Source organism: Pongo abelii, chromosome 8, assembly GCF_028885655.2.
Source record: "Pongo abelii isolate AG06213 chromosome 8, NHGRI_mPonAbe1-v2.0_pri, whole genome shotgun sequence".
In the NCBI taxonomy this organism is placed as follows: domain Eukaryota; kingdom Metazoa; phylum Chordata; class Mammalia; order Primates; family Hominidae; genus Pongo; species Pongo abelii.
The window spans coordinates 130,536,734-130,680,912 of NC_071993.2; the positions used below are offsets into that span (position 1 = coordinate 130,536,734).

Genomic DNA, 144,179 nt, shown 5'->3' on the forward strand with positions numbered 1-144,179 from the left:
GCCTTGCTGACTTTGGTGATAACGTTATGGCAAGCAGGGTTTAATTCAGGAGATGGTGCTTGTTTCCTGGCAGTCCTGTGGACAGACAGACTCTGGGAACCGTGGCCCAGAAATTCAGGTGTGTGTGTTTCAACAGCGGAAGCAGCCTATCTGAAAGCCCAAGCACTTGCATGTTAAATTGCATCTCAGAGGGAGGTTTTTGTTTTAATGGAAGCAGTTATCCAACTAGCAGGCTTCAAATGGAAATAGCAGCTCTCTCTACATAATGAGTGAGGGGCACTTTAATTAATAGCACCTCTTGGATTTTAATGACAGTGGCTTTGGTTTCTGGCCATCTGATGACTACTGAAGCTATTGTTTTGGGGATGCAGGGACATGCAAACCTGCTGGAGTCAGCGTGGACACAATGGGCATCTCAGAGGTGTTATAATTTGAGAGTTTTCTAAGCCTTATGCCTGTACCTCATTTATGTTTCAGGGCAAGCGCTCTACCCTGCAGTGAGGGATGAAACCTCTCCATTGTCTCTTCTATTATGGTGCAAACTTGGGGTAGAATTTCCAGCCGCCTAGAGAGCAGCAGCAGAGCTTCCCATCTGTACACAGATGCTGCTTTGTCACCGTGGCTGTGCCCTGTGGAAGACTGGCCTGTCTTTGCCCTGCTGGGCTCTGAGGGGTGCTGTTCAGTAGCCTCACAGCCCTTGTAGGTGCAGTGCTGGGCCGGCTTCCTGTGGCCTGGCTCTGATGTGCCCAGTAAGCCATTTCTCTTGATGCAGGACTATTCCTGTGGCAGTGAAGGTGGCAGGTGGGAACGGGGCTGCCACTAGGATGATGCCACTCACACAGTTTTGTGTTGAGGGCTGAGGGTAGGAAGGGAGGGAGAACGTGAAGGACCCACTGTCTGGGGTAGCCAGGCATGTGAGAACTTGGGAACATTAGTGGGCCATGTGCACTGCAGGCAGGGAGGGTGCAAAGGGCAGGGGGAGCCCCCGAGAGGCAGCCCTCCAGTGTGGGAGGTGAGCAAGCCAAGGGGAGGCAGCCCAGGGTGGGGCACAGTTTATGGGCCCTAGTCCCCACTCCCAGTCCAGTTGATTGTGTTTCCCTGTGCTGTGCCCAGCTCTGGGTGGAACAAGAGGCCCAGTCTGGGTTCTCCTCCTCAAGGCATTGGTGCCAGCAGCGTCATTCAGTCCCAAAGAGGGCCGAAGAGGCATGGCCAGGAGAAGCCCCCATCCTCCCAGCAGGCTCCTCCTTGCAGCCCCTGCTCTTCCACCACCATCGGACAGCCCAGGAGCCATCATGCCCTCACACCAGGGGCTCCTTGGGAGGAACTAAAAACCTTCCCAGGCCTGGGCTCTCCCCGCTCCCACTGCCAAGCCACCTGCCTTATGGAATATGGTGGGGGAAAGGGGTGCTGTTTCAGTTACAGGAGGCGTAGGGGTGCCAGACCTCAGCATCCTTCCTCCTAGCTGGGCTGAGGCCTCTGCTTTGGGCTTGGATTTGGATCCTGTTGAGACCTTGTGAACCTAACTAGTTACTCACCCACCATATGCCTGTCAAACTCCTATGCCGGGGGGTAAATCCCAGGAGCCAGTCTGGTGGTGCTTGGTCCTCCTGGCCTGGATCGCCTGCCCTAACCCTTCCCTCCCCACCCACTCTGACCTCTCAGTCCCTGGTCAGGTTTCTCTTTCTTCTTCTCTGCTGCCTCCTCCATTCCCCTGGGATCCTGGTTCCTTCAGATCTCAGCTCCTTGCTTCCTCAGGAAGCCCCCGACTCTATGCCAGGGAAAATCTCCCCATTATCAGGACTGGGTACCTCCCCTTCTCAGACAATGTCGTTATTTATTTCTTTCTTTCTTTTCTTTTTTCTTTTTTTTTTTCTGAGATGGACTCTTGCTCTGTTGCCTAGGCTGGAGTGCAGTGGAGCGATCTCAGCTCATTGCAACCTCCGCCTCCCAGGTTCAAGTAATTCTCCTGCCTCAGCCTTCTGAGTAGCTGGGATTACAGGCACGTGCCACCACACCTGGCTAATTTTTTTTTTAATTACTATTTTTAGTAGAGATGGGGTTTCATCATGTTGGTCAGGCTGGTCTCAAACTCCTGACCTCATGATCTGCCTGCCTCGGCCTCCCAAAGTGCTGGGATTACAGGCATGATCTGCGCCCGGCCCTTATTTCTCTGTTGGGTTTTTCCTCTAGGAGAGTAGACACTGGACACTTCCCCAGATGCACACGTTGGTTTCTGGGAACCGTGTTGAACCTGCTGGCCTTTTCCATTCCCTGGACTCTACCGCTGGGAAGCTGATCAGGGCTGTGCTACTTTCTTGCCATCTTCCCCTTCCACTGGACTGACCGTAAGCCCCACTGTATCATCCAGATCAGCTGTGAACAAGCTGTTGAATGAGCAGATAAAGGAGGAGTATGTGCATAGGTCATGTATAGGCCTGGGGTTGAAATGCTCCCATCAGGATGAGGGTCTCCTTCCTTTGCCACCTGGGCTGCCTGGAGGACCAGCCTTGATCGGGCTGTGTTTCCTCTGTCTCCTGCCCTCAAGATGCAAATTAGACTGACTTCAGCTGGGACAAGCGGGGAGGAAGTGTGTAATGAGCCACTCTCAGGTACTCAACCTCCAGACAGATCCATCTGTTTAATTAATTACAATCTAACTACCTGAAGTAGAAGAGGAAGCAGTGGGTTTCACATGGGCCAGGTCCTTTAACCCATGAACTTTGATCCCAGCCCCCGAGGTCAGCCATCACCTCCTCATCCTGCAGCCTGCCCAATGCTTAATTACCCAATTAACCCATCATTTTATAGCCGGGTGGTTTAAGGGACTGTGTAAGAAGAACCTGGGACTCCAGGGCCGCAGCCTTTGGTTATGGTACTGTGGTTCTAATGCACAAATTAAATATCTGTCTCTTCTAAAAGTCAGTACGTGATTTATTGGAAAATTGGTAGAAACAGCCCTTGGGGGGCTGTGCTCAAAATCTGGTTTAAAAGGGTGGCTACTGGCTGTGACTCTTTGATTTCCTCTATCCTATTGAATGTCATTAGCCCCCTTTCATGTAAAATAAATGTTTGAATCCAGCTCATGGGGGGCTTATTTATTCCTTTCGTTCCCTTCACTGCACACTGTCATTATTTCTCTGTTGATTCTCTTCTCTGGGAGAATAGAAACGAAACCCTTCCCTTCGAGGCACATATTTGGGATTCAGATAATGTGAAGGCTCCGTGAGCTTGTCCCCTCTGCCCCCCTTACTCAGACGCTGCAGGTCGTGAATTTCAGTCCTGGTAAATCATGTGTGACTCTACGATGGAAAGGACTCGGTGTTATTTTATTTGTGATTTGTTGTTACTTATTTATTGGGAAGTGGCCTTTCTCCAAAAGGAGCACAATACGGAGAAAAACTGAAAAGGGGGATGGGATTCATCCTCTCAGCTGACGTGAAGAAAGCCACTGTCACCATTTTCAAATAACGAGGGGGCACATGGCCCTCATAAATCATATGCTTATTAAAACATGCTGCTCTAAATCTGGGAGATGTGAGGGCCTGGCCTGGGACTTCTCCTTGGCCACATGACCTTCCTCTGACCTTTAATTGTTGAGTAGAAGGTACCCAGGAAGCGCCATTCATTTAACAGTCTATTGTGGGCATAAGAAAAGCGACTCATTTAAGATACAACCTAAGAGAGCTCTCAAGAGGATGACTAAGATGGAAGGGATTGCCTTGTAGGCAGTGAGGTCCCTGACACTGGTAGTAATCAAGCTGATTTCAGTGGGAGCAAATAGGACGTACTGGGATTCAAGTTATAGAAGGAAATTTGGATCCGCTGAAAGAAAGGTTTCACTTACCTCTGTGCAGCTAAGGGCCTAAGGCCCAAATAGTTCACATTTACAAAGTGCAAACTTTTGTCAGCTTTGTTTTCCCAAAGAGCTGAAAAGCCAGATGGGTTGGGAGACAATTTCCCGAGCCCAGGCTGCAAGCTCCTCACTCACGAGTGCTTTGCCTTTGCAGAATTTACTCAACCCACAGCTGTGCAGCCTCTACAGCCTGCAAGCTGCTTTCACACCCAGCCTCTCTCCCTGCCTTCTTTCCTTCCTTCTTTTATTTCCTCATCCCAACCCCTGCAACTCTTGTTTTACAGTTAAGAAAACTGAGGCTTAGAGAGGTTAAGCAACCAGCCCAAGGTCATGACACTCGTAGGTAGCAGAGCAGGACTGGGATTCTGAAACCCTTGCTCTTCTGGTTGTTCCATGTCCAATCTGCAGCACAGTACCTTGTACACAGGAGGTGCTTTGTAAAAGCCCAACACATTAGTGAACCAGTGCACGTGACCCAGAGAGGAACACATGGGGGGTCATTTTGCCTGGCTCACGCTCCCTAATATCTTCATTTCCATCCCCGACAACCAGACGCCCAGCTCTTCCAGCACAGGGTCCCCAAGGCAGCCAGATCTCAGAGGCGCCTGCATTTGTTGGCTTAGTTAGAATGAATGTGAAGCCAGCAGTGTTGGACTTAAGAGCCTGCCCTCTGGAGGCAGACGGCCTGGGTTTATGTGCCAGTCACCTCATCACACCATGCCTCAGCTTCCTCCTCTATAAAATGGGCTAATACTAGTTCCTGCAGCACCAGGCTCTTGTGAGGCTTGGATAAGTTACTGCATCCAGAGTGTGTGGAATGTGCTCGGCACATGGAAAGCGCTGCATATGTGTAAGCTGTTGCTATGAGCACTCGCTGCCGACTTGCCTCCCTGGAGCACTGAAGTGGATTTCCTGGAAAAAGAAGCTGCTGTGTTTGGTGACAATCCTTTTCAAGAGTAGTCCACTGGCCCAGGCTTATGAAACCGTTGGAGGTCGAGGAAGTCCTGCTTCAGGATTAGGAGCCACAATAACCGTGGTGATAGACCTAAGTGTAAATTACCGGTAAGTCACCTCTGGGTGAAGATTGGAAGGGTTCATTTAGGGCTAAAATACAGTGACCTCTCCAGCCTGGGTTCCATCCACAGCGTTCAACCTGGCCCCCCCCCCCCTCTTCTGCCCTTCTTTAGATCTCCCCTACTCAGAAGACACAGTGGTCATTGGGGTTTTCATATCTGAGCAGCTCTCTCTCTTGCTTTTAAATCTTCAGTGGCTCCCCATTGCCCCCAAGGATAAAGCCCAAATCCTGCCCATAGCTTTTTCAGCCGTGTGTGGTTTGGCCTGGCCTGTCTCTCCAACCTCATATCTGACTACTCTCTTCCTTGCTTTAACCCACTTTCGCCACACTGAGCCTCCTTCACTTCCTCACTGTTGGTCTTTTCTGCCAAGGGCCTTTATACAGGCTACCTCCTAGTCCCAGAGCCACCCTTTGCCCCACTCTTATAGCTGGTTCTTCCTCATTTTTTACTTCTAAGCCTAAAAGCGACTTCCTCAATGACTATTCCTGATTACCTGACAGCAACAGGCTCTCCCACTCTCTCCTTTCTCTATTTCTGCCCATTGTTTGATTTATCCTTAGTACATATCAAATTTAGGGGCTGCTCTCTCCCCCTAAAAGGTGAACTCCTCAAGCGCAAGGCATCTTTGCCTTACTCACCAGGCTACTTCCAAGGCTTAACCCATAGCACATGGTGTGCAAGCAGAAGCTTCTGTCAAATGCACTTCAGTACATGGATTTTTGGACACCTAACTTCATCTCTTGGTTGTTTTTTAAATTTTTCTGAGCATTAAAGTTGTTGAGTAAATATTGTCTGGATAAGCAAGGCATCGCTAGAATAATGAAAATATGTTGGCTATAATATTGTCATATGACTGGGAGTAACTGGTATGGCAGATACCATGTCCCCTGGGGCATAAATACTCAGTTTTCTGCAGCAGCAAAGGACACTGTCTCTCTGCTTCTAGGCCTGAGAGCTTTCTCTGGCACAGGAAAGCTCTCAGCCTGTATTTGGGGGTATGTTCAGCTCACATTCAGGCAGCCTAGAAGTGCCAGAGATTTAACTGCCCTAGACATGAACTTCAACCAACAAGGGCTGGAATCTGATTAAGTAAACACCCCAGTCTGCCTGTCTCTTGATAGGATAATCCCGGGGTGCATTGCAAACACTTCCCCTGAGTGTTCCATCTGGACTGAGCCCCAGTTGCCCATGGCAGTAACCTGCTCATTAACACCCCTGACTGTTTCTTTCCCCTTCTTGTCATCATTTGCCCAACGATCAAGCGCTTGCTTCCTGAGATCCTCTCCCAAATAATCGATCTGCAGCCCAGCCATTGTCTCAGGGCCTGCCTTCAGGGAATACAAACTAAGATATGGTGACAAAACCATGGAAATACTGTCAAAGCAGCATTTTTACTTTGCGTGTGGTATCTGCTATCGCCTGAGAGTTTGTGTTCTCCCAAAATTGCTATGTTGAAACCTATCTCCAATGCAATGGTATTGAGAGGTGGATCCTTTAGGAGGTGATCAGATTATGAGGGCAGAAGCCTCATCAATGGGATCAGTGCCCTTATAAAGAGGCCCAAGGAGGCTTGTCCATCCCTTGCACCATGTGAAGACAGGTAGAAGATTCCATCTATGAGGAACAGGCCCTCGACCGACACCGAGTCTGCTGGGACCTTCATCTTCCAACTTCCCAGCATCCAGAACTATGGGCAACAACTTTGTTTATAAATTACCCAGTCTAAGGTATTTTGTTATAGCAGCCCAAATGGACTAAGACATTTTGTATTTTTCAAAGCACTTTCAGATACATTAACTTAAGCATCATAGATAACTTAAGTTTTACATTATCACATTAAGATACATTCTTATGTTTTATGTTACTACGATGAGGACTAAGCAGGGAAGATATTATTATTTTCCTCTGACAGATGAGGAAAGCCAGGAACAGAGAGGGCAAAGCTTTTAACTTAAGTCACACAGCAAGACAGCGGGGCAGACTAGGCCTGGTGTCCTTGCCACTGCACTTGTTGCCTTAACTTTTGGTCATTCCAAGCCCTTGCCTGGTCTGTTCTTTTCAAAAAAGAGAGCAAAATGGCTGGGAATTTGCTATTGCCACCCATTAGGTATTTTTCTCTTGAATACCAGACTTTGAATTGACTTGCTTCTTATCCATCACACCCCAACCCCCAATTTCCAAAAGGAGAGGTATGTTAGTAGGAGATTATAACTCACCTTAATTGAGGGCCAGGTACTATAGTCATTGCTTTATGTCTTATGGACTTAACATCAGTCCTATTAGGTAGGTGGTAAAAATCCCTATTTTGTAGAAAAGGCTGCATCGAAAGTCTCTAACAATGCTTGGCATGCAGCGAGTACCTGATGAGTAGTTATTGAATGAATGAGGTTGGAGAGATTAAGTTGCTTTCTCAAGTCACACAACCAATAGGTGGAGTCTAGCTCATTACCAGTCCCAGGAACTTTCCTAGCATGGTGTAACCCCCACCAGCCCTTTCTTGGGGTCTGTCTTCTTTGTCATCAATGCTGGATATGGGCGTAGAGTGGTGTTCACTTGGTGTCCATGGACTAAAGGAAATCTCACGCCTCCCCACTGAGGCCCTAAGTCTCTGAGTGATCGGCTTGTCTGTGGCTGCTCCCAAGTGTCACCAGCCATCCATCCACAGGGTCTCATCCCAGCCTCACTGGGTGGACACAGGCAGGTGGACACTTCACTCCACGTGTCATCCCCATGTGGGTGCTGCCCCCATGAGCCGCCATCCTGACCACCCAGACAGTGACCTGCAAAAAAAGAAAGACACACACGGGGGCTTAGAATCATGATGGTCCAGCAGGCCCCGATCTCCTTTTTAAAGCATGGCAGTTGACAGCTTGCTCCCTACACCTGCACTGCCAAGGAGCAGCGAGACTTGCTGTCAGGCCAGAGGAATTCACTGGACAGAGAGTCACCCCAGGACCCAGGAAGGCATCTCCAAGAAGAGCCTGGTGAAGGTGATCCTGACATTCTGCATCCTTAAGTCAGCGAAGGCACAGGCAGCTGTGACCCCCAGAGCCCACACATGTTTCTGTGACTGAGGCTGTTATGACTGTTAAAGGTGGGGTGTTTCCTTCAACTCAAAAAAAAAAAAAAAAGTACACAAGACCTCAAGGCACAGAATAAAAATTGGCCCAGGCTTTTGACAAGCAGCTAAGGAGAAGAGGAGGACAGTGAGGGGAGGTTGTCCATTAATATCTGTGGCCTACATGAGGTGCTTTGCTAGGGCATCCTCCTTTCAGCTGGTCGGCCTCAGCTCTCTTGAGTATGACATGTCACAAGTGCTGGAGATGCACAGACAAGCAAGCCCTGGTCCCTGCATGTATAGAGCTCAGGGTCCCATGTGAAAGGCAAATGAACAAACAGGCAACCAGACTTGAATGAGAAGGCCAAGGAATTCACTGGACAGGGCCCTCCTTATCCTTCCCCGGCCCAGTGGGGAGGGGGGTGTCCTGGGAGATGGGACATGAAAGATAGGATTCTGTTGGGAGAGCAGAAGTTAGCTAGCCAAAGAAGGGGGATCTCAAGTTAACAGGGGCTACATTCCAGCTTGACGGGGTGAGGAGTTTTAATTTAACCATCATAACAATCTTAGGTAACAGGGTCTATTACCACCCCCCACTTTTTTTTTTATTATACTTTAAGTTCTCGGGTAGATGTGCAGAACGTGCAGGTTTGTTACATAGATGTACACGTGCCATGGCGGTTTGCTGCACCCATCAACCCGTCACCTACATTAGGTATTTTTCCTAATGCTATCCCTCCCCTAGCCCCTCAACCCCCAGACAGGCCCTGGTGTGTGATGTTCCCCTGCCTGTGTCCATGTGTTCTCATTGTTCAACTCCCACTTATGAGTGAGAACATGTGGTGTTTGGTTTTCTGTTCTTGTGTTAATTTGCTGAGAATGATGGTTTCCAGCTTCATCCATGTTCCTGCAAAGGACATGAACTCATTCTTTTTTATGGCTGCATAGTATTCCATGGTGTACATGTGCCACATTTTCTTTATCCACTATATCATTGATGGACATTTGGGTTGGTTCCAAGTCTTTGCTATTGTGAATAGTGCCACAATAAACATACGTGTGCATGTGTCCTTATAGGAGAATGATTTATAATCCTTTGGGTATATACCCAGTAATGGGATTGCTGGGTCAAATGGTATTTTTTTTTTTTTTTTTTTTTTTAGATGGAGTCTCGCTCTGTCACCCAGGCTAGAGTGCAGTGGCACAATCTCCGCTCCTTGCAAGCTCCGCCTCCCAGGTTCACACCATTCTTCTGCTTCAGCCTCCTGAGTAGCTGGGACTACAGGCGCCCGCCACCATGCCCGGCTAATTTTTTGTATTTTTAGTAGAGACGGGATTTCACCCTGTTAGCCAGGATGGTCTCTATCTCCTGACCTCGTGATCTGCCCACCTCGGTCTCCCAAAGTGCTGGGATTACAGGCGTGAGCCACTGCGCCAGGCCCACAAATAGTATTTCTAGTTCCAGATCCTTGAGGAATTGCCACACTGCCTTCCACAATGGTTGAACTAGTTTACACTCCCACCAGCATTGTAAAAGCGTTCCTATTTCTCCACATCTTCTCCAGCATGTGTTGTTTCCTGACTTTTTAATGATCGCCATTCTAACTGGGGTGAGATGGCATCTCATTGTACCACACCCTACTTTGAAACAGAAGTATGGAAAGACTCCATAACTTACCAGTGGGCAATACCAAGCCGGCAATACCAAGCTGGGAAGTAAGGAATCCAACAATGAGAACCCGGTTCATGAGTTCAAAGCCTGTGTCTTCTCTATTCCTTCGTCCTTCATATGCTTCTCTCTCTAAAGGGTTGCGGAATTTGGCACAGAGGTAGAATCATCTTCATCTTGTTAGTGGGAATCATATCTTCTTCCATGTGGAAATCCCAGGAGCTGATTGAGGTTGAAGGACTAGTGTGAAATCCACACCCCAGAGTCCTTCTTCAGGCACCCCCTGCTCCCGATTGCTCTGAGGGGAAGTTCATGGAAACCTATAGCACCCTGGGTTTGAAGCTTCTTGATTTTGATACTATGGACATGGCACATGTGGAGAACTCCTAGTATCACTGGAGACTATGGGAGAGATGGAGAGGAAAACAATGGGCAACTTGGACTTGACCCTGAGGGTAACAAAGTCTTTGCAGTTATCAAACAAGGGAATGCCTCCCACTTGCCAAGACTGTGTCTCAAACACTGCCTTTGAATTGCATCTTTCTTTCAAAATAGTCCAGATTTGCTGTTAGAGAATTACATTTTATATCTGCTGTCTTGAAAAGAATGGATTAGGCCGGGCACAGTAGCTCACGCCTGTAATCCCAGCACTCTGGGAGGCCAAGGCGGGTGGATCATGAGGTCAGGAGATTGAGACCATCCTGGCCAATATGGTGAAACCCCATCTCTACTAAAAATACAAAACACGTTAGCCAGGCGTGGTGGCACATGCCTGTAGTCCCAGTTACTCAGGGGGCTGAGGCAGGAGAATTGCTTGAATCCAGGAGGCAGAGGCTGCCGTGAGCCAAGATCATGCCACTGCACTCCAGCCTGGGTGACAGAGTGAGACTGTCTCAAAAAAAAAAAAGAATGGGTTAGAAGAGAAAAGGACTAGAGGCAGGAAAACCAGCTAGGAGGGTTTATGGTAACATAGTGAAAGACGACAGCGGGGACCAGGGAAGTGGCCATGGGGTGGAGCGTAAGAGGGGTTGGGCGTGGAAAATATGGAGGGGTCAGACACAAGTGGGCTTGCTGACCAAGTGAAAATGCAGTAAGTGAGGGAAGGAGAGGTTAGGTCTGACCCCCAGGTTTTGGGTTTGGGTGGTTGGGTGGATGGGAAGGCCATTTACTGAGGAGCAAATTGAGCAAGGGAGAGGGGTGTACAATGAGGAGTTGAAGTTTGGACAGCCTTGTTTGAAGCATCAGTGAATAATCAGAAGAGATGTCCAGGGGGCAGTTAGGTACCAAGATCTGAAGCTCAGGACAGAGTTAGGTCCACGGAGAGCAGTCAAAGCCATGCCATTGCTGCTTGGAAGAAAAAAAAAAAAAGAAAAAGCTACAAGCTAGGCTGACAGCCTCTTGGATGGCATCAGACAGGCAGGTTAGTAGCACTGAGTTCAGCCACTGTCTACTCTCAGTGCTGATGTCTTTTGTGCCAGGTCCAGGGAAAGAAAGTGGTGGCCTGGAGCCCACTCTCTGCCATCCTGCACCCTTGGCTGAATGCCAGGCATCAAGAATGGTACCCTAGCCCCCTTTGGATTTCCTGGGTTTTGTTGGGCCTGAGTCACCACCTTAGTGTTATTTAAATCTAAGGTTTTGAATTGAATGTTATTAAATGCCTCCTCAACCACATGATACTTGTGATGGGCCATAGTGAATGGGGGATTAGGCAGATAAATTGCCATTGTGATTCTAAAACTATCATCAGGTTTGCTAAGGACAATAATTATGTAGCTTACAGTGTTTGGAAATATTGCCTAAATCTCCTCCCCACATGTTGTTTGTGATGGAAAACAATTAGACAAAAGGTCCTTTTGGTAAAGCTGCCTGGGATTCAGATCGGCTTGATGAATGGGCTTTCTCCCAGACCCCGAGCATTTGTTAGAAGTAAATTATATGTTATTTCAAATCCAAAAGGTCTGCCTCCCCATGTTTATTGGGATAAATTAAATCTTCTAAGGAGGGTAAACAGAAGGCCCTGATAATTATTTGCTTCTGTATAATTTAAGCTGAAAAGGATATCACCAAGAGGAGGATGGGGGATAGAAACACCCTGCATTGTGCCCACCACAGAGAATGCACAATAGGGAAATTTAATTTGATACTGATCTACACGCATCATATCAAGTTGGGATGGGCAGCCATCTCTAGAGCTGTTTTCAAATGGGTCTTTTCAGTTGCAAATTTCAACTGAAATCATCTTGATTTGCTATTTGAGAATTAAATTTTATAATTTCAAGGGGCTTCCTTGCAGAGGGAATGCTGCTTCTCTCACCGGACAGACTTCCTGTGCTCATGAGACCAGGATGAGGCCTACCCCAGCCTTGCCTCACCCCAGACACGAAGCCTGCTTTATCAGCATTGGTAGGAATCCAGTAATTAATCCATCTACTCACATATCCATCCACCCACATCCATCATCCATCCATCCATCCATCCATCCATCCAACCATCTATCCTCCCTCCCTCCCACCCTTCCACATATCCACCCATCCACCCACCTACCCATCCATCCATCCATCCATCTTTACTCATCCATCTGCGCATCCGCTCACCATTCTGCAATACTTATTGAATTTCTCTGTTGAATGCTGGTTCCCCAAATAACATCAACACAAGCTGTTGATAACAACAAAGCTGTTTATTGCTCACTGTGGTAAGAAAGAACGCGACCTCTACAGAGTTTTGGTAACCTCTGGAATAGAAGGCAAGGTTGGAATTTACTGAGAATTGACAGTTTGGTTTGGGGGGATCTTTCAGTGTGGGAAGTGTGGGAAGGCTGTATTAGGATTAGCTAAGGATCATTATACAACAGTTCAGGATTGATGGAAACAGTGAGGTGAGTATTTTGGGAGTGAAGGATTTGAAGTGTCTTAGGGTGAAAACTGTCTGTTGACAATTCCCATTGAAGAGTTGATGCAATTTGGAGAAGTTTTTCTAATGAACAATCAAGTCATTTGTCTGGGCAAGAGGCTTCCAGAAAAGACAAGTCATGCTAGTGAAGACAATGGGACTCACAGACCTGTTCATGTAGACAGGTGTAGTTTTGGTTCTCTGTGCCCAGGCTGAATGTGGTGTAGACAGGTATTGTCCACACCTCCATGGTGTCTGGCTCACCATTGTCTCACCAGTAAAGCCATGCCAAAGTAGCCAGGACCCCACATGTCAGAGATTCTCATAAGTGGGAGAGAGAGGTGTTAATGAGCACATAACTGCAGAGATAAATGCATAGGAGAGTGTGATATAGCAGGTGGATGTGACCTAATCAATGAGATCAAGAAGGCCTCCCTGAGAGAGAGGTGCTTAAACAGACATCTCCAGCTGACCTGGAATGAACTAGAGGTGGCATGCAGTGGGCTGGAGGGGAGGGTGCCCAAGTGGGACCTCAGGGGAATCTGAGTCCAGCTGAGGTGCTGGGTCAGGTGGGAGCAGCTCTGCTGGGATTCCATCTCCCTGGCCTGTCTTTGAGTCTCTGTCCTGCATCCCAGCCCAACACCCTAGGGAAATCCCCAAGCATCACCAGGAAGCTGCCTGGCAACTTCCCTCTGGCTCAGGGGCAGGGGGTAGATTGTGCCTGCAATGGTGCTGTGCACTAGGCCGAGGGAGAAGCAAGGAGGGGAGGGGAAAGAGGCAAGCGACTGCCAGCCCTGGTCAGCATCCCTAGCACCCCAGGCCAGGAACAGCTCCTTGTCTTGATCTCTGCCTGGCGCCTGCCCCAGGATGTCATCTGTGCTGCGAGGGGCCGGGCCAGTGTCCAGGCTCAGGTTTCACGGGCCAAGCCTGTGATAACATCTGGCTCTTGGGGTCCCAGGCCAGTGACCTCTTAGGCTCCCTGGTGCCTGGCAGTCTGCAGGGAAAGTTTCCTCTGCTCCTCAGCTGACAGGCATCCTTTGCTGATCTGCAGGGATTCGGGGTTAGCCCAGCTTCCTGGCACCTCCCCAAGGGACTCGGTCTCCTTCACACAATGGTTTTGCAAGGTCCTGCCCCAGGGCTCTGCCGGGCTCAGCTTTGAAAGAAAATGCCATTCAGCATCACCAATCTATGCCCCTTGGCCTGAGCAGCTGTGCAAGGACTGACCTACAAAATCCTAAATGTTACTGTTTTGGCTTCTGTGGTCAGCCTTAATCATCACTGGTGGAGCTGAGAGACATTTTCTAGGGTCCATTAGTAAATGCTGAAAGTGCCTTGTGATGCTTCTCCATGGGCAGGGTGGTTCCGTGGCACAAGCTGATGCAGCCCTTGGCTGGCAGCATTAGCCCCATTGAACAGAGGAGGTGGGCAAGCCTGGTGGTTGTTTCCCAACGACATGCCCCTGGAGATGGGGACTTCATGATGCCCGCCTACCACCTGGCCTGACTGAGAGGCGTGGGATTGGAATCACTTGTGCCAGACCTCGGTTCAAATCCAGGCCCTGTCTCTTCCTCTGTCCCTGAGCAAGTCGCATTCCTTCTGGATTCCAGGGGGAAAGCCACATCGAGAACTGTGGTGTGTCATGGACCTTCCGTAAGTCAGGGCCAGAGAGCTCATTGTCATGCCTAGACCACGTGTGTCAGAAATGCGGCTGAGTCGAGGAAGCACGTCTCTTGTTTTTAAAGAGTGGTCACGTGCCTCTCTTCCCCACCTTCATCTCCTCCTGGGCCTGCACCTGCCGCCCTCTGTGGGGAGCTTTGCCGGCTGCCTCTCCCCTTGTTTCTGGTTCTCCTCGTGCTCAGTGTCTCTGCGACACTGGGCACAGCCTCCTTTTTGAAGCTCCATTTCCTCTGGGGGAGCACTTCCACCCCTTCTGGTCCTCCTTTCGCTGGAACCGCCCTGCCTGTTCCTTCAAAGGCTGCTCCCTCACCCTGACCCTTCAGGGATGCTCCTGGCCTCGCGGGGACCTCCTCTCCCCTTCCCCTTTCCTCTTTCCACACCAGTGGTTCTCAAAGTGTGGCCCCCAGACCTGCGGCCAACATCTCCTGGGGTCTTGTTAGAGCTGCAACTTCTCTGGCCTTCCCCCAGCCCACTGGAGCAGAAACTCTGGGAGTGGGTCCAAGACCCTGTGTGGTCCACTGGCCTGGCCTGGCCTGATGACCCTGACAGCCTTCCTAACCTGCGATAAGGGAATGATGCCCGAGTCTCTCTCTCTAGCCTGGACCTTCCCTCCTTGTTCCCAGTGATCTTTATGAAAGTTCAGCACTTTCTCAGGATGATGAACGAGATTCACAGAAAGAGCTAGATGAAGTCTTGGGGACAGGTCTATTGGCGCAAGCCTTTCACTTTGATGATGGCAGTCCTAGGCCATGGAAGGGTTAAGTGGCTGTGTGATGCACACAGCGTCTCGTCCAAAGGGGCCTTTCCTTTTCAAGCAGGTAGACTCTGTCTCAAAATAATCCACAGGCTAGGGTGGTTGAGGTGTTTATTTCATTGGCATGGACATCAGGAAGACCCAGGCCAAACTCTCCTTCTCTGTTTCTGGAGCCTGCACAGTGTCTGAGACCTCCCTTCACACTTGGACAGAGTGCTGCTCTCAGAAATCCACCCAGAATGAGGGCCGCCCATTGATTTCCGTTAGAAAACACAGTGTTAATGAATGAGGATTACTATTCCTCAATATGTTCCCGCACTAATAAGATTCTGATGAGATACTAATTAGTCCCCTCCTTACAAGCCTGCTAAAAATCTCCTGGGCCATCCTGCACTGTGCTCTGTATACCTGGTCTAACAGGCCCCTCAAAAGGCAAAAGCTGCCAGGAGTCGAGGCTTGTCTGGGCCTCCTTGGGAAAGCTGCTTTCCTGACAGGCCTGGGCTGCTGTTGGCATGGCCACGGGATCAGGCATGGGTCAGAGCCGGGGTCAGAGGACAGAGATCAAATGTCGGCACTTGGGGCCAGGGCAGGGCCCATGACACACAAATGATGTTATTTTCCTAAGTGGCTCATCTTCCAGTCCAAGCCTAATTCCAGGGAGGGGAGGTGATCAAGGGGCAGCAGGGATAGGGGTTTGGAGGCTGGGATCTGGATTGGCGTGGGAGGCTGCCATCTCGGTCCTCCAGGAGCTGCTGTCACCTCCCGCAGGGGAGGCGGCACACACGAGCCACAGGAGTTCGGAGTCTCCAGAAGAAAGGCCGGAGTGCAAGCTCAGTGGCACATCGCGGAGGTGCTTCCTGTCTTACACATTTTCTCCATCCCTCCTGCACCAAGGAAGGAAGTGCTACTTTTAAAACTTGAGATGAAATTTATATAATATAAAATTGACCATTTTAAAGGGAACGATTGGGTCGTATCTAGTACATCACAGTGTTCTATAGCCACCACCTGTATCTAGTTCTAAAACACTTGCATCACCCCAAACAAAACCCTGTACCCACTGAAGAGTTTTTTCCATTTCTCCTCCTAGCCTGGCAATGACCATCTGCCTTCTGCTTCTGTGGATGCACTCATTCTGGATATTTCATGGGAACAGAGCTATACAACGCGTGTGCTTTCATGCCTGGCTTCTTAGCATGTTTTCAAGGTTCATCCATGCTGGCTCATGTGTCAGAACTCCATTCCTTTTTATGGCTGAGTCATATTCCATTGTGTGCACAGACCACAGTTTGTTTATCTGCTGAAGGACACTTGGGCTATTTCCACCCTGGGACTTGCTATTTTTATTGGTATTTCACAGATAAGAGAATTCAGAGTTGGACTCTCTCTCAAGTTCACCCAGCCAGTCAGTGTCAGAACTGAGTATTAACTTGGCCTTTGAAGTCTCCACTCTCTCCCCTCCACAGGGATGAACAGCTTATCCTGGGTTAAAAGGGGGAAACATTCTTGTTCTCTGGCACTCCTGCCCTGTGACTCCGTAAGGAAGAGGTTTTTTGGTCTGTGTTTTGAATACCATTGTTGAGGTAGATAATGAGAATCCTCAGAGAAGGTTAATCTCTAATTCAACAGAAATGACCTCACCATGATGATACTACTTCTTCTTTTAAAAAATCTTGCTTATTGAGGTGTAAGTTATATGCAATAAAATTCACCAATTTCAAGTGTATAATTTGATAAATTTTGACACATGTAGGCAGTTGTACAACCATCTCCATAATCAGATGGAAAGTATTCCCATCACCTCGCAAAGTAATATGGTTTGGATTTGTCCCCTCCAAGTCTCATGTTGGAATGTGATCCCCAGTGTTGGAGGTGGGTCTGGTGGGAAGTGGTCGGGTCATGGGGGTGGATTCCTCATGAGCGGCTTTGTGATGCCCTTGTGGTAATGAGTGAGTTTTGGCTCTATTAATTCACGTGAGATCTGGCTATTTAAAAGAGCCTGGCATCTCTCTTGTGCTCTCTCTCTCTCACCATGGGACACACCTGCTCCCCCTTCACCTCCCACCATGAATGGAAGCTTCCCAAGGCTCTCACCAGAAGCAGATGCTAGGGCTATGCTTCTTGTAAAGTGTGTAGACCCATGAACCAAATCAACCTCTTTTCTTTATAGATTACCCAGCTTCAGATATTCCTTTATAGCAATGCAAAATGTACTAACACACTCCTTTATAGACTTCCACTCCAAGCCTGGGCTTCTATTTAGCATAATGCTCTAAAATTCACTCCTGTTATAGCCATCAGTAGTTTACTCCTTTATTGCTGAACAGTATTCACTTATTTGGATACCCCACAATTTATCTTTTCCCCAATCAATGGACATTTGCATTACTTGCCATTTTAGGCTATTATGAATAAAGCTTCTCCAAACATTTGTGTATAGCTTTTGTCTGGACTCAAGAGTGAAATTGCTGGGTCCTATGGTAAGTATGTCATCGTATTTCTGCTCAGAGAGGTGGCTTCCTGCAACCAGATTTCTCTTCAGGATCCAGATGGGTCCCAGGGACCCTAAAACAAGGCCCCTAGGTCTGTCCTTCCTGAGAAGGGAGAATGTTATACATGGTGGAAATAAGGAAATGGTCAAAGTATGATTTTATGAATTTCATGGTGTATTGCTGTACCAAAAAAAATCTCTTCTTAGGATCACGATGCTTAAAGAATAAAGAGAAGAAAGCTCACAGGGGATCTGCTTGATAGATGAAGTACATTAACCACTTAGTGAGTGGGTTCCAAAATTATTACAGTCTGGTTGCTCAGTTAGGATGGAAGCAGGTCTCTCTGGGGAAGGTAAGGTCTGAGTAAAGGTTGGAGTATACCTTCCTACAAGCAGCTCTCAGAGAAGCTGGCTCAACCATCAGGGCAGAGATCTGGAGGTCCAGTGTAAGGACCCTCCATACTAGGGGACTGTGCTGGAGCTGGTGATTAGCCCCGAGGCTAACAGGGTGTCACCCAGTTGCATCGGAGCTCTTGGTGTTGGAGAAGCAACTGTGATGGCAGACACACTGGTTATCTTTAGAAGCAGCCAACAGTGTAGACTACCACAGCCTAAGCTCTCCAAACGTTCATTAAACTCTTGGTAACAATATGTATTCTGAAGTCCAGTAGTTGAGGTCCATAACTCACAAATGGGAATTCTGATAAGGTTTGACATCACATTCCTGAGAGGAAGGGAATTCACTCCAAGTTTTCACACAGAGGGTCTGATGAGATGTTCCATTCTCAAAGGGAGTGTGGAATACACAGTAAAACATATGTCATTCACATAGCAAACTATGTAAGTGCTTGAGATCATTTCAAAATGGCATCAAAGGAAGGCCTGTGCTTTGCCTGCGGGTTAAGGTCTAGCTGTCCTGGCCTGGAGTAATCTCATGGTGCTCAGAGGTTGGTCATTAGGCCTCCCAATGACACAGGCAGTTGGGAACTAGGGATAAAACTAGCATTTAAAAAACTCGCATCTTGATATTCTGAGCCGATGACCTAGAGCAATGGTTCGGTTTGCAATGGCTCTTTTTAAGAGCCTTCATCAAAGGGCTTCCTCCCAGGTGCCCCTGGGTCCCTGATGGTGGCAAATGGCCCGTGTTCTTTTTTCTTAGTAAAGTGGGTCTCATGCTAGATTAAAATTTCTGGGTGCTGAGGTGAGGAGGTAAGGCCACTTCTCACTACCTAGCTGGAAGGCAGTTAAGTTCTTCCCAGTCAATAGGCCTCTATCAACCTGCTGTTAGAATTTTACTAGGCTGGGGAATTGTGAGATCCGTACATTGTTTGAAATGGAAAAGGGAAATGAGTTAGGGAAATGTCCAGGCAAATGTCTGTGTGTTTGGAAACAGAGCTATTCTCTTCCAGGTCTTTTCTAGTGGGGTCATTTGCATGCCCATCTGATAGCAGGGGCACAGCCAGGCCCAGCAGATATAACCCATCTGGACCTTTGAATGAAAAATAAACATTGGCTTCTTTTAGTTTCCAAAGGTCATTTGCATAAAAACTTGCAGGATTTCCAAGGCCTTGGCGGTGGACTGGAGAGTGAGAGGTGGAGAAGAGGAGGTTTGCATGACGCTGGGACAGCAGAACAAAGCAGTTCAGGTTAACCCTTATTGCTTCCTTGTAAATTTGCAGAGATATGAAGTCCAGAGAAGTCAGGGTGGGGGCCCTGATCCTTGCTCTGGTTCCACTTCTAATTTCCCACTTGACCCCTTTGGACCTTAGTTTTCTCTTCTATAAAGTGAGTGAATGAGCCAGATCTCTGAGGTTGTTCATTCATTCAAGCCATTGACACTTCTTGAGAACATATTATGTGCAAGGCACTCCGCTAGAACAGTAAGATGCAACAGCACAGACAAGGTCCCTGCTTTCAAAGAGCTCCCAGCCCAGTGGGGAGTCAGATGGGCCAACAGACACCCAGCCTGCACTGTGACAATGGTGTTCAAGAAGAGAGATAAGCCTCGTGTTGGGGGATAGGAATGACCTAGGATGGGTGGCATAGGGTAAAGAAAGGTTTTCAGGGGTAAGAAATGCTACTTGCCAGTTCTGACTCTAAAGTCTCAGACTTACCCACCTGCCCTCTCTGAGAGTTCTTGATTGGAGATGATCTGGGGGATCATATCCAGATGACAGCCAGCATGTCTCTGATATTGACAGACTCCTCTTATAGGTGTAAGTAAAAAGTTCTAAGTGACATCTGCATCTGAATTAGGGCTGCCTTCTCCTCCCTGCTGTCCTCTCTCCTGGGTTCTCCATTAGATCTTCCAGAACAGAAACATGGAGTTCAGTTGGCAGTGGAAGTGATTTCACCCCAGCCTCGACCTTGGTGTTACGGGGCTGTGTCTCTGCTCAGGCCCAGCCTCTGGGTTTAGGATATCAGAGTAAAATGTTGATGTTATTTTAAGTGCATAAAAAGAAAAAAAGGTGGTAATTCTGGCAGAAATTACCCTAAGTTCATTTAAAACATCCTGTGCAAGAGTTAAAATCTAAAAGTAAAGAAAATAATTGCACATTTTGAAAAAAATACTAGCTGAGGCCCTCCCAGCCAAGAGAGAGGGTACCATCAGCAGAAAGAGCTCTGAATGGAATCAGGAAACTTGAATTCTGACCCTAGCTTTGTCTCTCACCAGGAAAGGCCTCCAGGACTGAGTTTTCCGATCTGTAAAATTCGCAGGTTGGACCAGGCAGGCTGCAGGTGTCTTTGGTGCACGAATCTGGGACTTGGTCAGCCGACGGGAGTATATTGTCTTTGGTGTAGCTGCTGGGGAAAACTTAATTCCTAGAATCCAGGAGAATGGGCTCCAGCTCAGCCAGCGCCAGTCAGATGACAGAATGAACCAGTGTGAAAGGAGAAGCTACTTCTGGCAGATGAATCGGTTTTTGTCCTTTTTGAAGGATCATGTTACACGGAGTTTCTCAAAGAAGAGCTGTTTTGGTGGGTGTTTCTCCAATTGGGTGTTTCCCCAAATGCTTGTGGGTGCATCATCTGCCTATGGACATGCCCTCTAAAGAATTTGTTCTACACCCAGATCCTTAGCAAGATGGCTTTATTGAAGAAACACAAGCTTTATCAGCCCCAAACAGTTGAGACCGGCCTCCTTTGGTCCCCTTTGCCTTTAAGAATTCTTATTGTGACTGACTGCACTCTTCGGGCACAATTAATTAAATCAATGGCCCTCTCATAAATTTAAAAATACATCTCTCATGTCTTTAAATCTCTGAATCCCAGCTGGGAAACTGAGAGGCGTGAAATACACAGTCATCACGTCACAGCCACGGACACCGCATCCCGGAGCTGTAATTCCGTGATAAATGTCTCCCAGCCACACGGCCACAGTTTGGTTATGCCCTAGAGGCGACGGGGAGGCTGGGAAGGAGAAGGGGTGGCTGGTTACTGGGCTGCCCTGCTGTGTGCTTTGGGGATTAGTGTAGACCAGAGGCTCAGACAGCAATGCAGGGCAAGGCCAGGGCTCTCTAGAAAATTCATAATAAAGTTGTCTTCATCTGTGGATTTGGAAAGAGATCCGGGGAATTTCACTAGGACTGCTGAAAGCAACATATGGGGGCTTGTGTTCTGCCCATTCCTCTGAGGCTGAAAGGAACAACCAGTGACTTCATGGCTTCTCCTGCCAGAAGCGAAAGGGCACAGCCCTGGACTGGCAAACACCCTCTCCAAACATGGCTTTACTGAGGATCTATGAAGCACCAGGCGCTGACCTGGGCATTACAGGTGCAGTGAGGACAAGTGGACCAGTCCTGCATAAGGTGGTTGACAGCCTGGAAGGGGTTCCAGGGCAGGGTGACCACAGAACAGGTGCTACTGGAAGGCACCCGTGGGCACCCTGCCAGGCTGGGATGGAGCCTCCAGGGGAAAGGACTTCAAGCTGATGCTAGAAGAGTGGAAGGTTGCTAGGACTTTCCCAGGTAAAAGATAAGGACGAAAGGTAATGTGGGAGGAAGGAAAAGTGTTCCATGCAGTGGGGATGGAAGTGGGAGAGAGCGTGGCACAGACTTTGAGGAACTAGCGTGACTCAGACTGGGAGAGGATGGGGAGAAGGGCAGGAACTAGCCAGCTGCGATCTAGGCCTGGCACTGAGCTCCGGACAACCTAGATGCTGCCATCTCGGGGAGCTTAGATGGTGGGTGGGACTGAGTGGCTCAAGGGTGTAGGGCGGGGCTCCGGGCTGATAGCACGTGCCTTTGGTGCATTTTGGGAATTCACCTTATGACTCAATTTGAAACAGTGTTGAGGTTGAGGCTTTTCTGTCCCCTTTGGTTTCAGTAGATTCTATTCATTTTTATGATGATTCTTATTTATTTATTTATTTTCAGTTGATATTGCTCCCAGTTCACTGAGAATTGTATTTCACAAAACACTGTTTTCTGAACTCCTTGACTTTTCACCATTGCGAGTTGTTTTGTTTAGGACAAATGAGGGAAAGCCCCATGTCACACATGCTAATAAAATTGCAGGGCTCCTGACCTCCTGGTCTTCAGTGTTGCCAGGCAGTCCCGGGATGGAAGACCCAAGTGGGAGCAGCTTCAAGATGCACTGTGGGGTGGAGTGGAAATTTATAAACCCTGTAATCTCTCTCTCCCAGTATCAATACGCATCTCATATCCTGCAGTTTGAATGCAGCACCTCACTCATTCTCACCGAATCCTGGAAAGGGAGTGCTTGTTTTCCCATCTCGCTGACCTCATCTAGGGCTCTGAGAGATCCCACAACCACCCAACGCGAGAAAGTGGAACAAGACTTGAGCCCAGGGACAGCACTCCCTCCGCCAACCACAGCACCAACATGGCGGGTGGGGAGAGTCACTGTGTAGCTCCAGCAACCATCACTCAAACTCCCCCTTTTGATGGAGCTGGTGAAACCTGGGCTCCTGCAGAGAAGCAAACATGGCCTTGTATGTCCTGGGGGCCTTGAAAATGCCCAGGTGCTCATGCCATGCTGAAGGCTTGGCGCACAGAGGTGCAGTCAGAGCAGAGGGGGAGCTCTTTCTTTTTGCAGGTTCATGTGATTGCCCCAGTATTTCCAGACCCACCTGGCAAAAATGATTGGCCAAAACTGTTAATTTTAAACTTATTATTTTACCAGTGGAATTTTAAGATGATTTAAAAACAATTAAAGGCATATCTATATTGATGGATGGGTAGGTAGATAGACAGGAGGTATAGATATAAATTATGTGCTGGGCTGACAATAGAAGAGAATGGGGCCTCACTACTGCTCCCCACCCCTTCCTCACTTCCTTCTTCCCTCCTTCCCTTTCCCCTTCCTTCTCATCTGGCCCCTGGGTCTGCATAAGCACCATATGAAAATATTCTTGAATCTACGTCTATTTTCAGCTTATGCTCGGTTCTTAGCATTAAAATAAACCCTGGCACCTCATTACAGACTGTATGAAGCAGAACCACCTTTCATTTTTAAAACTGTCTCCTTCAAGCTCCAAAAAGTGCTTTCTAGTTTTTGCAGGAAGCCACATGGTTTCTTGGGAAAAGCATAGGTTCTGGAGTCTGACAGGCCTGGGTTTAATCCCAGCTGGGTGGTGCTAAGTATTGACGATCTCCTCTTTGAGTGTCAATTCTTTCCTAGGCAAATATCCACCATGCAAAGATTTGTGCTTATTGAATTAGACATTGCATGTGATGTTTTCCTTTTCCCGGGTTCCTGGGTTTTAAAGTTCTGGTTCATTTGTCCATATTTTTTATGACTTTTGAATACCATATCCTCTCTGCTGCACCTCATCACTACTCTTCCCTCTTTATAACCTAGACCTGGCTGAAGACAGAAGGAATGCCCTTTGCTTATTCTGGACTGTTCTGATTCTATAAAGCTGGTGCCTAAAGCAGCCCCCTTATTTTTTATTTCTTAAAGCTAATTCTGACTCTGACCTTTCATTGAAGTGAGCAGGCACCAACACGGTGCCTTTAGACTCTGCTTGCATGGGGTCTCCAGTGGGCGGGTGGTGAGCAGAGCCCCCTAGGCCTCAGAGCCCCCTCCTCTGGGGCTTCTGCTCTAGGCAGCGCTCTGTGACATCATCAATCACCCGCCACAGCAGCCCCCACCCCAGCCCCCTCACTTCTCTCTGCAGGTTACACCACCCCCAACCTGGACCCCATCCAATAGGCTCGTGGTCCCTGATGGTCCTGGACCACTGATTTGAGGCCTTTCTGCTTCCTTTGATTCAGTCTTTGGCAGAGACCCAGGAGCAGGAGTCCTTGATGGCACCTGGCCCTTTCTAGTCACCGACAAGGGAAACCTGAGAAACCATTCTCAGAAATGGAACTAAATTGTGAGTGAATCTGTCCCCATCTGGAGAAGAGAGGAAGATTTGGGGCAGCAACAAAGGCTCCTTTGATTTCTGTTAATTAACTACTTTGGACTCTGGGGGTCTGGAGTGGCTTGCGTTTGACACACAAAGAATCCAGGGCAAGGATGATACCCACGCATAGGGTGTCTGCACTGGAAAGGGCTCCGTGTATTTACCTGTAGGGCAATTCAATTAAAACTCAAGAAAGGGGTAAATCTATGAGATTAGCTCCAGGAACAATGGCGCTGATTGTGGCTGGCCCTCACAATCCCTATGAAAGCAGATGTTAAACAAATATTTTGATGCCTCCAATCAGCCCCAGTGTGAATCTCCTGTTTTTGTTTTTCATTATCTCCAGAGATGGGAATGCTACAGTCTTCATCAGTAGCCCACTTTGGTGATCTATTTAAAATTGGTGATCTATTTAAAAGACTCCATAGAGAGAACTTGATTGTAAATATCCAAATGGAGGAGCACGATTCATTAATATAGAGACATTCTGGGGTTGTCCATTCAGCCTTTGCTCCTCCCCATTCTCAGAAGCACCCTTCATTACCGGAGAGGTTTCTTGAACGTTTGTGGCAGGCTCAGGGGGAAGAGGAGAGGTAGAGGGGGAGAAGTGTATAGACTGGGGGCTGGGGGCAATATTGTTGGGAGGACCCTCAAAGGAAGCCACTGGAGTCTTCTAGATGTTTGGAAGAGAGGAGTAGTTGAGCAGCTGCAGTGTGACACAATAGAAAAGGAATTTAAGAAGTGTCCTGGGCCACATATTCCCTTCATGTATGTATGTATTCATGTATGCATGTATGTAGGAATGAGTGTAAGAAGAAATGTATGTAGAGAAGTTGAAATGCTGTAATAAATTTTTGGTTGCCAGACCACGCTCATTTGACCATGATGCCATTCAGAGACTGAACCACTTGGGATCCAGCTTCACTGGGGTGACACATACTTACCTACAGACTGACTTGGTGATTTTTCTGTTAAATTATTATTTTGTTTTTAATGAAGGAAGAATAAAACTTGGGATATTTTAAAGATACTGACATAAAAATAGAGAAAAGTGGATAGAATTTAATAAAACTTTGGAATTTGAACAGCATCCAAGCCTGCCTTTGAAATGGGATCATCACCTCTCCTCTTCCTGCCTTTCCTTTCCCCATCTGGGATGGATGCCAGGCTCTGCAAGGCAGAAGGCCCACCTATGCTGCCCATATGGGAGCCCCAGGGCCATTGCTTGGCACAGAGTAGGGCTTCAGTGTGTATTTTTTTAGTGATAAAAGGAAGGAATCAAAGAAATGTCAGGTTCTCAATGGCTGCAATTCTATGACCACATAAAAGAGGATGAAGCCCATCTTGTTTCCACATGAGGGTCTCTGAAAGCAAGAGTTTGAACGGCTCAGATCTGAAGTCCTGTCCTGTGGGCCAGATGCTGTGGGGACTTCCTGGCTGTGGCTCTTGACTCTGTTTTTACAAAGCAATCAGGCTGCATTTATGATAATATTGGTCAAACTGAGGCAAGTAATAAAATTCAAGTGGTAGATATGGAATCATTTCATTTGAACATTTTTAGCTTCACACTTTTTAAATGGCCATTTGGCTTTGTATAGACACAATGAAAGAATTATGACCTTTGGCTAACTTTACTGAACAAGGCAATAAAGTATAGTTGAAGTATATAGCGCCTTTTGATTTTGTGGGGGAGGGAATGTCATTATAGCATGAATTATTCTATTTCATTGACGTGGACTACAGTCATAGCATTCTAAAGAGAAGGAAAAGTCCTGGGCTTAGCCCATGAGCCTTGGGAGGGGAAGGGCAGGCAGTCCAGGGAGAGAGTTGTTCATGCACTTAAGGGACCCTAAGAAAAGGACTTTTATGTCTGCTTAGATGGGTTACTTTGCCTCTCTGAGACTCAAACTTCTATGTAAAACATGGAGAATTAAGTACCTGACTTAAGTTACCATGACTTCTTTATGTCATGATCGTGTGGATCATGAATAAGAGGCACCTTACAGTATTTTGTAGACTCAGAAGTACCATGCAAATCTATCTCATGTTCTGTTAGTTTAAAGCACCTCTACCTCAGAGGCCTAGAATATATATAACCTATATGGCTGCATGAAAAGATAAATCTTAATATTTATTTTAAGGGTCAATAATACAGAATTTGTTAGCTACATAATCATTATTTACCTACAATTACTGATTACTTTATGAGGATAATGACTCTTGGGTAATTGCTTTGTCATAGCAAGATATCCACACACTTATAGCCAACCATGTGAATTATAGCTTTTTAATCTCACAATTACAGAGCAGTGTGAAGGCTACCAAAGAGGTTGAGATATAATTGCTAATTGCCAAACAGTGCACTGGGACTTTGTTTATTTCCCATCATGACAGTTTAACAGCAGGATGAAAAGTGAGTAGTGTAATTTGGGCATGGTTTTGCATATGTCTAAGTGAAGACTCAGCCCCAGATTTTTCTGAGTTGCATTCTTTTAGTTGGTGTTTTAATAGGACATTTCCCAACTTGAGATGCAAACATATAAATTGGGAGACTTGCTTTCAGTTCCTCCAAAGGATGACATGATGGCAGATGGAACGGCCTGGACATTTCCTCTTGAATTAGTGCCCGCTTCATCTAAGGTCCTCAGTGAAGGGTCAGCATGGAGGTCACAACCCTAATGAAGAGTTGGGATCAATACAGGCAGGGATCGTTGACTCACATTCAAGCCAATAAATATCGATTCAACTCCTTGTGGAGAGAAAACCAGCCCTGGAGTGGGGCTGTCTCAGACTGGAACTTGTTTCCACCATTTATGAATTGTATGACCCGGGCCCTGTTACCTCTCTCTGATCTTTAGTTTCCCCATCTGTAGAATGGGAATGGTAATAACAGAAGCTCCTTTGGGGGTTGTGGTGAGCTGGAGATGAGCTAAATGAGATGATGCAGGCTAAGCGCTTGGAGCAGTGCCTGGTGCGCAGGCAGAAGGTTGGTCACGTTGTCATTGGTGCCCATCTGGTGTGAACTGTGCTGATGCCTTCTTACGCTAATTCCTTAGGTCAGTGTTTCACAGAAGCCCACTCATCTCACAGGAGTCCTCGCGTGTCTGATGTGCTGCTGACTTATGCTAACTCTATAGAGGTAATGCTCTATTGGCTTGAAATGATCCTGCCTTGGGGGCTGGAAGACAGTGCTGGCAGATCCTTCTCCTCCATGTTGCCAAATCCTTCATCTCCTGAGAACCTGTCATCTACTGCACGTGAGACACGTGAGAGGACTTTGCATCGGAGCTTCCCTGATGCTCAAGGGATGTTCCCACAAACACTTTACTTTTTAAGGCTAACAAATCAGACTTAGCTCACAGGGTTTGTGCAAATGTTCTTAGTTTTCAAGCCTGGCTCTGCCTGGGCTGCAGCCCTCCCTTGCTAGAAACTCTCTGCCCACAAGCACTTACTCTTATACTCTAAGTCACTGCCTTCTTCCTTCCATGGAAATCCTTCTTTACTTGCCAGGCACCACATGAATTCCAGCCTCCCATGGAGCTGCTTTTTTCTCTATCCAACCTGCAGATTCATGAGCCGTTCCCAATCTTCATGGGTGATTTCACAAGTATGTTCACCAGCAACTCAGTTAGATTTGCACAAATAAGACCTTGCCCTGAGGCTGGGTGTGGTGGTTCATACTTGTAATCCCATCACTTTGAGAGGCCAAGGCAGGAGGATTGCTTTAGCCCAGGAATTCAAGACCAGTCCTAGCAACAGAGCAACACCTCGCCTCTACCAAAATAATAATAATGATTAGCTGGGCACAGTGGCATATGCCTGTAGTCCCAGCTACTTGGGAGGCTGAGGCAAGAGGACTGCTCGGGCTCGGGAGGTCAAGGCTGCAGTGAGCTATGGTCGTACCACTGCACTCCAGCCTGGATGACAGAGAGAGACCTTTCTCAAAAAACAAAACAGAAAAACCAACCTTTCCCTGAATGCTCAGAACTTCACCTTGTCAGCCCCTACTCTGTATTTCAACATCCCAGCCCAGCTGATACCTTTCTTTGGAGACTGCCATCATGTCTGAACTCCCCTGCCCCAAAGCCTTCACAGGTGTCTTCTTGGTAGCCAGACAGAAGTTCTTTCTGTCTGAGAACTTCCAATAGTAATGTTTATGGCAAGTGACTTCTGGATTCCTCCCTCAGGAACAGTCCTGGGAAAATCTCAATGGAAATTGAGTGCACAGTTGACATTTACATTGAAATTCAGATTTCTACTTCTTCTAAAACCATAGTTCCAAGGGGTTTTTAATCCATAGAAAAGAACTTGGGAAGCAAAAGGGGAAAAAAGTGCATTTGATGGAAGAGGGGAATGAGCTGGTTCTAGGTGAAAGCACTTCTGGGGTCTATTTGGTAAAGTACAAAATAGACCCACTGGTGTGGGGACACAGAGCTTTAGACAAATGGAAGTGGGTACGTTCTGAATGCTTGTCTTTTTAGCATAAATGCATGATGATTGGCTGCATTCAGTTTATCTTTTTAGTGACTTCAAAGCCAAGTGCAGAAAAAAAACACTATCAAAGCAAAAAAGGCCAAAGGGTGTTGGTGTACAAATTTAATACTGGGAGAATGAGTAATTTTTTCTTTCTTTTTTTTTTTTTTTTCTGACATGAAAAAAATGAAAGACTTTCTATTCCAGGTACGAGTCTTGAACTCTCTTTGGTAAGAGACCATCACTTTCTAGGCAAGTTGGACCCTCCGTTAAGCTAGAAGTTCTATGTGTTGGTCTGTTGATCAGTGTGTCTGGTGAGAAGGAAGGATCTGGGGGAAGCAGCTCCAGACCCAGGACCCAGGTCTGAATTCCTTGTCCTCCACTTTTACATGGCCTTGGGTGAGTTGCTGATAGTCTTAGCCTCAGTTTCCACATCTCTGAAATGGGCAGAATAATAGTTGCCTTGAAGTGACAGTGTGGAGCTGTGTATACAAGCCCAGGATAGATGCTCAGGAAATGTTGTCCTCTCTCTCATCTTCCTCTTTTCCCTCCCTTCCTTCCTTCCTCCCTCCCTTTTTGGAGTATGTTTTCAGAGGAGGAAGCATGGGGGAGAATAGTAAATTATTTGAAGATCTGGGGAAACAGGAAAGCTTGAACAACTGAAAAATGTTTCTTGGAGTATGGTTGCAGGACACTCCTTTCCGAGGTACCAGAAGTGCTTATGTCAAGTGCAGGGTTCTTAAACCAAGCCCTGGGGGCATGCCTTGGGCATCTGTATTTTAAAGTGACAGTATCCCGGACACTGTTGAGTGCTTACAAATGGCCATTGCCTTTCTTTCTTCAGACAGAGTCCTAGTTTTGTCCACTCCTCCTGACAAAAAAAGAAACTCAAAGGTAAATCCTGATTGGTCTAAACAGATCAATAATCCCCTAGACACCCTGCCAGTGCCGGTTTAGTGAAGGGCCAGAGACCCAGTCCTGACCACTGAAATGTGAGAGAATGTCTGCTCCATGGGTGCAGGGTGGGGGGCAGACTTCTTTGTTCTTTGAAAATCACTGCTGTGGTTTAAATGTTTGTGTCCCCTCCAAAATTCATGTTGAAATGTAAATCTCAATGCAGTGTTATTAAGAGGTGATTAGGCCATGATTAAGAGGATTAGACCATCCTTGTAAATAAATTAATGCCCTTATAAAGGAGGCTTCATACTTCATTCACTCCTTTTTGACCTTTCATCTCTTCTGTCCTGTAAGGACACAGCATTCGTCTCCTCCAGAGGATACAGCACCAAGGCGCCATCTTGGAAGTAGACTGGAGCTCTTAGCAGACCAGAACCCGTGGTTGTGTTGATCTTGTACTTCCTGACCTCCAGAACTGTGAGAAATGCATTTCTGTTGTTTATAAGTTGCCCAGTCTCAGGTATTTTGTTACAGCATCACAAACAGACTAAGACAATCACTTAGAGGAGAAATCCTCTCTTCCACTACATGCATTGTGTCTGTGTATGGTAGCTGGAGCTGGAGCAGCCATGCTGCAACCCAGGGGCCAGCCAAGGGCAAGGCTGAGAGTGTTATCACTGATATGTCAGGTGGTTCTTTGTTGTTTTGATAAAGAATTTTAATTGAGATAATTTATGTAACATAAAATTTACTATTTTACAGTGTACAATTCAGTGACTTTATTTAGTGTATTCACAATGTTGGGCAACCATCACTACTATCTAATTCCAGAACATTTATATCACCCTGAAAAGAAACGCATATCTATTATTAATTATTCTTAATTTTTCCCTTCTCCAGCCACTGGCAACCATTCACCTGCTTTCTATCTCTATGGACTTGCCTATTCTAGACAGTTCATATAAATGGAATCATACAATATGAGATCTTTTGTGTCTGCGTTCTTTCGCTTAGCATCATGTTAATAAGGTTCATCCACATTGTGGCATGTCAGGACTTCATTACTTTTGGTAGGTGCATAATATTCCATTGCATGAATGTATATGTGTGTGTGTACATATATATGCATATATATATACACATACATACATGCATATATATATACACATATGTAAATACATACACACCACATTCATCTATTCATCAGTTAATGGATATTTGGGTGGTTTACACATTTTGGCTACTATAAATAATGCTGCTAGGCACATTTGTATAGAAGTTTTTGTGAGGACATATGTCTTCCTTTCTTTTGGGTATATACATCTGATGGTTCTTGTACTTCTAAATTTGAGTGGTTTGGCAGAATGGTTCAGAGGTAAACCATGGAGTTTGACCGTTGGGAACAATTCCTGGCTTTTGCACTTACTGGCTGGGAGACTTTGGGCTACTGTTTACTACCGGTTACTGCCCCCACTTCCCACCCGCTGTGCCTTGATTCTTCATCTGTCAGATAGTGATGAGAAATACATTATTGCCACAGGATCACAGTGAGGATTAAATGAGTTAATCTATTAATATTCCTTAAAACCCTGCGTGGCACATAATAGGTGCCCAGTGAATGTTAGCTGTTGTTATTAACGCTATACTCACACGCCAGAAGGAGCTCACCGCAGACTCTCTGGCTGAATTTATTCTTACCTTCTTCTGGGGAGCCAAGGTCAGAGTTAGAAATTCTTCTTTAAAAACACCAGCGTCATCTCCACTGGCCCCTTATAATGGTCCAAAGATGAAATGCACACTGGTCAAACCAGAAGAGTGGCCAGGAGCACCTCCCAGTTTCTTCACTTTCTTCACTTTGGGATAATTATTGAAAATACAAGCTTGTTCTTTCCAAAAAAAACTCACGCCTAATCTGCTTCACTGTTTAGTGGCTGAAATTATTGCAAGGTTTGTGTTCATTTTTGGGTCATAACCTCTTATCACATTTTCCTGGACTTCTCTATATGTGTGATGTCTTTTCAGCTTCTTGTATGCAAAGGTCAGCATTTTAAAGACTAGCAATGGCACAATTCCCTCCCTCCCCTTTCCACCCTGAATGCCAACCAGCATGAGGGCTCATCTGCCTTTAATTCTGCAGCTTAGTCACGGCCTCAAGTGAGAAATACGAGACTAAGCTATGGCCTTGGGAGTGGGCCACAGTCCTGTTTCAAGCATTCGCCAAATGTCATAATTAATGTGTTATAATTAATAACTAGCACTGCCCCAGCTTGAGCTGAAATTCATATACTGGTCCCAGAGGGCACATGCATCTCAGCAGAGCTATAGTTCCTGGGCCCATAGTTCAAGACATCCTTAGTGTTAATGAAGAGCCTCCTCACACAGGCCTGGAACCCTGAGGCTGGGAGGGGATTTGATTTCACCACATTAGGGGTGTGTGCCTAAGAGGACTCACTCACATTTCTAACTGGCCTTTGCAAACACCTTTTGAAGACTTGACACACCCCAACAAGAGGACCCCAAACCTCATTTCGCAGCTCTGGGTCTGTGTCTGTAAGTTTCTGTGGGCAGTGTTGTTAAGAACCCAGGCCCCGGAATCAAACGGAGGTAGATGCAGATCCTGCCTCCCTGCTTTTCACTGTGTGATCACGGGCAAATCCGTTCACCTCTCTGAGCCTTAGTGTCTTCACCTGTAAAATAGGAGAGAAAACACAACCGCAGCCAGTTGCTTTGTAGATCAAACAGAACAATAGAAAGCGCTTTGGAGAGTCCCTTGGTCAGTTCTCAACAAAGATTAGCGGCTGTCACTGCCATCCTCTTCTTCTTCATCACCCTGGTTGTCTCCTAGTGGTTCACACTCCGCCTGCCCTCCCTCAGCTCACCATCCTGCATCCTTCAAGTCTGTTCCTACCCCTCTGTTTTCTCATAATAACATCACCGATTCTCTGCCCTAGAAGGGAGCTGACAAGTATTCCCGACTTGTCCTGTCCCTCACCATGCTCAGGACCAGGAATGGAAGTGCAGCTGAATTTCTTCAACCTGGAAACCAGGGATGAGTGTGCTTCCTCTGGCTGCGAGGAAGAACCCTTAGAGGGGAGGGAGGAGGAGAGCGCTGGCACAGCTTTGGCTGATAAAGGGATGGGTTGGGCCGAAAGGTAAACAGGAAAAGTAGGATGTAAAAGGAATGGTAAAAAGTCAGCCGAATCGAGCGAACTTCAGCTGAGGTCCTGACCTCTGCCCGGATCGGCCGCCCCAGCTGGTGCTCTCACTCCTCCAGGGCCTCCCGCCACCCCTGCTGCTCAGCACATGTCTACAGTTCGGTGGACAGGCAGTGATGGGCCTGCCCGACTTTGCCCAAGTTCTGGGGTCCAGTGCTCATTATCCCTGTTTTCCCATTCGGGTCCGGAATGAAACCCCTCGCCGATGCTGGCTTCCTACAAATTCCAGTGTTTTGTTTAAGGGGAAGAAATGGATCCAGATCTTACTACGGGCTTTCCTTGCTCTGTCAGCTACGAAATAAATTAGACAGGTCAAACGTTGTAGATTTAATCTCACTGTGAACTGAAAACATAGTCGCTTTCCTTGCCATCGGAGAATATGCGAGCACTCGGTGACCCCCTGGTGAACCGGAGGGGCCAGGCCTGCCGGCAGGTGCAGCTGGAGCGAACTCAATGTGACATTCACCGCGATCCTTTGTGCCCTGCTGAGAACTGCTGGGGAGTGTTTGGAACTGAATACTCAAGGGCTTTCTCTCACCGTCTCACAATTACCTGTGCAAGGTACAGAAAAGGGAGAAACTGAGAGAGACACAAGAGGAGGAGAAGGGGGAGCGGCTAAGGGAGAAGGGGAAGGATTCTCCAGTGGTTCGGAGGAGGCCATGGTGGTTCCAGTTAAAGGTAGAGATTGGCATAGGAGCCAATGGGAGAGCAACAGGTGATAGAAACAGTGTTTGGTAGAAACAGATTGCTCTCCACTCTCCGGCAACAGACAGGGCTGCATGCCTGGTCCGATGGTTTGGAGAACAGGCTGGGGAGACCCCTGCACGTGTGGGCAGTCAAGGGGGGCATTGGCTTGGCAGGCACAGGCCTAGTGAGCCTCATGGGTTCAGGGCACCTGCGAGCTGTCAGCTGCTTCCCAGTGGGCTAGCTGCAGTGATTTGGTGCACCTGGCTGGGACAGCGAGTATGTTGAGGCACTTTATCCTTCATCCGCTCTTCCTGTGGGATAAGGCATGGAGCTGAGGACACCCTTCCCCCACCCTTGACAGTCGTTCCACAAGTGATCCTTAGAAGGTGTCCCTTTCAGGGGTCTGAACAGGGATGTCTGCTCAGGCTGGCATTTGGAAAGGCCACTGAGGTTTCAAAGCATTGTTATGAACTGGCCTGTGCCCAGTTTGATTCTGATCAGGCAAGACTCTTCCATGGGGAGAGGAGATAGTGACAGAGATAAAGCCTTCTTTGGATCTTGGCAAAGGCCAGGGCTTAAGACACTCGAGGTCCAAGGCTGGACTGGGCATGGTTGCTCACACCTGGAATCCCAGCACTTTGGGAGGCCAAGGCAAAAGGATTGCTTAAGCTTAAGCGTTTGAGACCAGCCTGGGCAACACAGTGAGACCTCATATCTTTAAAAAAAAAAAAAATTAAAAATAGCTGAGTGTGGTGGTGCACACCTGTGGTCCCCGCTATTCAGGAGGCTGAGGCAGGAGGGTCACTTGAGCCCAGGAGTTCGAGGTTGCAGTGAGCTATGATTGTACCAATGCACTCCAGCCTGGAGACCCTGTCTCAAAAAAAAAAAAAAAAGGTCCAAGGCTACATCAACTGTCAGGGGTGGGGTTAAATGCTTAGGGCTTGCATGAGTCATAGGATTGGGAGAGAAAGGACTGGAGCACGTAAGAGAGCCACTTTGGGAAGTCACTGGGAAGGCCTGACCCCTGTTGTCTCTTCTGCTCATGCACGGTGCTTTTGCAGTGTTGACAGCAGGCGCAGCTGACACCCATGTATCGGTTGTGCCTGAAATCCCACCACTGTGGGAGATTTGATGGCCGAGAGGAGAGCATGGGGCCACAGGTCTTACCTGTGTGGCATCTCCAACCAGGTAGCAACCTATGAAGTCAGGCTCCAGGCTTAGCTTAACTTTGTGATCATTGGAGAGACAAAGAGTTGTATTTTTTTTTTTTTTTTTTTTTTTTTTTTTTGAGAAGGAGTCTCGCTCTGTCACCCAGGCTGGAGTGCAGTGGCACAATCTCTGCTCACTGCAAGCTCGGCCTCCTGGGCTCACTCCATTCTCCTGCCTCAGCCTCCCGAGTAGCTGGGACTACAGGCATCCGCCACCACGCCTGGCTAATGTTTTGTATGTTTAGTAGAGACAGGGTTTCACCGTGTTAGCCAGGATGGTCTCGATCTCCTGACCTCCACCTCGGCCTCCCAAAGTGCTGGGATGACAGGCATGAGCCACCGCGCCTGGCCGAAAAGTTGTATTTTTAAAGGATTTCCCAGAAGACCAAGGAAACCTCCTGTAATGCAGCACACTGCAGCCTGTCTTGGTATTTGAGTAAGCCCAGAGGGAAGCAGAGGGAAAAGGGTCCAGTCTAGGGCAAGAGGAGATCCCTTGGGAGTCTCTTAGCTCCTCTTGGGGAGCTAAGTCACAGGCTCATTCGGCAAAAGCACTCACTGTGTGCCAGGCTCCATGCTGGGCTCGGGGAGCCTGAGGCCAATCGGATCTGCTCTGGCTCTAGAAGGGCTCCTGAACATTTAGTGGTGTTGATAGCCTTGGAGCATTTTTGGCAAACTTGCTGAACCTCTCCTTGACCATGAACCACCCTCGCAACCAGAGACAAGCAGAAGAGCCTGGGTTGGGTGGGGGTGAATGACATACTGCTCTGAGTCACTCAGCACAAAGATGGATCCACTGGCCACCCAACCCAGAGCCTGAGGGCAGCCACCTGTGCAGACAGCCTGGGTCCCCAGCTCCATCACTAGCAATCTGGGCTAAACCCTTCTCATCATCTGAGCCCAGTTTCCACCCGAGGGCCATGACTCAGAGCCATCTCTGGGCATCAGCCCTGACACCTGAGTCAGTCTGAATCTGTGGCTGTCGGACTGTTCCTGCAGCCATCCCCAAACCCTGAGGCAGTCTGGAGGGTGATTGGGCTGTTCTGACACTTGGGACCAGCCCTCCAGCCTGCCATCTAAGTCCCAGGCATGGCCGGAGGCCCAAGGCTCCTGCACGTGCCTCTTCTCTTTGGTATGACAAAAGCACTATGAGGATTCACTTCCCAGTGACCTCTCCACTTTCAGATTCAAAAGGGCACCCTCTGAAAACTCCTCCAACCCTGGAGGAAGATGATGGCTGCCAAGATGGATGCAGGAGGGGTCGTTCAGACAAGGTCCTAAGTTATCCTTGTCTCTCTCCTGCCCATGGACCATCCATGGCCTCTGCTGGGAGGCAAATCCCAGAGCCTTTAAGAGCAGAGGGTGAGGGCTCTGTGGCTCCTCCTACTTCCAGAATCTCTGGGCTCACACATCTTCCTGGGTTGGGTCAGGGGCCAGAATGCATGTGCTGTGGAGACAGCAACCTGGCCTGTTTTGCTTTCCACTTCCCCTGGTGCCTGGCACAAAACTGAGGCTGTCTGATGGCCAACACTGCATCTTCCTTGCCAGGATGAGGGGTGAAGAAGATGGTGCTGGTTGGAGTGGTCCTCCTTGCCCACACAAATAGTGAGGAGGCAGCCTTCTCTCCTGGCCTAATCCTGGCTGGTCATTCACAATGCACAGGTGTATTCACCTTGTCCTGGAGGCTCTGCGAAGCTGCCATCATCTTCATTGGGCTTTTCTTCTTGGCTCTGGCTATTGGAGGTCCCCAGACTTTTTTCTAGGCACAGGGACAGAGTTACCATCTGAGGACTCACCAACTTCCTCTGTGGGCAACTGATATGAAAGGAATTCGGAGTCTGTGGGTAGAGTTTCCATAAAGTGTTGTTTTCATCCTCACCACACCTTTGTAGCACTCAAGAAAAACAGAAACCATTAATTTCCCTGGCAGCAGATAAGACCAATGAGTTATAGAATTTGGTCATTCCTGCAAGAAAGGTTTGGAAGAATTGCTTGGGAGGCTCAGGGAGGGAGAGGAGCCATCTGACTGGAGGCATCTGGAAGAATTTCATGGATATACTTGAGAAGACCCTCGTGGGACAGGTGGGGTCCGCAGGTGCCGTGGAAGGCAGGCCACCTTTGTGGAGGCTACAGCCTGGGAACAAGCCGTGTTCAGGGAGCAGCCTGTTGTTCCATTTGGGACCACAGCCAAGGTGTAGAGAGATGTTGGAGTGACCATTCTGGCCTTGCAGTCCTTGTGCAGTGACAGGCAGGAAGCAAAGAATGAACTCTGTGGGAAATTATGGAATAAAAGGGGGTCTGCATGCAAATTGTGGGCAGCATCAATGCCAGGGTCAGGAGGAGTTGAAAGCCGGCCTCTCCTGATTTTCCTGCTTGTAGGAAGCCACCTGAGATCTCTGAGGCTGATGGGCATTCTGCTTTAGGAAAATTAATCAAAAGTGAGTACTCTATCTCTTCTGGTCAACTTGAATTCTTTGTGGAAAGAACTTAGTTGAGATGACTCCTCCTGGAATTCTTGGTTCTTGGGCCTCAGCACTGTTTCCTCTTCCACAATTATTCTCTTGACATCTCGGAATTTAGAATGTGTTAAGACGTGACGCTCATTCCCAGCCCTCCTCCCCCCACCACCCTGTGCAGATCTGGGGCTAACAGGACTATGGACCTCCTTTAAGGAATGGAGGAGCAGCCCTTTTTTTTTTTTTTCTTGTAAAGGGCAAATAGTAAATAATTGAAGCTCTGTGGGCCATACAGTTTCCACCTTTACTACTCAACTCTGCCACTGCAGTGGGAAAGCAGCCATAAACAATGCATGAATGAATGAGTGTGGCTGGCTTCCAGCAAAACTTTATTTATAAAAACAGCTGGTGATCTGGATTTGGCCCGCCTCTCATAGCCTGACGATTGTTAGTGTAGACAGTCAAACGGCTTGGGTCCCAACTCTCTTTTCAAGCCACCTTGCCTCTTGGCTCCTACACAGGCCTGTCACTGGTCTTGCTGATGAGATTCAGAGAGGGGGCTAATGCTGGCTTCTCCTGTCCCCAGAGGGGTGTCAAACCTGATGATGCCACCTTGACAACCATATTGACTTGGTCCAAGCACACAGACTGTTTGAGGAGTGTAATAGAATGCGGAAATATGCCCAGGAAGGTTGACTTTAAGGGCGCATTTAAGTGGGCCTGTAGCTTCCATAACAGGGCCAGCACCTCCTGGTCCAACTTCTCATCATTTCACAAAAGGCCATTGTCAGAAATTCCTTCAGTGTCCACTGTTGACATTGCTGTCACTCTCTACTGGTGAGTCCCTATCACTGATGTGACGGACAGTTTAAAACATGCTTAGAACGGCTGTCAGCCATCCTTTTGAGAAAAGCCCACCAGGACCCGATTAAAAACAGAGCTTGTAGCTGAAGCCGTTCTTGCCTTGATGACACATAGTAAGTGGCAGGTAATCCTCCTCCTAATCTCCTTGCTGCCCCACGAGGCTTATGGTAACTGATATCCCTGTGAATGCCACGGAGTCTGATTGAGTTACCTGGAGAGGCCAGGGCTTCTTCCTGCTCCTTTCCTAATGGAATGTATTTAGATAAAGGCACCTTGAAGTTGGCCACAGTCTCCTGAGATGTTGCTCTAAAGGGAAAATTTGATTTCCCTTAAGCTGCAGCCGATATTACTTTTTTATTTTCCCTGAAGCATTTCACCCAACACGCCTCGCCTGGCCATTGCACACCTGTCTACAATTACAGCCAGGGGGTGGGGCAGGGAGTACCCCTGGGGCTTAACTGCTTCCTATTGTGGCTGCAGCCTTTGATTCCAGGGTCAGAGCAACCCTTGCTGCTGGGGAATTTTACTTTCAAAATTCTGACTTTTCCCACCACGATTAAGAACTGCTTTGTAGCCTGTACTGCTGCTGACACAAAGCTTTTATGGACCCGCTGGGATTGGAAGACCGAATGGTTTGATTCAGTCATTTGTGAGTTTGTCCCTGCTCCTGGAGCCTCTCACTGGAGACATGGAAGGCAGCCTTGTGGAGCAGAAATAGCCCTGGACTGCTCCTTGGAACCTGGCCTCTCCTCTCTGCGTCACTGACTTACTCTGGGGGTGACCTTGACCTGGTCCCTTCCCTCGGCCCATTTGCGAAACAAGGAAGCCTGGTTAAAAGATCACTCAGGTTTAGGGGTGCCAGACCTAGTAAATAAAAACACAGGATACCAAGTCCAATCTGAATTTCCAATGAACGATGAATAATTGAACATTGTTCAGATGAACAATGAATAATTTTTCTAGCATAAATTATGCTCCTTGCAACATCAGAGACACACTTTAAATATTATTATTTATCCAAAATTCTAATTTAACTGGGCATACTATATTTCACTCTCCTCATGTTGCTTTTACCTCAAGTAGTTTCTGAATCCATACTTTGAGATACATATTTTTGGTTTTGCTGTCCAGTGGCTTTTGGTAGCCACAAGCAAGGGATACGTGTGAAATGTCTAGATAATTCCGAAAATGTATCTTCCCTGACTTGTACTCAAGCCCAAACCCATGTCTTTGGAAACATTGCTTGGTGACCGTGTCTTCAGTGCGTGGTACCAGGTAGATGCTCCATGAGTACTGGCTGAATGAATGAATGAATGGCACATTTTGACCTTTGTATGGCCTTCGTGTAATACATGCTCCCATTTAACAGAGCTACCAGGTCTTCCTGACACATGCCCCATCCTTTCCAGAGCATTCTGCCTTCGTTCAAGATAGTTCCTGCCCTAGGAGCCCACTTTCATCAGACAGGGGCAGCATTGCACAGTGGGCAGAATCATGAGCACTGGAGCCAAATGGCTTGAGGTTGAGTCCTGCTTCTACCATAGTGTCCTTTTGGAGAATTTCTTTTAACTCTCTGTGCTTCTGTTTTCTCATCTATGAAAAGGGGTAAACAATAAAACCTAGTAAGGCAGTTGTGAGATGAGATAATGCATAGATGTCATTATTATTTAGAATTATAACAGTTCTTATGAGATTCCATAAGAATCCTAATCCCAACCATTATACAAGGGCCACCTCCTCCATGAAGCCCTCAGTGATGATCCTCTTCCCTACTCCACAGGTAAAAACAATCTCTCCCCTTAGTGCTTTGGATACAAATGAACTCTGGCTATTTCTCCCCTGTCCTACAGATCGTACATTATTTGTGGGAAGGATCATCTGGGTGTTTACTCATTGTCTGGTGCATAGAGGAGGCCCAAGGCATCTATGTTGATTGAGTGAAGTAGTAAATCAATTAAAACACACATTTGCTATAGGAAAGAATTCCCAGACAAGTTAGAGTATGGCATCATGATCCTAGGAGGTGTTTTTATCTGATGCTCTCACCAACTAGCTGGGAGATTTGTGCAAGGAAAGAGGGAGACCCCCCACATAGAATCAGACTGCAGATGGTGCCTACCAGGTCTGTCATGAAAGCACACAGCTTGGTGGGGGTGAAAGAGTAGGAGATCGAGTCCAACAGATGCAGGTGAAAACCCAGTTCTATTCTTTTACAGCTGAAGACCTCCAGAACCTTCCTTTTCCTCATATGTGAAAAGGGGTTAGGGAAACTTCCTTTTACGAATAGATAGGGGAGGGCTTGGAAGTGGGAGAGAGATGAACAACTACAGGGGCTTGGCACAAAGGGTGCTGATATGGTTTAGTCGTGTCCCCACCCAAATCTCATCTTGAATTGTAACTCTCACAATTCCCACGTGCTGTGGGAAGAACCTGGTGGGAGGTGATTGAATGATGGGGGTGGGTCTTTCCTGCGCTGTTCTCATGATAGCGAATGAGTCTCACGAGATCTGACGGTTTTAAAAACGGGAGATTCCCTGCACAAGCTCTCTTTGCCTGCTGCCATCTGTGTAATATGCAACCTGCTCCTCCTTGACTTCTGTCATGATTGTGAGGCCTCCCCAGCCATGTGGAACTGTAAGTCCATTAAACATCTTTTTCTTCTCAGTCTCAGGTATGTCTTTATCAGCAGTGTGAAAACAGACTAATCCAGGTGCTCTGCAAATGTTTAAGTGTCTAGCATCGGCAAGGCCTCTGTGATGCTGGGCCTGGGGGAGCTCCACAAAAGGCTCCTGTTCATGTCTGACCACAGAATAGAAGGTGGGCCTGCAGCCGAGAGTCCTGATTCCATTAGGCAGACGTCATTATCCCTAAGATTAAGGAAAACATGAAGTCCTGGCCCACGTCCTGCAAGATGATGATGGAGAAGAGGGAACATCTCAAAGTCACTGCCTCCCTTGCCCACACAGGCGCAGACTCCGAGGCCTGGGAGCAGCAAATCTGGCAAACTCTCCCTCCCTGCTGTGCTTTTCCCATGGCCCTGAGCCTGATATATGGTGTTCATATTCCCTACCCCACCAGCTTCTCACCCCAAGGATAAAGGTCATTCTGAGCTTCAGCGGTTTGAGCTAGTAAAGATTTTTGTAAAAACTCACTGTCTTGATTTGTGTTCAAGTACTTTAAAGTTCACATATTTCTTATTTGAACTTTGCTGGCTGTAGTCATTTCATCTGCAATCAGCCTGGATTGGTTCTGCTTATTCAGAGCCCATCAATTACCGAGAACTGGACTGGAGCACACGCTGCCCATTCATTGGCTTCGCCCCAGGCTAGCCGATTTATCTGACATTTAATAAGGAGTTTTAGATTTTGCAGCTTATCAGGAGAGCACCGCGCGAGTGCGGGTGAGCTGGTGAATCCCAAATAAGTGGGCTGCTCAGGGATCTCTCTCCTCTTCAACCCACTCTTTGTCATGCAACACTGCTCTGAGTGTTAGGATCTCCTTCCTCCTTCCTCTGCTTCTGTGGTGCCTTTTTTCTTTTCCTAAAATTGTTTTATGGTTGGTGTTTTAAGATCCCTTTCATGTTGAGAGCCCAACCATGGGAAGAATCCCAAATCAAGCTCTGACATAGAGAAACTGGAATTGCAAATCAAGATGGGGAAGTTCTATATAATGATGAAAGTTCAAGTTAACCAATAATGACCATGGAGGTGAGGAAGACAAGATCTCTGCCCTAAAGGACAGGGCACTGTGGGGTGGGATAGCAGACATGGCATAAATCATTCAGTCCCAGGCCGGCTGAGCTGAATGCTCTAATAGAGGCATAAACAGAGCATAATGGGAATGTTCGGGGCAGGGGAGAGATTGATAATCTTGGTTTGCACCTTTTAGTTCTGGCTTAGACAATGAGTGCACATTCACACATTTGACCAAGTAAGGAACTCTGATGTTTTATTAAGCTGCTTTACAGTTTCCTTTGAATAATAAGATGAATGTATTAAATCTGTTTCTCCCTTACGATGGTAAGTTCCATTTTCCTGGGCATATTGTGTACGTTTACCCTGCCTAACTTGGGTTCTCATCCTTAAATGCTCCTTATGACAAAAGCTTCACTAAACATAAGAACACAGGTTGGAATGTGAAATCTGTGCTCTGGTCATTCGGAGCATGTTTGTGGGAAGAAGTTAATTCTTTGCTGCTTTCAACACTGTTTCTAGGATTTTCTTCCCTGGGATTTTCACTAACATTTCAGGTCTTTTTACTCACAAGTTCAACATGTGTTCTCACATCAGTATATGAAAATCTTTTTCACTACCCTCAACAGTGGTGGTTATTCTTTTTTTTTTTTAATTTAGACACTGAATTCCAGATTCTTTCACATGTTGCTATTATTTTCTTTCTCTTCTGTAGCTTCTGCAAAATTGGCCCCCCAGATGGTCTCCTTCTGTCTCCTAGGGAGGTGGTTAAAGATACAGGGTCTCAGCAACCATCTCTGAGATTCTGGTTAGTAGGGCCGAGATGCGGCCATGGTTCCTATGCACAGAAAATTCAGGGGACAAGCTGTACACATTGTACCTCAACAGCCCCATCCAACCCCAAAGTTAGTGCTGGCTCCTGCAGAGGCCTCCCCAGTGAGTGTCAGATCTGTGGCTGCAGCAGCTGCTGCAAAGCCCCCTTGGATGGCCCACAAACACCACAAACCCACCATGCCTCAAGGCAAACTCATCACCTCCTCCCCAAGTCTTGTCTGCCCCATGTGCGCCATCTGCGTGGGCATCACCTATGACACAAACTTCCCTCTCTCTTTTCTCTGGCATCCAATCAGCTACTAAATCCTGAGATTCCATCTCAAAAAACATCTCCACGCCTTCTGTTCACCTCTGTGTCCATTGCCGCTCCCCTGGAGTAGGCTGTCAGCATCTCTCACTTCAGCTGGTCAAAGTTCTCCACCCCAGTTCTTAACTCTCTATAATTACTTAATTCTCTATACTACAGGCAGAGGGAATTTCTTGTTTTCTAAATGGCCAATCCGGTCTTGCTATTTGTCAGCCAAAGTGGCTCCCATTGCGCTTCAGATGGAGAGCTTCTCTCCATCACGGCTCGGAGGGCCCTCAACCTATCCGTCTCCTGCATTCCCTCTTCCCCCTCTCACTGTGCTTCATCTCCCCTTCCTGACCTGGCACCCTGGGTTTCTTCCAGGACCTCACACTGCTGTGCACTCGCACCTCCAGGCCTTGCATCTGCCATCTCCTTGGCCTAGCAAGAGGTCCCCCTGCTTTACCTGCAAAGGAAACATGTCCTTCTTGTCTGAGAAGTCATGTCCCACCTTCCTGGGTCAGCTCCCTGGCTCCTGTCCTGGAGGAGCCTGTTTTGCCCTTAATATAGCACCTGCCCTCCATTATCAAAATTGCCTGTTGGCCTGGCCATTATCACTGGACCACACCCTACAAAAGCAGGACCCATTGGCCTGGTTTCTTAGTGATGCCAACAACCCTGTCATAGTGGTTGAATCATATAAACTTGCTGATTTTTTACCAACCATTTTTTTGCCTATAAAAATAACTGTTTTGAATGGCTCAACCTAATACCTGTCATTCATAAATTTCAGTCAAATAAGAATGTAAACATAGTATCTCTTTGTTTTAATGAGAATGTCTTTGATTGTCAGTGAAGTCAAACTCTCTCAAATGGTGTAGACTTTTAAATGTAAATGTCAACTGGTTGTATGAGGCTCACAAAATGGGTGTTAAAGATCCAAAATGCATTCTTTTAAGATCGATGTTCAAATCAGATCTCTTATGCCGTCGGATCAGGGTTTCACACCTGAGCAGCATCGAAGGGGCCACTGAAGTGGGGCAGAGGAATCGTTTGAGGAGAATCTCAAAGAGGACTCACCTGCTTTTGTAGAATTTATGCCACAAGATTAAACGCTGAGATGATAATATTTCACAAGTTACATGTTTGCTTATGGAATATTTTTCTCCTAGTGAAAATATGATTTATAAATAATTACTTTAGAAACACACTCACTTTTTATTTTCAAGATTAAATATTCCCAATGGCCACGCTGGTCTATGGGAGATTTATTTGACTTCTGAAGATAAATAATAAATTGCCTAGTTTCAGTTGCCTTTCTTGCCCTATTCCATTTGCTGACAAAGTGTAGGTCAATGGAAACATTTTTTTCCCCTCAGATCTTAGTTAGCAAGAGGCTGCCATCTATAGATCCTTGACCCAATTGCACACTGGTTTCAGAGACTAAAGCAGCAGGGGCATTGTAGACCTTTAAAAGAGTTTTATATCTTTTAACTCTGAGGATTAGGGTTTTAGGTTTTTGACAGGCTTTTATTTCTAATTTAATTTGCTTTATTTTGCAAAGAAGCTCAAAGTGCTTATTGTAAGAAAGACATAAGAGTTGTCTAGCTTCCCTTTGTGCAGATGAAGAAACTGAGGCCTGCAGATGTCGGAGGACTTGCTGTCTGGTATCATCCAGGACATTGGGGCAGAGCTAGGACCTGCACCCAAGCTGAATGTTTATTTCCCAGGCATCACCGCCTTCCTGATTCAGGGAAACAAGGCTTTCTTGGCAGAGGGGTGCCAGCACCACAAATGGAGTCCAGCCCAAGGTTGATGCCATAGAAGCTGCGTTTCCCCACCAATGCTATAGAGTCACTGCTATAAAGAAGGAAAATTCTGGCCAGGCACAGTGACTCATGCCTGTAATCCCAGCACTTCGGGAGGCCAAAGCAGGCCTGAGGCCTGAGGGGGAAAAAAAATTTTTTTTTTGAGATGGAGTCTCGCTCTGTTGCCAGGCTGGAGTGCATTGGCGTGATCTGGGCTCACTGCAACCTCCGCCTCCAGGGTTCAAGCAATTCTCCTGCCTCAGCCTCCCGAGTAGGTGGGACTATAGGCTCCTGCCACCACGCCCAGCTCATTTTTTTTACTTTTAGTAGAGACGGGGTTTCACCATGTTGGCCAGGATGGTCTCAAACTCCAGACTTTTCCTTTTTTAAAAAAAACAAAACAAAACAAAACAGAGTCTTGCTCCGTTGCCCAGGCTGGAGTACAGTGGTGTAATCTCAGCTCACTGCAACCTCTGCCTCTTGGGTTCAAGCAATTCTCTCTGACTCAGCCTTCTGAGTAGTTGGGATTATAGGAGCCCGCCACCATGCCTGGCTAATTTTTGTATTTTTAGTAGAGACAGGGTTTCACCATATTGGCCAGGCTGCTCTCGAACTCCTGACCTCAGGTGATCCGCCTGCCTTGGCCTCCCAAAGTGCTGGGATTACAGGCATGAGTCACTGTGCCCGGCCAGAATTTTCCTTCTTTATAGCAGTGACTCTCCTTAGTTCTTTAGGGAAAAATAATAATTATAATGAAAATAACAGTAATAATTGCATAAGCAAGGTTGTGGGGGGAACAAAGTTTATAATTAGTATTGTGTTCATGAAACGCTTCTGCATGTAGCAACAATATTATGGAAACAGCAATGAAGTTATCTGCTTCTAATTAAGACAAAGTGGGAGGACCACACAACTTTAAAAGTGTGCGTTATACAGAAACAAAGGGGTTTGGCTGTTCTCAGCTGCCCTCAAGTTTAAATCCACCATGATCCTGCCAAAGCTGAAATGCCTGCTCCCTGCTCGCTCCCAGATGCCAGACTCATCAACAAAGGCCCACTTGTTCCTTGAGATTTGTGTCTTGATGCATTCTCAAAGAGAGGTTTCCAGGGCACCAGTCACCTGCAGCTCACCTGAAGATGGCACATGGCATGTCGCTGTGCCCCCCTCCCCATTCATGTGCTCTACCCAGCGACTTGTTTTTCCCCACCTGAAAGTTGACCTGAGATGAAACTTGCTAAGGTAAAAATGATACTGAACACACCAGTTCGAGGGTGTCCCCCAACATGGTGGGGGAACCTATGGCCCTGACCGCTTATGGACAGTTCCTCGTGGCTACTCCTGCACTCTGACCCCTTGAAGGGCCAGAGTCCCAGGGTGGGTGGACTACAATAAACACAGGAAAACAGTCAGCATAGAAATCCCTGTTGTGGTGCGGGTAGGCATAGCCCATGGGATCCTGCTCTCTCCCCAGTGTAAGAAAGTTGTATTTTTCAGATCCTTCGTGGCGACAGAGCTGTACTTGGCATCTGTGTGTCTACCTTGTCCACAGAGCCTGGCTGCTCTCCAATACCTGACCCATCCTACATCTCTGGCCCTTTCTCCTGCCCCTGCCTGACTGGCACCAGGCTCTCCCAGCACGGTGAGCTGAAGTGCCTGTTTTTGGATGCTCCCCCAACTCAGTTCTGCATTTGTACCTATTGCTCCCTCTGCCGCAATAGCCTCACCTTGCCCCTGTATGCTCACCATATCCTGCTCCTCCTGCAGAACCCAGGACCACTATCATTCTTCCAGGAGCCTTCCCTGGCGTCCCACTCCTACATGGGATTGGTTGCCTTTCTTTAAGCTACCAGACTCCTATGGGCTGTGCCTCCATTTTGGTTCTTACTGTTCTGGACTTGAATTCCATGATGGTGCTGCCGTCTCTTGCATAGCATTGTGATCTCTTACAGGATAAGGACTGTGCAGATTCATCTTTCTGTTTCCAAGGTGGCCCTGGGAGCCTGCTGTGTCTTAGGTGTTTCTGAGGATTTAATGAGTGAGTGAATGCATGGAACAGCATGAACACGCCCCAGTGGGCCTTTCTCAGCAGAGACGGTGCGAGGGCAGGGTTCCTTGTGTCTCAGAATTTCACTTCTGATAGCTTAAAGCAGAGGCTGGAAAACTCTTTCTGTAAGAGTCAGAAAGCAAATATTTTAGTTTTTGTGGGCCAGTCTCTGTCATAACTACTTAACTCTGCCATGTAGTGTAAAAGCAGTCATAGCCAATATGTATACATGTGAGCATGATTATTCCAAGAAAATTTTTTACAAACACAGGCAGAAAGCTGGATTTAGCCCAGCAGGGATAGTCTGCCAATCTCTGGCTGAGGGTTTGAAATGGAACCATCTGCTATGACTGCAGGTAGATTTTCCCTTGTCGGTTGGCCTTTGTCTCTATGGGATGCTAGGGTGATCCAGGGCAGGGCAGACGAGTGTCTTACACTTGGCTTACTCTGTCCTTTTTCTTTGAGCAATCATAAGAAGGGCCTCTGGAGGTTGTGGTGAGCCGAGATCACGCCACTGCACTCCAGCCTGGGCAACAAGAGTGAAACTCAGTCTCAAAAAAAAAAAAAAAGAAGGGCCTCAGAATCTTCTTCTGACCCTCCAGGTAGCTTTCTCAGTACTTTTTGTGTCTTGTTGCCCAGATAACTACCCCCAGTTCATTCTAAGAATGATCCATATCCATTAGAGCTGGGAGAGATAAACCAGGTGTCTTCTCTGGCTCTCTCGGGTCTTCTCCATATACCGCTAGGTGAGCTTTCTCTCCTCCTCCAATCTCAATCCTGATTTCCTTCCTGCATCTTCCCATGCAGAACAATGACAACCCAGATAGAGTCTTCCTCCCACCAGCTAAGGCTGCATCACAAACCATTGACAAACATCAAATAACAACAGCATTAACTTTTCTCTTGAATGTGAAATCTGCTCTACTTGGCAAAAGCTGGCAAGGCTCAAAGACTGGGGGCTGGAATCCTCTGAAGACTCACTCACTCACTGTCTGGCACCCAGGTCAGGAAGGCTCCAAAGGCAGGCAGGGGAGCAGCTAGGGTCCCCTGGATGTCTCTCTCGCTTTTTTTGAAATGGAGTCTCACTCTGTTGCAGTGGTGCAATCTTCTGGCTCACTACTAACTCCACCTCCTGGGTTCAAGTGATTCTCCTGCCTCAGCCTCCTGAGTAGCCTACTGAGTGTACTGAGTAGTACACCACACACCCAGCTAATTTTTGTATTTTTAGTAGAGATGGGGTTTCGCCATGTTGGCCAGGCTGGTCTTGAACTCCTGACTTAAAGTGATCCACTTGCCTCAGCCTCCCAAAGTGCTGGGATTACAGGCGTGAGCCACCGTTCCCAGCCCTCCCTTGGATTTCTCTCTATCTCTGCTAACTTTCTCCACACCATCTCTTCAGAATGGTGGCTTCTGGGTTACCGATTTCCTAATGTCAACTTGGGGATCCCAAGGTGCATGTCCGAGAAGAGCCAAAAAGCCTTGTTACCTTTTATGGTTACTGTGGCTTGAATGTGTCCCCAAATTTCGTGTATTAGAAATTTAATTCCCAAATTCAAATGTTGATTGGAGGTGAGGACTCTGAGAATTAATTAGGATTATGTGTGGTCATCAAGGTGGGGCCCTCATGATGGATGTTAAAAGGCTAAATTACAACAATCCTAGTTTTGTAGCTCTCAATTGGCTTTTTTATTTGTGATTCTAGAATTGGGCAGTAGTTCTGATCAAAAATAATTCATAATGCTTTGCCCCACCACAGATTCAGGTTGTATTTATAGCCAGAGTAACGGAAGTGATGTACAGAAAATGGAAGTGAGGTACAGAGACAACCAATTGGTTACAGCACCCATCTGTCTTATGTAAACATGGTTTGAACTGTTGGCTGCATGTGGTTGGCTGAGACTCGGCTATTTGTTCTTAAGTCAGGTTTTTGTTTGTTTACATTCTGAATTACGTTGCAGTTAGAAACTCATACAGAGGCCTCTTTGTGCCAGTTTTAGTTTGATTTAACATGGGACTTATGGCTTTATAGAAGGAGGAAGACAGACCTGAGCTGATGTGCATACTCTTGATCTCTTACTATGTAATGTCTTCCATCATGACACAGCAAGAAGGTCCTCACAGGATGCCTGCCCTTTGATCGTGGACTTCCCAGCCTCTAGAACCATGAGAAATAAACACATTTTCTTTATGAGTTTACTAATTTTCTGGCATTCTGTTATAGCAACAGAAAATGGACTAAGACACCAGTCTAGCCTCAGAAGTCACATAGGATTCTTCTGGCACATTCTATTCATTGAAGTAGTCACAGAGTCCTGCCCAGGTTCAAGGGAGTCAAAATGGACTCCATGTCACAATGGGAAGTGGTGATCATCTGGAAGAGCATATGGGCCCATTTTCTGGGATATCTTCTGTGTCACATTCCCCTTCCTGGGCCTCTGCCATATGTCTGGCACAGATGAAGAAATGCAGGTTTAGAGAGGATAAGCAGCTTATTTACCTAACTCCTCAAAAGTTACTGAGCCCAGGTCTGTCTGGCTTACAAAGTTTCTGAGTCCTTCTTTAATTGCATGTAAACCATGCTTTGGGTGCCTCCATTATCCTCATGTCTTTAGGCAGTTCCCTGTTCTTTGATGAGAGAAACACAGATACATTCTGGTAGAGTCTAAAGGACATGAAACTTGGGGCCTGGGCTTCCTTCTCCAGCTGAGCTCAGCTGTTGCTCAAGGTGGGAGGCAGCAACAGTGATGCTGGATGTGACATATTTATTAATTCACCATGACAGTGATGAGCTGGTAATTAAGGCTGGTGTTCCACACAGTCTCAAACTCCCTTGTGATTCCTGGTGCAGAGTTTTATTCTCAGAAAGTCATTGTCCACAAGGAAATCTGAGAAGCCAGCAGAACAAGCATCAATGGAGGAGCAACTTCAGCATTCGCTCTGCTCTTTTCTCGAAAGCAAACTGATTAAATCACTACCCCAAATTCTATTGTCATAAAGAGACTCAGGCTGGAGTAAGATTCTTCAATATGGGGTGGGCCAGGGGATTCATAAGTCACCAGAGTTCATCTCAGTTTATATATAAGCTTTCTGATAGAGGTCAGGTTTTCATTTTAATCTTATTTTTAGTATTTTTAACATCTCCTAAGCAGTTTATTCTTCTTTATTTCTGAAATTATAATGTCTTTACTGTCCAGAAGGCTTTAAGGCTACTAAAGTTCAGGGGGATTATTATTTTTAAAAATAAGAATGGTTTTATAGGCTTTCAGAGATATCAGGACTCTCGAAGACATCATATTGAGCTCCCCCATTTTACTAAAGGGAAAATTGAAGCTCAGAGAAGGGAAGTGACTTTCCCAAGATCACACAGCACTGCTGGGAGGTTGCTACTTAGACCAGGGTTTTGCCTGCTGTGCCTCTCTCGCTATCATTTGGCCTCTGTCTAGAGACTCATGCTCTCAACTTCTGAGTTAGGTGTGTGATTTTTTTGGGTTTTTTGTTTGTTTGTTTGTTTTGTTTTCTGTTTGCCCAGCTGCAAGTTAGCTGCAGCTCTGAACATATTCCAGATGATTCCAGCACTTTCTGGACCACCAAGGACCATGGTAGCAATTTATCACACTGGCCTGTGACTTCCCTTTATCGCTCTGTCAGATCACTCTGTCTTTTGTGCTGCCACTGGGTGATGATTCTGGTGTGTGGCTGAAGAAGTGGTCTGACCCAAGAGCATGGGGACCACAGTTTAGGTCCTCCTGACTCTGCCACGACCCCACTCAGTACCAGGAGCTGCGAGCGCTGGTGTTTGACTGACTGTCTGGTTGAAGAAGGCCTCCTCCTAGGCTGCCTCATTCCCTTCTCCTTTCCTCCTGGGCAGCCATTGTGCTGTGGCCACCACACTCTCTTCCCCACCTGCTAAGTGTGGCAGCCAGCCTGCACCTCCTCGCTGGCCCTAACAGGGGTCTTGGACTTCCTGAGTTCCAGCAGGAAATGTAAAATGTGATTCACCTGGCACTGGTTCTTGATAGCACAATCTTTTTCCCAATTTGTCTGATTTGATGATGATGATGATGATGATGAAGAAGAAGGAGAAGAAAACACAGGCCCCATGTTCCACCCCTTACATATAAGAACTTTTAATTCCAGAACTTCAGCATCTCTGGGAAATTCCTGGCACCATTCCCTTGACTTATTGACCTTTCTTATTTCCCACCAGGCTAGTGTTTCTCAAAGCCTGATCCTCATATATCTTTTTCTTTTGTATCTGGATAGTCTGGGATATGTTTTAAAATGTACTATGACCTATCACATCAGACTTTGTGAGGATGGAGCCCGGAAACCTGCAGTCTAAGCTTCTCAGGTGATTCTTTAGCACCTAGAGCTTGAGGCTGTGGGCTTGGGGAAAGCTTTGTCACCTGTCCCTGAGGTCTGCTCTATGCATCTTCATCCCCTCTACTGAGACCTATGTCATTGTTCTTTGTCCCAATTAAAAGTCTACGTCAGTGAGAATGATGCAAGGGGTGTTAGGGACCCTCAGGTAATATTTTCTCTCTTCATTTCCAACCAGTTTTTCAGTCATAGGGTTTTTTCCCTGTCTCCTGACTCAGGCAACCTCATCATTTTCCTCTGAAAATAAAAATTGTCTGTGGCCAACCACTCAACCTCAGAAGAAAGCCTGAGGTTGCTTTAGTGCCATTGGTTTATTCTTTCATTCCCTCCTTCCTCTCCTTCTTCCAATCTTGGGCATCATTCTGCCCCCTGAGATGTTTTACTTGCTCCCCAAGACCCCCATGCAGCAGCCTTCGTCACTGCTTCAAACTTTTTCTCTTTTTTGCTCTTCTCTTTCTCAATTCCTCTCTGACTTTTGGGGTCCAGGAATGGTCAATTACTTGGGCTGATAGGGTTGGCTTTTCAAAGACCCACGTAGTGGTTGCAGCACAGACCTTTTGGCCAAGCAGCCACGAGACCACCTCTCTCCCTTCTGGCTCCCAGCTTTGCAGCAAAAACAGGCTTGTTCCCATTCAGCAGGCATGGTTTCCATCTGCAAAGATCACTTAATCTCCTTCCTTGCTGCCATTGCTTAGAGCAGGCCCAGTTCTTTATGTCCTATGTTGGGTTTAATGTCAGAGTGCCATACATTTCTCACCGCATTAACTTTACAACACCATCCCCTCCGTGCTCGAGCCAAGTGGGCAGGCCTTGTCTCTGTTTTATGGAAACCCAGTCACTGTATAGGAAAACCTGGCTGTTTAAAAGCTAGTTGAACATTGTATAAATTATCCACATCTCTTGCTACTAAAGGCCTCCTAAGACAATGTTGCTGGACATCCCCTGCTGACCCCACAGACCGACTCTTCCAGTGCCCGCTGACTTGGCCAGGTCCTTCCCCGTCTCGACCTGCATTCTCACCCAACACAGCAAGCTATTTTGAAAAAACTTCTCTATCAATTATTGTGAGTTATTTGTCTAATAAACAACATTGTGAAAATGAAGCATTCATGTATTTGTATATTAACAAGAGATAACCAATTCCCTCAACAATTTTACAATTTCAAATTAGAATAACATCCTTTTTTGGAGCTCTTCAAACATCTTCAACAGGGAACACATGCACACATTTAAGTACCCTAAATAATTATTAAACTTAATCAAAGTATTAACATGATAGTTTAATTCATTCATTGGTCGTTTGGAAGCTTGTTCTCATACCTGACTTGGGTTCCAGGAGAATAAGAATGCACACCGATGCAGGCTGGGGTTGTCCACTGCCCGCCGCTGGTTGGGGCAGGACCTGGGTACTGTCTAAGCTGATTTGAACACTAGCCCCCGCCCACCAGGCTGATCTCTTTTTTTTTCTTTCTTCTCTTTCCTTCAGGTTGGTTTTTCACCTGTGGGCTTAGACGGATAGGGAGATTTCTTTGGCCCGAGCACCTTCTGCCCTCAAAGTGGGTTGCTCATGTCAGTGGCATGAGCTCCAAAGGTACCACCTTCCCCCATGGCTGTCCCTAAGGGGGGCGCTCTGCTCTGCTCTAAGGGGGAGTACCAGTGAGTGGACACCAACAGGCCAGACCCAAGCATGGGAACACAGCAGCCCCATGCTGAGAGAGAAGCTCAGAGGTATGAGGGCGGTTGAGGACAAGGAGCTGGCCAGTACCAGAACTGGCCCTGGAAACAGAGCTAAGGGCTGGGCTGAGAGGGCGAGGCCTGGCCACAGAGGCAGGTGCAGCCTCTCCAGGGCCCTTGAGACCCCTCATCCTGGCATCTGGCAAAAGCGAGTGATTGTTTTTCCTGCTCATTGAGGAAAATTGCTATTTCCCTCCAGTGAGAAAGAGCAATGGGCCCAGAGGGGAGTACAGGCTGGGAGAAACTGTGCAGGGGAGGGACTGGGCTGGGGAGCAGGAGGGAAGCAAGGCACAGAGGGATGAGGAGAGCCGAGAAGACTGGGGTTTGGGAGGCAATTAGAGCAGAGACCAGGACAAGCGCAAGGCTATGATCACGGTGCGCCAAAGAAGCCTTGAAACCATAGGCCTCATGGCTCAGTGAGGTGCGTGCAGATGGGGCTGGAATAGAAATGGGCCTGCAGGGCCTGAGAGTGAGCACTCTCCTCCCGCAGGCCTCCAAAAGCAGCCTCCAGTGTGTGGCGGCCTCCCCACCCGGAGGTCCTGTCCTCTGTCCAAACCATTCTCTTCTCAGTGCCCACCCAGTGCCTGGCTGACCAATGATGAACAACGAGATTCTCTGTTTCTTCTAGTCTGCTAACCTCCTGAAATGCTGCCTCTTCCAGGAAGCCTGCTGGTTGCACTAGAACATTGCTCACTGTGGCTTTCCATGGTGGCTCTGACCCGGGTGCAAGTTCTGCAGAGATGAATGAAGCTCCCTGAGGTCACTGCCCCATCCAGCTAAGTGACAGACTTTCTACATCGTGCTGCCCTCGCTTTTCCTGGGCCCACATGTCTTGGCTCACCTGGGCTGGTGGGCATCCACAAGGGCAGGCAAGCCAGTGACTGGCAGAGTCAACTTTGCCCAGTGACTGGTGCTGGCCCAGATGCTGGAAGTTGAGAGCATAGTGCAATGCATTTGGGGCTCACCAGATGCTCTTCGGTAGCCCTAAGGGGAGCAGACTTCCCCTGGGAAAGATCTCAACTCAGAAACCCTCTCAAGGCCTGGATCCCCACCCTAGGAAGGGAAGAAAATGATCGTTTCACCCAGAGATCAAATGGTCAAGGGGGTCATCGAAGGGATTTCACTGTGCATTGGGAATCCTTGGCACGGGAACTTCCCTGCTTCACAAAAAGTCCTCGACTGAGAGTCTCCTACAATTTATGTCCTCAAATCTAAACCTCAACTGGCAGATTCCGGCCAGGCTGGGGGTTAACTCAGGACTCAGAGAAACCGCGCCACCAGAGGCTCTGATGAAGGGATCAGTCAGGAATTCATAAAGTATTTATTTAGCTGCCAAAAGCACCCCCACCCTCCCTTTCTTGTATCTTAGAATTGATGCAAAGTTTCCGAGACAAGCCTGCGATTGCGGCTGTCACCAAACAATGCCATATTTCTTTTCTTCTCTTAAATTCTAGGGATCATTCCCTGTAAGAGGGCAATTTGTCTGTCAGGCAGGCAAAACAGGGGCCGCTCCCTGCCCTCATTAAACTGACAGCACGGTTATTAGCAGAAAACGAAGCCAGCCCGCCATGAAGCTAGCCACTGTTTTATGGCGAGCGCCAGGGAGATATTTTCAGTAATTAATTTGATAAATATATTAATTATGAATTGAGTTGACAGTACAATCAGATTGTCAGCCTTCCAGACAGCCTCTTGTGATAAGTAGCTCTGTGATGAAGTGGTTGGATTTCAAGCCTGTCATCCTGCAGGGCAGTCCCTTATCACCCGTCTGCCCATTCACTCTGTAATTTCCTGCGCATTGTAATTAAATGGTAGCTTTCTGATTGGAAGTGACTCCTCAAACTTAATCTCTCTTTCTGAGCTTGGTGGGGGAGGGGTACAAAAAGCCCTTTGTTTCAGGGCATTTCTTATGTTAAGAAGCAGTTTTGCTCCCCTACTCCTTTAAATGAACCTATCTGGTCCTGAAGGTCACAAAGGAGGAAGAAGCCTTATTTGGTGGCTTCGGAGTCTTGCGGAGGGCCAAGCTACAGTGAGGGGTGGGTGACCTGGCTGGGGGCAGCCCCATGTCTTTTTCTGCTGCCCTCGGTCTCTGCCACCTTGGGAAGGTCACCACTCCTCTCTGGGCCTGTTTCTTCGGCCAGAAAAAGAAAGAGCTGCCAAAATGATCACGCGGGTTCCCCCCAGGCCTGAAATTCCGAGCTCCTGTGGATGTAGCAGTTCTGCAGGCTCCCTGGTCCTGGAGTCCTGGGGAAGGGGAGGGAAGGAGAAGCGAGCCAAGTGTCAGCTGTATTTCTCCAGGACAGGGAGTCATTCAGGGAGTCCCTTGCCGGCACTTTTTTTTTCCTTTTGATGAAATTAATTATGAACACTGCCTGGGGTCATTTGACTCCGGAGATACATGTCAAGATAAAATATTTCAGAAACACTTATATTTAATAATTTAATATGGTGGTTCGCATTTGGGTGCAACAAAGGGAATTATTGGTAATTGCAAATTTTAAAGAGGCAGGTCAAAGCCCAGCAAAGTATAGGGGATCATGGGACAAAAATCAGGAAGGATGGCAGAGGATTTTGTTCAGTAAAACCCAAGGGCCTGAGGTTAGGATGAGGAGCGGGGTCATTCATGTGCTTTGTAAAGAAGTCAACTTCTGAAACCTTCTTAAGGGACAATGCTTGGTACCTCAGCTGGAAGAAGAAAGAGAGCAAGTTGGTCTGGAGTGTTACGCAGTCTGTGATTTGAGACTCAGAGAGGTCCAGGGCTGCCCCAGGCCATACAAAAAAGATGCAAGACCCCAGACAAGCTTGACCTCCCAGCCAGCCAGTGTCTCTAGGTTATAGGGCTTTGTGGAAAGAATAATAGCTTTGCATCAGGTAGCCCCAAGTTCCAAATTCAGCTGCCACTGGCCTGATACAGCTCTGTCTCTTTGTCTGTAAAATGGGCTATTAAACTACCTGCCTCAGATTTGAAGTGAAGGTTACATGAAATAATGCATGGAAGGTACCTTCTAGAGCACTCAAATGCTGTGGAAGCCAGGTAGTTAGCTATTGCTTTGCAAATAATAAAATATCCTTGAAGGTAGGCGATGCAATTATCTTTGTTTTATCGAAGAAGGGCTGAGGCATGGAGAAGTTAAGCAACTTACCCAAATTTACCCAGCTAGTTTGTGGCAAAACTGGGATTGGAACCCAAACCGTCTGGCTCCAGGGTCTGGGCTGCCCCTGTGGGAGAAGGTGAAACTGCAGTGTGCTAGAATGGACCAGGAAACAATCCATGGTCCATTTCACCTGGTGGGGGAAGACATCCAAAATCCACCCAAGGCCCCCGAGGCTGCTCTGGAGAGGAGACGCTGTCATGTCCTTTGCTCTGTCTGCAGTGGCAGGTGACACCCATGCTGGCCACTCAGAAGGCTTGCTCCTCTGGCTTTGGACTCTTGTGGATATGGAAAGGGCGGTGGCCTAGAGGTCAGGAGGCCACATTCTAGGTGACTGTGGGCAGGTTGAGCTACCTCTCTGGGCTCAGTTTCTCCTCAAGACTCTTTACCATCTGACTGGCTCAATTCTCACCACTTCCCACGTCCGCCTCTACCTCCCTTATGCCTTCCTCCTAATGCATTCTGCTGGAAAACTGTGGTGCTTACCAAATATGCATGCACCCACTGCCTGCATTTCCCAGCATCTCCTGCAGTTAGGTTGGGTCATATGACTAGTTCTGGCCAATGGGCGATGGGAGAAAGTGACCCATGACACTTCCAGGCCAAGGCAGTTGAGAGCTGTGTGTCCCCAGCCCCCGCCACAGAAGCCTCAAAGGCCACAACATGTTTCAGGCAGACGAGGACCACCAGACCAAACCAAGACAGAAGACCTTGCTGGGCAGAGCCATTGAGATTGGGGGATTTCTGTGTAACCGCTCCCTGCCTGAGCTTCCTTGACTGGGTCTCAACAGAACTTTTGCCCATTCTCTGGGTAGCTGAGTCCATCCCTGCCTCTGGGCCTTTGTACAGGCCATTTCCTGAATGCTTTTCCCCTCCTGCTGTTGACAAACTCCTTCCCCCTCCAGCCCCAGCTCCCTTCTGTGCTGTGTGGCTTCTCTGGCCAACCACAGCCGAGTTCCTCGTGCTCTTCCCAGGATTACTGCAGAGAAACATTCCTGCCCCTGGTTCATGCATAACTTCACTGGCACTGTGTGTTATGTGCCTGTCTCCCCCAGTAATTTGGGATGTCCACAAGGGCAAGGCCCATGTCCTCTCCTTCTTCATAGCCTTAGGGCTTTACCCAGTGCTGGGTATATATCAAGTGCTCAGTTAATATTTATTGCACGAATGAATGAATGAATGAATGAATGAACAACTAGCATTGGGGTCCTTGGTGGCTTTGCTCTCTGAGCCTTGCCTGCCTCCCTTGTTCCCTTGTTAGGATATTCCACATTCGTGGCTGAGCCTGTGGAGCCTGGTGTAATGAACTAGCTCCCAACAGGGTCACAGACAAATGGAATTTAGCCCTGCTCTTCAGCCAACTTAGCTTGTGGCTTTGGGAAAATCACTCCTTCAGGGTCTCTTGCTTCCTCCTCTCTAAGGTACACCAAAACATCTTGCCCAGGGAGCTGCTTGGATGGGTGCTCATGCAGGATGGGGGTTCTCTGATGGTCAGGGCTGCAAGTGGGAGTAGGTTCAGTCTGTTTCTCTCCAGCAAGGTGAGCTGGGTGGTCCCATCTCTGCTCTGATTTTTTGTTCCCTCATCTTTAGAGTGAAGGTGCTACACTCAGCCACTGGCAGCATTACTGGCAAAAGCCACTGTGGCCACAGTCTATAGCTGGGCCATATTCAAACTCAGCTTCCTTAGGAAACCCAAGCACCTTACTGAAACACTCACAGCTCTTGTCAATCACCTGGAAATCATGGGTCCCACCATGAGCAGAGGATAAAAGCCATAGCACCGAGGATCAGTGCTCAGATGCATAAGCCGGGAAGCCCCTCGTTAGGGCTCCCCCTGCTAGGTTCCAGCACATTAAAGAGTCCACCAGCATATTAAAAAAAAAAACCTGAAAGTTATACAAGCTTTGTTTGCTGTCACTGGAGGCAAAGCCAACACATTCATGCACATATCAATAATCAGGACGAAGTTTTGATATGAAGTAAGAAAATTATCACTCATGATATAAATTGTTTCTATTCATGTTTCTTTCATGAACAAATGCACGCTTATTTTTTCCCAAAGTTCCAGATTGCTGCCCTTTTCTTAACTTTTCAAAGAAAACTTAAGTACTTTGAGCACAACCAGTGTTGAATATTTTCCTTTGTCAGATACTACTTGAATCTATATTTTAACATGTTCCCATTATATTTCAAAGAGTAGGCATGATTGCTCTTGAAAAAAAAAGTAAGACCAAAGACAGGGTATTGTCTGTTAACCCATCCTCCACCCCAGAAATGTTCTCATCAGAGCTAGCTGGGTGTCACTGATTAAATCCTGAATGATGAATCGTAAGCTCCTTTATTTTATACCAGAAGCAACTGGTAAGTGGATGTAAATTGATTTTGGAGAGGATGCTAAGTGATAATCCTTCCCAGGTTTCCAGTAAAGAAAATATACCTATTTGAGGGAATTTTCAACTTGGGTTTGAACCTGCTGATGCCTTTCTGGAGTCCAAGTGGAAACTATGGCGCTTTTGTGTGCCTGTCAGACGTCTTGCTTAATGCCGAGGGAGGAATGATAAATATGCAGAATGCTTTGATGTTAATACCAAACAGGCCTCCAAAGGAGTGGAGTTGAAGGCAGTTGACACTGTGGTTTTCATCCCTCGGCAGGGATCGAACGGATGCTTGAAAATAAATGGCACCTGTGGAGAAAGTGCCCCATCCCTGATTATGTCATCGGAGCCTCTGGTCCCCACACCCGCTGGAGGGCCCTGGGCTCAGCACTCTGCCTGGCAGGAAGATGTGAATGTGGGCAGGGGATAAAAGACAGTGAATCACTTTGTTTTATTTTGTTTGCCAGGAAGCCTTTCTGATGAGCCCAAGCAACCATCACTAAAAGATCCATGTGAAATGGAGGCTAATCTTCTGCAGGCAGGGATATGAAAGGAGAGGGTCTTCTAGAAATGCAGAGACAACTCCTCTTGGCTGAGTTCCTTTCCCCATGGGACCTCAGTTTCCCCATCTGTGAAATGAGGGGGTTTTGTAGGTTATCTCTAAGATGCTGTTATTTGCCATTAGCTAAGAAGATGAAGTGCCATATGGTCCCTTATGGTGGGGATAGGCAGCTTGTATGGGGTCAGGACTGTCCCTTACGGTGAGGATGAGCAGGTTTTGTGGGGGAAGGACTGTCCCTTATGGTGGGGGTGAGCAGCTTGCATGGGGTCAGGACTGGCTTCTTTGGAGGCATCTGTCTCAGCCCCCCTCAAGGTTAACCTCACTTCCTGGTGGGATTAGTGAGTGGAAAAGCCAGAGGGTGAGGAACCAGGGCCTTCTAGGATGCCAAAGACCCTGTGCAGAGGTCGTCTGCTCTGTGGGGGCTCTAGGGCTCTCTCCTTTATCCAGGGAAGCTCTTCAGCACTGGGGGAGGAGAAGGATTTGGGGAAGGGGAGACCAGCCCAGCATTCAGGAGCCCAGATCCATGGTACTTACCAACCCTCTCTGTGCGCCTGCCCCACGTGCTCAACGTGACACCCAGGGCCATGCCTCTACTTGTCCTGCCTCCTGGTCTGGGCTGTGTTATGACTTTCAGGGGCCCTAGACACTTTTGTCTTCAGAAACCCTTTCTCCATAAAAAAATTAACATTTTGTTTCACAACTGCATTGGTCTAAAGATGAATATAATCCAGGCTTGATGTTTTATTATGCATTCATTATTCTTATATTTCTTTCTTTCTTTGAATTTTAAGATAAATAAAAATGAAAACACTTTCTTGGACCCTTAAAGGTTGTCCTGAGCCCTGTGCCTGATGAAAACGTGGACTCTGCTCACCAAACTCCCTATGAAGTCCGACCCCTTTAGAAGCTGCAAACCTACCCTTCAGATTTTCATTTCCAATGACTAAACCCTGCCCAGTACTACCCAGAGGAGCAGAAGGGGATGGGAACTGTTTGCTGAGTTGTGTATATGAACTCAGCTGGGAGGGAAGCTTGGGCCATCCTGGCATCAGAGGACAGCCCAGCCCAGACAGGCAGGCAGCCAGGTGGAACGGGACAGTGTGTGGTTTGGGGTCAGAAACACTTGGACTCTCACCTCTACCACCCCCTTCCTATCTGAAGGACCTGGGCCTCAGTTTTTTAATCTGTAAAATGGGACTAATGCCACTTTGACCACAGATTTCCCAAGGCACATGGCACTGGATTAGTGGGAGCTCTTGTTGGAATGTCACATGTATCATGACCACAGGATTCATATTTTCCAGGAAGCCTCAAATCCATTTGTTCCTATGGTCTCATAAGTGCATTCACACTTGGCAGACCACGAGGCCCAGTTCTTGCTTCAGGAATAACAAACCAGTAACTGCCCAGCCGGATTTGGTAGCAAAGATGCAACAGGGCTATTTTTGCTTTTCTTTCTCCAACAAGAGATTTTCCAGGCAAATCAACTGGAAATGATTGTGTGAGGGAATTGAAGCTCTGGGGGCCCTTGCAGAATTCTTTCTGTTAGTTCACTGGCAACAAACTTTTTGTAAGTTGGCCAGTCTTCGCCCTAAAGACACTATGTGCAACTCAGCCCTGAATCAAACAAACGGGGAGTTCTGAAGGCTCCTGTAATTTCATGTTGAAACAATGTCTTAAATTAATATTTTCTTTAGTTCAAAAGGCTGCCTCGCCTTTGGCTGAGTGTTCCTGCTGCAGGGAACCAGGGAGTGACCCTGGCCAGAAGTCCCCACGACGTGGGGACAAAAGCCCCATGCACACATCAATAATGAAAAAATATCTCACCCGGAGGCATTAGTCACCAAAAATGTTTTACACCAGTTGAGCACAAAAATCAATTCTGAAGTGCAGTATATCATAGTCCATAAATTACATGTGTTTGATCAAAACAGTGACAGAAAAGAGCAGAGGTGAAGACGAAGAAACTTTCCACTGAAAGAGGGGACTGCAGACCCACCCAGGCCCTTCATACTGGGGGTGGACACCAGCAGCCTAGGGGGCCCCCAGCAGGTTCCACCAGGGAACACATTCGTGCCTGCACCCCTGGCCCAGAATTAAGGTGAGAACAAATGGAATGGGAAGACCAAGGCGGGATGAGCATGGGGCTCAGGCTTCACCCACGTGGCTTTATGCTACACAGAGAGCTCCTGCACGCAGGGCGGTCCCCAGAACCTGCTCGGCCAGTGGGCCTTGTGCTCCTACCTGGACTCAAGGTTAATGGCAAGGAAAGGCAGCTGAGTCTCCATTACTCCTCTCCCCCAAGGCTTTCTAATGAGGGGTGCCCAGTTTTTAGACATACATTTCAGGAAGTGCAGATGCTGTTGAGTAGAACACAGCTTCCCCACATGGGAAGCCACCAGAGGTGGGGACGGTGGGCCTGGAAAGTCCCTGACACAGGCCCCAAAGCCAACTTGTTTTCTAGGTAACTAATGGGGACCCCTCCCCACGATGCTTTCCCAGGGGCAGTCTCCCCCTGCCCCTGTTTTGTTTTTTTTTTTTTTTTTGAGACGGAGTCTCACTCTGTCACCCAGGCTGGAGTGCAGTGGCATGATCTCGGCTCACCGCAAGCTCCGCCTCCCGGGTTCATGCCATTCTCCTGCCTCAGCCTCCCGAGTAGCTGGGACTACAGGCGCCCACCACCACGCCTGGCTAATTTTTTGTATTTTTAGTAGAGATGGGGTTTCACCGTGTTAGCCAAGATGATCTTGATCTCCTGACCTCGTGATCTGCCCACCTTGGCCTCCCAAAGTGCTGGGATTACAGGCTTGAGCCACCGTGCCCGGCCTGCCCCTACTCTTTGCTGTCCCAAGTCAGAGGTGCTACAGATGTGGGTTCCTGGAGCCAGCACCCAGGGCTCCCCGGTCTCCCCGAGTGCCTTCTCCACCTGCCTGATTGCTGCTTACCCCTCCCCCGGGCTCCAACAGATGCTAGACTTGGAGGTTTGGGCCCCACACCATCTTGCCATCACCCTCCACCTCCATGGTGGCTTATTCCAGCCAGCACAGCCCCATTCAGTGGCACTGTCATGCCTGGTGAAAGCGAGAGGCAGCCCTTGCTGAGAAGCAGACCGTGAGCCGTCTCTGTGCACTAAGTACTCTCTAGCACCTCAGTCACTGCCCAAGGGTTCATTCAATTCCAAAGCCAGAATGAGCCTTGGAGGTTGTCTAACCTCCATTGCACAGAGGGGGAAACTGAGGCCCAACATAGGCAGTGACTATCCAGGGATCCAGCTTGAGGAAGCTCTAGGATTAGACTCGGGCAGCCTGAGTCCTCTGGCTGTTTTTCTCCCGGCGCTGTTCTCGCCTTCCCAGGGGCACATGGGCAGGTGGGGACGGCTGCTAGCTCGCCTCCTGCTGGGTGGTGGGGAGACCACCCATAACCACCCAGGATCCCATCCCTTCCTATTTTCAGTCAAAGGGATTCCAGCCTCCACAAGGGAGTGGAGATTTCCATCTGTTGCCATTTCTCCTGACTGCATACCCAGCTCTGTTCTGTACTGACCGGGATATTAAGAGGAGCTCAGTGAGCACTAAATAGAATGTAACCTGCTTCCTAGCCTGGGGGTCTCTTAAGTTAGGCTTCCAATCCAAATGGTGACTAACTCTGGGCTAGGTGGATCCTCTGTCTCATTTGAGGGGAGAGGAAATTGGGGGTTGGAAAACCCATCACACATCACAATTTATAGTGCAGGTGCTGCAGCCGCCAACCTAACCAGCTCAGAGCTTGACCATGTGGGGCCCCAGACACCATAAAATGTGTGGTCTCTTTCAAGTGAACTGTGGCAGAACCAAGAACTTTGCTGCCTGCGTCTCTTCACTGAATGGCGTTACTCCCTGCTCCACAGGCCTCTGAAAGCCCCCAGGCCTGCCAAGGGTGGCTTTGCGTGGACAGGCACAGAGGGAGACATGTCACCCTCCCTGTGTCTTCTGTGCAAGGGCCCAGGTTGCCAGGCCTGAGCTGGAAACTGATGCTCCGTAGAGAGCATGACCCAGACTTTGTCTCAAGGGACCTGAATTCTCAACAGAGGAGCCTGATTGGTAAACAAGATAGGGTCTTAAAATTTGCAGCTCTTCTGTGTGGCAGGTATTTTCTTCCCATTTTATTTCTTCATCTACTCTTTCAATCAATATTTATTAAGCACCATTATGTGACACATGCTGGGCTGAATCCCAGGGATGGAGCCTCCTTCTTACCTCCCTGTGCTCCAGCTCCACACCAAGTGCATATCCTCTGAACCTGGCAAGCCCTCCTCTCTCCAGGCCTTCACAGCCACTGACTCCCTTTATCAGACCACTTTTTGTCCTCCCCACCACACTTCCCCACTTGGCAATCTGCGAATCACTTTTTTGGGACCCATCTTGAAAATCCCTTCTTGTGGACTATGGTGGATGTCCTGGCAGAAGCATGCTCCCTGGCTGTCTCTCTTCTCTGAATGACATTACCCCCTGCAAGATCAAGCACTCACGGCGTTGTTTTGTGATTCTTTACTTATTTTTTATTTTATTTTATTTTATTTTATTTTTTTGAGACGGAGTCTCGCTGTGTTGCCCAGGCTGGAGTGCAGTGGCGTGATCTCGGCTCACTGCAAGCTCTGTCTCCTGGGTTCACGCCATTCTCCTGCCTCAGCCTCCTGCGTAGCTGGGACTACAGGACCCGCCACCACGCCCAGCTAATTTTTTTGTATTTTTAGTAGGAACGGGGTTTCACCGTGTTAGCTAGTATGGTCTCGATCTCCTGACCTCATGATCCGCCCGTCTCAGCCTCCCAAAGTGGATTCTTTACTTATAAACCTGCCTCCCACTACGAGTCTGTGATGGTTGATACTGCACCTTGAGCCATCTTTGTATTCCCAACACTCAGAACAGAGTCATGCACTCAGGAGTTTCTTTATCTATGTGACTGTTGAATTGAATATCCTACTGCACACCAGAACCCTAAACCCTCACCTCCTTCTGCTCCAGTGTGCAACCATATCCAAATTCAGTGTGTCAATGAGATAGACATCTGCTTAGAAGTAAGATGAGTATGTGTCAGTAGGGGGCAATAAAAGTGGGGGATTGAGAGGGAAAGAGAACCCAGAGCCAAAGACCCCACAGAATCCAGGCCCCGTGACTCCCTAGTACTTCAAATCCATGGAAGCAAAATGTTCTGAGGGCCTCCTGGCTCCACACTTCCTGCACAGCTGAAGCCAGCTGGGGAGGTGGCAGCTCTCTCTCACCTGTCAGAATTTCAGAACCTCATTATGACAAGCACCACTTCCACCCCACGTGCTCCTGGTGTCTGCTGGAACTGCTCACTGACAGTGCTTAGGTCCAGAAGAACTCGAAAATGCTTAATTGGTTAAATGAACGAGTGAATGATTAAGGAATAAAATCCAACCTGAAACAGTTGACAAAAGTAAAATGATGACTCTGTCAAGTAATGATATAGGAAGATTAATGCACAGACATCTGTGGCGCTCCAGGATTTCAGGAACGGGTCAAGCCATAGATGCCGCCAAGCTCTCATTTTAAGGCCATGGAATCTAAAGTCCGGGGAGGTTGTGACATTTCCCCAAAACACATAAAGCTAAGTTCATTTATGTATTTAATATTTGTTGAAGGTCTGTTATGACCAGGCACCCTTTTGCATATTTGGCATGCAACAGTGAATAAAACACACAAAAATCCAGGTTCTCATGGAGCTTCCATTCCAGCTGGGAGAGAGAGAGAGACCATCAACAATAAACATAGTAAGCCACATAGCATGTTAGAAGGTGATCAGTGTAGTGGGGGAAAAATAGACCAAGGTAAGGGGTCCAGGAATGTGTTGTTGGGGTCGAGATTACATATTGTAATTAGCACAGAGTGGTGGTTTAAAAAGACAGAGTAGAATAAAGATTTTTAAAGGAAGTGAGAGAATATGGAGTTTTTTACCTTGCAGGCATATTATGAATATTCAGTGAAACAATGTGTGTGCTCACCAGGCAGGAAAAGCTCAGCAAATGGTGGCTGCTCTGGAAATTATTGTCATCACTATCATCCTCATCGACATCATCAGCCTTATTGTCATCATCATCAACCTCATCAGTGTCATCATCAGCCTCATGAATGTCATCATCAGCCTCATCAATGTCATCATCAGCCCTTTGTCATCATCATCATCCACCTTGCTGTTGTCTTCCTTGTTGATATTATTTTCCTCATCCTCCTCATCATCAGCATCAACAGCATTATTTTTATTTTTTATTCTTCCACCTGTAAGAGTTTCTTTTCCTCCCTCTTATTGTTTTCCTCTTGGGATGACTAGTGGTGAAGAAAGTGTCAGAGGCAATGACCTCACAGCTGTCGTTGCCATGGGTGACACCTCCCAGAAAGACCTTACTGGAACTTTCAGTCTGGGGGAGTTTCTGCTGCTCCAGGATGGAGGAAATGTTCAAGAACTGTGGAGCATCTGAGATTTTATCCTACTTTTGATGTCCGCCTAGTCAAAGTTCAGGTAGGCTTATTGTCTATTATAAAAGCTCCAGGTTCCCAAAGCTTGGCAAAACCCTGTTTCTACAAAAAAATACAAAAATTAGCCAGGCTTGGTGGTGGCTTGCACCTGTAGTCCCAGGTCCTCAGGAGGCTGAAGTGGGAGGATCGCTTGAGCCTGGGAGGTGGTGGTTGTTGTGAGCCAAGATCTCACCACTGCACTCCAGCCTGGGTGACAGAGTGAGACCTTGCCTCAAAAACAAACAAACAAAAAACCAAAGATTTTTTTTAAAAAAAGAATTAGCAAAAAAGTGTGTGACAGAATCATTATTCATTTGGTGTTTATTGGTTATTTAGGAACTCTGGGGGTAAGAATCCCAGCTCATCACTTAGGGACTGCTGTGTTTCTGCCATCTCAGGGAGTCTGTTTAGTTCTCAGCTGTAGTAGTCTTGGCTTTGATCCCTAGCTCTTCCCCTTTTCCAAGGGTGTAACTAGGCAATTTGCTTTGCCTACTCCTTTTTTAAATTATTATTATTATTATTTTTGAAATGGGGTCTCACTCTGTCACCCAGGCTGGAGTGCAGTGGTGTGATCGCGGCTCACTACAATGTCTGCCTCCTGGGTTCAAGTGATTTTCCTGCCTCAGCCTCCCAAGTAGCTGGGACTACAGGTACACGGTACCATGCCTGGCTAATTTTTGTATTTTTAGTAGAAACAGGGTTTCACTGTGTTGGCCAGGCTGATCTCGAACTCCTGATCTCAAGTTATCCACCTGCCTCAGCCTCCCAAAATGCTGGGATTACAGGCATGAGTGACCACGCCTGGCCTCTTTATTCTTAAAATGGGACTCACAATGGTACTCACTTTAGAAGGTTACTAGGAGGACCAAATGATATAATGTCTCAACAACGCTTAGCTCCATGCCTGGCACATGGCAAGGACTTGGTTGATGATGGTAAAGATGGTGGTGATGATGATTTTCCACAAGGGAAAACATGAGTTACGGGAAACCAGCTGGAGATTGGTGGCTTCACCAGGTAATAAGCTGTGATTGGGTCTTCTGATGCCGGAGATGGAGATGGAGAGATTTTTTTATTCTTCAATGTAGTGGTCATGTTGGGCCTTTAGGATTGAACTCTGTTTCAGAATCTAATGTCCCAGGATTTGTTTACATATGTCTTCAGAAATCATGTCACACTCAAAGCCTCAATGAGAACTCTTATTTTTTTTTCTAGAAATCTCTATTAAAACCCCAAAGTTGAATCAGGGTATTATATAGTCCTTAGATATCACATTGATATGTGTCCTACTAAGGATTAAATATGTCATGCAGACCCCAGTGTAGACATATAGTTTCATAAACCATATACCCAGAGACCCTAAGAAAATAGAGATTCTACTTGTGTGAAAAGTCAACTCAACATGCTAAATATTTCCTGTGTGTCTGTCACGAGCCAGGCAATGAATGTGATGGGCAGTACAGCGGATCCCCAGTCTGCATGATGCAGGCTCTCTCCCAGGGAGCTTGGAAGTACCCTGGATCTATAATTCATATGGAATGTAGAATGCAAATGCCTAGAGAGGCTAAACAAGAAGATACACAGAGAGAGAAAGAATGAGAATATCATAAGGAGATCATGAATGGCATCCTGAAGGTGCAGGCAGAGGGGCATTTGGCAGGGCCTTGAAGAACACAGTGAATTACGAAAAGCCAAGTCTTAGAGCTGATCTGGATTTTAATCCCAACTCCACCTTTGTGACCTTAGACAAATGATTTAACCTTTAGCGCTTCTCTTGTGCTTTTTTCCCCATTTGTAAAAAGATGTTAAAACCAACCTTGTGAGACCTTGTAAGGGTCAGTGACTAAAGTGGTTCGCATGCTTGGCAAGGACTAGGATCAATAAATGGTATTAAAAACATTGTGAGCAAGAGTCTTAGGTGGGGTTCCCGGAAAGCATACTGTCAGATGGAGGTTTACTGGGAATGCTCTTGGGAACAATGCCTGTGGGCTACTGGAGGATGCTGAATTGGGCAGATGGAGGAACTGAACCGTGCTGCAGTCACGACAGAGGACTCAGCCCATGGCAGGGAGCTCTGGAGCTGGGGAGCCCTCCAAAGTGATCCTGAATTGAGGCAAAGGGGCTGGTCTTGTGCCACCTTATCAGCCAGTTTCTGGATGGGAACTGCCCCTGTGGAGAGGATGTAACTCTGGGCAAGGCAGTTCCCTTGGCAAAAGGCAAGTCCAGGAGAGGGCCTCAGCTGTGAGTCGTCAGCAGCCAACACTCCTAGAATCCAAGGGAATGAATGCCTTGGTCCTGAAGGAGCACACCACAGCACACCACAGTGTCCACTACAGCAGGGGAAGCTCAGTACATTAGAATGAGATCCATCTCTTCCAGGTACTCTATTACTTCCTCTGAGGCTTAGGCCTGACTGAAATTCAGAGATGCCTTCACCATTAGAAAGAGGAAGCTTTGCTCTGCCCCATGAAGACAGCTCTGAGTGGCTCTGGCCTCATTCTGCATTCAAGGCCTCCTCACTTACCAGTGCTCCTGAAGATAGCCAGCCCCTTCTGCTTCCTCCCTACCTTTATTCTTACTTGCGACCTTTTTACTTTCTTGAAAGGATCGAACAGTAGGTATTAAATAGCCAAGTGCTACTTCTCAAAGAGAAGTAGAGAATCCCTAGAAAGACCTTGAAATCACATAAGCTCAATTGCAGGTCACATTTCCAGGGCTGGGGCTGGCTGGGGTTACTGGCCTTGTCTAGATGGTCCAAGGAGAGAGTTGTACAATGACCTGCATAATTAAGGCAGTGTTTGAAGCCAGTTTGGGCTAGCCCTGAATTTGACTTGTTCCATCACCCAAGATTTCTGGACAGTTCCTTTCTCTCTGTAAGTACACAACCTTCTTCTCCATTTCTCTCTCTGCTACTGACATTTAGAAATTTGCACTCTTCCCCTCCTACCTAACTGATCCAGGGCTCAGGGGAATTCCAGGCTTCAGGCTAGTCTGCCCAGTGATACCACCTTTATTTACATGGAATGTAAAGAGAAGTCCACTGATTGCTATTAATAACTAAACAAAGTTATCCTGGAGACACTGCAGTTTCTGGCCCCACCCAAGGCAAAAGAACCATTGAGGACTTTTTAAAAACACTACTTTTTATGGGTATATAGTAAATGACTTTTTAAAAATGAAAATGAACCCATTGTTAGCTTTGATTTTGTGGGTGCCAAAGTCTAAGGTGTTTTGGGTTTGTACTCAGTCTGAATGAGGATTTTTTTTTTGCATAGTTTCCCCTTTCTAACACCATTGCATTAATATTTTGCAATTTGTACTAAGATAGAAACTGTCAATTAAGGGTAGTTCATTTTGTTTTCTTTTCTTTTTTTTTTTTTTGTGATGGAGTCTTGCTCTGTCACCCAGGCTGGAGTGCAGTGGCACGATCTCAGCTTACTGCAACCCTCTACCTCCTGGGTTCGAGAGATTCTTCTGCCTCAGTCTCCCAAGTAGCTGGGACTACAGGCATGTGTCACCATGCCTGGCTAATTTTTGTATTTTTTGTACAGACGGGATTTCATCATGTTGGCCAGGCTGGTCTCGAACTCCTGACCTCAGGTGATCCGCCTGCCTCGGCCTCCCAAAATGTTGGGATTACAGGTGTGAGTCACCATGCCCAGCCAGGTAATTCATTAATAGTGAAATAATGCTGGCCTTGACCCAAGAAGAACTAAATCTCCCTCAGGACAACTTTTTGCTGTTCTTTACAGCAATTATCTCCAGAGTTAACAGTAGCTCTAAAATAAAGAAATTTATCTGTTAGAACCACCCCCAGATATTCAGATACAGACCCCCAGTTGTGATTCTAAATGCAGAGACAGATATTGCTCCCCTTTATTTTTCCATGCCCCAATAATTATTGATTAATGAAATTGGCAGCTGAACTACAGGGCTCCTAAAAAAGTGCTCAGAGTACATATGAATGTTTAGCTTTAAGGATGCTCCTTGTAGGGTTCTTTTCATGGCAAATATTGGAAACAACTTAGATACTCAATAACAGGAGATCTGTTGAATAAACTGTGGCAGATATATTCATTAGAAGATTACGCAGCCACAAAAATGATATCCACGAAGATGATATTGCAGTATATTCCATGCCATGAAAATCTCTATAGTATAGTATGTGCATATTTGTAAATATGTATGTGTATATATATACTGTGGCTGTATAAACACGTGGTCTTGGGAGAGACCTTGCACAATGTCATAGTCATTTTTCCTTGACAGCAAGATTGCTGCTGAGTTCTATTTTCTTTTGCTCATCTTTTTCATTCTAATTTTTCAGCAATACACATATATTTCTTATGTAATTAAGAAGTAAAAGGTTATGAAATGAGTGCAGAGGAGGAGGAGGTCTCCTTCCTGTTGAAATGTGGGCTCTCGACATAAGGAGCACCCAGTTTTTATGTCCCAAAGACCCAGCCCCTCATTATGACAATCCTGCCTCCCATGAGGTCCGCAGCCAGCAGCCCAAGGTGGCCACGTTTGTGTGTTACGGACAGGGATGGAAGTGTGGCAAAGGGCAAAGATGTTTAGACCTGTCTCTACCTTCCGGGGTGAAAGCGTGAAGTAGCGACTTGCCCTCTCTGAAACTCCATTTCCTGGGAACCCCAAACTTGGGGCCTTCTGGAGTTCTCCATGATTCTGAGCAGCTGGAACATCTTTTCCAGAGCCTCAGAGGGAGGGTGTCCTGGTGACTTTGCCCCCAGAGGCAATGCTGCCCTGTCCTGTGCTGCCGCAGTCCTTGAGGGCTGTGAATGCTGGGCATAGGACAGGACAGGCCACCTACCCGGGACTGGCATCCCTGTAGGGTCCCCGGCTCTCTGACATCCACAGAGGCTAGGTGCCGACCCCCCCATGGCCCAGTGTCCTCCTGAAGGCGTGCATGTGCCTCTGCTTTAGGGCATAGAATGGGGCAGACGCCAGCCAGGGCTGGCGGAGGCGATGACAGCACTGACTATCTGCAGATCTTGCTTCGGCTAAGGTTGCGTGGTTTGCAATTAAACGAGAGGTCTGGGGGCCTGGGAGATCATTTCCTTCAGCAGGTTATCATTTGGGCAAAATCAAGGGCTTGTCAGCCTTAGCACAGGCTCTGCCTGCTCCCTCTCTGCACCCCCCTGCCCCTACCCAGGCAGCCCTGGCACTCTGTGCCCCTGAAACTCAGGCTGCCAGCTCTTCTGTGGGACCTCAGGCCCTTGGTATTCTCTGAGCAAACTATGTTGTGCAATGATCCCTTCCTGGAGACATCTTCCCACAGCACTACTTTCCCCATCCCTGAGTCTAGCACTCCTCACCCCTCCCTCCCATCACATATCACAGTTTGTGATTATCCATTTATTTGTATGGCTGTTGGTCACTGTTTCCCCCACTAGACGATAAGACTAAGTATTGTTCACACTTGTTTGCCTAGCACCTAGCACAGAGCCTGTCACATAGTAGGTTCTCAATAATGAAATGAATGAATGCATGCATGCGTGATCAACACACAGCAGCCATCAGGAACATTCTAACCTTCAGATTGGGACCAGCTCTCCTGGACATGAGTCCAGGTTCAGCAAATCAGCTGTGTGACCATGGGCAAGTTGACTGACTGTGTTGAGATTGTTTTCCCATCTCTTCAATGTGGATGCAAATAGCACTTTTTTTCTCTCTCTCGCTCCTTCTTTTTTTTGCCTGTCAGCTCATACCTAGCAAATAGCACTTTTATCATAGGGTTGTAATGAAGAGTCAATGAGATGAGGCCTGCAAAGCATCTGACACAGAGGGAGCATACAATGAATGAGCGTCTTTATTATTTTGTCCTTTGAGCCTCTTCCAGCCAGAGCTGGAGGTCATCCTTGGTTATAAAATCTCTTGATTTCCTTGTAGATCTGGGCCTCTCCATCTGCCTGTGTGTCACTTCTTCCTCCCCACTAGTGTTCCTGGGCTTAGGGGGCAGATGAGAAGAAAGTGGGCATCCCTCTGCTCTGAAAGGTTCTGCGACTGCAGGGGGAGAATCCAGTTTACTGAATACGACATAGAACCTGTTGTGGATCTGTCGGCATTCTATCTGGGATGTCAGCGTGGGTGAGCAGAGAGGGGAGCTGCTCCCACAAACCCCACCTTGTGGAACCCCAGGTATTGCAGGAAATGTGGCTGTGGGCTGCCCCCTTCCTGAAGCAGGCTCCATGCAGGGCCGACTGCTGCAGTTCAAGAAGGGATCCAGACAGGTTGTTGTTTCGGTCTGGATGTTACCATGGGGTGTCACCTCTAAGAGGGAAATCAGATGTTGGAGAAACTTGATTCAGACACAGGCACACAGGGACACAGACTTTAGCTTCTCTAGCCCATTAACAATTGGGTGCATTTAAGAGTCTGCATCAGGCTGGGTGCAGTGGCTCACACCTGTAATCTCAGCACTTTGGGAGGCTGAGACTGGAGGATCACTTGAGGCCAGGAGTTTGAGATCAGCCTGGGCAACATAGAAAGACCCTGTCCTGTTTCTACAAAACAACAACAGCAAAGCAAAACAGTCTGCATCTAACTCCTGGATTCTGGTGGTACTCAGAGAGGTAAAGCACCTGGCACACAGTCACACAGCTGCTGGGTGGCAGAGGCAGCGCTTCCAACCAGTCTGTGTGCTTCCAAAGCTTTCCCAAGTAATACTACCTCTATGATCGGTATTTCCACTTCAAGTTTACCTAGATGCCAGTTTTTTAAAAACACAAATTTTTTATTTTTTAAATAATTTTAACTTTCATTTTAGATTCAGGGGGTACATGTCCAGGCTTATTACCTGGGTATGTTGAGTGATGCTGAGATTCAGGGTATGGATCCTGACACCAAGGTAGTGAGCACAGTACCTGATAGGAAGCTTTTCAACCCCCACCTGGCCCCTCTCCCTCTAGAGCTTCCCAGTGTGCATCGTTGTCATCTTTACGTTCATGTGTACTCAGTACTGTACTGAGAACATGCAGTATTTGGTTCTTGCATTAATTCGCTTAGGATAATAACCTCCAGCTACATCCACGTTGTGCAAAGGACATGATTTTGTTCTTTTTAAGGCTGCATAGTATTCCATGGAGTTAATGTACCACATTTTCTTTATCCAGTCCACCGTCAGTGGGTACCTGGGTTGATTCCATGTCTTTGCTATTGTGAATAGTGCTGCAATGAACATGCAAGTGCATCTGTCTTTATGGCAGAATGGTTTATTTTCCTTTGGGTATAGACCTAGCCATGGGATTGCTGGGTCAAACAGTAGCTGTTGTAAGTTCTTTGAGAAATCTCCAAACTGCTTTCCACAGTGGCTGAGGATTACATTCCCACCAACAGTGTGTAAGTATTCCCTTTTCTCTGTGGCCTTGCCAGCATGTTATTTTTTGACTTTTTAATAATAGCCATTCTGACTGGTATGAGATGGTATCTCCTTGTGGTTTTGATTTGCATTTCTCTGAAGATAAGTATCTTTCATATGTTTGTTGGCTGCTTGTATGTCTCTTGAAAAGTGTCTGTTCATGTCCTTTGCCCATTTTTAAATGGGCTTATTTGCTTTTTGCTTGTTGATTTGTTTAAGCTGAAAGCTAACAAGCTAGTTCTGGTTTTAAACGTGACACTTAACCAATTGGGCCTAATAGATAGCTACAGAATATTGACCTAATAGATATCTACAGAATATTCCACCCAACAATCACAGAATATACCCTCTTCTCTCTCATCTGCACATGCAATATATTCTAAGATTAACCACATGCAAGGTCATAAAGGAAGCCTCAATAAGTTTGAAAAAATTGAAATCATACCAAGTACACTCTTGGATTACACTGCAGTAAAACATAGAAATCAATATCAAGGAGATCTCCCAAAACTACACAAATACATGGAAATTAAATAACTTGCTCCCAAATAATTCCTGGGTGAACACAAAATTAAGGGAGAAATAAAATTATTTGAAATTAATGAAAATAGGGACACAACTTACCAAAATCTCTAGGATGCAGCTAAAGCAGTATTAAGAGGAATGTTTATAACATTAAATACCTTATCAAGACGTTAGTAAGATCTCAAATTAACAGTGTAACTTTGCACCTAGAGGAACTAGAACACAAGAACAAACCAATCCCCAAACTAGCAGAAGAAAAGAAATAACTAAAATTAGAGAAAAACTGAACAAAATTGACCTGCAAAAATCCATACGAAAGATAAATGAAACCAAGATTTGATTTTTTTAAAGAATAAAAAAGATCAATAGACTACTAGCTAGATTTACAAAGAAAAAAAGATCCAAATGACAAAGATGACATTACAACTGATCCCACAGAAATACAGATCTTCAGAGACTATTTTGAATAACTCTATGCACACAAATTAGAAAACCTAGAGGAAATGGATTAATTCCTAGAAATGCACAACCTCCCAAGATTGAACTAGGAAAAAAATCGAAACCATGAACGGATCAATAACAAGTTCCAAAACTGAATCAGTAATAAATCTACCAACCAAAAGAATGTTCTGGACCAGAGGAATTTACAGCTGAACCCTACTAGAGGTGTAAAGAAGAACTGGTACCAATCCTACTGAAACTATTCTAAAAAATAGAGGAGGAGGGGCTCCTCCCTAACTCATTCTATGAAGCCATCATCAGCCTGATACCAAAATCTGGCAGAGACACAATGAAAGAAAACTTTAGGCCAATATCTCTGTTAAGCATAGACACAAAACTCCTCAACAAAATATTAGCGAAACTAATCCAGCAGCATATCAAAAAGTTAAATCAAGTGGACTTTATTCCTGGGATGCAAAACTAGTTCAACATATGCAAATCAATAAATGTGATTCACCACATAAACAGAATAAAAAGCAAAAACCATATGATCATCTCAATAGATGTAGAAAAGGCTTTTGATAAAATCCAACATCGCTTTATGATAAAAAACCCTCAACAGGCTAGGCATTGAAGGAACATGCCTCAAAATAATAAGAACCACCTATAACAAACCCACAGCTGACATCATACTGAACAGGCCAAAAGTGGAACCATTCTCTTCTCTCACCACTCCTATTCAACATAATAGTGAAAATTTTAACCAGAACAATCAGGCAAGAAAAAGAAATAAAGGGCATCCAAATAGTAAAAGAAGAAATCAAACTATCTTTTTTTGCTGACAACGTGATTCTATATCTAGAAAATCCTAAAAACTCTGCTGAAAGGCTCCTAGAACTGATAAATGACTTTAATAAAGTTTTTAGATACAAAATCAATGTACAAAAATCAGTAACATTTCTATACATCAATAACATTCAAGCTGAGAATCAAATCAAAATTTGTTTGATTTTTGTGGTTATTTGCAACAACCACAAAACATTGAAATACCTAGGAATACAGCCAACCAAGGAGGTGAAATATCTCTGCAAGGAGAACTACAAAACACTGCTGAAAGAAATCAGAGATGACACATATAAATGGAAAAAAAATCCATGCTCATGGATTGGAAGAATAAATATTGTTAAAATGGCCATACTGCCCAAAACAATTTACAGATACAATGCTATTCCTATCAAACTACAAATGTCATTTTTCACAGAATTAGAAAAAAAATTCTAAAATTTATATGGAACCAAAAAAGAGCCCAAATAGCCAAAACAATTCTAAGCAAAAAGAAAAAAGCCATAGGCATCCCAGTACTCAACTTCAAACTGTAAGGCTACAGTAACCAAAACAGCATGGTACTGGTATAAAAATAGACCTGTAGACCAACAGAACAGAATAGACAATCCAGAACTAAAGCTGTATACTTACAACCATTTGATCTTTGACAAAGCTGACAAAAACAAACAATGGGGAAAGGACTCCCTGTTTTATAAATGGTGCTGGGATAATGGCTAGCAATAAGCAGAAAATGAAACTGGACCCCTACCTCTCACCAAATATAAAAATTAACTCAAGATGGATTAAAGATTTAAATGTAAGCCCTCAAACTATAAAAATCCTGGAAGAAAACCTAGGAAATGCCCTTCTTGACATTGACCTTGGCAAATAATTTTTGGCTAAGTCCCTAAAAGCAATTGCAACTAAAACAACAATTGACAAGTGAGACCTAATTAAACTAAAGGGCTTCTGCATGGCAAAAGAAATTTAGAGTAAACAGAAAACTACTGAATGGGAGAAAATATTTGCAAACTATGCATCTGATGAAGGTCTAATATCCAGGATCTATAAGGAACTTAAATCAACAAGTTGGATACCAGTTTTAATGGCTTACAGCTGTAAGTTCCTATGTTCAGTCACCAAGTTTTCAACACCAGGTTCTGGCCAAAGTGCCGAAAATAGGAAGATGAACAAGTGTGACAAAGAAAATCTGGCTAGGGTGGTAAAATTTTCTAGGGAAGTCACAAGGGGGAGGGGGCGTGTAAAACAGGTGGAAGATAAGGGTTATGTCATTAAGTATGTTTATTCAGGTCCAGTGTAGCCTCTAATTCCAAGTCTCTCGTGATAAGGGCTATTTTCTAACTATTGTATAGAGACGATATCCCTTCAGAAGCAACTTTATTATTGCTGCATGCAGGAAGAGATAGATCAGCTAGCCCTTTCTGAAACTACAAGAATCTTGGTTTACTAGCGAAATTATATCCAAGTAAAATACTATGCCACTTACCAGTACTTACAAATCTATGTGTCTGATATTTTATCTCAATTGTATTCATTTATTTTTTCAGTGAGTATTTATTGAGCATCTACTTCTTGCTGTGCACTGTGCTGGCAGCTAGGGATACAGATGTGAGCAAAAACCAAACAGCATCACACCCATCCTTATGGGACTTAGAGTGGGGAGACACATTAAATAAACACACAAGTCAGCGTATTAATTATAACAGAGAAACCAGGAATTTGATCTAAACAGGGGGAAGGAGTCTTCCTTGCAGACCAAACATGGAGCCGAAGTCTGGAGGCTGAGTAGGATGTAACTGGGCCAAGAGGGGAGGGCAGAGCATTCCAGGTAGGAGATGGGCTGTGGAAAGGTCATGGGGCAGAAAGAGTGCATGTTAGGACCTGTGAGAAGGCCAGGAGAGAGAAGTAGAGAGGAGGGGGCAGTGCAAGAAGAAGCAGGACAACCCAGCAGGGATTTTTGTATTTATCCTTAGAAAAATGAGAATCGGCTGGGAGCCATGGCTCACGCTTGTAATCCCAGCACTTTGGGAGGCTGAGGCGGGTAGATCATGAGGTCAGGAGTTCGAGACCAGCCTGGCCAACACAGTGAAACCCAATCTCTACTAAAAATACAAAAATTAGCTGGGTGTGGTGGCGGATGCCTGTAATCCCAAATATTTGGGAGGCTGGGGCAGGAGAATTGCTTGAACCCGGGAGGTGGAGGTTGAAGTGAGCCGAGATTGTGCCACTGCACTCCAGCCTGGGCAACAGTGCAAGACTCCGTCTCAATAAAAAAAGAAAAAAATGAGAAGCCATTTCAGGATTTTAAGCCAGATAATGATATATTAGATTTCAATTTCCAAAAAATTACCCTGATTATAGTGGACTCCAGACTGGAGGGAGGCTGGAGGGGGCAGGCCACATGGAGACTCTAGCAGTGTCCTGATGAACAGAGATGGCAGCCTGGAGTCAGGTGAGGGTGGGCCAAATGGAGTGAAAGTGATGTGCTGGGGAGAGATTTAGGAGGTGGGGTAGACAAGGCTTGATGAAGGATCGGTGGTGGGGTCAAAGGACAGAGGCGTATCAAGGATAATTCAGACCTTTCTTATCTTGGGGCTCAATGAGCAGTGGTCCAGTCAGTGAGACATGGAAGATGACCAGGTCAGAAGGGGAGACCTTGGGTCCTGCTTTGGAGATGTTGAATGTGAGGCTGGCTTTGAGAGATCCAGGGAATTGTGGATATGTGGCCTGCAACATGGAGCCTGGAGAAGTGTGCTTGAGAATCCCCCTTTTAAGAGGTACTCCTTGAGCCCTCAGATGCATGAGGTTGCCTAGAAGTATATGATGCAGAAAGAGGTAAGGATGGAGGAGAGGAAGGTCTGAAGGACCCTGACACTTAGGAGGGGACAGGCTTGCAAAGGAACAGAGCAGGAGAGACCAGAGGTGATATTGAAGGAGTATTGTGCCCTAGAGGGCAGAGCAAGGGTGGTTGAAGGAGGATGTGATCGGCCGAGGAAAAATGATGAATGAAGAACACCCATTGGATCGAGTGACTGGAAGGCCAATGGAGACTCAGCGAGAACTGTTTCAGATGACAAAGCCCGAGGCTCTGAGAGAAAAGATGATTCAAGCCATATGCTAAGAAAGGGCTGACCAAGACTGACACCTGGGTTTCCTTCAATCTTTCTAACGACCCGCAGGCAAGAATTTCAGTAGGAATCATGGTCTATGGAGCTGCAGGGTTGGTTTTATCTCTTCCTCAAAAATGCAGTCAGTCGTTTCCCGGTATTGGTTCCAGGATCCCCCAGTGTCAAAATCCACAGATGCTCAAGGTCCTTATAGAAAGCAGTGTAGTATTTGCATAGAACCTACACTTTTCCTCCCGTAGACTTTAAATCATCTCTAGATTACTTATAATACCTAATACACTAAAAATGCTATATAAAGAGTTGCTATTCTGTATTGTTTAAGGAATAATGAAAAGAAATGTCTAAACTGTGGGGCAGGAGGTCAGTGAGAAAGCTTCTTTCCTGTGCCCCACTTGAGGAGTCCTTGGGAAGCCACCAGCACTGTTGATAATGAGGACAGAGGACACTTGGATGCCAAGTGGCTCCTCAGGTCTGTCTTCGGCTAATAAGACTAAAGAGGGGAAGTGTAAAGAATTTGCATCCCAATCCTCTGGTGGGCTGGGGCAGGATGCAGCCACACTCTTCTTATTTCTATTTTGTATTTTTGTTTGAAGAAGTCATCTCCCAGATGAAAAGTCAGTTTGAAGGCACACTGGGTATTTGTGGCATGAGTTTGTCAACTGCTGGAGTAAAGAGCTCTGATAGATGGATAAACAGCCTTCTGGTTTTTTGAAAGCTGTTTTCAGTTCCCTTCCAGGATCTGAGCTTGGGAAGAAATAAGCCACCCCTCAGAACCTCAGAAGAAAGATTTACTTCAACATCTGTAGAAGTATTTTAATTTCTTCCTTCAGTAGGTTCGGCTTGGCCAACTGAAACGGTGGTTAACTATTTTTAATCATGTTAATAAGAAAACTCTCTTGCCCAGAACAGGAAAGCATTGTCTGTTTTTATTGTGCTGCATAAAAATAGCTGCCTCCAGCCTTTTTGTTATGTAGTGGGCGATGACATACATTATTTTACTTAGTCCTCCAAGGAACTCAGTAGGCAGATGATCTTAGTTCATTGGGGCTGCTTTAGCAAAAGACCACAACCTGGCTGGCTTATAAACAGCAGACATTTATTTTTCACAGTTCTAGAGGCTGGAAAGTCCAAGATCAAGGTACCAGCAGATTCGAAGTCTAGTGAGGGCTCTCTTCCTTGTCCATAGATGACCCCTTCTCAAAGCTCTCTGGGGCTTCTTTTATCGTGGCATTAATTCCATTCATGAGGGCCCTGTCCCCAGGATCTAGGCACCTACCACAGGCCCCATCTCCTAACACCATCACACTGGGAATTAGGTGTCAACTTATGAATTTGCAGGGGGCACAAATAATCAGGCCACAGTACAAATAGAATTGTCTGTTTTACCCCTGAAGATATTTTAGCTCTGAGAAATGAATAAGGTGACTGGTTTCACTGGGAGGTGGGAGGAGAGCTGGGAGTGAGGGGAGGAAATACAAACACGATGGAATATACTACCACCCCTAGGAGAACCCACCTTTGGATGTAGGGATTCTTAACTGGCAAGGCCCTTGGAGATCAGCTGGAGCAATTTGCTCATTTTATAGCTAGGAAAGGAGGCCCAGCAGGAGGGGATGGTGTGCCCAAGGCTGAGAGTGTGGTGAGTGCTGAGTTCCTCCCAATACCCATTTCCACCAGGCAAAATGTCCCAGCATCCCTTGCAGATGTGGCCATGCAACTAATTCTGGCCAGTAAGACATAGATCTCCAGGAATTCTCCTGAAAAGAGAAGAGTTACGCCCCATTTGCTTTCTAATGACTCCACCACCACCACCTCCCCATCCTTCTGCCTGAAGTGTGAAGCTTCAGCAGCATCTTAGCCCAGAAGGACTGGGCAGCCCCTGGGAATGGAGGAGAGGAGAACTGGAAGGAGCCTGGATCTCTGTCGACTTCACTGAGCTTCCCTGGACAGGGCTCTGGATTTACTTTATGTGAGAGAAATCAACCTCGATCTTGCTTTTCTGGGGTTTTCTGTTCCATATGGCTAAACTTGTGTGGAGTTAACAGGAGACCCTGAACTCCTGCAGGGACCTTGATGGGTGTTAATCACTCCCTAAAAATGGCAGTGTCTTCCTTAAGCTTAATTGTTATGACTTTCTTTTTTCAAAGAGCACCAATGCTTTCTTCTGCAATAGAAGTCAAATGCAAAGTCCCAGTAAATATGCCCAGGCAAGTAGCTCCAATATTTAACCCATCCTCCCCATCTCGCACACCTCACTCAGCTTCTGCTCCCAGCGACCCGTTTACTGCCCTTCCTGCTCAGACAAGACCCAGGTTTCCTTTCCTTCCTCAGGAATATACAGAAATGGGGATTGGGCGAGTGGTTTACTATAGGAAGGGGAAATACCAGTGTGAAACACCTATATTCTCTATGCCCGTGAAAATCCCAGAGGGATTAAAGAGTTCAGTGGTTTGTTGTTGTTGTTGTTGTTTTTAAAAAACACAATATCATAAAAAGGAACTAGAATTACAATAAACATTTAACAAAATTTGTAAATGAGGAGGGATTTCTAAGTTCCAATTTAATGAAGAAAAAAGGGAAAAGAGTGAGATATTTAATTACTAAAAATAAAATTTACATATGGCAAACAAAACCAAATCAAAACCAAAATACTTAAGAAGTTTCCCAAAATATGACAAAAGATTATGAGATTTAATATACTGTGCATTCATTCAAATTGACAAGAAATTATCATGATCTTGTCATTTGAAAAAAAAAGATAATTACAGCCCTTTAAAATACAAATGAGTAGTATACACAAATGAGTAGTATACACTTTGAAAAAGATATTTAAACTTACTTTAAAAATCAAAAACATCAGTGAAACAAATTTTAACATCGAGTTAGCACTTTAAAATGAGAGTTGTGGGGCTGGCAAATGTGCAGAGAACTGTGAAATCATATATGTACTGGTAGAAACTGGCCCGATCTTTTCTTTTGGAAAGCAATTCAGCAGTATCTAAAATATTCATATGCATTCAATCAGTAGTTCCACTTCTGGGAATGTATCCCAAAGAAGTGCTAAGGAATGTAAAAGAAAAGTTTTATGATCGGAGATGTGTACTGTAGTATTCTTTATCAGAGAAAACAGAAAAGAAGCTACAAAAATACCCAGTTCCTGAGGAATATCCTAAAATTCCCATGAACCAAGGTGGAATAAAAAATAAAAAACTTTAAAATAAAAAATTCTTAAGTTTTTAAATAAAAAATTTAAAAACTAAATAATCAGATCAAAAACTACTGTATACTTTGTTATAAATCTTTTGAGAGTTTTCTTTAAAAAGATTTATTGAGGTGTAATTGACATACAATAAACCATACTTCCAAAATGTATAATTTGATAAAGTGTGGATTTATGTATACATTTATGAAACTCTCACCACAATCAAGATATTGAACACATTAATCATCCCTCAAAACTCTCCTCTTCCTTTTCCAATCTGACCCTCCTTCCTTCCCAACTCCATTCATCCCCACGCAACCACTGATCTGCTTTCTGTCACTATGCTTTCCAATTTCTAGAATTTTATTTGGAATTAGGCAGTATGGACTCTTACTTGTCTGGCTTCTAGCTTATTTATCTAGCATTAATGATTCTGAGAACCATCCACACGATTGTATCTCTCAATCGTTCAAGCCTTTTAATTGCTGAGTAGTATTTAATTACACAGGTATCCCACAATTTGTTTATCCTTTCAGATGTTGATAGACAATTTGAGTTGCTTCCAGTTTTGAACTATTACAAATGAAACCACTGCTAATATTCAAGTGCAAGCCTTTGTAAGGACATATGCTTACATTTTTTCTTGGGTAAATAGCTACTTAGCGGTGGAATGTGTGAGTCATGTGGTAGACATATGTTTAACCTTTAAAGCAAGCTGGTTGTCCAACCCAGAACAGCTTTGAATGCAGCCCAACACAAATTTGTAAACTTTCTTAAAACATTATGAGTTCTTTTGTGATTTTTTTTTTTTTTTTTAGCTCATCAGCTATCGTTAGTGTTCGTGTATTTTATGTGTGGCCCAAGACAATTCTTCCAATGGGGTCCAGGGAAGACAAAAGATTGAACACCCCTGCTTTAAAGAAACTGCCAAATGCTTTCCCAAAGTAGGTGTACCATTCTACATTCCCACCAGCTGTGCATGTCGGCTCCACATCCTTGCTAATAATTGGGAGGGTCGGTCGTTTTTAAATTCAGACATTCTAATAGGTGAGTAGTGATATCTCATTGCATTTTAAATTTGCATTTCCCTAATGACTAATGATGTGCCTTTTTATGTGCTTATTTGCCATCTGTATATCTTCTTTGATGAATTGCTTTTGAAAACCTGTTGCACATCTTTTAAATTGGGTTGTTTTCTTATTATTGAATTTTTGAGTTTTTTTTAAAACTATATATTGTGGATACAACTCCTTTATCAGATATGTGACTTGCAAATACATTCTCCAAGACTGTGGCTTGTTATTTTGGTGTCTTTCAAAGAGCAGATGCTCTTAATTTCAGCGTAGTCTACTGTATCGATTTTTGCTTTTATAGATTGTGCATTTTGTGTTGTCTCTAAGAAATATTTGCTTAACTCAAGGTCACAAAGATTCTCTCCTATATATTATTCTAGATGTTCTATAATTTCAGGTTTTACATTTATCTCTATGATATCTTTTGAGTTAATTTTATAGAGTAAAATGTATGAATCAAAGTTTATTTTTGCATATGGATATCCAATTGTTCTAGTATCTTTTGTTCAAAAGACTATCTTTTCTCCAGTCGTCTTTGTGCCTCTGTTGAAAATCAATTGACCATATACACATGGGTCTATTTCTGGGTTCTGTATTCTGATTCATTCATCTATTTGTCGAGCTTGACCAATGCCATACTGTTTTAGTTACTGTGGCTTTATGAGTCTTGAAGTCAGGCAATGAAAATTCTCCAACTCTGTTCTTATTCAAAGTTGTTTGGCTATTCTCAGCCTTTTGCATTTCCATATGAATTTTGGAATTGTCTTACAAATTTCTACAAAAGAATCCTGTTGGAATTTTGATTATATTGAATCTATAATCAATTTAGGAAAAAATAGATATCTTAACAATATCGCATCTTCTGATGTGTAATCTCAATACAGCTATCACTTCATTTAGGTCTTCTTTAATTTCATTTAGCAATGTTTTCAGTGTGCAGGCCTTGCACGTATTTTATCAGATTTATCTATAAATATTTTATGTTTTTGTGCTATAGGTAAATGCTGTTTTTAAATTTCAATTCCCAATTGTCCATTGCTGGTAAATAGAAATACAACTGACTTTTGTAATTTAATCTAATATCCTGTAACCTTGCTAAAATAACTTATTAGTTAGTCCTAATAGCATTTTTTGTAGATTCCATCAGATTTTTGATGAAGACAATTATGTCATCTGAGAATAAAGACACTTTTACTTCTCTATTTTCATTCCTGGATCTTTTTTATTTCTCTTTCTTGCCTCATTACCTTGACTAGAACCTCCAATAAAATGTTAAATAGAAGTGATGAGAGTGGTCACCCCTGCCTTGTTTCCAGTCTTAGGGAAAAGCATTTAATCTTTAACCATTACTTATGACATTAGCTGTAAGTTTTTACGTAGATGCTCCTTGAAATGTCAATGAAATTTCCCTCTATTCCTAGTTTGCAAAGTGTTTTTACCTGGAATAGATGTTAGATTTTGTCAGATGCTTTTGCTGTATCTAGTGAAATAATCACATGTCTCTTTGTTAGTTTATTAATATAGTGTACTTCATTAATTGATTTTTGAATATTAAAGCCCTAGGATAAACTTACATGGTCATGATACATCACTCGTTCATTCATTCATATACACACACACACACACACACATATATATACACACATATATATAATTGCATTTGATTTACTCAAATTCATAAAGAATGTTTGCATCTATGTTTACGAGGAATATGCATCTGTAGTTCTCCTTCCTTGTAACATTTTTGTCTGATTTTTACATCAAAGTAATGATTGCCTTATAAAATGAGTTTGAAAGTCTTACTCCTTCTTCAAATTTCTGGGGTAGAAAATGCAGAACTGGTATTACGTCTTCCTTACATATTTGGTAGAATTCACCAGTGAAGCCCTCTGATCCTAAAGTTTTATTTGTGGCAGGGTTTTTAACTAAAAATTGAAATTATTTTATATATATAGCTATTCGAGTTATCTATTTATTCTTAAGTGAAGTGTTGTCATTTCTGTCTTGTAAGAAACTTTTCCATTTCATGTAAGTTGTTGGATTTATTGGCCTAAAGTTATTCAAAATATTCTTTGTTGGCTTATTAGCTATAACTTTGTGTTGTGTTATTTTAGTGAAATTTATAGTTTATAGTACACAACTTTAATCACATTCAACTTTCAACCAATTGTATACCAAGTCATGTATATTATAAAGACTTTACAGTGTTATATTTTAAGAAAAGGAGAATGGAAAGAGACCAAAAATATTTGAAGTAAAAATGTTCAAATATTTTTAAAATGTTATGAAAACTGTGAACCCACAAATACAAGAAGCCCAATGAATTACAAGCAGAAGAAACATAAAGAAAATAAGACTTCATCATATCATATTCATATTGCTTAAAATCAACAAAAAAGAGAAAATACTCAAAGCAGCAGGGAAAAAAGACACAGTGTGTCCAAAAGGATCTTTCATTTGGCCTTTACGCTATTATGTCATACATTTTACTTCTAAATATTTTATAAGCCCCAGAGTACATTGCTATCATTTTTGCTTTACACAATTGACCATCTTTTAAAGATACTTAAATGATAAGAGAAAGTATTTATGCTTGTCAATGTAGCCTCCATTTCTGGTCCTCTTCATTCCTTTGTGTAGCTCCATGTTTCTATTTAGTATTATTTTTCTTCATCTTAAAAGGCTTTCTTGAATATTTCTTGTAGTTGGAGTCTAGTGGTAATTGATTTTTTTGGTATGTCTTCAAAAGACCTTGTTGCCTGAAATTTTGAAAAATATATTTATTGGATAAAGAATTCTAAGTTGTCATTTTTTTCTTTCAGTACTTTAAAGATGTGCTTCACTATCTTTAGCTTGTATGGTTCTTAGTGAGAAATCAGTTATCACCCCAGTCTCTATCCTTCTGGACACATTGTGTCTTTTTGTCTCTAGCTGCTTTTAAGGTTTTCTCTTTATTGTTGATTTTAAGCAATTTGAATATATGATGAAGTCTAATTTTCTTTATGTTTCTTCCACATGTGATTCATTGAGCTTCTTGTATTTACAGGTTCATAGTTTTCACATTTTAAAAATATTGGATATTTTTACTTCAAATATTTTTAGGTCCCTTTTCTTTCTCCTTTCCTTCAGGGATTCCAATTACATGTATATTTGGCCCCTTGACATTGTTCCACAGTTCACTGATGCTTTGTTAATTTTTTAAGTATTTTTCATCTCTTGATTTTATTTTGTCTTCTAACTTACTATTTTTTCAGACATAACTAATCTTGCAAAGAGTTCTTTGTGTAATAAAATACTGTCTTTATTGTAAAATGAAAAAAATCATGGTATAACATTTTATATATAGTATGACCTTAAATATGTTTAAAATGTGCCCAGAAAAAATATTAGAAGAAAATACATAAATGTAAATAGTGGACTTACCTGGTTGGCAGAATTATTAATTCTTAATACCTCCTTTATACTTTTCTGTAATTTCCAGAATTTTGAAAGTATGAATACATTACTTTTATAATTATTTATGTAAAAAAGAAAGGATATAAGATGTTAACAACATTGAGATATCATTTATTGATTATCAAATTAGTAAAGATTAAAAATAAAATGAGAATGTCCAGTATTGATGAGCCATGGAAAGTGCATTCTTGTTCAACATTTCCCCCTTAGGGGATATTTATTATAGGGCCTTCTTTAAGAGACTTTGGCAATGGCCTTCTGTCATAGGTTGCTGATGTTTCAAAAGGGGATGCTTGGCCTGACACTGACCATGTGTGTGCCTATATATGTGCACTTCAATTTATGTCAATATGGTCATAAATAGCTCTATGCAAATCAATTTATTTGCAAATTGGAACAATGCCTTTGGTGACTGAAACTATTTAAAGAAGTCATGAGGTTAAGCCTTTTATTATGGAAATATTCTCTTGCTGTTTCTCTGTATTAGCCAGTTATCATGCTGCTAATAAAGACACACCTGAGACTGGGTAATTTGTAAAGGAAAGACAGTTCCACATGGCTGGGGAGGCCTCACAATCATGGTGTAAGGTGAAGGAGGAGCAAAGTCACATCTTACATGGCAGCAGGCAAAAGAGCATGTGCAGGAGAACTCACCTTTATGAAACCATCAGATCTCATAAGACTTATTTACTATCAGGAGAACAGCACGGGAAAGATCCACCCTTATGATTCCATTAACTACTACTGGGAATTATGGGAGCTGTAATTCGAGATGAGATTTGGGTGGGGACACCACCAAACCATATCATTCTCTTTTTAAACTTAAATATTTGTTTTTGCACATTAGTATTTACATTATCTTGTTGGAGCGAGACTTGCCTGCATTTTATTTCTGATTCACTCTGTACTGATTTTAGCATAGGCTCTGTTACTAAAAGATTATGTGACTTTCGGCAAGTTAATACCTCTCTCTAGGCCTCACTCTTTGACATAGGAGAGTATGTTAGTTTTCCAGGGCTGCCATACAAAACACCACAGGCTGGATGCCTTAGACAAGAGACATTTATTTTCTCAGAGTTCTGAGTACTACAATTCCAAGATCAAGGCGTCAGCAGGCTTGGTTTCTCCTGAGGTCTCTCTTCTTGGCTTGCAGAAGGCCATCTTCTTCCTGTATCCTTGCATAACCTTTTCTCAGTGTGCATGCATCCCTTGCGTCTCTCCCTCTTATAAGAATATCAGTCCTATTGGGTTAGGGCCCCATCCTTATGACCTCACTTCGCCTCAGTTTAATTTTCACCTCACCTTTAAAGATCCTGTCTCCAAATATAGTTACATTAGGGATTAGGGCTTCAACATATGAACACTGAGAGGACACAATTCAGACTATAGCAGAGAGAATTAATTAGCCCTAGATCAGTGGTTCTTAACCTCCAGAATTCCCAGACAGGGATTGCTGGGCCCTGTCCCAAGTTTCTGATTCGGTTTTAGAATGGGGCTTGGGATTTTACATTTGTGGTGAATTCCCAGATGATATTTATGCTGCTGGTCCAGAGAGCACACTTTGCAAAAACTACTTATGCAGACCTTTAAGATAACTATGAACTGTGCAACAACAAACTTAAGACAGAGAGAACACACAATTTTCAAGGGTGCTTTTGGTAGTGCAAATGATGCAATGGTAAATTTTGCAAGTTGAGTTTTGATATGGTTTGGTTCTGTGTCCCCACCCAAATCTCATTTTGTAGCTCCCATAATTCCCATGTGTTGTGGGAGGGAACAGGTGGGAGATGATTGAATTATGGGGGTTCGTCTTTCCTGTGCTGTTCTCATGATAGTGAATGGGTCTCATGAGATCTGATGGTTTTAAAAGGGGAGCTGCCCTGTACAAGCTCTCTCTTTTTTGCCTGCTGCCATCCACATAAGATGGGACTTGCTCCTCCTTGCTTTCTGCCATGATTGTGAGGCCTCCCCAGCCACGTGGAACTGTAAGATTAAAAAAAACTCTTTCTTTTTAAATTGCAGTCTCGGGTATGTCTTTATCAGCGCATGAAAATGGACTAATATAGGTTTATTAAAAATTCACAGATTTTTAAAAAGAAAAAGGTAGAAAACAATATGTCTTGAACATCTCAGGAATAATGTAAGAAGGCAAATCTACATAAGTGTAACTCATCCTATTTCAACTCCAGGGCTTACATATTTTTAAAAGCTCCCTTAGAAACATATGGCTCAACAAGCCTAATCACAGGGAAGGTAACCACTTCTCTGCTGGTTCCTAAATGATGCTTTCATAAGCATGTTTACAGGGCAAGAAATACTCAGTCCTGACATTGGATTATTCTTCACAATTTATGTTGTTTGTTCAGAAATTTAACTCTTTTCACAATCAGCTTTCTCTGGACAAGGACACTGTATTCTTTTAACAGGATTTTTTTTTTTTTTTTTTACCTGTATGACACAGTATGCCAGATAAAGAAACTGTTTCTTTCAGGCTTTTAATCTCCTCCGAGAGTGAAAGTAGTATTTGCTGAAATAAAAATACACCTTGGCAGAAATGCGATGCTAATCCTCTTAGTTTTAATGGTTTGGAAATGGTTGGAGTAAGAAGGTAAACATTGTAGTTGATTAATAGGAAGGAAGTCAATTGTCCATGTAGCCACTGCTATATGCCATACTGTACAATAGTGCTTTATTTTTATAAACCCCCAAACAAAATCTCTCTCCATTTTAATGTTCTTACTTGAAAAGTGATCTACTTGCACCGTGCAGCTCCTAAGTGTTTGATTCCATTACCCCCAAAAGCAAGCAGTGCACATTTCAAATCGACGTCAAACAAATCCCACTGATAACTGGTGTCTTATCAATGGCTTATCAGGTCTTTTTTATTGAAAATAGTCGGATATAATGAGGTGCTTCACATTTAAAAGTCTTAAATCTTTGAAAGCTCCAGGCCTAGATGGTTTTGATACTGGCTTATTAAACTTGCCCTGGAAGAGAAAGCAGGAGTGGTTGGGGGTGGGTGTGAGTGAGAGTAAGAAAAACCCGGAGGAGGGGAGATGGAAGACTTAGCAGACTGACTTAACCCCACGTTGGCCATGGTGCAAAGATCATGTTTGCTGATAGCTGTTTCTACCAGCACCTCCCAGGGAAGACTCAGAAAAAGGAGGCTCAAAGTGCTTTTGAGCATCTGTATGTAGCTGCCTTCCACGAATTCTCCTGTAATTTTTTTGCCAGGATCTCACAGCCTCCTTTGCATGGTGACAAGCCCTCCATTTATTAAACTTGAGCATTGGACAAAGAAGACATTTGACCTACTTCACCACTGGATTGTGAGAAGAAACTCTTCCGGATCCAGCAAGAAGGGACTTTCACAATAGTTGAGACTCTGCTATGAGTACCAGGCACAAGAAGATGCCCTCCCCCTTTATCATCTCCTATAACTCAGCTTATGCTCCTGCTAAGTCAGTACTGGCCCCCTTTGACAGCTGAGGAAAGTGAGGTTCCAAAGGGGTGAAAGCATTTGTCATGGAATAGCCTGGAGCAGTATGAGTCTCAAAGCGTAGTCCCAGACCAGCTCCAATAACATCACCTGGGAATTCAGGCTTCACCTGGACCTACTAAGTCAGAAACATAGCTGGTAGGCCCCAGAAGTCTGTGTTCAAAATCAGCAGTGATGCTGATAAACACTAAAGTTTGCAAATGGCCTGCTGCTTTAGGGCCTAAGGCCGTAAGTGTGGAAATTTCCTAAAGGGCTTTAGCAAGTAAGAAGCAGTGCTTTCAACCGCGCTGGATAGCAATGAGAGGAAAGGGGAATGCTGTACATCCTCGTCTCCTTTATTTCTCAACCATATGGTTTTAGGGGGTGACCAAGAAACTGGAAGGGGCAAAACAGGACTTTCATGTCTTCAACCATCCCATGATGTTGAGGCCAAGGGTTCCATCCTGCTGGAATAGCCTGTGATTCTGAGTTGAAGGCCATCCTGCTTTATGGGAGTAGAGAAGAATGCGGAGAACTTAGACCAGGACTTTTCCTTGTTTCTTCTGGCCACACCGTCAAGTGTCTTCCTAACAGAGAATAGCCCTCCCCTGGTGGATTCCAGAGGAACTACTTGTTCTGAGATACATGGATCCGAAAGGGTGCCCTGGAAAGAGCTGTGCCGTCTAGCACACCTCTTAGTCACATCTTTCACAATGTCTGGTGTTGCCTGGAGCAAGGTTTGGATCATAACAGCGAATCAAGCTGGAAGGGAAGGGCTCTGAGGAAGCCTGGCCCCTGAGAAGCACATGGAAACTTACACATTTCTGCTTCCTTCCTTAACTGCCAATTCTGCCTACCACTCTGAGTGGCCCACCCAGCCAGCTCTCACTTCAATCTCATTGGCTTGCTCACATGCCAATCAAGTGCTGAGCCAGCAACTCATGGGAAACCCAAACAGCATCTCACACAAACTCAAATAGAAGCTTGTATTTCTTATGGTGCTCTCAGGAGGCCTTCACCAAAGGTGGAGAACAAGGACAAAAGGGCAAGAGTGCTGAACTTGGCATCCTCATTCTGCCCCAACTCAGCCTGTGATCTTGGGCAAGTTACAAGCCCCTATTTTCCCATAATTGAAGCCTATGGCCTCTGAGCTTCCCTCCTCCAACCAGCACTGACATGAGGATGTTGGAAAGACGTAGAAAGGTATTAGGTATTAGAGCAACAATATATAGATGCACCGAGATGGGCCTTGAACCTCCAACAGGGAACTCCAGCTCAGCAAGGTGTTTCGCCAGCAGAAACAGCCTGTCCCTGCGCTTTGGCTGAGTAGAGCAGTGATAAGACCATAGAGTCGGGCATAACTCAAAGTGGGGTGACCAATTCATCTCCATTTTCCTGGAACTTAACTATTTTTAACCCTGTAAGTCCCAGAAAAACCAGGACTGTTGGTCACCCTAGCTCAAGGCCAACTTCATCCTTCATTTGTCATGTAACTTAACTCTCAGAGACTTGATTCTATATAGTCTGTAAAGTGGAGGTAATAATAATAATACTCATAGGCACTTTTCACACTCTAGTCATTCCATCCTGGAAGCCTAAGGTCTCCCCTCCCCTGGCCTTCTCAGGCTCCCTGATCCTAGGCTGGTCTTGACAGGGCACTGAGCATGACTTATGGCAATGATGCTTCCTCTCTGTGTGCTGGGAGCTCCTTGAGGGCAGGCCCATGTTTTAATCAGCTTTGTTTCTTCAGTCCTTCCCTTGCGCAGTGTCTGCACCATGGGAAGTGCTTAGTAATGCTCGTTAAAATGTCAGTTACTGACCTCTCCCATCAGGAAGGCAGACCCCGCAAACAGTAACCTGGAAAGCTCACTTCAAGTTTCAAAGAGCTAACCACATCAGCTAGCACAGAATGGGTATCAGAGTCTGCAAATGCATTTAGCACATCTTTGATTTCTTTCCTTTCATCTTCCCAACCCCCTTGGGAGATAGCAAAGGTGTTATTATTTCCTTTATCATACACACAAGGAACCTGAGGCTTAGAGACGGTAGGTGACTTGCCCAAGGTCACACAGCTAGAAACCAGAGGGTGTCTTTGCCACACACAAACTACAGTGACCCACTTCAGGGCCACCAAAGCACTTTTTTGGGGGGCGGCGGCTACAGATGCTTGGAAAAGCCTTCTGGTGTCCAATTGCCTTCTAGGCTCATCTTCAGTAAAAACATGGCCTCTGATTGCCTCGGCCCCTTCCTAATCTGCAGATCCAGGGAGACCCAAGGCACAGGACAGAAACAGCCACATCAGGGCCCCTGTCCCAGGATTCCACAGTGAATCTTCCTAGTGCTAGGAGACCATTTTCACAACCTAATCAATGATCCTGTTATTGACTTGGTGTTCCCAGAAGACAGGTTTAAAACTTTATCGAGCACTGTATGTGGGGGCAATTATAGGGATAATGGAAAATCATCGACAAATGGAGGCTTCTGCATTGCAAATTAACATCTGCTCCAAGTAAGAGAAAAGTCCTGTTTTAGTTTCAGAATTTGTGAAAATGGAAATGGCCATAAGACAAAGTGTGTGATTTCTGGTGGGTACCATCCTGCTCCAACCCGGGTCTCCTGCACTGGCTCTGTCATTAGCGTGTAAAAGATGTGGCTCCCTGTGACCATGACAATCCCCATATAATGTGCTCACTGGGAGTGCCTGGTGCATCGTCTACAACAACTGCTCTTGTGATTCCCAGGGTCCTAAAACAACTGGCACCCAAAGTCTCCCTTTGTTTGTAGTGGGCAACCCTGGGAGTGCACCTGGCCTTGGGCCCTGGAGATGGGTTGGCTCTGGCAGCCGCCAGGCATTGCTTACACAGGCAGGCACACCAAGGAGGCACTGGGCAGAACACTGAACCTGAGCCAGGGGACCGAGTTCCTGTCTCGGATCCACTAGTCTTGTGGTCCGGGCAAGTTGTGTCAGCTCCTAAGCCTTGCTGTCCTCATCTGTAGAATGGGGCTACTATTCTTTCCGTATTAGAGGATCCCTGTGAGGGTTAGATGAGGTAGCCCTTTGAGCCTTCAAAGAACCTTAAGCCTCATATTACAGATTCATATGTCCAGCTCTCGGCCTTCTGTGTGGCAGGCATCATCCTGGCACTAGGGAACGAGAGAAATCCCCTGCCATAGTTAAAAATTGTTCAAACAATTGACTATAGATGTATCATTTCTGAAAGTGAAACACTGTGACTGAAGCTAAGCTGGATGGGGTTTGAGGTGATGACAGGGCTGGGGTTAGACAAGACTTGTACCAAAAGTGATGTTTGAGCAGATACCAGGATGTACAAGAGTGAGCCACACCATGTTCTGAGGGGAGAGCATGCCAGGCAGGGGTGAGGGGAATCAGCTGGGCAAAGGCCATGCAGAGGGAAGGAATGAGCTTGGCGGTTTCAGGGAGCAGCAAGGAGCCCTGACCTGCAGCCAGGTGAGCAAGGGAGGGGGAGCAGAGGAGGAGGAGAGTGACAGGGCCGTCGTACAGGCCATCAGAAGGAATGGGAATGTTATTCTAAGTGCCTTGACATTGAGAGGTCACTGGGAGGTTTTGACCACGAGGCTGGCATGAGCTGGCTTGGCTTCCTAAAAGTCATTCTGGCTGCTGGGTGGAGAGTTAATCCAGGGACAAGGGCAGACATAGAGTTCAGGAAGGAGCACAGGTCTACAAAACACACTGCCTTGTTTCCCGAGAGGACAGAAACGTTCTCAGGAGGCCCCTGGGTTTCCATGGCTTCTTTTTGTCTCCCCTTGGGTTGGCAATGGTAACGTTGACCATTTCACAGCTGGCTTATCTGTGCCCAGAGCTGTGTGCCCATTCTGTCCTACCTGTAGGAGGTAGGTGATCTCATACGCCCATTTCCATGACTGACTCAGCCATGTCACACAGCTGGTGAATGGTGGCTGAGCCCACATCCAATGGCTGACTGGCCTCAAAGCCATTCTGCTCTCTTGACTCTCAGATTTTTTTTTTTTTTTTTGGAGGCGGAGTCTCGCTCTGTCACCCAGGCTGGAGTGCAGAGGCGCGATCTCGGCTCACTGCAAGCTCCGCCTCCCGGGTTCATGCCATTCTCCTGCCTCAGCCTCCCGAGTAGCTGGGACTACAGGTGCCTGCCATCACGCCCGGCTAATTTTTTTTTTTTGCATTTTTAGTAGAGACGGGGTTTCACTCTGTTAGCCAGGTTGGTCTCAATCTCCTGACCTCATGATACGCCCGCCTCAGCCTCGCAAAGTGCTGGGATTACAGGCGTAAGCTACCGCGCCCGACCGACTCTCAGATTTTTAAAAAGCCCCCACACTGCATGTGCCTTCACCCCATGACAAGGCAAATCTGCGGCCACAGCTGCATGTCCCCTTCACAGTGTGGTCCTCTCTTGAAGATGCCCCACATTTGCCACCATGTTTGTCCCTTGAAGCCCTCCAGGATCTACAGGTGACCATGAGCCTGCTGTCTGATTATGGAAGGTCTCAGCTTTGGTTGTGTCAATGAATGAAGACCAGGACAGTCACAGTTGTATGAGGAGGCTGGGGGCATCCCTTACAGTCCCTTTGAGGGAGGTGCAGTCCTTGTAGATGGATGACCATAGAGAACCAGCTTCTCTGCTGAACCAGGTAAGTGCTGTAGATGAAGCCATCAGGCTGTTGGCCACCTTGAAGGGCACTGCAGGGAGGGAGTGCTTCTGTCAGTGTGTGGAGGCAGAGATAAGGCTCGGACAGTGGCAGGATTTCAGGGATATTTGTTGTGACTGTGTCACACAGCCAGAGCCACCTCCCCCATCCTTGGAGGCTGCTGACTCTGCCCCACCCTTCACTACACACCCAGCAGAATAGAGCGGTCATTGGCCAAAGGCTCAGGGACTTCGAGGAAACTTAGCCTCTGTGGCCAACATCTGGCTCTCTGGATCAGCCATGGCTTAGCTCCTGTCCCAAAAAACACTCTGTGCCTCTGAAAAGTGCTATGGGCCTGGCCTCTCAAGGCCGGGAAGCCCCAGGAAAGGCCTCCATGGGCAGACCAGGGGCTGGTGTCAAGCAGGCGATCTGCAGAGACACAGATCTCTGCATGATTGATGCTGGAAAGGCCAAGATTTCACAGGATACCCTCGATTTTACTCAGGCCCACAAAGCCCTTGGGGTTGTGCCTCGATTTTACTCAGGCCCACAAAGCCAGTGGGGCTGGCTGCCTCAGTGGCCCCAGTTCCTCACCGATTTCAGTGCCCACGCTTATTGCTCTGTGACTCAGAAGTTTCCCACATTGAAGAGGTGGAGCCTGTTTCCTACCTGAGAATCTGGACTGGCCTCAGGACTTGCTTTGACCAATAGCCAGTGGCAGGTGTGAGGGTGTACCAGTTCTGAGCCTAGCTCTCAAGAGGACGTTCACAGTCGGCCTGCTCTCTCTTGCACTTCTGGTGTGCTACAGTAGCCTTCGATGAGACCAGCCTACACCAGCCAACAGCCAAACACCCTTGGATTCATGATCAAACTCATCCAAAATCAGTTGAGTCTGGAGGAGATCTCCCAACCGTCAGCCTTGACTCATGGCTATAAATAATAAATGATGATCATTTTAAGCCACTGGATTTTGGGATTGGCTGTTATGCAGTAATAGCTAACTGATGCACCTGTGAACTTACCCACCCACTTCCAACACTTAATACTGGTTTGAGGGATGACAAATGCTGGGGTTTGCTACTGACAACATTCATATTCGTCATGATCATAATCATCTTATTAACACCGTATATTGGGCATCATCAGCTTCCCACAGTCCCGTGCTAGAGACTTTACATATAGCATATGCTTGGACCTTCCTAGCCACACTGGGAGGTAGGTATTATTCCTCCACATTTGACAGGTGATGAAACTGAGATGCAGAGAAGTTAACTAATTTGCTTGAGGTCACACGGACAACAAGTAGCAGTCACAGAATTCAGACCGTTCCTGTCTGCCTCATGCAAATGAAATATTCTCACGAAAAATACATTCAGAGAGCACCGTGCAGCCCCAGCTCCCTCCCCACAGGTCCCAAGCTTCCTCCTGACTTTGGATCTTGGGAATCTAACTGGGAACCAGAAGGCATTGCATGGAATGGCCTCAGTGCCATCAAAACCAGCATCTTTAAACAGCCGAGGCAGGAGAATCGCTTGAACCCGGGAGGTGGTGGTTCCAGTGAGCTGAGATTGCACCACTACTCTCCAGCCTGGGTGACAGAGAGAGACTCCATCTCAAAATAATAAATAAATAAACAAATAGTGTGAGTAAAATGCTTAGTCCTTTAGCTTCTGATCAGAAGAGCTGCCCAAGTTGATCTCCGGAGAGCTCATATGAACTGACTTCTTTCCCAGGGAGCCGTCCTGATTCAAAATCCAGGCATAAGCCAGGAGTGGTTCCCCTTGAGTGACTCAGAGTTTCAGAAAGAGGCTGTGCATAGGTCTGGTTAACCTAATGTGCACAATAAAAATTTTTATTAAAAAGAAACGAAGAAGCTGAGGAGATGGCAATTGGCCATGGAAGGGCATTATTTTTTATTGGAATTAGGATTCTTTGATTTAAAAAAATACATAAACCCTCAGTTTTCTTTCTCTCACTTGGCTTAGCAGCCTCTGAAAAGTTTCCAAAGGCAATTTCCATATTGGCGGAGAGAACATCTCTGGACTTGTTCGCTTTTCCTGAACTGTCTGTTCTGAGAATTCAAGTCGCAGCCACCCAGACTCCCAGCATGTGGGCCCCCTCGCCAGGGCCCTGGGGCCACGTCCTTAAACTTGAGGCCAAATATCCATCCCAACACTTGCCTCTGTGTTCTCATCCATGTGCTCGTAGGGTTTTGCCAAGACAGACTGAATTTTAGTTGAACAAATAGGTTTCTAGAGGTTTCGATTGAGAGGTAAAATTCCTGTGCTTTGTGAAGAGGCAATAAGCCCATGGATGTGATGATTGCTCTGCGTAACTGAGGACTCTGGTTATCTGACAGCCTCTATGAACTCAAGGGGAATGATCCTTAGTTCAGAGCTAACTCCTTGTCAGGTAGCTTTTAATAAGTTGCGTGCTGTGCGCATTTTCTGGGTCATCTCATTTAATTTTCACAACAGCCCTTTGAGGCAGGTTTTTTATAATTTCTCTTTTGCAGAGGCAGAAATGGAGACCCAGTAATGTTGAGTAAATTCAACCAGCAAACATTTATTGAATATCTACGTGTGTCAGGCACTGTCTTGGGCACTGGGGATACCACAGGATTGAAACTGACAAGGCAAAGCTCCCCATGATGACAGAGCTGGGGGAGGCAGCCTCAGGATGAAAGTGTGTGGGACTCCCAGGTGTGAGCTTTGACCCGTTGTACTGAATCCCTGCTCAAGGCCATGTCAAGGATTTTGAATAAAATAAACACGGCACCCGGGGCACTTTTAGAACTGGCAAAGTGCACCTGGAATTAAGCACCCACCTTTTGCAACTTCTCAGTTGTTTTGAATAAGATTCCAATTCATAAAAATGCATCTGACATTTGTTGAGCCCCAACCGCCGGCCAGGTGGACTTTGCTGCCTTCTCATGGTGGATTATTTCAGCAGTTCCTCAAGACAGCTGCACCTTTTGCAGTTGAGGAAATTGGACTTGGAGAAGTGACCTGATTTGCCCAGGGATGCTTAGTGGGCAGGTGGAATGGGGGCTCAGACCAGAACCAAGCACACTGGCTGCCTTCTGTGGGCTGTGCCCTGCTTCTGCCAACCTGGGTCTTGAATCTGCTTGGAAGTACAGATGGCAGTAACTCACCCAGGGGTGTAATCCTCTCTCCCACATAAGACATTTGGCTGGGGGAGAAGGAGGGTGATCACTCTGCTCCGTCATTGCATTCCATCATTTACTGCTTCAAACTGTCCTGTTTAAACCTCTTCTCTTCCTACCCAGAGATGGACCTCCACATTTACTCCAAGGGCTGACGAGCAAACCACTGTCTCCACCTGCTTCCTGTGCAGGTGCCCCAGGGACTTGCACTGTTCCCATGCACTCACTACGTACTCACGGGGAGACACTCCTGGGGCACCTAGCACCTGCCCAGTGCAGTGCCTGTCCAGGGCTGGGGTCAGGGACCAAGAGACCTTTGCAGAATAGTGCTTGATTTGAGTTACCCCCAGGTACAGAGGGAGGTCGGGAGACAGGAGAATGGCAGGAAGGGAGGCTGGCGAGGAGCCAGGGCCTGGTCCAGGGCTGGTGCTGACCTCAGAGTGTGAACCGCATGCTGTGGGCCTTTGGAGGCTTAGAAGCCATGGGGGAAGTGACCCAGGCCTCCGCTGATTCCAGGTTCCCAAAGACGCAGCTGACAAGCCTTACCCTGAAAGGGGCTTCTTTGAGGGTTGAGAAGAACAAAGCGGGAGGAACTGTTTTGTCTTCGTGGCTGAAAAGATTTGCAGCCCCAGAGGAGCAGCAATGCACAGCTCATCCGAGAAAGCATAAACCGCTGAGAACATTCTCCCCTTCCGAGAGTCCTTTGAAAATGAACAAGCCCCAGCGTACCGGAAACACAGTGCGGACCCCTGGATGCCACCTTGTAAACAGGGCCGGGGGCATGTCCAGCTCTGCTCTACAACAATCGCCCTGTGTTGTGGGGGAGTGTGGACAGACCCCGTGCTCCCGTTCACTGGAAGGCAAGCGAGAGTTAAGTTTCCTGAACTTCTCCTGAGCACCATTATCCGGGGGTAGCGGGCGTAGCCTCCAGAGCCTTGGCCTGTGCAGGTGTTTGCCCCACACTTGACACTCCCCAACCGGGAGAGGTCTCAGGTGTCCGAGTGAGAACTCCATTCTTGCAGCCCCACCAGGCTCTCCAAGAGCCTGGGCACCAGCATGCCTCGGGGAGGGCTGAGCCCCAGGCCCAGGCAGGGGTGCCTAGCAGACCCTGGCGTGTGTGTCCTCCTGGCTCACCTGGGGCACCCTGCCTCTCTGTTAGTGTTGTTCTGTCCAGCTCTGTGACCGCCCCACTCTCAACAACGAGGCGGCCTGTGGTCCTCACTGGCCAAATGGACTCTCTCCTGGGAGTTTGAATCTGTAGCAGCCACCCAGAGAAGGAGGGTGGGTGGACTCCCAGGAGCTCCCAGCCCTCTGAAGCCCAGTTTCATCATGGACTATCCAGTATCCTCCCAACGTTTGCCTTAAGTTTCCACCAAGAATCTTAAATGGAACAGAAGATTTGGGGCAATGACATCCACCAGGGTGCCTCTCGGACACATGCTGATGGGACCATGGAGGGCCTCACAGAGGCGGGGGCTTTTCCTCTGGCTCTGACAGATAAAGGCATTGAGAGGTAAAGTAGGGAGGGGGTAACGCTGCTGTCAGGTGGGAAGATGGGGCCCCAGCAGTTGCTGGCTCCTCCGTGCAGCCCCCTGACCTCCTGCCAGAAGGGGTGCAAGCGGGGAGCCCTCCCGAGCCAGGGGCCATGCTTGGTCTGTCTCCTTTGACACTGAAGTCACAGGACTGTTCCACCCAGAACAGCAGGGTTGGGGGAGCCTGAGCACCAGCATGTCTTGGGAGGGCTGAGCCCCAGGCCAGGGCAGAGGTGCCCCGTGTCACCATCCCTCAGCCCAGCATGGCAGACTGTGACCATTTGCCTCAGTTTCTCTAATGCCATCAGCTCTTCACCTGAGTCAAGGGGATAAACAAATTAGAAAAACAAAGCCCCCAAAAAATGCAATCTCAGTATTAGGCATGGTGTTATCAGAGAGACAGCATACAAGAGACTGAATTCTAGAAGCTGCAATCAATAGGCAGACTCCCTCCCCCGGGGCATCAGGGGCTACCGGGGGTGTCTTGGGCCCACCTATGCACGGGCATTTCAGGGGTCACAGGAGGTGCAAAAGCGGGCTTGGCTTCAGGTTTAAGGACCAAGAAAGACTCACCATGCTGTTGCCCCAAATGGTCACTTTCAAACCCACCAGTGTCCTCCAAAAAAGCTGCTTATATTTTTAAATACCAGGGTCAAATGTTTTAACAATAAATTCTTATCCCACAGTGAATAATTTGCTTTAGTTTCTGTGGGATTAGTCATCATGGAAAGCTAGAGCTTTCCTTGCCTGTACTAACTGTCACTTCTGATGCACTAAGGACAGGATTAGGTACAGCAAGATGACATTTATATACAACAATTTTTCTGCTAATAAAATACCCTACAGATTCTTATGCAGCTCCAGCTTCACATGTCAGAGACTGAAAATAGCTCTAATCCTGACTCTACCTCCACCCCCAGAATGAGAAGAGCATCTTTTTAACCCCCATTTAACAGTAGAGGAAGCCGAAGCTCAGAGATGGCAGCAGGGAGCTCCCCGACTCCCATGGCCACCCGAACAGGGACTGAAACCCAGGTCTACCCTCAGGGAGGTGATAGGCACCCTCCCACCCTCCTCCCTCTTTCCTTTGAAGGATCAGTTCCAGATCTTGCCCTGGGTTGAAGCAAGAGATGGTTACCAAAAAAAAAAAAAAAAAAAAAAAAGAGTAAGATGAGGCCTCATCATTCCCAGAACACTTAGCTTACATTTTCAGGTGTTAGAAGCCCCGGAGCCTCACAGCGGACCACGCCCACTGCCAGGAGCTGCAGTGATTCCCCTTTTGTGGTCAGGGAGGCCGTGGAGCCCTGGGTGCCCCTGTGACTTCCCAGGCTGCAGGTGGGATTGGGCCAGGCACTGCGCACGCAGCACTGCGAGCCGCTGGCCCAGGCCAGGCTCCAGAGATGGGAGCTCCGCGGGTTCACAGTCATCTGTGACAGCAGAGCTGAGGGGAGGACGCAGACCCTGGCCTGACCTTGGGCTACCTCTCAGGGTTAGGCCACTGCCTCTGCTGCAGACGCAGGCGGCGCCCAAAGCCTGGGCGTCCCTCCGCTGCAGTGAAAGGGAAAAGAAAATGGGGCTGCGGTAATGCCTGGAGCCAAAATCTCAGGGAGAAGCCCAGCTCCCGACACCTACCCTCTTAAAGTGCAGTTGGATTGAATGAGGCTAAAGGAAGTAACAGGAACCTCGGCCTGGAGGAGGGAACACGTGCCATGAGCCTCAGAGGGTGGCAGAGGAGGTCTGCAGGGGCAAGAACCTCAGACAGAGCCGAGGCACAGGTGAGCAGTGCCCGGCACAGCAGCCTGGTAGATGGGATTGGGGAGGACAGCGGGGAGAGCAGAGAGGGGTCCGTCTGGGTTCACACCCCAACACCCACCAGGTGCCCCTGGGAACCAATCAGGCCCCCAGCCTAATCCCAGTTTCCCCAGGCCACTGCTGGAACAAAAGGCCTCACTGCAGACAGTGGGCCCTTTCTGCAGATGCCCGCTCGGGGCTGGGCACAATCGCTGATTCATAAGCCAGGCAGGGCCCACAATACCCAGGGGCTGTGTCCAAGAAGGACACGGACGGGAAATCCGAGAGGCCAGCGTCTTTGGTGGGGAAAGGCTGCCTCCTGGTGGTCTACAGGGGCAGTGCGCATGACCAGGGCTCCCAGACTTCAGGCAAGGATGATGGAGGAGAGACAGGGCTTAGAAGTCATCCCACCGTATGGACGGGGAAACTGAGGCCCAGAGACGTGCAGAGACTCGGCTCGGATTCTTTTCTTCAATATGAGATAGGATTTGAAGGGGGAAAGTGAAGGAGTTATTTCACCTGATGTATTAAGTGCGGAATGAGGTAAGTCGGATTTAGAGGGGAAAGCGAAGAAGGAGTTATTTCACTCAAGGTGCGGAGTGAGGAAAATGAAGGAACACGGGGTAGCCAGGCAGTGGGTGCTGAGTTGGCTGACACTGGCTTCCTTCCAGAGCCCAGGGACGCATCCTTCCGAACCTCGCATTCAGTGACGTCACCTTGGTAGTTTGAAATCGGCCGTGATGGAAGTATTTATACCATGGACATCAGCAAATGCAACCGGGACCTCCTGCTACCCTGGAGAGCCGGGTTTAAGACATTTGCCAGCGCACCACTGCCCAGGGACCAGTCTCAGCTCCAGAGCTGTGGGTTGTTGGTAAAGGATGTGATTTCATTGAGCCTCAGTTTCTGTATCTGTAAAGCAGGAATCCATCACTTGTGAAATATCCTGTGCAGGCACAATCTTAGGTGTGGAGGATACAATACAACATAAGTAAGATAAAAGTATCCAGCTGTGTGGAGCTCGTATTTTGGTGGAGAGACAGAAAATAAACAAGGGAACTATAATGTTATGTCATGTCATAATACATGCAATGATGACAAAGCCAGGTGAAAAGGCAATGATGGTCATTAAGTTCAAGATGGGGAGGGGTTGGGGTGAGGGCTGGCCTGTCTGAGGAGGGGCATTTGCAGTGCTGGAGCAAGCCATGGAGGACAGGAATTGCTCCAGTCAGAGGGAACAGCAAGGACAAGGGCCCCAAGACCACATGTGCTAGAGGCTCCATGCATAGAAAAAGCCAGCCATCCCCAGTGCTGTAACTGAGTGGCCAGTGGTGGGAGATGAGGTCACAGATGTGGAGGGGGCATACGTGGGGTGAGCATTTCAGTCTCAAAGTATGGACAGCCCCGGGGGGTTTTGCAGAACAAAGGGATAAGATCTGATTTGCCATTTAAAATAATCCTTCTGAGTTCCTGGGGAGTAAAAGACTGGAGAGGAGGGTGTGAGGTGGGGCTGGGAGCCCAGGGAGCTAGGTTGGGGCCCCTCTGCTAAGTGAAAAGGGGAGAACAGTGCCTTGTGGTCTCCCGGCATTTAAAGTGGAGGCTTTAAGACACATGGGTGCCTCACATCTTCAGGCATTCCAGAAGCTGCTTCCTCCCACTCCTGATTGTACAATAACCTTTTCCCTCTGTGGGGTATCATTCTGTGTGCATTCATCCTCATCTGGGTCATGTCCCTCACTTACTTGGTGACAACCTGGGGCTTAGAGATACTGTGGAGCCTGCTCAGGGGATACAGCCAGTGAGCAGGCACTCAGTCTCTCAGGTTCCAGGCCAGTGGGGTGTGGTCTTGGGGGGTCTGGCTGGTCACAGTCCCTAATCAGCACCCAGCTCTGGGCTTCCTTTCCATACCTCCCATGCCTCTCTCCATGCAACTCTTTCCCCAGCTACTGAGACCTTCTGGGCCCTTTCTCTCATCACCTCTCCCTGCCTAGGACCCTTCCAACTTCCTCAATTTCCAACAGGAGTGAAGAATCAGGAGACTTCCTCCTGGGGGATGCCTTTACCTGCATGAGTGTGCCTCAGGCTGCTCTACCTGGATCCATTAACTCCTGAACCATAAACCACAAATTCCTCAGGGCAGGAGTCATGTTCATCTCTGTGGACTTGAGGATCTGGCCCCAAGTAGGGGCTTGCACATGTTGTTAGCGATAATGACAGCTGGGTTTATGATGTAGGTACTGTGTCAGGCAAGGTGCTGAGTGCTTTACCTGTGGTGTCTTATTTGATCTTCACAAGCACCCTGAGAAGAAGTTAAGGTTAATATCCTTCTTCAGCACTGGGTACATTATTTGTGGAAGACAATGCAAGATAAAAATGTGGAGCCCCTTGTTAAAGATTGTTAAGCATTATTAACAAATTATTTAAAATTTATTAAGAATTTCAACAGCAGAGCATTCAAGCAAGCATGGGTCCATCTAAGTATGACTGTGCAGGTTGAATGCCTATGAAGTAAACTCTGTCCCCATTTTACAGATGAAGAAACTGAGGCTTAAAGAGGTTAAGTAATGTCCCTGGGGGTCATGCAACTAGGAAACAGCAAAGTTGAGATCTGTGTTCTTTATTACAATCTTTGTAATAGTTAATTTTATGCATCAACTTGACTGGATCACAGTGTGCCCAGATATTTGATCAAACATTATTCTGAGTGTTTCCGTGACAACGTTTTGGGATACAATCAACATTAATTTCATTGGTTGAAGACCCGAATAGAACAAAGAGTTCAGTTCTCTCGAGTTAGAGAATTCCTCCTGTCTGACTACTTCAGAATAGGGACATTGGCTTTTTCCTGCCTCTACACTACAACTACACCATCGGCTCTCCTGGTTCTCAAGCCTTCAGTCATGGACAGGAACCACACTATTGGCTCTCCTGGGTCTTCAGCTTGCCAACTCAATGCAGATCTTTGCGTTTGTCAGCCTTATAACCATGTGAGCCAATTCCCTAAAATAAATGTCCTCATTTAAATGTATTTCCTTTGCTGTTTCTCTAGAGAACTCTAATACAACCCCATACAAAACTACACCACACTAGAAGAATTGGGTTAAATTGAATTACAAAGAAAAGAAGATTAAACTCATATGCTCATAATTTGGGACTTTCATGTTTGTAATTATCTGCTAAATTCCCTCAATGGCCCATCTCATAGAAGAGCAGAACTCCATGGCTCCTAAGACTCTATGTGCCCCTCAGTCTGTTGCCACCAGACCTCTTCTCTTGCAACTCTCATGCTCACTGACGCATTCCAGCCATGCTGGCCTCCTTGATACTCCTCAACAGGCCAGGCCGGTCCTGCCTCGGGGCCTTTGCATGTGCTATGCCTCTGCTTGGACTGCTCTTTTCCCACATGTTCACATGGCTGCCTCCCTCCCTCCCATCTTTACTAAGCTGCTGCCTTCCTGGGGAGCTCATTCTGGCCTCTCCATCTCATGTGCTCCACCCCTTCACCAGGCTCCCCATCCCACCTGCCACCTAGCTTTTATCACCACCTGAGAGGACAGATTTCACTTCTTTTTCTTGTTATTTGTAAGCTCTATCTCCAGGACCTAGAACAGCGGTAAACATGGGAAGTAATTATTTGTGCATAATTAAACAGTTGAGGAAGGGACCTTGGCCCAAACTGATGATGCTGTTTCGAGTGTGCACCCTTCTGCTGGCCCATATCTGCTGGCCCAGCCTGGAGACCAGGAAGCTGCCCAAGGCGATTGAGTCACTTGAACAGCTGCCCCTGCCAGGGAAGGAATGTGCTAGATTCCACTACCCCAGACCTCCTCCAGGGACCCAGTACTGGAAGGCAAGGCTGCCTCCAGGTCCTGGTAATCATAGACTCCTGAGAACTAAAGACCAGCCTGGTTCTGGGAAGAGTCTTAGACCCCTACACACCTGGGGATGTTCTAAGGTCTTTCTAGCTACAAAAGAGTCCGTCTCCTATGTCCTATGAAAGACCCTCCCCAAGGGCTGTAGGACTTTGAGTGTGGGTTTTTAGCTTTCTGGTCTAGCGCTGCCCCTGCCAAGGGACCTTGATCTTGTTCTCCAAGAAACACTGGACCAGTCCTTTTCAGTAGGCCCAGGTATTCGCCCCTCTGTGCCTGGGAGACCTGGGCCTCGCCCCTTGGACCCAAAATGGCAAGAAGAGGCAGCTCTGCAGTGCCTTTGATGTTGCAGTGTCATCTTACGGCAGTCCCTGTTGACATGCAGTATTGGCCTGCACCATCAACACCTGCCTGCCAAGGGGCATGGGGCTTGGGACTTGTTTGCAGGCACTGAGCCTATAATGGGACACTGGGCTCAATGTCCTGGTTGGGCCTGTTTTCCCAGACCACACTCCAAGTTTCCGAGTGCCCCTACTCATTCTGTCTGTCCTGCCCTTCCTGGCTCTGTGGTCGCTGGAGAGGAGAGGGCACGCCTCAGAATGCCAGCACTGGAGGGGCCTGCAGGATCTTCCAGCCCACAGGAATCTCAGGCCCCAAGAAGCAAAGTGACCAGCCAGAAGCCCCAGGGCCAGTGCTGGGCAGGCTGGACGAGTGACTGGGTCATAACACTCCTCTGTTCTCCGTACCTTCTACTGTCCATGATGGGGAGGTATGAGGTCAGGAGTTTTCAAACATTTTGTTTAAGCAGCTGAACATTTTTATTCAAAGTAAAACTAACATGAAAGCGAATCTACAAATCAGATGTGATGGTTAATTTTATGTGTCAACCTGACTGGGTTAAGGGATGCTCAGCTGGCTGGTAAAATACTTTCCGGGTGCATCTATGCAGGTGTTTCCAGAAGAGATTTGCAGGTGAATCGGTGGACAGAGTAAGGCAGCTCCACCTTCAGCTCGGGCAGCATCCTACACATTGAGGGCCCTGACAGAACAAAAAAGGCAGAGGAAAAGTAAGTTCTCTCTCTTCTGAAGTTCAGGTATCCACCTTCTCCTGGCCCCAGACATCAGAGCTCTAGGACCTTGGGCCTTCAGACTCCAAGACTTACACCAGTGGCCCCAGTTTTCAGGCTTCTGACTGAGCGTTGCATCATTGGCTTCAGACTCAGACTGAATTCCACACCAATTTCCTGGTTCTCCAGCCTACAGATGGCAGATTAAGGGATTCCTTGGCCTCCATGAGCACATGAGCCAATTCCCATAATAAGTCCCCTCTCATGTGTCTGTAGTTGACCCTTGAATAACACAGGTTTAAACGGCATAGGTCCACCAACTTGCAGATTTTTTTTCAACAAATATATTGAAAAAATTTTTGGAGAATTTATAGAAATTTGAAAAAACTGGAAGATAAACCACATAGCCTAGAAATATTGGAAAAAATAAGAAAAAGTGGCCAGGTACAGTGGCTCATGCCTGTAATCCCAGCACTTTGGGAGGCCGAGGTGGGATGATCACTTGAGTCCAGGAGTTTGAGACCAGGTTGGGCAATATGGTGAAACCCTGTCTCTACAAAAAATACAAGAATTAGCTGAGTGTGGTGGCACGTGCCTGTAGTAGCCCCAGCTACTTGGGAGGCTAAGGAGGGAGGATCACTTGAGCCCAGGAGGTCAAGGCTGCAGTGTGCCGTGATCGCGCCAGTGCATTCCAGCCTGGGTGACAGAGCAAGACCCTGTCTTTAAAAAAAAAAATCAGATAAAGTTAGGTATGTATTAGTCAGGGTTCTCTAGAAGGACAGAATAGGATAGATGTATATATAAAGGGGAGTTTATTAAGGAGTATTGACTCACACGATCACAAGGTGAGGTCTGACAATAGGCCGTCTGAAAACTGAGGAGCAAGGAAGCCAGTCCAAGTCCCAAAACCTCAAAAGTAGGAAAGCCAACAGTGCAGCCTTCAGCCGATGGTTGAAGGTCCAAGAGTCCCAAAGCTGAAGAACTTGGAGGCCAATGTTTGAGGGCAGGAAGCATCTAGCATGGGAGAAAGATGTAGGCCAGGAGACTCAGCCAGTCTAGTCTTTCCACATTCTTCTGCCTGCTTTTATTCTGGCAGTGCTGGCAGCTGATGAGATGGTGCCCACCCAGATTGAGGGTGGGTCTGCCTCTCCCAGTCCACTGACTCAAATGTTAGTCTCCTTTGGCAACACCCTCACAGACACACAATACTTTGCATCCTTCAATCCAACCAAGTTGACACTCATATTAACCATCACAAGTATATTATTAATGTATAAAATATATGTAGATGCTACGCTATTTATGTATTAATCAACTGTCTGTGTTATTGAGAAGACTTCTGGTTGGCAGTAGGCTATTAGTAGCTAAGCTTTTGGGAAGTCAAAAGTTATAGCAGATTTTTAACTGCAAGAGGGATTGGTGCCCCTCACCCTGGAGTTGTTCAAAGGTCAACCTTGTATATATTCTATGGTTATGTTCCTCTGGAGAACCCTGAGTAATATACCAGATAATGGTAAATGATCATAAAAGAGCCCAATGAATTTGGTGGATGCTATGTGCCGGACACTGTCGGGTCCTCCTCACTGCCACCCCATGGGTGGGGACGATCGTTATCCCCATTCTAGAGAGAAACAGGAAAGCCCAGAGTGGCAGGAAACTTGCCCAAGAGCATAGAAGCAAAGCTGGGGTCCTAACACAGTCAAATGATTCCCTTTGAGGGGTCGGCTTTCCGGAAATCATGGGGGAGGGGCTACCCTGGAACCGCCCCCAGCATGGCAGCTCCGAGGTCCTCAGAACATAGTTTGAAAGCCCCCCATTCTGCCCCACCCCACCACCCTCCAGCACTGTCCTGTGCCATCTCACCAGCTTAGCTCTGCAAAGGAAACCCTCTCTGCTTGCGTTTTAAATTCTGTGTGTGACATCAGCTCGTGTGCATTCTTCCACCATGAGGTTTTTTCACTCAGCATTGTTGATGAGATTTATCTGAGTGTACACGTGTAGTTCTGGTTCCAGCATTTTTACTGCTGTATAGTATTCCATTATATGACACTTCTGCATTGTACCCATTCTCTTGGGTAAAGGTTGATTTTTAAAAGTTGACACTGATAAAATCCCTAATAGCTCTTTTCAGCTCCCTACAGGGTGTCTTTTTCTCCCCACCAGCTCTGCCAGCACCTTCTATGCCCTGCACACTCCTAATGACCATAATTTCCGATCCCCGCCTGTCATCTCATCCCCACTGGGGGAGGTGGCCTCTGGACACAGGGGAGGCAAACCTTCCCAACCTGGACAGCGCCTGGACAACTGCCTGTAGGGTTGGAGGACTTGGTGCACTTGCCCACCTAGGGACAAAACACAAGGCTGAGGCCAGGGCGATGCACTCTCTGTGCCCTGTAGGAAGCCAAGGGCAGGAGGCCTCCCTCCCTGCAGCTGACATTAAGGGCATCTCTTTGAAAGGCAGAGGGCGGCTGAGGTGCTACGCTCTTCCCTGACAGGCAGCGGGAGCATTATTTCCCAGGATGAGCTAAGTGTGGTGTTGCTGCCATCCTGGAGGTTGGGTGGGGAGGGCTGGGGATGAAGAAATAAGTTGACAGTCATGGTTTCTAATAGCAAACACATGAAAGTTCATCAACAAGAGAATGGATAAATTGGGAGTTTCATATAATGGAATGCTTATTGCAGTAAAAATGGTTGAACTTGAACTACATGTATCTACCCAGATCAATCCCATAAACAATGTTGAAAGAAAAAACCTAGTTAGGTGTGGTGGCTCATGCCTATAATTCCAGCAGTTTGGGAGGCTGAGGCGGGTGGATCACCTGAGGTCAGGAGTTCAAGACCAGCCTGACCAACATGGAAAAACCCCATCTCTACTAAAAATACAAAATTAGCCGGACATGGTGGCACATGCCTGCAATCCCAGCTACTCGGGAGGCTGAGGCAGGAGAATCGCTTGAACCCAGGAAGCGGAGGTTGCAGTGAGCCAAGATTGCGCCACTGCACTCCAGCCTGGGCAACAAGAGTGAAACTCCAACTAAAACAAAACAAAACAAAAAAACTAGTTATGAGATGATGTATATTATTTATAATAAGCTACAAAAATGTGTGGGATTAAATAGCATGTGATTCAGGTTAAAAGAAGTCACCTGCGGTGTGGAAGGCAGGAGGTGGCTGGGGTGGGAACACTGGTGGTTTTAATGCGTATGCAATGTTTTATTTCTTACGCTAGGTGATAGGTTTGTACTTACTTATTATATTTGTTTTTAAACCTTTTAGTATCTTGAATAAAGTATAGCCTTTTTGTTTTAAGAAAGAAGGTAAGAAGGAGAAAAAAACAAAAAAAAAAAAGGAAAAGGGAACGTGTTAAAATCAGAAACAGATTCACCTTCTCTAACTGCTGAATTGTTCAGACTCAGAGCAATGGAGTATTCTCTGCAGCAGAGGAGCGTCTGCCTGTGTCCACACCTCCGGACAATACCCGTAAACTTGGGCATTTGTGCAAATCCACTCTGACAGTGAATGTTGCCCGCAATACACAGCAGACCAGACTCATCCCGGCGGGGTGATGAAGCACACATAAACCCCATTATCCAGCTATTTCAGCTACTCGGCTTCTGGAAACTGAACAACGACTCCTTCTCTCTTTTTTTCACTGTCATCTTGAAAAGTCTACACAGGGATTGCCCCACCTGCTAAAACTCTTAACAGGTGGCACAAGAACGTTCACTCAGAGTCTATTTAGAGCATAAGCTGCTATTTATCTTTGTCCATACTATTTACTCCATACCGGGTGAGAAAGGATTTTGATGTCAAAGACTGACACCTGAATTTCATCAATTTTCCCGTTTTCTTTCTGGGCCAACCATGTCCAAGTGGCCTGTGCAAGCAGTCGAGGAGGGCACTGTGATGGCGGCCCCGCTCTGGCCAGTCTGCTCTCCACATGTTTTCATCCTGAGAGCACAGCTGGTAGATCTGTTTCTAGGGCATCCTGCAGCGGGCACGTGAGTCACAAAATCAGTCACACAAATTATTTCCACCACATATAAAAAAGCCACCAATACATCAACAGGCCTTAAAACTGAGCAGCAGTTGCAATAGCTCCTAGATCAGCGGCAGTAAGCAGTGGAGGTGGCCCAGCACAGACCCCGGGAGCAGGCCAGGCGGGCACTGTGCTGCTGATTTATGCCTCCACTTCATTCTCTATTCAAGGTATGAAACGTTCTGAACAGCAGATGCTAAAAAATGAAAAAAGATTGCCATAACAATATGAAAGCAGGGTGCCGGGCTATCAAGAGGGGAATATTTATGTCCCTAGGGAGATCATTCTCACAACATCTTATCCATGTGTCATCCAGCAGGGCATGCGGGGCGGGCGGATGGTGGGAGAAGTGACCCCTTGCCCCCTGCAGCACATCAGTGAGAGCCAGTCCTGCTCCAGTCGGAGGTCCCCTTGTCAAAGGCCTGTCCCCAACATGTACAGGACCCCTCCATTTGATGTCACTGAAGGAGCTGATCAATAGTTATCTTAGACTTGGCATCTGAAGACCTGGTTTCAAGTCCCAGCTATGCCTTTTAGCTGTGTGACACTGGGCAAGCCATTTGCCCTTTTTGAGCCTTGGTTTCCCCATCTGTACAATAGAGTCAATGATCCTTGGCTTACAGTGAGTTGGAGACCTGGATACAAACATGCTCTGAAAACGGAGGGTGCCCAGGGAGCCATGGGAGGACCACACACACAGGACTGAAGAGCAAATTCTCCCTCCTCTTTTTGCAAACCTGTTGACCTGAAGAGGCTCTGCTGGAGGCCAGGAGGAGGGAGGGTGACAGAGCACTGAGAATTAGCAGCATTGGGGCATCTGACCATGTCTAGACCATCAGGAGAGGGGGCTGCTTCGGGCTCCAGGTAAAGCCTGATGCTGGATCCTTTCCAGCTAGACTCCAGGGGTCTCGGGGGACAGAGTGGCAGCTGTGAGCTGAATTGTGTCTCCCTGAAAGATCTGTTCAAGTCCTAATCTCGATACCTGTGAATGTGATTTTATTCGGGAATACAGTCTTTGCAAATGTAATCAAGTTAAGTTGAGGTCATATTGGGTTTGATGGTCATTAAATCTAATAAATGAAGTCCTTTAAGAGAAAGGAGAGGGCGACTCAGACACAGAGATACAGATATGCAGAGGGAAGACCGAGACCATGTGGAGCGAGGCAGAAACTGGGGTGATGCATTTCCAAGCCAAGGATTGCAGGCAAGCACCAGAAACTAAGAGGGAAGCAAGGAAAATCCTCCCCGGGAGCCTTCAGAGAGAGCATGGCCCCACAGGATTGGACTTCTGGCCTCCAGAAACAACATTCTGTTGTTTGAAGTCCCTCCATGTCTAGTAATTTGTTATGGCTGCCCTCGGAAGCTAACACACTGCACCCACAGGGATTAGGCATTCTGGGCCCCAGGGCTTTACCCAGGCTGGGGCTGAGCAGGGCTCTGAGAGAAGATGAGGCCTCCATTGTAACGCCGGGAGCCAGCCAGGCCTAGGGGTGTGCCCAGCAGCCAGCAGAAGGCCACATCCACCTCTGGGAGGGTGGGAGTTCGCAGGGATGTGCCATCCCTCTCCATGGCAACTAAAGTTAGGGGCAGTCCTCCAAAAAGCGAGCACAGGCTGTCCTGGGATAGGCCGGGGGCTCCATGCTCAGGGTGAGTCATTGGCTTTGCTCCGGGCCCATCGGAGCTCAACTCTCCTGATGGGCAAAGGCAGCTCCAAGGGAGGCTCATGCGGGGCCGGCAGCTCCGAGGGAGGCTCATGTGGGGCCAGCCTCTGGGATGGGAGAGGATGGGCAAGATGTCCCCAGGCTGTGCCTTTCTCAGTGGCTTTTACATCTGATTTCCCTGCTTCACAGAGAGGCCTAGCAGCAGGGGGCAGGAGGAGAGCTGGTCCAGCTCCCTCCCTGCACCCTCCCACCTGCAGTGACAGAGGCCCGCCCACTGGGGTAGGAAGTGTGGTCCTTGGACTAATAGACCTGGCTGCACCAGGAGCCTTTTAGAAACGCAGCATCTCAGGGCTTGCCAGGCCCCTAAAGCCAAACAAGAGCCCCTGACGCCCATGCACACCGGAGTCCAGAGCACAGCTGCAGAGCCCTGGTCCCCTAAGTTGGCCGTGGATGGCAGCAGGTCCACCTGGGAACAGGTTAGAAAGATGGATTCCCATGCCCTCTTCAGACCCACTGAGTCAGGGCCTCTGGTGCTGCCCGCCATCATGTTCCACCCAGCACTGCAGGCTGGACAGGATTCCCTTCCTCCTTCCCCAGAGCCTGCTCTGCGCTGGAAGAGTTAGCTGCACTCTGTGCCCAGGGTCTGCAAGATGGGAGTCCTGGGAGGCTGTTCATGGGGCAGGAAGTCCAGGCCTGGGAGGCTGAAGCCTCAGGGTCCTAGTCTGTCAAATGAACACCTCGCAGAGCAGTGCTCAGGCTAAGTTCGAGCAAGATGCTGGCTGGGGAGTGAGTCACAAACCAGGGAGAGCAGGTGAGGATTGCCAATATTCTTCTGCCCGTTTCCTGGCCCTCAGCAACCTGGAGAGTTCTGTTCCTGGGGAGGTGTCGGAGGTAATGGAGTCTCTAGTCCCAGGTCCCTCTCCCAGCCTTTGTGGCCTGAATGTGCCAATTCAGTGATGAGCAGACTCCAGGGGCCCAAGTGATCAACTTCTTTAAGATCTGAAAATCTGAAAATCCACGTATTTGTCTATGGGGCCGTGTTTCACAATGGTTCCAGCGTCTTCTCTTGTATCATAGACGCAACAACCTAAACATGCAGGAGACTCCGGCCCAAGGTATGTTTGGTGGCTGCACACACACTGGGATCCCCAAGACCCAGGATGGCTGACTTCATCAGGACCTGTTTGGGACCCTCCAAACAACCCCTCCTATCACAAATGCCCAGATTCCACCAGGATGGGCTACAAAACAGGTCCCCATGCTCAGCTAGCAGCAGGTCTCAGGCTTTCTCAGGGTAGCAAAGGCCAGAGCCTGAGGCCATGAAGCCACCCCCTTCACCTCTCCCTCTGGAAGCCTGCCTGGGGGCCCCTCTGCTCTGCTTCCAAGGCCCATGGGGCCTCTCTTCCCACTGGAGTGGGAAGGAGGGACAGGGAGGGTTTCTGGGGAGGTGCACAGAGCGGTCCCGGGGGCGGTAGCTCCAGCTGCCCGGGTTTGTTGTATTTTACCCAAACCTCCCATTGGAGTTGAGGCCTGATCCCAGCCTGGTGCACTGTGTCTCTGCCTCCTTTGCCTCCTTCATGTACGTCTCTCCCTTGGGGACCTGGCCCAAGTTCAGACTTAATATCCCTCAGTGAAACCATAGCTTCAACCAAAAGGGGGCAAGCTCTGTCATGCAGTGCGGGGAGTGTCACATGAGAGCAGGGCTAGGAAGTAGTTTAGGAAGTGGGAGGGCTTGGTCTGAAAAGATTATTTTAGGGGACATTTCTTTAAAAAATCCTGAATTTTGTTCCCATTGAACCAGATAAACATGGATTTCATGCTCCTCAAATTTCCAAACTTCAAGATCCAGCAGAAACTGATGCTAAGGGGTGGGTTGGGGTGGGGATCGCCTTCCCCTGAGGTCCCCTACCCCTGATTTCGGCTTTTCTGCTAGGGACAGACCTGTCAGGGTGGTGGGGGCTGGGATGAAGGAAGCTAGACGGGAGCACAGAAGCCTTCAACCCTTCTCATTTCTGATGCTTCCTCAAGGGATTCAGGACTTTTTTTAAAATCACAGGGTCTGCTGCAAATGACAGGCAGAGGAGCAGCACCTCCAGGGCTGGGTAAAGCAGCAGCTGTTTTCTAGCAGATGCATTGATTTATAGTTCTTTATGGAATTGTATCTTCCTATTCTGTTATTTTTCACTTTGAGTAAAAATTAATTGTTTTGTTTAACCAAAAACACAGACGGAGGGAAGGGAGAAAGGGAAAAGGGAAAGTGGCAGGGTTTGTGAAAGGAGCAGGCTTCGGAGTCTCACAGAACCAGGACGGGATCTGAACCCCAGCTTCACAGTGGGCTCCAGTGCTGTGTGAGCATGGGCAGGTTACTTCCCCTCTCTGATCTGCAGCTCCTCACACATCTGCCTGGGGGATGATAATCCACACGTCACAGTGTTCTCAGGAAGATGACAGGAAATAGTGGGTTTCAAGGTGGTGGCACAGAGCAGGTGCTGGCGTTTGTTCCTATGTACCTGTCAGGAGCCACTTTGCCAAACGCATCAAAAGTAGAGATGTTGATGAAACCAGTGTGATATGAGCCTTGGTGACAGTCACTCTGCCTCCTGATCAGAGGTGGGCTGTGCTGTCTTGGCAGAGTTGGAACCCTCAAAAGTAAGGTCAAAACTTCATTGGAGACGACATCTGGAGAGGAGAGGAGAGGAAGAGGAGGAGGAGGAGGAGGAAGGAGAGGGGAGAGAGGAGGAGGAGAAGAGAGGAGAGGAGAGGAGGAGGAGACAAGAGAAGAGGAGACAAGAGAGGAGAGGAGGAGGAGAGAGGGGAGAGGAGAGGAGAGAGGGGAGAGGAGAGGAGGGGAGAGGAGAGGAGGGGAGAGGAGAGGAGGGGAGAGGAGAGAGAGGAGAGGAGGGGGGAGAGAGGAGAGGGGGGGGAGAAAGGAGAGGAGGGGGGAGAGGGGAGAGAAGAGAGGAGGAGGAGAGGGGAGGGGGGAGGAGGAGAGGGGAGGGGGGAGGAGGAGGAGGGAGAGGAGAGAAGAAGAGAGGAGAGGAAAAGAGAAGAGAAGAGGGGAGAGGAGGAGGAGGGAGAGAAGAGGAGACAAGGAGGGGAAGGGGAAGGAGAGGGTAGGCGATGGGAGGGGAGGGGGAGGGGAGGGGAGGGGGAGGGGAGGGGGAGGGGAGGGGGAGGGGAGGGGAGGGGATGGTAGAGGAGAGGAGAGGGAGGAGATACTGCTCAGGAGGTGGGAGGAATGGGCTCATTTGGGCCCAGAGAAGTGCCCCTGGCTCGAATACATTGTTCTAAGCAGGCCCTGACTGTGCCTTCACCAGTACTGAACACCAGGCCCAGCTTTTCACCTGGGCCATCTCATCGGTGACCAACTCACAAGAAAATCATTATTGCTTCCACTTTACAGAGAAGGCAGCTGAAGCCCAGAGGGATTTAAACAGGGCCTGCCCAAGGAAGGTCTGCAGCGGGAGGTAAGGAGGCAGGACCCACTGGCGAGAAGGTGTTTGTCCCCCTTGACATTTCTGTCCCGTCCATGGGAAGCTGGGGGATTCCGCCCATGCTTCACCTCCCAGGGAGGCAGACATGTTGAGAAAAACTGGCAGCTTCTCCCAGCACCTGCCTGATGCTTGTCCCTGTCATGGGAGGAGGGTTGCTAAGCTGTTTGGTCGGCGTCCACAGCATTTGCTGGAGGGCATGGTGACTGTGTTTCAAAGGTGGATGCCCATGTTCTAGCCCCGCTCTGTGCTTCCTCCACCGGGGGGCAGCCGCTCCCCTGCTCCCATCCAGGAGGCACACCCTACCTGCTAATCCAGTGCCTCCCAAACTTCCCCAGGATCTTGTTAACAGGCAGCTTCTGACTCAGCTGTGCTGGGGCGCCCAGGGCTGGGCTAGTCTAAGTCTCCCAGCTGATGCTGGTCAGAGGACCACATTTTGAGGAGCAAAGCAATGGGTTACAATCTTAGCTCAACACCTGGGGAAACAATCACCTGGGGATTATTTTAAAAATACTGGTTTCCAAACCCCACTCAGAAATATTAAATTATAGTCATTTTAGAGGCAGAACCTGGGAAATGAATAATTTTTGATGCTCTTCAGGAGATTCTAACATGCAACTGAAGTTGATAACTACTGTTCTAGAAGCGGACTTGCCTCTCTCTGCCCACCTGTGACCAGGCAGGTAGTGGGTTGATCTTGGTAAGTGTGCCCAGATTTTGCCTGACAGATCCAGCCCCTGCCTCCTCTTCTCCCAGGGCACACCGGAGACTCCACATTCCAAAAATATGAGTTGTCCTTGATTGGAAGTTTTCTCTTCAATGGAGCTTTTTTACCAAAGGTTCATGTTGGAGGTTCTGGGCATCTGGCCAGACAAAACAGCCCTATACTTCCCACCTGGTCATTTTTCTTTCTGTGTTGGCTCCATCATCCAGAGCCCTGCCAGATGGAGGAGTACCAACATCTCAGACTTCTGAAAGACTAGAACCCCAAGTCTGTGTGCTCTCTGAACCTCTCAGCTTCCCAAAGAGGGAAACTGGGCCTCTCTCTCTCTGCTGCAGGTAGGGAAGAACCATGAGATGGAGAAGGGGCAGCCCGATCACCCCCAAACCTCCTCAGCATCCCCACCTGGCCCCAACCTGCCAGCCTTCACCAGGCTCTTAACAAGAGGCCAGTTCTCAACCAGCCTCTCTCCTGTCCTTGAGCGGCAAGTGGGCAGCTGAGCAGAATTGTAGAAGATAGGACCCGCTGAGCCAGGGCCACTGGCTTGATCCTTCCCTGTCCCTAGGGCTGAGCAGGAGGTCATCAGACCCCAGGGGACATTGTTCATATCTCAAAGGTGTTGAGGGAAAATTCTCTCCTGGAGTGTGGGCTAGACCTAGTGACTCACTCATGACAAATCAAGTATGGAGGGGAAAGAAAGTAAACTGCATGATGGTGGAACCTGGCAGATGTCACCTCAACTGAGTGACCAAAGTTCTCATCACTTCCAGTCAGTCACGTTGACATCATGTGCAGCTTGACATGGTGCAAAGGGAACGGTGTTCCATCTTTGTTTTATTCTTCTCCCAAATCCAAAACAATGCTCTCTTAATTAGAAAACATCAGACAAACCCAAGCTGAAGGACAGTCTACAAAAAAACCAGACACATACTCTTCAAAACCCTCAATGTTAGGAAAAACAAGGAAATGTTGAAAAGCTCTAACAGATTGGCAGATATGAAGGAGATATGATGACCATCATATCCTAGATTGGATCCTGGAACAGAAAAGGACATCAGTGGAAACATTGGGGAAACCCAATCAAGTTGTAGCTGAGTTACTACTAGTGCTGATGTTAATTTCTTAGTTTTAATTATTGTACTATAGAAGATGTTAACGTGTAGGGAAGCTGGGTAAGGGGTATACTGGACCTCTCTGTACTATCTTTGCAACTCTTCTGTGAATCTAAATTCTTTTTCAAAATTCAAAGTTTCTTTTAAAGTATTAGGGGAAAATAAACGAGGCAACGAATGGTCCCACTCTCTCTTTCAAACAGTGTCTGATCTACAAGGTAGAATCATGAAAGGAGAAAAGTTGGGCTGCTGGCTGGAGGTGAATTTATTGCCAGAAAATGGCTCTGCTGTGCTCTCTCTGCTGTGATTTACAGCCAAGGATCTGGGCCCCACATCGATCCTTGCTCTGAGCCCCCAGTGCAGGCGCGGGGTCCTCTGGGCAAAATCGATGCATGGAGGTGACACTGTGCATTTTGCTGCCATCACAGGAATCCAGATTTATGTTCTGGGCAAGATAGATCCCAGGGCAATGGAAAGGGGGTTGATGAGGAGTCAGGAGGTCTGGGTTCCAGGCTCAGATCTGCCATTTACATGTGTTTGTTCATGGGCTATTTACTTCACCTCTCTGGACCTTACTTTTGGAAAATGGTCTCTATAGCCACCACCAAGTCATAACATGAGGGTCCTTTGATTGCAAACCACAAAATGTGGCCATGGGTAGAAAACCTTGAGTATAAAAGAAATTTGTTGGAAAGAATCTATGGGACAGCTGGAGGCTCCGAAATGGGCACAACCAGAATTAACGCAGGTAATTTCCATAATAAGAAACCCAACATTTCAGTAGCTTAATACACTTCAGTGTGTCATAGCCTTAACAGGCCAGGGGTGGGTGGGAGGGTGGCTCTTTGCTCTACAGTCATCTAACCACCCAGGTTCCTTCCATCTTGTAGCTCCTCTCAGTTCTAGGTCCTTACTCTGTCTCATCTTATATTGGCTGAATGGAATCCTCTCCATTCAGCCAATATGAGATGAGACAGAGTGAGGCCCATGTACGGAAGGTTTGTAATGGGCCACGTTAGGAAATGGACTTACCACTTCCATTCACATCCCACTAAGTGCAAGGATGCCTGGGAAATGTAGTCTAAGTCTGTTCCCAGGAAGAAGTAGAGGTGGAACCCTGGACAGCACTAGTTATTTCTGCCACAGGCAATGGGAACTATTCAGAACTTTGCTGAGGTTTGACTACTGCAGTGAATGAGTTACCAACAATCAATAAAATTTCATCCTTAAGTCTCTCTGCCCCAGATTTTGAATCCTAGGAGAAAGTCCAATTGGTCCTGCTTGATCTCACATCCATCCCTGACCTAAGGGAGGGCAGGTCTCCTACACTGATAGTTCCCAGGTGGCATGCAGTGATGGAGGAGAAATACCCCAAAAGGAGAGAGCATGGTGTTGGGGGGCCAAAGACAACAAATGCACATGAAAAGCACAAAGTTGTCCTGCTTTACAAGTGATGTGTAAACCTGCCCGCTTGCAAAGACCCCTGCTCTATCTGCCTCCAAGTTTGCATTTTAAAATTAGATCATTTGTTGGGGAGGCTTAACTCAAAAATAAGTTCTTCTAGCTCTACATGTCTGTGCATATCACTATGTCTCATTCATGTATTTCCTTAACCAATATTTACTGGGTAGCTTTTGTATGACAGGCATTGTGCCAGTCACAGGGACACAGCATAGAATGTCTTCACCTCCGGAAATCCTACTGCCTCATGGGTAGAAAAGATAGATAGAAAAGGTGAGAAGGCAATGGGAGGGCTAAGAAATCCCAGGAAAGGGGATCATGAAGATTGGGCTGAGGATGGCCTGGGGGTGGGGGGGGTGGTGCCCTAAAAGGTGATGCATGAGCTAAGCTCTAAGGACAAGTTCAGAGTTAGCCAGACAGAGCATGGAAAGGACAGTCCCTCCCAGGCCAAGAGACCAGAGAAGCAGAGTCCCAGAAGCAAGATGAAGCGTGGCCCACTTGATGAGCTGAAAATGGGTTCACTCAGCCTGGCAGAGTGAACAGAATGAGAGGGGATTGTCATCTCAAGATGACACTGGCAAGGCAGGCAGGAGTTCTAGCACAGAGCACCTTGGAAGCTGTGCTTTGGGAAATCCAATGTTCTCCAAAGGCAAAAGGTCGTACCTCTTCTGCCGGGCACATTGACCACTCTTCTGAGCCTTCTTGCCCTATCATGAGGGCAAGAGAAAGCTGTGCTGTGCTGTCACCCTAATGATAAGGAATTTGGGTGCCAGCAGGACCTACAGCGCCCACTTGCTCCATTCCCTTACCCGCTGTCATTACTCTCTGCAGTATCCCTGAGGTGGCAGCTGAAAACTGGAGTGTGGGGAGCCCAGGCATGGAAGAGGTGCCGGCATCTTGATGCTGGTAGTTGCAGGGAAATGGGTAGGTGAGAACGTGCTGCCTGCAGCTGCCACACCAGGTCCTAACCCTGCGTCTGTGTCTGTGTCTTACACCCACTCAAAAAAATAATGTGGCTCCACAAGGGGAGGGTTTTTAAGAAACAGTGGAAAAGGAGGGCGGGTTAGAAGAGAGCGGATGGAAGAGAAGACCGGTGGGCTGTTTGTGGCCTCCAACCACATTTGAAAACTTCCCCCAGACACATTCAAAAGCAATTTTCACTTCCAGATAAAAATGGCATTCCTCTCTCTCAACAGCAACAAAACAACACACACACACACACACACACACATGCACACACAGGAAGGGAAAAAAAGCCCAACCCAACCCCATCTATCAAACAAGGAAATGGCCATGGCCCCAAACTACAGCCCGTGACATGCATGGGCCACACATTCTGTGACATCTGGGCCAAAGAAAAGCAGGCCACTGGTGTCCACACAACCTCCTGAGGCCACAGGTAGGATGCAGAGTCCTGAGAGAAAGTGAAAGTGATGTGGTCCTATAAGGCCTATCAAATGATCTGTAGATTGGAATAAGACTTAGAGGTGACAGGGGAAATGTCCCCAAAGAGACTCACAGTGTTCCTTTCGAACAGAGGTTGGCAAATGATGGCCTACAGGCTGTTTTTATGAGTAAAGTTTTATTGGAACACAGCCAGCCTCCTTCACTGGAGCCCTGAGTCACCATGAGAAGAGTCCAACTGCCCTGCTGGAGAAACCACGTCAAGGGGCACCGAGACCCCATGGAGAAAGGGGGCACACCAGACAGCCCATCCTTCCAGTTGTCCCCACCACGGCCCCAGGAATCTGAGGCCATCTGGGATCCTCCAAGACCAGACTAGTCACCGGCTGAATGTCACTGATGGCTCCAGCCATTGCCATGTGAGACAGAAGATGCACCCAGCACAGCCTGCCCCAAATTCCTGATCCACAAAATCATAAGATATGATCAAATGATGATTGTTTGAGGCCACTAAGACTGCTGCATTGGTTATGCAGTTGTAAAGACCCAGAGAGGGCAGAGACAAAAGAAGGCCACTGCTGATCTACCCTTTTCCTAAGGGAAGAGCTGAGGGTATGAGAAGGGAGGGAGGCTGAGAGCACAGAATTGCAGCATAGATGGGCCATGATGTAGTAGGATGAACTGTGAGTCACACCGTTTTTTAAACTCTGAAAGCTGAGTGAAGGCAGACTTCTGCAGCAGAAACAGAAAGCATTTGGTGAAGGGGTGTCCAGATGCAACTTAGCTGAAGCTGCAGTCTCTCCCAGGCCACCTCAGCACCCTCCTCCCAACCCTTCTGAGGCGTTGAAAGCCATATTGGAAACAACAAAGAACAGAATTGACAACTAGTGTCACACAGGAATAACAGAGGACAGATGGAACAAATGGAAAAGAACAAAGGCATGCCATACAGTTTGGGTGTGTGTCCCCTCCAAATCTCATGTTGACATGTGATCCCCAATGTTGGATGTGGGGCCTGGTGGGAGGCAATTGGGTCCTGGGGCTGGATGCCTCATGAATGATTTGGTGCTGCCCCACAGCAATGAGTTCACATGAGACCTGGTTGTTTAAAAAGGCCTGGCGTCTCTCTTGCTCCTTCTTTCACCGTGTGACACGCATGCTCTTTCTCCACCTTCTGCCATGAGTAAAAGTTTCTTGAGGCCTCACCAGAAGCCAAGGAGATGCTGGTACCATGCTTGCACAGCCTGCAGAACGGTGAGCTCAATAAACCTCTTTTCTTTATAAATTACCCAGTCTCAGATATTCCTTTACAGCAACACAAAACAGACTAATACGGCATGAAAGGAAATTTAGAGAAGACGGTAGACATGAAAGACCAAGAAGACCCATGCACACAATATTGTGTTTCTGAAGACAAGAGCAGAACACCATCTATCTCATCTCACTGCCCAAACCAAGGAAGATTCTCCACTTGGAAGGACTCACGTGATTACCCTGGACCCACCAGAATAATGTCCCCACTGCCAGATCTTTAATAGAATCAAACCTACAAAGCCCCCTTTGTCACATAAAGTAACATATTCAGAGGTTTCTGGGATTAGAATGAGGACATTTTCTGAGAAGTGGGGGATCCCTATTCTGCCTACCACAGTGGGTGATGGTTATTTCTTGGAATCAGGATTTGGAGTTGTTTTTAGCTTCTTTATAACTTCATAGTGAATATAGGTTATTTTTACCAAAAAATACAGATGATTGTCAGAAATTCAATGCAACTTCCTTGCTTCTCTTGAGTCTGGCTGCTTCACCCGATGGGAAGCTGTTTCAGCATACTCATAAGCTGCCAGGCTGTGTGCCGAGGTCCCGGAGTGTGTCACTGCAGGCAGCACTCCTCAGTGTCCCTCTTTCTCTGGACCATGTCAGAGGACACCTGGAAAATATTACTGGCACACATGCAAACCTGCACAGCAAGAAGGGGCTTAGACGGCACAACAGTAACAGTCAACATCTGGGGAGAACTGGACTGTGGTGGGGCTGGGTGGAGAGGGCTTCCTGCCTTCCTTCCTTTCCCTGCTTCTCATGTTTAATCTTCACTACAAATCAATAAAGATGGGTTCTGCCATCACCCATCTCACAGAGACTCCAAGGGTAAGCAACTTGCTCAAGTGCTGAGGTCACATGGCTGCCCTCCATCTGCACAGGGGTGAGGAGAAGGAATTTCTGTCTCTTATTTCCACAGTGAAAAGGAACCAGAGCCAGTAGGAAGGGTTTTGGATGCTGGTAGATAAAAGTGACCAAGAATTGCATAGCTCCTCCAGGGTTTTCTGGATTCTACAAAACCATAATCTTGACCCCTGTGCATAGAAACCAGGATACAGACATTTTTTCTGGCGGTCTTTCCTCCTTTCCCTCCTGTATGTAGAAGGATGGGGAGGGAGCTCCTTAAATGGGACTCTAAATCATTCTCCATCCCAGCTCCTCTAGAATGTGACCCTATATCGGAAGCCCTCTCCACCTCCCTGACCCTCTCCCCACTCAGTGGCCCTTTACTCCCCGAGGATGCACACATCCAGGACTTTCTCACCTTACAAAAAAATTCTTCCTGGGCCAGGGCTCCATTGATTACCCCCTTGCCTTCCTCCTCTCCTCTCACAGGTAGCTCAATTTCACTTTCGAGTAGATTTGCCTTTCCAGCTTCCTCCCATTGCCCCAGCAGGCCTGCTCCCATCCTGTGCTCCTTACCGTGGCTGCCCCCTCCAGCTGCCCAGGCACCCAATCTAGAAGCTGGGGAGTCGGCCTTGACCTCCTTCCTCTACGTCCTCACCCCAGCCTTCACCAGGTCCTGCTGATTCTATGCCCTATGCAGTTCTCAGTCCACTCATGTGCTTCTCCGTTCACGGCAGCTTCCTAGCTGAGCTTTCTTTCTCCATTTCTCCCTAGCACAGCCTCCTTTCTGCATTTTTCAACGTCTCCCTCAGTGACAACTCCATGGCTCTTCTCCCCTACCTGCCCCTCCAGCCTCACCTGGGCCACTTCCTCCTTCTTGAACTTCCGTCTCCAAGGAGCCCATGTTTTCTTCAGTTTCTCATGAAGACTTTTCCATCATTGGCTTCTCTCCAAGTCTCTCCATTTAGAGCATCCATCCTTTCATCTCAAACACACACACAGACAGGCAAACATGCACACAGCCACACAGGCAAATATGCACACACATACGCCACACTATATCTACATGGCGCATATGTATTCGATCACTCTCTTTCTCTCTCTCTCTCTCTCTCTGTAACACTTCTTCACTCTCAGCTCCTAGACTCACTTCTCTTCCCTCCCTCCACCGCCATGTGACCTTATGTCTCCCTCCCCTCTGCTCCTTCTCTGGACTTCTGTCAGGACACACATCTGACCTGTAATTGTCTATGTGTCTGCCTCTCCTGCACAGCTGTACTCTCCTTGACATGGAGAATGCTGTCTTATTCATCACCTTCGGACCTGGCTCATCACAGGCATTTAGGGGAGGTTTGCATGTTTACAGAATTGAATGTCAGAGCAGGACTTGGTGCCATGATGACACCTGCTCCCTCTACCTCTTCTTGGGAGCTTGGAGGGCAGAAAGCCCCACTCATCCACTGAGGCTTCCTCTGGTCCCCAAACTGAACACAGTATCTTCTTTAACCTCACAGCACTTTGAGAGATAAATACCATTCTAAGCCCCATTTTACAGAGAAGGAAACTGAGGCTTAGGAGGTTAAATTAATTGTGCAACAAAAATGAGCATTTCCATTTTAATTTTATTCTGTATGACTAAAGTTCTATGTTTTTTATTGTGTGCTCTACCAGAGCAGCTGAGGAAAAAGTGGAAAAGAAAAACAGTGACGGCTCAGTTAATGATATGTTGACAAAGTGGTTTGTGGTTGTGCCTGTGCACGTGTGTGTCCATATATGCATGTGTGTAGGTGTGTGTGCATGTGCCTGCATGCGTGTGCATATGTACATATGTGTATGTGCATGTGTGTTTGCGCATGAGTGACGCATGCTCAGGCACACCCCCGCCCTGGAGCACATGCGTCTCTCTTTCTGCATGATACTCAGCAGTTTGTGAACTACCTTTGAAGCCCATAAAGTGGAGATGAGCCCCATGCATGTCACTGAACTCAGAACATGGGAGCCTGGGTTATAGATCCACAGAATAACCAAGACCAGCGTGGCAGGGGCCTCCAGGGGCCAAAACCTCCAGGTGAGTGCCTCAGGGAGAATCCAGTCCCAGGTACACATTCACTTTCTGAAACACTGCTTGGGTCTGAGCCCCCTCTGCTTCCAGGGGCCTGACCTTATCTGACCATGCATGAGAGTCAGAGGTCAAGGCACAGTTGCCCTCCTCTTTTTCAGGGTCTCTGTCTTCAGTTCTGAAAGTCCCTAGTCAAAGCCTCCAGGGTTTCTGCTGCCAGCCAATGACCACTCGGGGGAGCCCGTGAGCCATCAAACACAGATGTTGCCTGGACAGAAGGGATCTGTAACTAAGAAGAAAGTCAGCAACAGGGGAAGAAATGAGGTGCTTAGTAGGTACCGGTTTGAGCTTTTCTCATGTCCCACAGCAGCTAAGAATTTGTCACTACTCCTCCAAATCTGCTGTGGCTTCTAAAAGAGCCACCTGTGTCCTTGACCTTGGATATGGCAGAGCTGGGAAGGACACACTAGCTCACTAGGACAGGGGTGGCTAACTTAAACAGGTACAGCCTGGCTCTGCCATGGAATTGCTGTGTGACCCTGAGTAAGCCACTTGCCTTCTCTGGGCCCTAGTCTGCTGCTCTCAGGATTCTTGGGTAGAAGTGACAGAACTATGACTAAGTGAAGCCACTGGGCAGCTCATGGAATTCAGATGAGGGGCAGAGAACTGGTGAAACAAGAAACAAGAGGGCTGTCACCCCAGGGCCGAGCAAGATCACCTGGCACTGGTTGGCCTGAGGGGCGACCTCTCTCCCTCCTCCCTGCACTGACTACTTCCAGCCCTGCTGAAGGACTCTGGCACCCCTCTGCCACCCTGGATGAACCTGGCTGTCCCTCATCTGTGTGCCCTTTCTGCATGGCTCCTGTCCTGCGTGGAAGCTACCTGGCCACAACCCACCTACCCAAGGATGAAAGAGGAGATTTTGGCGCTCTTTATGTCCACAGTGCAGAAAGGGACCAGCCCCCAAATGGACAGGGTTTTGGAGACTGGTGGCTAAAAGTGACAGATGTTTGCCACACTTCTTATTTGTATATCAAGATCTGATTGTTAAATTGTTTGCTGTTACACTTTAAAATAAAAACGGCAGCAGCAACAACAATCTCAAATGCAGGTATAGCACACACCACACACGTGCAGGGCATCATTCAAATAGCTTATGTATATCAACCCATTTAACCCCTACACAGACTCCATGAAATAGATTCTATCATCATCCCCCCTTTATAGGTGAGAAAATTGAGGCACGGAGAGTTTAAATGCCTGGCTTAAGGTCACGCAGTTGGTAAGAGGTAGAGTGGGAATTTGAACCCTGGGAGCCTGGTCTTCTCAAGCCTGTGTTATGCGTCCGTGTCGGACATTAAATTTCAGCATCTTCAATAACACTTGATACCCAGGCAAGGAACCAAACAGCACGCATGCACATCAGCTTGGAGTTTCTCTGCTTTTCTAAACCTTTCTTCTCTTTACGGTTTAACGACAAAACCACTTTTCTGTCTGTAGAGTTCATCCTTACAGGAAAACTTTCTTGTTTTTGCTGAATAGGAGAGAAGTCAGTAAATGTTATAGAAAGCACAGCCTGTATCGGGAATGGAGATGAAATATTTCTTTGTTAGACATGCCATCAAACAGTCCCGAAGGTGAGGAAGAACACTGGTTTATTTTCAAATAAATGCTCACTTGGACTTTGTGCCAAACTTGCAGCGTCGGAAGGGTGGGAAAGTGGTGTCGCTCTGCAGGACCCAGACCACCAGGGGGCAGGCCATGCCTCCACCAGACTGCGGCGAGTTTTGACTCCGGAGGACTCTCCAAGTCGGGTTTTTCCAGAGCAGGCTATTTGCAAAGCAGCCAGGAGGTGTGGCTCCGGGGACTTGAGTTGTATTTTTATCTGCTGCTCACTTCCAGCAATCTGGCACACATTTCTCTTTGGCACACAAAGGAAGTGCCTGCCGCCTGCAAAGCATGAATCACTTTTTGAGAGAGGTGGTCTAGCTCTCCCTTTGGGTGGACCCAAGCCCCAAATGTAATTGCCAACATGATCCCCCACAGAGGAGTTTATTTCTGTCCTCCTCCCCCGTTCCCCAGGGGTGGCTCCGTTTTTGCCTCTGGGCAGAGTGGGATGCTCCTGTCCTGCTCTTCAACATGGCCACGGAGCTTGGAAGTCAGGCGGAGCCGGCTCCTGTGGAGGGTGCATTCCCTCCGGCACAGGTCAGCTCAGCAGAACACCTCAACGTGCTTCACAAGGCCAGATCGAGCCCCTGAGGCCTTCCCATTTGGGGAAGAAGGAACGGGGACCCTCCTTTTGGCCACACAGCCCAGATAAGCAGGGCATGGTCCCAGAATTCGAGGTGAGAGGTTGTGGGTGTCTCCAGGGGCACACCAGGCAGCCTTCTGCTCTGTCCTGGGCCATTCCAGCCCCCGGGGTCCCACACAGAATCTGACTCCCCGAGGAGCAGGGTCTCATTCAGAGGCAGCAGCCCATCTCCCACAGGCTTCGCTCCTTCCGAGGCCCAGTTCCTGGTGGAGGAGACCTCCCAGTCACCAGCAACTCAGGTCCTGCTCAGGACGAGGGCACAGCAGAGGGCGCCTTCAACAGATGTGAGTGTGGATGATTCTCATGGAGTCTGCTTTGGTATCACGCATAACCCAGGCTTCATGTCACCCTGTGGAAACGTCACCTCCTCCAGGAAGCCTGCTCTGACTCCCTCGCTTCTTTTGCCCCTCCTTTATCATAGCACTCTGTCTACACACTCAACGGTGGAGAGCTGATCACAAGCCTCCAGCACTAACACTGTTTCTTGAGTTTAGCCACCAAGTATGAGTCCTCCAGAGCCCCAAGGCCTGGCTGAAACCCAAAATAAATGCCCTGGAATCAGAATTGAATTAGGGGATGACAGCTGTGTGCCCTCCACCCCACAGTGACAGTTATACCCTTACATGCACAGGCATATGCGCCTCTCCATGTGTTTTTATCCTACATAAATAGGATTACATGATGTGTATTATTCCACGACTTGCAACAGCCTCCTAGCCCCTGCCCCTGCCTCCAGCCTCAGCCCAGCAAACCCATCTCCATGGGACAGGGAGAGTGAGCTTCCTCATCTGACCCCAGCAGGATTCTGTTCAAATCCCTCCAATGGCTCCTGCCTTGTTTCTGTTTGCAACCCAATCCCCATTCTCCCATCACTCCCTAGGGAGTCTGCCATGCCCTTAGCACCTGCTGACCCTTCCCTTCATCACTCCAGGAGCTCCAACTCTTCCTCCAGTGTCACCTTCTCTGTGAAGCCTCCCCAGATTCCCCCAGAACCAGCTGCAGGCAGGAGCTTCCAGGATATGCCTATGTGGGAAGCAGCTGAGATGCCCCAGGACTTTTGAGCCTCCTGGCCTGGATAGAGAGGCTGCCTTCTTTCTGCACGGAGTTTGGAAAAAGCTAAGATTCCTAGGCGTCCTTCACCCTGCTGCAGAAATACTACAGAGCCTGCCGCATTATATAGCCAGAAAAGAGAAGAGATCCTGATTCACAGGCCCAAACACTGCAGGGCATTTAGCATCTGACAAAAGCTAGATGACCTACTGGGGAACTCTAGGCCCTGGGAAACAACAGGAAGCAGAATCTACCCCTTTGCAAAGCCTCCTCTGTGTATTAACCCATTGGGCCATCTGAGAAGGCAGGGCAGAGACAATGAAGAGAGGGAAGCCCAGAGAAGTTCAGTGACTGCCCTAGGCCCCACAGCAGCAAGTGGCAGGGTAGATTCCTCATCACCCTGACCTCCCGCTGCACACCTGAGTCACTGTGTGAGTTGTGGGGCCTCTGAACAGTGCTTCAATAGTCCTGAAGCCTCCTCATGCCTGGAAAATTCCGGCCCACATTAACACCTACCATGTGTGGACCAGACCGCAGACTGCTGCACCTTGGAAGCCAACATAGCCAGGGAGCTGGAGACGACTTCTTAATTTATGCAGTGGTTTGAACTGGAGAGTCTAGGGTGGAGGAATTTGGAGAAAAATAGAGTTATATTTTAAGTCCTCTAGTAGATCTTCCCATTCAAAAGAAGCACATGGTGAGTTCATTTCAAATGCAAATGTGTGTTCTAATTTATCTGTCAGTTGGGGTTTTTGAGCCTTGATTTAAGGAACTTTGTATTTATTGCACAATCAACAGAGCAACAATCGGCCTGTTTGTGTCTCTTGAGTTTGTTAGGGCATTTTGTATAGAAGTTTCCAATTGTGATGTACGGGAATGTGTCAGCATTTCCCTTGGTGATTTCTTCCAGAGCTGCAACATTTTTTAGAAAAAAATTTACTTTTCTAAAGAAGTCATAAATACTTCGTTTGGGCTTTTTCTATAATTCATTTTTACATTTTACACTTTAACTTTTGAAGATTGTGTTTGAGGAGTGAATCTAGATACTTCTTTGCTTTCATCAGATCACAAATGAATGAAAGTGAATGACCCCACTGTTTTGTGCACCCCTTTTTACCATTAGCTCTTTGTGTCTTTGATTTATCCCACTCTTCATTCTCTCCCCCCCTTGATATATAATATTGTTTTGTGATCCCAAATGTCTTGAAATGGAGTCCCTTATGACAAGTGACTCAGACCACAGTGAAACTGAAGGCCCCACAGGGGCCGGGCACAGTGGCTTATGCCTGTAATCCTAGCACTTTGGGAGACCAAGGCAGGCGGATCTCCTGAGGTCGGGAGTTCAAGACCAGCCTGACCCACATGGAGAAACCCCGTTTCTACTAAAAATACAAAATTAGCCAGGTGTGGTGGCACATGCCTGTAATTCCAGCTGCTCGGGAGGCTGAGGCAGGATAATAGCTTGAATCCGAGAGGCAGAGGTTGTGGTGAGCTGAGATCGTGCCGTTATACTCCAGCCTGGGCAACAAGAGCAAAACTTCATCTCAAAAAAAAAAAAAAAAAGAAAAGAAAAAGAAAAAAAAGGAACTGCAGGCCCCCTCAAAGTCATCAACATTATGTATAGTGGACTGAGGTGAGAATATGTGCCAGGCACCACCAAGACCTGACAAGAAAGTGAAGCCAAAAGGCAACTGAGATAATGGCCATGGACATTCCTGCAGATGCCATAAAAACAGCAAAGAAACTGACCATGGCTAAGATGCAGAGGCTCTGCCAGTGACAACTCAGGCCTCTTCTGCATGCGCAGTGGTGCTGGATGCTCTGGTGGGAGAAGAGCTGTGGCCTTCCCACCCCCAAGTTGGTCAGTGTTTTGAGGGGAATTCGGACCAGTCGGGTTCATCTGTCAGAGTGCTCCCAAGCTACTCTCAGTGGTTCAGTCTCCCTCTCTCTTCTCACTGCCTGTGTGTGGGCTGAATATATTTGTGTGATTGTTGGTGTGTGACAGCCTCATGATAAACTAAGAATTCAAAAGCACTGAATTGGCTGCCGAGCCATCACGAAATCTCTCAGCCCCAATCGGAGTTCACACAACTAGGCTGATTTGAACCTATACCCCTCCCAGAGGCAATGTGCACATCCTTTTGGTCAACTGTGCATGCATTTACACACACACACACACACATATGGGCATGCACATTCTACCTTTATCTTGTATGAATAGGTTTGTGTTATATGCAAGTTATTCTGTGACTTGCTTTCTTCATTTAACATTTTGTCTTGGAGGCCTTTCCAGCTGTTCACATGGACAGCTCCATTCATTAACAGCCACACAATATTCCATGGGATAGTTGGAGCATATTTTATTTAACCAACCCCTTATTAATGAACATTTAGGTTCTTTCTATTTTCTCACAATTGAAGAAGATGAAGCAATGAACATTTTTGTTACATATATCTTTGAAGACACGTGAAGTATTTGAAAATGTGCTGTTTCTAGTAGTTGAATTATTAGAGCTGGAGTGTATATATATATATATATATATATATATATATATATGCACACACACACTGTCAGATTATTTTCTGAAACTCATCATCCAGTTGCACTCCTATGACAATGTATAAGCCTGCCTATTTCTCTGCATATATGCAAACACTTGATATTATCCCTCTTTTTAATTCTTAACTATATGGTGGGTGAAAATAATCTCTCATTACTGTTTTAATGTGCATTTTATCAAAATCAACCATATATGTTTCCTCCTATGTGAAATGGCTCTTTGTTGAATGAACAGACAGAAATGAATGGAAAATCAACCAAGTTCTCTGAAGATGCAAGGCAAAGTCCGAGTGAGAAAGAGGAAAGAGAACAGGTTCCTTCTATCAGTGGGGGAGGGGCTGCCGAGGCCACGAGGATCCTTTACAGAGGCAACCCCACCACTCTGTTAGAGCTGCTGGACAGGCCAGGCAGTGTGCACATGCCATGGGAAATAGGACAAGTGGAGCCGGCTAAGGAGTTATTGCTTAAGGTGGTGCACACTGTACCCTGACCATAGGCGCTTTGCCCAGGGGGTGCAGTGGGGGCTAGATGCCAGAGAGAAGTCTGCGTGTGCAGCTATGTAACTGGGCAGGGGCTCTGTTAGTTCTCAGGAAGCTGAGACTCGTGTGCTTCATCTGCCTGCAGGCACATCTGCTTCTAACTCATCCAAAGGCTCCCAAAGTGCTAGGGATGGCTCTAAGACTTCAGCAGGTGAGGGCATCCCTTGGGCTGCCTCTCAGGCACAGTGCACATTGCTAACATGGCTACATCTGCCTTCAGAGGCCCGTGTGGTCAGGAAGCAGATGGGGATGAGTGCTGCAGGGCACAGAAGACCTTTGAGACTCTTACCTCTGCTACACCAGCCACACCATCAGTGGAGCACTGAGGCCCCTGCATTCCAACATGCAAACTCTCCATTCAGAGCTAAAACATAGGATGACTTAAAAAACATGCTTTCACTGTTGGAACCATGTGGCTCAAACTACAGAGAAATACCCAGGCTGCACCTGTCTTGACCAACCTGGAGCAAAGGAATCACTCAAACCAACAAACACCCATGCAGTCTAAGACTGAGCTCTTGCCTGGCTTTGGACTTCAACAGCTCTTTTCATGTCCTGTAGTCATTTGTTACTGCATAGGTTTCCTGGCTTGAGACTCTAGTGTTTCTCAAAGACAAGAACACTGAAAAGGGACTCCTTCCTTTTGCATGTTCCAGAGAGGTATCAGTATTCTATCCTATAAGAACTTATTTATTTTCTGGAATAAAATAGTTAAAAGTGTCTCCCACTTTCTTCCTCTCCTTTAAGGACTCCAATTACATGTGTATTCAGTTTCTTGAAGTTGTCCCATAGCTCAATGATGCTCTGTTTATTTAAAAATTCTTGGCCGGGCACGGTGGCTCATGCCTGTAATCCCAACGCTTTGGGAGGCTGGGGCGGGTGGATCACAAGGTCAAGAGATCGAGACCATCCTGGCCAACATGGTGAAGCCTCGTCTCTACTAAAAATACAAAAATTAGCTGGGAGTGGTGTTGCATGCCTGTAGTCCCAGCTACTTGGGAGGCTGAGGCAGGAGAATCACTTGAAGCCGGGAGGCAGAGGTTGCAGTGAGCCAAGATCATGCCACTGCACTCCAGCTTGGTGACAGAGCGAGACTCCGTCTCAAAAAAGAAAAAAAAAATTCTTTATCTCTGTGTGTTTCACTTAGGGTAGTTTCTACTGCTATATTTTCAAGATCACAGTATTTTCTTCTCCAATGCCTAATTGGCATTAATCTTGACCAATGTATGTTTTTATCTCAGACTTTGTAGTTTTCATCCCTAGAAGTTCAATCTGATATTTTTAAGAAAACAATTCTCCATGTCTCTTCTTGACATGTTCAGTCTTTTCACTACCTTTTTGGACACATGGAATATAGTTATAACTTTGAATGTCTTTATCTGCTAATTCTGATATCAGTGTCATGTTTTTTTTTTTATTGACTGAGTTTTCTCTTCATTTTGGGCCTTATTTTTCTTCTTTGCATGCCTGTTAATTTTTGATTGGATGTCAGACATTGTGAATTTTAGTGCTGGGTATTTTTGAATTCCTATAAATAGTGTTTTGCTCTGGGAAAGTTACTTGAAATCAGTTTGATCCTTTTGGGTACTGCTTTTAAGATTTGTTAGGCAAGATGAGAGAAGCATTTAGACTGTGACTAGCAATTACTCACTACTGAGGGAAAATGTGATTGAATATCCATTGGCCTATGAATTATGAGGTTTTCTAGCCTGACTATTAGGAACACTATTCTTGACTCTGTGATCTCTGAGTAGTGCTCACTCTAATACCTATTATGCTTCTGGGTGGTTCATTCCCAGGCCTCAGGTAGTTTTCTCCAGACACACAAACTGATCATTACTTACTTGAATACTCCTGGGAGACCTTTGTAATTTCTGGAATTCTCTTTTCACACCTCCTCCCTCCAGAATTCTGTCCTGTAAATTCAAGCTTCCTTGGTTTCTTGAAGCTCTCAGTTCCATCTCCTCAACAAAAGGAGTTCACTAGCCTCTGCCTGGGTTTTGTATTTCCATGTTGAAGCCGGGAAAGGTTCTCCAGACTGCAAGCTGGGGCAATTATAGGGCATATCTCATTTGCTTCCTGTCTCTCAGAAATCACTCTCTCTCTCCCCCAATATTCAGTGTCTTGAAAGCCAATGTCCTAAAGTCGCCTTCTATATACTGTGTCTGTATTTTTAGTTGTTTCACATTGGAGTGTAAATCTGGTGCCTGTGACTTCATATCTTGGCTAGAAGTGGAAGACTAACCGCAGAGAATTAAATTGAAAATCAATAACGGATATTTGGGAAACATCAAATATTTAGAAATTGAAAAACACACTTTAAAATAAGCTATGGTCAAATAGTTAATAATAAGGAAAATTATAAAACATTCCAAATTGATGAAAAATGAACATATATCAAAATTTGTGGAATGACGTTAACGCTGTACTTTAAGGAAACTTACTGCTTTTAATACTTGTATTAGAAAATAAAAAAGGTCTCACATTAATGGTTGAGTTGCCATCTAAAGACACTAAAAAAAGAAGATCAAATTAAACCCAAAATAACCAGAAGGAAGGAAATGCAGTTAGCCTTTTTTTGAGCAACATGGGTTTGAATTGCAAGGGCTCATTTATACATAGAGTTTTTTTCCCCAACCAAGCATGGATTAAAAATACAGTATTTGTGGGATCTGAAACTCACATATATGGAGGGCCAACTTTTCATATACACAAGCTCCACAGGACAGACTTCAGGTCTTAAGTATGTGTGGATTTTGGTATATGCAGAGGTCCTGGAACCAATCCCCTGTGTACACCAAGGGATGACTGCAATAGAGAGCAGAAATTAGTAAAATAGAAAACAAAGAGAAAAGAGTAGAGAAATATCAATGAAACTAAAATTTGGCTCTTTGAAAAGATCAACAAAATTGATGTCCTAAATCTATTTAAAAATTAAGTCTGTGGTTAAAACACCTTTCCACAAAGAAACTCCAGGGCTGTTTGACTTCAATGATGAATATGCTACCAAACATTTAACAAGAAAATGATGCCAACTCTACACAAACTCTTCTAGAAAATGGATGATAAGAAACACTTTCCCACTAATTTATGAGGCCATCATTATTCTGATACCAAAACCAGAGATATACATTATAAGGACATAAAATACAGATGAAAATTTCTCATTAAAATAAATTCTATGTGTATATAAAAATATGCTATGACTTGATGGGATTTATCATAGAAATGCATAGTATGACATTTTAGAAACCAATCAATATAATTCATTATATTAACCAACAAAAAATAAAAAACAATACTATCACCTTAGTATATGCAAAAAATGCATTTGACAAAATTTCATACCCATTCATGACATGAACTGTCAACAAGTAGGAATAAAAAGAACTGCCTCAATATTGTTTAGAAAAAATCTCCAGCTAACCTCAGTCTTAATGGTAAAAGTCTGGATGCTTTCCCCCTAACATCAGAAAGGAGGCCAGAACGTCTTTGCTTAACACTTTTGTTCAACATTTTACTGGAGGTCATAGTCAGTTTATTAACAGAAGAAAATGAAATAAAAGACAGAATGAAATGGGGAATGTAAAACTGTCTTTATTCACAGACAACCTGATTGTCTATGTAGAAAATACTGACAGTGTCTTCGTTCATTTTGTGCTGCTGTAACAGAACACCACAGACTGAGTAATTTATAAAGAACAGGAATGTTTTGGCTCCTGATTCTGGAGACTGAGAAGTCCAAGATCAAGGGGCAGGCATCTGGCAATGACTTTCTTGCTTGTTATATCATCCCATGGCAGAAAGGTAAAGAGAGGGTGAGAGAGAGAGCAAGATACTTAACTTTCAGCCTTAATTTTAGCCTTTTTATAAATGCATTAATCCATTCATGAGGATGGAGACTTCATAACCTAAACACCTCCCATCACCATTGCATTGGGAATTAGGCTTCCAACACATGCTTTTTAGGGAACACATTCAAACCACAGCAGAAATATTTTTAAATTTATTAGCAATAATAAATGAGTTTAGCAAGATCATAGGGTACAAAGTTGTTATACAAAGTCAGCAGTATTTCTCTATACTAACCACAAATAATTGGAAATTGGAGTTAAATAAATATTTAATCCATTAATCCATTAATGAGGGTGGAGACCTTATAAACTAAACACCTCCCATCACTTTTGCATTGGGGATTAGGTTTCCAACACGTGCTTTTTAAAGGACACATTCAAACATTTAAAATAACACCCAAATTATGAATATCTAGGAATAAATTTAACAAAAGATATACAACACATGTATACTACAAAGCTGTTTTGAGAGAAATTAAAGAAGATCTAAGTAAACAGAGATATACCATGCTCATGGATAAGAATCTCATTAATTCTAAAATATAAATTATCCTAAATTGGCCTATAGTTAAAATATTATCATAATCAAAATCTCAGCAGGGTCCTTTGTAGACATGAAGAAAACAATTTAAAATTTGTATAAAAATACAAAGGATGTAGACTAGCCAAAACAATTCTGAAAATGAACAAAATTGGAGGATTTATACTAACTGATTTCAAGGCTTACTAAAAAGCTTCAGTAGTCAAGCCAGTGTGGATTTTGGCTATATATATATATATATATATGTGTGTGTGTGTGTGTGTGTGTGTGTGTATGTATATATGTGTGTGTATATATATATATACGTACATCTCTTTCATATATATACGTATATACATATATATATGAAAGAGAATAGAGACTCCAGAAATAGACTCACACATATATAGTCAATTGATTTTTTACAAGGCTCCAAGGCAATTCAAGTGTAAATGTTAATGGAATACCTGGATATCTACACAGAAAAAAGTTCCCGAACCTTACTGTACATTGAATAAAAAATTAACTTAAATAGTATCGTAAACCTAAATCCAAGAGCTAAAACTATTGTGCTTCTGGAAGAAAAAAAAGAGCAGAAAACGTTTTTTGACCTTGGATTAGGTCAATATTTTAAAATAGGACACAAAAAGCAAGAATTTTAAGAAAACACACACATAAATATTGAACTTCAACAACATTATAGACTTCTGCTCTTTCAAAAATAATGTTAAAAAGATGAAAAGGTAAGCTACAGCCTGGGAGAAAATATTTGCAAAACATAGATCCAATCAAAAGTCTTGCATCCAGAAAATTCAGCCCAATTTTTTTTTTTTTTTTTTTTTTTGAGATGGAGTTTTGCTCTTGTTGCCCAGGCTGGAGTGCAATGGCGTGATCTCGGCTCACTGCAACCTCCGCCTCCTGAGTTCAAGCGATTCTCCTCTCTAAGCACCCCAAGTAGCTGGTATTACAGGCATCCACCACCACGCCCAGCTAATTTTTGTAATTTTAGTAGAGATGGGGTTTCACTATGTTGGCCAGGCTAGTCTTGAACTCCTGACCTCAGGTGATCCGCCCACCTTTAAAAAATGGTCAAAACATTCAGACAGACCCTTTACCTAAAATGTTTTTCAGATGGCAAGTAAGGAAACAAAAATATGCTCAACATTATTAGTCATTAGGGAGATGCAAATTAAAACAAAAATGAAGTGCTACACACCCCCCTACACATACACACAAATGACTATAATTAAAGAGATGGACAACACCAAATATTGGTGAAGATGAGGAACAGTTAGATTTTTAATACATGGTTCATGGTACAGCCACTTTAGAAAGTATTTTGAGGCTGGGTGCAGCGGCTCACGCCTGTAATTCCAGCACTTTGGGTGGCCAAGGAGGGTTCGAGGTCAGGAGATTGAGACCATCCTGGCTAACATGGTGAAACCTCATCTCTACTGAAAAAATACAAAAAATTAGCCGGGCTACAGGTGGTGGCGGGCACCTGTAGTCCCAGCTACTCGGGAGGCTGAGGCAGAAGAATGGCATGAACCTGGGAGGTGGAGCTTGCAGTGAGCTGAGATGTGCCACTGCACTCCAGCCTGGGCGACAGAGCGAAACTCCGTCTCAAAAAAAAAAAAAAAAAGAAAGCATTTTGACATTTCTTAGAAAATTAAACAATCATGTAGTATATGACCCTGGCATTCCACTCTTTACCAAATGAGAACATATGTCCACACAAAGGCCCTGCCTACTAATGTTTATAACAACTTTATTCATAATATCCAAAACCTAGAAACAACCCAAAGTCCATCAACTAGTGAATAGATGAACACATTGTAGCATACCCATACAGTGAAATATCACTTAGCTATAAAAAAGAGCAAACTGCCAATATACTCAACAACATGGGTGCATCTCATAAGTATTATGCCAAGTGAAGAAGCTAGACACAAAACAATGTATTATATGATTCCATTTATATGGAATACTTTAAAAGGAAATTATAGTAATGGAAATCACATCAATGGTTGCCAGCGCCTGGTGAGTAGCAAGGGATTGACTGCAACGGGGCATTTGGGACCTTTTCAGGGAGGTGGAATAGTCTCTATCATGATTGTAGTGGTAACCCACTAGTGGATACATTTTTCAAACTCATTGAATTGTACACTTAAAATTGGCAAATTTGATTGTATGCAAATTTTACCTCAGTAGAGCTGACAAAGATTAATGACAGGCTGATAGTATCTGGTCTCCATGGTACCTGCCTCCTGCACTCTCTGGGTCTCCAGTCCCTGGAAAGAGAGAAGCTAGGGGAGGACCAGCATCTTTGCTCTGTGTATCTGTGGTGCTGGGAGGGACAGCATCCCTGGAAGATGTTCAGTGTCTGTAGAAGTAGCATCCACTCAGGGAGAGGGCTGAAGGCACTGTTACACATTTTTGTTCATATCGCCCCCTAAAGAGTCTTTTGAGACCTGTTTTCCTAATCGATCCACCCCCATGACATTTTAATACAGAGGTACTGTACAGCTATTTATGTATGCATATCTGTGCTTCATCCATAAAAATAGTAAGATTTTATTCTCCCCCAAAGAACCAATTTTTGCCACCTTCTGGGCAACATTGCCTATTGAGAATGGACAGCTGAGGAAGGAAGCCAAAGGTCAGACTTTACTTTCAAGATTTTACTGGGCAAGCTTGTCTTCTTTCTCCTTCTTCTCTTCAGTGAAGTAACAGGCTACCAGGTAGGAGGCTGGGCATAGCTGGGTCTGGTGATAGGCTCTGAGGACCAAGGTGGGAAGGTGCTGTCACTCCATGTGGTCAGTGATGGACTTTGAGCACCTGGCAGGGGCCCAGCCACACCCTGCTCAGCATACTTATCACCCCATGTGTCTCCAGAGGCCCTGGGACCTGGGCAGGCACATCAATAGTTGCTCACTGGAGGCATTCTGCTTCCACAAGGCTTTCAATAGCAAAACAGCTCTTATCTAGGAAATATGATTCCTTGGAACTCCTCTTATCTATAAGAAAGTTATGAGAGGGGCAGAATAATGCTGCTTCTTTGGAGGGAAATGCTCAGTTTGTCTTCCTCATAGGTATGTGAGGAGCAGAAGGAAAAGTCGCTTTCAAGAAAGTCACTCAAAAAAGCAGACATAAATATGAAAATATTTGTAGGCACACATGTTGAGGAAGAGGACAATGGGGCTGGCTGCCCACCTCTCAGGAATTTTCCTCATTTAGAAGTGGCCCCCACTCACAGGGGTGGCCCCCAGGGGTTTTCTGGGCTTTGTGATCTTGTCCCCATGGCCATAACTGGTTGGTCCAAGCAGAGACATTTGACCCAAGCCAGACCAATCACATTCCCTGATCCAACTATTTGAAACCTGGTGCCAAGAGACACACAGAGATCTTTGGAATTGGGCTACTTCAATGACAAACACCTGGACAAGGCCCATGGTCACTCTTCTGAGGGCCCCAGAACTGCTCTGATCTTACTCTAACCATAGACTGGGTGCTCAGAACCTCCTTTGTGGTCTCTGAACTTCACCAATAAGCCTTCCAATTAGCTCCATGGGTCCAGGCATGGCAAATTCCAACCTGCATATTTTGGCCAGATGACACTATGGCTGCTCTGCCCTACAGGTTCACTCTTTATCCCAGAAACTCAGCTGAGGAAGAATTCCCAAAACTACTCTCTTTCCTTCAACCCTAGCACCTCCAGATGTCAAATTGCAAAGATGGCATGTGTCTCAACCTCAGATCTCAACAAGTGGCACTGTCTCTGTGTCTGTCCTCTGCGGGCTTTGTGGCCAAGGAGAGCTATGAGGAGGTGTCCCCAGACATCCCCACTCTGTGCCTAAGAATGGAGGAGGGGGAGGCAGAAAACACATGGCATCGTGCCTGTTGCAGTTGAGGGTGATGGATGAGGAGGCAGGCCCCAGGGACTCACCATTGTTTCTGGGGAGGGCAGGACTCTCCACTCCCGAAACACTAGGTTTTTGTTCTCAAATCACGTGCTCCTAGGGCCCTGAGCACTCCACTTTCCTCTAGCACCAGATCAGGGAGGTTTGATTTTAACAAAAGTGTGCTTGTGTAGCTTGAGATGTGTGAGTTACTAGGATTGTCACCTGGGGCAATTTCAACTGGGGTCTCCCTGGGTAACTGTGAAGCTAGGGCTTCACCACATAGATGGGAAGTAGGGTCTCTGCGTCCACATTCAGACTCAACAATTGCCAGGACCTCTCCAGAGCGCATTCTACCCTGTAAGATTTGGGATGCAAAAGTTCTAAAAAATGCCCTTTATCATCTAGAATTTTCTAATTATTATTTACATTCTTTGCGAATGGATCTACATCTTTGGCGGGGGGAGGTTTATTTGTTTGCTTTTTGAAAATAAAAACCAAGTGGGGAGGAAATGAATGGTGGCTAGGTCGCCTTTGATGAACTTGCCTTTCTCTCTGGTGGGATGAAAAGGAAGTCACGGCCCTATTTCCAAGTGGGTTTGGTGCAGATTTGGAATCTGCTAGAAGCAATGTAAAGCAATCAATGAGTAAACAAATGTCTAGGACATGCAGACTGGCATCCACCAGGTGTGTGCACACACATGTGTGTGTACTCAGTGCAACACAACTGGCTTGTCCACCCCAGGATTGGTTCTCCTAGCTGTTTCCTGGTGTTAGATACAGCCTCAGACACCTCATCTCATGGTTAACAGGAAGGCCACAGCAGCCCCAAGTCCCCTACTCTCACCCCACATCATTGAAGGGAAGAGGCGGAACATCTCTTCCTAGGTAGGCCAATGGCCCCTCCCTGTCCCACTGCTGTGGGCATGGCCCCTTGGAACCACTTGCATAGCCAGAGGGGTGGGACATTTCCTCCCAACCCACGTGACTCACCAAAGCAACATCTAGGCACTGTGAATGGGACAAGGGAACCTGACACTGAGGAGACACCCTTGACATCTTTTATGTTGCCTCACTTTCCAAAGCCCAGGAGCTGCCTTTTCTATTGCCCACCAAAGAGCAATGGTGGTCATGGATATGACATGCTGCCTGATGACTCATAGAATGCTCTTATGCACAGAGTCTCTGTGGACACTCAGAAGAGCCCTAATTTTGATGACCTCTAATTCACAGAGAGAGGGATTGAGCCTTAGGCATGGAGGCTACCGGCCCAAGAGTGTGAGGGGTGAGAAGTAGGCCAGAAGGTGAGCTCACTCGCTGGCCTTCAGATCCTCGCTTCCGTTCCCGCTCCCCCTGGGAGCCACTCCTGCATCTGGAGCCCCAGGAGGCTGCCTGCTCATTCCTGCTGGGCATCCCTACAGTCCTAGCCATGACTCCATTGGTCTTGATGGGAGTATTCATCATCTATTGCTGTGTAACAAATTACTACAAGCTTTGCAGCTTACAACAACACCGTATATGAGCTCACAGTTCTATAGATTAGAAGTCCAGACCTGGCACAAGGTGGGCCTTCTCCGCTTAGGGTTTCACAAGCTGAAACCACCTGTGGGCCAGCTGTGTCCTTGTCTGGAACTCAGGGTCCTCCTCCAGGCCCATTTGGCAGAATTCAGTTCCTATGGAACCCCATTTCATGAGAAATAGAAATGCCATATTTGTTTAAGCCACTATTTGTCAGGTCTTGTGTTGCTCATCTAAGTACAATTACTAACTGATTCACAGGCATGCTGAGCAGACACGGGAGTAGACACTGAGGCTCAAGCGAGCGCTGGTAGAACCTCCCTTCCATGCGTGGCCACAGCTCTTCAAAGCCCTACTTTATACTTTGGTTATTGTTCTTGGGTTTTTTTGAGATGGAGTTTTGCTTTTGTCACCCAGGCTGGAGTGCAGTGGTGTGATCTCGGCTCACCACAACCTCCACCGCCCAGGTTCAAGCGATTCTCCTGCCTCAACCTCCCGAGTAGCTGGGATTACTGGCGCACACCACCACACTCAGCAAATTTTTTGTATTTTCAGTAGAGATGGGGTTTCACCATGCTGCACAGGCTGGTCTCTAACCTCTGACCTCAAGTGATCTGCCCGCCTCGGCCTCCCAAAGTGCTGGGATTACAGGCGTGAGCCACCACGGCTGGCCCCCACTTTATACTTTTATAAGGTATTATTTCATTATGCCCTCTTAGCTCCTAAAAGGAGCTAAGATTAGATTTTTAAAATCTTCCTTCCTTCCTTCCTCCCTCCGTCCTTCTTTTCTTTTTCCTTTCCTTTTCTTTTCTTTTCTTTTTCTTTCTCTTTTTCTTTCTTTCTTTCTCTTCTTTCTTTTTTCTCTTCTTTCTCTCTCTTTTTTTTCTTTCTTTCTCTTCTCTCTCTCTCTTTCTCTTTCTCTCTCTCCCCCTCCTTCTTTTCTTTTCTCTTCTCTTCTCTTTGCTTTTTGTTTCTTTTTTTTCTTTTTTTCAGATGGAAAACAAAGGCTCAAAGAGAGGAAATAATTTTCTCAAAGACCTTCAGCCTCTTAGAGTCACAACCCAGAGCAAGCTGAGCCTCTCTAACTCCTAATTCAGAGCTGTGCTATCCTGCTCCACTCCCAGCCCAGCCTGGGCCCCAGCCCAGCTCTGCTGTTGGCTGCCCATGGATCAGTCTCAGCACCGGCCCTCCTACCTGGAAGAGCACTCACAAGCTGTGGGAGGAGGAGGGTGGCGTGTCCTCTGGCAGAGGCAGAGCCTAACCGTACTTGGTCAGCTTCAGCACACACTTCCCTCTCTCCGCAGGGGCAGCCGCATACCTCCCCATTGGGAGGAGGCAATGGATCCAGCCAGGGCTGAGAGAGTTGTGGGGTATGGACCCGAGCTTCCAGCTCTCCTGGCTGAGCCTCAACTGGGGTCCCCCGAGGACCATTTCCGAAGCACAGACAAAGCTCTTGTGTTCCCACCAGGACTTGCAGGAGTAGCCTGTCAAAATAAATTGTATATTATGGATTCTGGGGGTTTGGGGGACCAGCTGTTACCAAAACGCTTGGGCTAATTTTAAATCTATTCATTATGCATGATTGATTACCAAAGCCCCGAGAGATGTAAGTGAACATAGCTCTTACAGCACATGTCGAAGTCACTCTGGGAATATATTAGTGGAGTTATCCCTCTCCTTCTTTCATTGTTGTTGTTGTTTTCATAAAAATTTAAACCTTATGATAAATGTAGATTTATACAAAAGTTGCAAAGATAGTCCAGTCTTCACATATACCCCAAACACAGCTTCTGCTCTTATTAAAGTCTTACATTAGCATGGTACATTTGTCACACTTAATGAAAAGTGTTATGGACTAAAGTCCATAATTTATTCAGATTTTCTTAGTCTTTAGCTAATGCCGTTTTCTGTCTCAGGATCCCACCCAGGATCTCACATTCCATTTGTTATCATCTCTCCTTAAGCTTCTCCTGGTTTCAATAGTCTCTTAGAATTTGCTGGGTTTCGATGACCTTGACAGTTTTGAGGGGTTCTGCTCAGGTATTTTGCAGTCTGCCTCTCTACTGGAATTTGTCTGATAGTTTTCTCATAATTCGACTGGTGATATGGGTTTTGGTGAAGAAGACCACAGGTTAAAGTGTCCTTCATCACATTATGTCAAGGGTACATACTATCAGCATGACTTATCACTGTTGATGTTAATCACCTGGCTCAGGTGTGTTTATCAGATTTCTCCACTGTAAGGTTGTTCTTTTTTTAAACCCCTTTCCATACTGTCCTCTTTGATAGAAAGTCACAGTGTGAAGCCAGAGGGATGTTAAGGAGAGGAAGGTTATGCTCTATCTCCTTGAGGATGAAGTATCCACATTACTTACTTGGAATTCTTCCATGTAGGAGATTTCCCTCCTCTCCTCTGTTTATTTATTCAATCATTTACTTATAGTAGTAGGGACTCATGGAGACTATTTTCTACTCTAGGTTATAATCCAATACTACTATATTTACTTTGTTGCTCAACTTGGGAGCTCTTTCCATTGGTTTATGTGTGCCTTTGACATGCTTCTGTCATTGTGTATGTGAGTGTGTTTTAGTACTTCCTTACTTTCTGACACTACGAGATGCTCCAAGCATATTTTGTATATTTCCTGCCTCAGCCCTAGAATCAGTCATTTCTCCAAAGAGCACTGGTTCCTTTTATTGGAGAATGGTGATAGAAACCTAGATCGGTTGCTAGGTGTGCTCATTGCTACTGGGATGTCATTGCTTCTAGGCCCTCTCAGCTGACAGAGCAAGGAATTTATAGCCATGTGTATGTATACTAAGCCATATGTATACACATGGCTATAAATATATGCATATACGTATATCCATCTGCAACTGTATTAAATTCAACATGAATTCATACTAATATCTCCATCTGTCACCATGAGGATTATTCTAGACTTCTCTCCTTGCTTATCTACAACTTTCCATTCCAACAGAGAGAAACCTGGCTCCTACCTTCTGCCATCCATTTACTTAATTGTTCATTTCCAGCATACATGGACAGTGACTTCATCATTGTTAAGCCATACCCCTGAGGGAAACAGTTTATCAACTAGAGCACAGTGTTTATGTACCATTCCTTTTGCCTTTAGTCTTATAGTCACCACTCATTTCCAAAGTTACTTAGGTCAGAACCTTTTGCCTTATCCTTCTCAGTCAGGTTGTTTCATATATCTGCAATTTAGTTAGATTCTTTTTTAACGTTCTGCATTCTATCCTGGGACCCCCTAATTTCCAAAATGATTTTTTAAGTTTGCATGTTAAGGTTCACTCTTCCTGCTGTAAAGTTCTAGGATTTTGACACAGGCATAATGTAATTTGCATCTCCTATTATAGTATCCTACAGAAAAGTTCCACTGTCCTAACAAGTCCCCAGTGCTTCACTTATTCACCCTTCTCCCACTCTGAACCCCCTGTTACCATCACCATAGTTTTTCATTTCCCAGAATGTCATATAAATGGAACAATACAGCATTTAACTCCTTCAGACTGGCTACTTTCACTTAGAAGTGTGCATTTAAGTTCCTCCATGTTTTTTGTGGCTTCATAGCTCATTCTTTTTTATTGCTGAATAGTATTTCATTATACAGATGTGCCACTATTTATCTGTTAATCTACTCAAAGACATCTTGGTTTCTTCCAGGTTTTGATGTTTGTAAATAAAGGTGACATAGTATTTGACTGGGTGCAGTGGCTCATGCCTGTAATCCCAGCACTTTGGGAGGCTGAGGAGAGCAGATCACTTGAGGTCAGGAGTTCGAGACCAGCCTGGCCAACATGACAAAACCCTGTCTCTACTAAAAATACAAAAATTAGCCAGGCATGATGGCACATGCCTGTAATCCCAGCTACAAGGGAGGCTGAGGCAGGAGGATTGCTTGAACTCAGGAGGTGGAGGTTGCAGTGAGCTGAGATGAAGCCACTACTCTCCAGCCTGGGTGACAGAGCGAGACCCTGTCTCAAACAACAACAACAAAAACATTTACTGTGCAGGTTTTTGTGTGAACATAATTTTTCAAATCAGTTAGGTAAATATCTAGCAGCAGGATTGCTAGACTACATGATAAAATAATGTTTGTCTTTGTAAAAAATTACCAAACTGTCTGTTATTTCACATTTTCACCAGCAACAAGTAAAAGGTTTTGCTCTTCTGTATCCTTGCTAGCAATCGGCATTATTCAGTTTTTAAATTTAGTCATTCCAATAGGTAGGTAGTGCCTTTCTTTGTTTTGCATTTTGTTTCCTTTTGTTTTTAATCAGAAGAATCTCGAGGAATAAACAGGGTTGTATGAATGATACTTCCTCCCCCAATGACTCTGGCCATGTGCTCAGACCAGGTTGCTAAGGTGGGGCAAGGTGTGGTTGGCCTGATCTGAATCTCCCCTTGGGATGGCCCCACTTAGGGGTGATCCTTGACTCAATCTTCTTTTCCTTCTATTTTACCTTTGTGTATTTCCCCATCTATTACTTCTTTCAGTCCAACAAAAAATTTTAGAAAACCTCCTTTGTGCCTAGCTTTATGTAGGTTGCAGGGATGCAAAGATAAACAATGTCCACATACATCCTAACAGGGGAGCTAGAGATGCAAACATCCACCATCCTGTGTGATTGTCACTGCTGTTCTGTGATGGCACGGGTAAAGATGACAGAGAGAAAAATAGTTGAATTTATCCTCTGTGACCTAATAACCCCATAACTGCAGGCAAGTTACTTAAATCCTTGCTGCTGAAGTGTGGCCAGTGGACCTGCAGCATCAATATCACCTGAGAGCTTGTAAGAAATGCAAAATCTCAGGCCCCACCCCAGACCTGTAGAATCATTTTAGCAAGATCCGCAGGTGATTCACATGCACACTAAAGGCACAGAGAGGGGCAGCCTCTTGCTCAGAATCCCAGAATGAGTTAGCACAAGGCCAGGCCCGCAGGAGGGTAGCCTCCTGATTTCTACAGGGGGCCATTCTCCAATCCTGGGATTCATCAATCCCCCCAGCCTCATCAGTCCATCTCTGTCACTGCTGGGAACGGGCTGATGCCATTTCCCTGGGAAGAAAGGTTCCTGGAAGTCACCAAGCTCTGCCAGCCCCAGGTTCAGACGCTGGGAGCTCCTTCTGGAGCAAAGCCTTCTGCAGCTGTGGGGGATGCCCAGAGCTCATTC

The 144,179-nt window shown here is 46.4% G+C and overlaps 3 long non-coding RNA genes across 7 annotated transcripts; 2 read left to right on the forward strand and 1 right to left on the reverse strand.

Annotated features, from left to right (window-relative positions):
* Positions 1-15,059: 15,059 nt before the first annotated feature.
* On the reverse strand, positions 15,060-23,569 carry LOC129048379 (uncharacterized). 2 transcript variants are annotated; one of them, XR_008510677.2, is made up of 4 exons: positions 23,413-23,569; positions 20,142-22,066; positions 19,589-19,876; positions 15,060-15,863 (listed from the first exon to the last, which is right to left on the reverse strand). It is a non-coding gene; the product is annotated as an uncharacterized LOC129048379 (long non-coding RNA). The 2 variants fall into 2 exon arrangements; XR_010141634.1 differs by having other exon boundaries at positions 19,585-19,876.
* Positions 23,480-94,765, forward strand: LOC129048380 (uncharacterized). 4 transcript variants are annotated; one of them, XR_010141636.1, is made up of 6 exons: positions 23,480-23,813; positions 29,568-29,690; positions 60,442-60,608; positions 64,472-65,026; positions 93,001-93,196; positions 93,825-94,765. It is a non-coding gene; the product is annotated as an uncharacterized LOC129048380 (long non-coding RNA). The 4 variants fall into 4 exon arrangements; XR_008510679.2 differs by lacking the exons at positions 93,001-93,196; positions 93,825-94,765 and adding an exon at positions 88,306-91,439; XR_008510680.2 differs by lacking the exons at positions 93,001-93,196; positions 93,825-94,765 and adding an exon at positions 66,461-67,046.
* Positions 94,766-99,136: 4,371 nt separating this feature from the next.
* Positions 99,137-102,849, forward strand: LOC134762084 (uncharacterized). The gene is made up of 3 exons (XR_010141637.1): positions 99,137-99,666; positions 100,354-101,054; positions 101,704-102,849. It is a non-coding gene; the product is annotated as an uncharacterized LOC134762084 (long non-coding RNA).
* The last annotated feature ends 41,330 nt before the right edge of the window (positions 102,850-144,179 follow it).